General features: G+C 41.7%; 2 protein-coding genes and 2 pseudogenes across 7 annotated transcripts; 1 reads left to right on the top strand and 3 right to left on the bottom strand.

The window, feature by feature from the left end:
- Nucleotides 1–10,799: 10,799 nt before the first annotated feature.
- On the top strand, nt 10,800–120,031 carry Add3 (adducin 3). Of its 6 annotated transcripts, none has more exons than XM_021652189.2 (15): nt 10,800–11,031; nt 90,389–90,600; nt 99,237–99,375; nt 103,868–104,019; nt 104,819–104,899; nt 105,685–105,834; nt 106,280–106,423; nt 106,531–106,629; nt 107,555–107,737; nt 109,548–109,805; nt 111,201–111,320; nt 111,719–111,805; nt 115,394–115,517; nt 117,178–117,273; nt 117,874–120,031. In XM_021652189.2, exons 2-15 carry the CDS (start codon nt 90,406–90,408, stop codon nt 118,164–118,166), a joined length of 2,121 nt encoding a protein of 706 aa, XP_021507864.1. In that variant the 5' UTR covers nt 10,800–11,031; nt 90,389–90,405; the 3' UTR covers nt 118,167–120,031. The 6 variants fall into 6 exon arrangements, with proteins under 6 accessions (XP_021507864.1, XP_021507869.1, XP_021507866.1 ...); XM_021652191.2 differs by lacking the exon at nt 10,800–11,031 and adding an exon at nt 11,823–11,932; XM_021652190.2 differs by lacking the exon at nt 10,800–11,031 and adding an exon at nt 13,086–13,349.
- Nucleotides 10,881–16,301, bottom strand: LOC132652221 (basic proline-rich protein-like). The gene is made up of 6 exons (XM_060376947.1): nt 16,255–16,301; nt 13,438–13,645; nt 12,764–13,355; nt 12,411–12,646; nt 11,049–11,175; nt 10,881–10,966 (listed from the first exon to the last, which is right to left on the bottom strand). The coding sequence occupies exons 1-6, from the start codon at nt 16,299–16,301 to the stop codon at nt 10,881–10,883; spliced, it is 1,296 nt and encodes a 431-aa protein (XP_060232930.1).
- LOC110557676 (large ribosomal subunit protein uL6-like) lies at nt 56,630–57,184 on the bottom strand (annotated as a pseudogene).
- On the bottom strand, nt 84,607–85,022 carry LOC110557677 (cytochrome c, somatic-like; annotated as a pseudogene).
- Nucleotides 120,032–144,179: the final 24,148 nt, after the last annotated feature.

Here is a 144,179-nt window from a genome sequence, read left to right on the forward strand (position 1 = left end):
AAAAAAGCAGGAGGGGGTGGTCCTTGAAGGATCTTGGAGCTCGCTTCTCAGGAAAGGAATGGATGCTGCGCAAACAGAACCACATTTGCTGCAGCCACCAAGGGAATTTCACAGACCTCTATACACAAGGACATTCTGGATATTCTAGCAGTTTGGCAGCCAATTTATTTTATATGTCTGCCCCTTCTAAATGACCCTATTCTAGTCTCCAAGGACTCTATATAAGTCAAACGAAATGGAATAGACTTCAGGATGCTTTCACTATTTTTTTTTCTCAAAAGCTTTTAATCAATATGTAACTTCACTGCATTTAAACATATATGCACATATATTTATATTATTAAATACATATATTTATATATATAATTTTATGTATTGAAATGTAGCGATGTTACAACACATTGATAAAAAAATATGTATATATTGGGGTAGCCTTGAACTCATGATCTTTCCACCTCAGAGGCCTCCAGAGTTAGATTTACAGGTATCATTGAGAATTTAAGCACTTTGGAATACTGCTGCCATGTGGTTGCTATGGTAAACATTTGTGTAAACACTGCTATCGCTACACTATTGCATCATCCTGCAGTGTACAACCATTGCCGGACCTACAATTTCCTAAGTGCAGCCCTAGACCCACACAGCGGAGTTTGGTGGGGGTGGGTTAAGGTGAGGGCTCCTTTTAAATATTCAATAAGCTGACCGGATTTTCACGTCACTCAGCTTTGGAAACTACTGAAGCAGATTAGAGGTGTTTCCAAGTGTTTACTGAGCTCCTTTCAGTGGTCTAGATAAACTAGGTGTCCGCTCTTTGGTGACTGAAGGGGAGGAAATGACTTATGAATAGTGTTTAAAAAAAAACAAGATAATTATAGGATGGAATAAGTTCTCAGGAAGAGAGAGGAGGGAAATCTCAAACCCAAGAGAATATCCACTTTTGCTTGACAAACTGTTACTTTTCAAGTCTTCTCCATCTCAGAGATTGGTGCCACCATTTCTCAAAGGTACTCGGGCCAAAGACCTGGAGCCTGAATCTACTCCTTCTCTCCCTTCTCTCGCTTATCCTGTCACGACATCAGCACATCACATGGGCCCTGCCTCTGACAGCAGCGCCAACCATCCGTCTCTACTCTTAACCACAGCTACCCCTAAAACAGGACCCCAGTTTCTCTCATACTTGTGACTTCAATTGCTTCCTAACTGTCTTTCCAACTTCTAACCATATCTATGTAGCCTTTATTCTCTGTATAGCAGCCAGAGTGAGATTTCAAAACGAAACAAACCTCCTTCCTTGGCCTGGAGCCTTGTGAGAGTCAAGCAAGTCCCTCCTGGGATCCATCAAGTTTACGTGCTCCAGCCCCTTCCTAGTACTCATTGCAGCCTCCCTCACCTTCGTCACAGTGCTCACCCCCCCCTTCTGCCTTTCAAGCACACGAAGCTGATCCAGTTTTGGGGAACTTGGAACTCACTTGTCCCTCCAGCTGCCTAACTACAGACCATTTGGGTCTCCTCTCATCCTAACAAGAGCAGAACCGCCCCGCCACGTTCACCGTCCAGAAGGGTGCTTCCTTTCTGACTTATCTGTGTCTGTAATGTTCCTCCCTGCTTATTTTCACTCTAACGTCTGTGCTTTCCCAACACTATAAAAATATTATGCATGAAGAGATCTTTATTTTGCTCACTGCTCTGTCCCCAGCACCAGAAAAGTAGCTGGTGCTTCCACGGAAGTCAACCTCAGGGAGTAAAGAAAACTGAGTAGACTATTAGAAAGTGTTGGAGGTGGTCAACTTGGGCTGTCAAGAGAGGAAGGCTCTTTCAGGATTGTCCACTCAAGGTTTTCAGGCCTTTTGACTAAGGTCAAGGGCAGGGTCATGGGCTCATACAAGACATTAATTCTCACTTTGCTCTTTACTAACTCTACAATCCAGGCAAACGGGTTTATTGCTGTTCTACTGACATACCTCCTCCCCCATTTCTTGGGTCTCTCTTCAGTGAAGCCAACTGAGCTGGGGGGACACAACCTACAGAGTGCATACGTACCCCATGCCCTACTTTCTCCACCATGAAACGACCAATATCAAAGCAGACGTTTGCATTTTAATGAAAATTTAGGTCAGGGTATTACTGCTCCCAGGAAAGACTTCTTTCAAAAACTTTATCTCAAATTGTTGACTGCAGTGTTCATATCACTCTGACTACTCTTTCTACATGGAGACTTCTCCCTGTTTTTTCCAGCAGGATTTCCTCCCACCCTTCTACCCCACACATTGGGTGTTGACCTTAGGACTGTGCATGCCAGGCAAGTACTCTACCATTGAACTGTTTACCCGCTTCAAAACAGTCCACTTTGAGATAGACTCTCACCAAGTTGCACAGGAATGGTCTTGAACTCACTCTGTACTTCAGGGTGGCCTTGAACTTGCTATCTTTTTGTCTCAGCCTCTAGAGTAGCTGAGGTGACAGTCCTGTGCCACCAGGCCCAGCTCCTTACTCCTTGATTCCATTTGTATATTCCATGACTGGTATATGTGTATGTGTGTGTATGTTGGGGGAGTTCTTTGTCTTCATGATACTGCTTAGAAGATTTGCTTCCATGATTAAACATACACAGAACTCCCAGCGCAACACTAAACACAGAACCACTCATTACGTGGTGGCCATAGCAGTCATATCTTCTTCTCGTTAATAAAACCACAGTTGGATCACAATAATTACAAACAGAAAATATTATCTGTAATGTGACAGCACTTTTATTACATGTTTATCATTTGCTAGAAGCTTCACATTTATTATCTCGGATGAGGTGATTTTGCAATCAGTTACTTCATACATTTTATTTCCCAACCAGACAGGCTGTCCATGCCAGATTAGTATAGTGCTCATAACAAGGATTCAAGAACTATTTATGATTATGTGTAGCTCTGAGATTTAGGGACTTGAATTATGTCAGAGCATAAGCTGGTTTGAAAAACCGGATCAGTTTGTCTGCAAGTTTTGTTTAAAAGCATGAGTTGCTTACGATAGAGTTTGAAGAAGGGAGCTGGTACAGGCTTGCCTTCCACTCACTCAAAACACCTACTGTGTGTTAAGCTGTGCTACAGGTAATTAGTATAATTCTCTAAAGCTAGGAAATTCAGGGGTCTGGAGTCAAAAACCAGTGGTGAAACATGTGGGTAGCATGTGTGAGGTCCAGGATCCAATCCTCCGCACTCTCCTCTCAGATACATAAACGAACAAAGAGGGAAATTATGGCATTAACTTGACAGTATTTCTGGCATGTTTATAAACTATACTTCTGCAGTTTCGTTCTCCCAGGAGATGGGCTTATTTGTTGGAATCTAGGTGTTTAGAGGACATAGAGAACATGCAGCATGATAGAGAGTGAGGTTCTGAAGTCAGAAAACCTAGGCCTGAATCCCAGCTCTGCTGTTTGCTCTGAGGCCCTGGGATCGTTGCAGAAGTAACAACAAGGCTCGTGCCTCCGTTTCTTCACCTATAGTTAAAACCACTAGTGCCTCGCTTTAACGCTCACTGGGAACACGAAGTTGAGCACACGGAACATTCAGTACTGGCATGCTCTATTCTGTTAGAGGTGGACACTGCACCTCAGGGCCTGGTGCATTTGAAGTAGTTGCTCTGTCAACACCCCCAGCCCAGGACTGGTGTGGTTTTTGTTGTTTTTGTTTTGCTTTTTGGTTTTTTGAGACAGGGCTTCTCTGTGTCGCCTTGGCTGTCCCGAACACAAGCTGGTCTTGAACTCACAGAGATCTGCCTGCTTCTGCCTCCCCAAGTGCTGGGTTTATAGGCATGTGCCACCATGCCCAGCTGACTGGCATGTTTTAAAAACACAAAACGTGGGCTAGAGAGATGGTTCAGCCACTAAGAGTGCTTCAAGAGAACCCAGGTTCATTTCCTAGCTTCCATCTGGCCACTAACAACTGCCTTTGACTCCAGTTCCAAGAGGATCTGAAACCTTCCTCTGGCTTCTGGCGGCACCAGGCATGGCTGTGGTTCACAGACATTCATGCCGCCCGAACACCCGTACCCATAAAACAAATCTTAAAAAGAAACCCAGAATGTCAGCTATCCTTCCACTACTCACTTATATTTACTACAAAGCACAAGGACAGGGAACTAAGAGAATGCAAACAAAACTATTTTTTTGTGTGTATGGGGGGGGCATGGAAGAGCAGAATACACACATACTCCAGATACAGTTTATGTCTGACATCAGAATAGAAGCTCTCCACAAATGGAATCACTTGATCTTACCCATCAAGCAGGCATTATCTTAAGGTTGAGGGTACCAGGGCTCAGAAAGGGAACTATCTTGGATGAGTTTACAGAATAGAAAAGTTTTGGCCAGATTCGTTCCTGTCTGCATCCCTTTCATCTCATAGAGAAAGAGCTGAGTCTCCTCATGTGAGTTTTGTATTTAATCGCATCTCTGAGACCCATGCACACAGCATAGATTCTATAGCGCCACAGCGCTCAAACTGAGGCCCTAACTATGTGAGACCCACTGGGGTGATTCGGTCTACAGCCTCACAGTTAAAAATCTCTAATGCAGTGTATTTGAGGCAGAGCCTAGGAATCGGTACTTTAGGAAACGCGAAGAGTGGTTCCGTTGCAGATGGTGTCTGGTCACATCCCATAAACACAGTCCAGACAGACCAGCAGGTAAAGGCACCGTCAGGAAAGCCTGAAGACCCAGGGTCGATCCCTGGGTTACACGTAGAAGGAGAGAATTACCTCCTGAAAGTTGTCCGCTGACCTCCACATGCGTGTCACGACATGGGCACACTCATACACAAAAAAACAACAAATAAGAATGCAACGGTTGGGGCTGGCGAGGTGGTTCACTTTCACATATGTGTTGAAGATTAACAGCTGACAAGTTATGACCATAAGACGAAAAGATGTCTGCACAACTGTGTATTTTGTGTTGACACAACAATTACATCATTTGCATTCACTTGCCAGCTACTCTGTATATAAACTGATGACTTTTTCATTTTTCTTTTTCTTAAAGGGAAGTGAGATCGTTACATGTTTCCTAAATAAAACTTGCAAAGTGGGTTGCTTTGAGGACTCAGTCAGACACCAAATCCTACCTAAAATCCTCATCTGATTCCTGTCTCTTCCTTGGCTTCAACCTTAGCTGGGGCCTCAGCTGCAGCAGCGGTGGCAGCGATGGCGAGAACAGGGGCAGCAATGATGGCAGTTGCTACAGTGGTAGCAGCCACAAACACTGACGGACATCCTTGAGCCTTTCCACTAGTGGGAAGGTGTACTCAGACCCCACAGACAAAGCCAGGACCCACCCATACCCACTGATGATAAAATCTGGGGTGTGGCACTCAGACCAAGGTCTGCAGACAAAACATGGGCAACCTTGTGGAGAGACCCCACACACACTGAAGGAATTGAAAATGCTATTTTCTCTCTAATGTCAAGCACTCTGTTGTCAAACACCTGCTGGGTGATCAACCCAAAGGAGAAGGGGGGGCATTCATGCCTTTTATAATGAGGTTGTGCTGACTTCCACTCTATCTGCAGCCTTATCATCTTCAAGCCACCACGATGTCAAATTGCCTCTGGAGTGGTGGGGCTCAAAGCCTGGAAGAAGGAGATCTCCTTGGTCTCCTCCAGTCCACTGTCCCCACGTGGCAAAATGACTTCACACGAGGCTTAGCCTTAGCCCCAGAGGCCCTTTGTTGGCCAGCACCAAACCCGTGATCTCAGTGAGGTCCTCGCTGGTGAACACAAGCCCACATGCCCTGCAGATGAGGCAGCTCTGGAGTCAGCTCGCATTCCAGATGCCCTGGAACGGCCTTGCCAGTCAGCACCACAGCCACCCTTCCAAGAACATGCAGGTCTGTTGGGTTTGCTTGGAGCTGCCTGCATTGTCTGTCCCCACAAAGAAACATTTTAGACAATCCTCAGAGGTTGGATAGTCTTACACAAGTCCTTGGGTGTCTAAGTCATCCTATTGTCCCTGGGCATCTTAGTGGAGGGTGGACCAGGGCTTGCCACGCAAGCTTTAAAGATGACGTCACTCTGATGAGAACGCCTGGTGAGAGAAGGCCTGCAGTGTATCCGGTATATGACCCCTGTGAAAGAGTTGTTTGACCCAAAGGAATCTCAACTCACAGGTTGAGATATTGTTTTAAACAACAGTGATGTTTATTCAAAGTGTTTACTGCATGATATATATGTATATATATACATATGAAAAAGAAAAAGTCATATATATATATGTTTATATACAGAGAAGCTGACAAGTAAATGCAAATATGATTATCCTAAATATATATTTCAGACAGTTAACACTAAACCAAGGGCCTTCAGCTGAAGCACATCATCCTCACTTGTTCCCTCCACACTACTCTCCCCTTGAGGACCAGAGGACTCGAAGAGCCCATGGGTGGCAGAGAAGTCCCCACTTAGGGCCTCCCACCTTTCTTCTGTTCTAAATACATTTTTGTATGAGAAAATTTTGCCAAAAAGAGGAGGGTTGTGGCCCGGCACAGGGTAGACCGGATGATCCTTAAACTGAGTACATGTGAGTTTGTATGTGCTGTCTATGAGTACATCTCATTGGCTGCTTCTTATTCGTAGTGATTGCTTGCTTGCTTGCTTGCTTGCTTGCTTGGTCGTGGTGATTTTAAGCCACCAATTAGAAAAGGAATACTTAAAAAAAGAAAAACAAAAAAAGAGGACCTTGAGAGTGATGGCTCAGTAAACCTCAAGGATTTATCAAGCCTGATTACTTGAACAGTTGTCTGTCAGATATTAGCTAAGGTAATTCATCTAAAATAAACCACATAGGTCACATAGTGCTAATAAAATGTGCTGATGAATCCTTGAGTATTTTGCCCTGATTATGTCTCCTTGGGGAATGAAAAACTCATTAGCATGAACTCCTTGGCTGTCCTTACTTCCTTGCTCCTCAGTTACTTTCCAGACAGGTTTGGCATAGAGGGGTGATCAGGATGTATGCAGTATGATCAAGTTGCAAGTGAATGGCTTTCACCCCACTGATTGCACACATGACATTGCACAGTATGGGAAGGTGGCTATGAGTCATTAAGTTTACCTTTCTGTCTGAGTACTTTAAAAGGAAAAGCTGGACGCCAGGGCTATGGAGTGCGCTCTCTAGACATGCTCAGCACCTCATATTTAAGTGCAGCTCTTATTTCCAACCCAGGGGGAAAGCCTCAAAGCTTCAAAGTGGTTAAATTGGAAACAGCAGGGGTGTGTGTGTGTGTGTGTGTGTGTGTGTGTGTGTGTGTGTGCGTGCCTGCGTGAGTGTGTCCATGAGGGTGTGTTTAGAGAGTGCGGATTTCTTTCTGAAGCAGTAAGGAGCAGAACAGGTTGTTTAGGAAAAGCTGCTTGAATTAGGTAATTGACTTAAAATGCATCTTCCTGTAATAGAACCTTATAATTTTATAGTGCTTTGAAAAGTTCAAAGTATTTTCACATTTATATATTTCATCTGAACTTCATAACAAGCCTATAAAGCAGTCGGTGCAAGTATTTCAAGCCACCTCCACTACTTGGCTCACCTGAGGCCCAGGATATTAAGAAACTTGGTTGAGGTCACATAACCAGTTGGTGTCACAAAACCAGAACACCAAGATTTGGAAACTTAGGCCTGTGTTTTCTTGGCAGAAAGTGTCTCTGTCACAGCTTGATCTGCCCAGAGCTCATGTGGAGGTTTGTGGCTACAATTTAATTGGAGAATACAAATCAGGCATGCTTAAAACGCTCTGTAGAAAGGAGGCTGTGTCTCTTAGATCATGACTGTGTCAGGAAAGCCGGGCAGACTCAGTTCTTTCAGACAATGCAAATTAAAACACAAACAAAAACACTCTGTGATCAGTTCCAGGGCATTTGAGGGGCAATTCATTCACTAAATTGTGCATTCATTTTTTAAAATATCTATTAAGTACCTTTGTATAAGATACTGTGCTGTGCATTTTGGGAAGATACAAAAAAAAGTATTTAATTTGGAGGCTTTTGGGGGTTGTGTATGCTTTGAATTACACAGATAATCACTGTTTTATTCATTGTTCACTACCAACTCATAGATGAAAAGACATCCAGGCAGAAAAGAAGTATAAACAAAAAACAGATGATGAAAGAAACTGGGAAACTAGTTTCCTTCAATCATTTCCTGGTAAGAGGTTCCTTTTTTTTTCTTTTCTTTTTTTTTTTTTTTTTAAATCGATGTAATAGAAACTCTCGTGTTAGGTACACAGAACACCAGAGTTGCTATGTCGTCTAACATAAAGTATATTACAACACTAATACTTGCTTGAAACACAGAAACAGGAGACTGGGCTTAGACTGAGGCCAGGCTCTCCACCGGGCGTACCGGTTCAAGATTGGGTAGTCCTCTGCCCAAGGCCTTCAGTGTCCCCAGAGCTTCTCCAAAGACCAGAAATAATACATTTACGTTATGCTTCCCTTTTCCTTATGGCAGGCATGTTTGAGGAGTCAGAGAAAAGCAAAGGAACCATTGCGTGCAAGGAAACAACTAATGGAGGGTTCTATAAGATAAACAAGAGTTTGCTATTTAATAGGAGCTTTCGGGTCTCCTGTCATTGACTTATTTATTTATTTCTTTTTAACATTCCTCTTGATAAATTTTTTCACTTTTTGTACAAACATGTTAAAACCTGGAGACATAATTTGTGTTAACACTATGTTATAAGCACTAGTTGACACATTTCTTTAGGGTGTCCTAGGTATGCACAGACAGTGTCCTTGAGTGTAACTACTTTGTTTTTGCTGACAGACCTGCTAAGTCCTCAAAGTGAAGGCGTGAAACAGCGTGCTTACGTGAATTATTTGTTTGTCTTGCTTATGTGAAGAACGGGCCCTCCGCACTGAATCCAGCTCTGTTCCCAACTCTGCCCCTATTTTGCTTCTCTGGATTTCCATGCTTCCCACTTCTGAAAACAAAAGTTGAGCTCTAAAATCTGTTCCAACTCGCTGGATGATGCTCCAGCTTTTAAATAAAGGTCAACAGGGTGGAGTGGGGTTCACCTCTAAGCCCAGCTCCCTTACATGTGGAGGCAGGAGGACAACCTAGGAAGAGTCCAGGCTAAGTACCACTTTCAGTGACAATGTGCCCGTCTAGCGAGTGTGAGGTCCTAGACTCAGTGCTCAGCCCAGGAAAGAAGCTATTGATGATGACTCAGATCTCACAGAAACACAAAGAACAAGCAGACACTGACGTGTATGATGGCGTTCCATCAACGGGATCCATAAAGGAAGGCTCTGCTTCAGGAAAAGTGGGCAGAGGTGGGCGTACAATTCTAGTTCAGCTGATCTTGCTTATTCCCTTTACCGAATGATTGTTCGACATGCAAAAATAATTCCAGGATAGCAAATAAATTCTAGTTCCATTGAAAAATGAAAATGAAAATGGGTAGTAACCCTTCCCTCCGGCCGTGGGGTCAAACCCAGGTTCTGTGCTCGCTATTCAAATGCTCTGCCACCAGCCACATCCCAAGCTCCCAAGCTTTGTTTCAGCCACACTTTAAGGAAAAGCAATTTGAAGTGGGACTCACTTGCATTATAAACAACACAAATGTAAGTACACCCTACAGCTGCCTTTCTATGGAACCGGGAATGGCTCTGTTAGCATTCTCGTAGTAGAAATTTCAACCCAACTTCCACATTTTATGAAACGGAGACCTCAGACCAAGTGCTGTTATTTGTTCAATATCATATAAGGTTTTTAGCAAAAGCTGTGGAAAGAAAAACCAATGGCAGAATATTTTCATATTTGTATCTATTCTTATTTGGAGACCATGCCTCTACTCTCAATATAATAAAAAGTATAATAGATACTCAGTGCATAAATGAAGGAATTTTAAAAACAAAATTTGAGGCTATGAAATAGGCTCCTGATGGACACATTTTAATAATCTCAATAGCTGATTCACAAGCACTTAAAATAAGCTAAACTACTTAATTTTCTTAATTTTGCTGATTTTTGAATTTTCACTCAATAAAATAATATACCCTTCTATCATTTTCAAAAATTATTTTAATATATTTTATTCTATGTGTAATAGACATAGAATAAAACACAGAAGTATACATAACATAGAAGTATACATTGAAATTTGTCAATAATATATTTTCTAGACTGACTGCCAGTATCAAAAAGTGTATTAAAACTGGTTATAGTGGTGCACACCTATAATCATAGTGCTTAGAAAGCAGAGACAGGCAGATTTTTTGTGAGTTCAAGTCCAGCCTGGTCTACATAGCCAGTTCCAGGCCAGCCAAGACTACAAGGTAAGATGCTAAGGAAATATATAAACAACCCCCCCCAATTATATATATTATATATGAATATAATATATTCTATATATTAGAAGTTTCAGGTATATTTACAGGTATTAGCATGCACATGAGGTTTACATTATTATTCCTTCCATACTTGTAGTAAATACTAAATAGCCTCTCTTCAGTGGTTATTTAGGACAGTGGTTGGAAATTAAATATTAGCACAAGTTGCTGATCCGTTTCAAAGCACACAGTGGCAATTAACCCCAATATTAGAAGTAGAGAGGGCTCTTTAAAATTGGTGCTTCTAGCATTTCTCATTGACTCACTCTTGCTGTTCCCTTCACCCGGTTAATTTTAACCTTGACCTCCCACAGCTGTACTGCTTTGCTCAGTCTAAAAAAAAAAAAAGATTTCCTGATTCCACTTTTTTTTTTTTTTCTGCATTTGATGAAGCAACAGCGGAGAGGAAAACCAAACCCATTCCTTTAAGAAAGATTCCGCCTCCTCTCTTCTAAGCAAGCGCCTCGCGGCAGGCAACGGTGGAGTCTCCAAGTCACACACTTTACTACTCAGCTTCGGGAGAAGCCGCCGCCGCCGCTGCCGCCGCTGCTCCGCGGCTGCAGTGAGCTCCCGTGCAGCACTGCAGAATCCACACCTAGCCGGGGAAGACAGACACACGTCAGCTCCCCTGCACGCAGAGAAGCCGCGGATCGCTGGCAGGTAAGCACAGCTCTCACCCATCTCGTGCAGGAAGCGTGGGAAAGGGAATGGTCGTGGAATGCACTCCTCTTCAGCCATGCTTAAAACGCTCTGAATTTGCCGTCCTTTGGAGGTGTTGGGGTCTGCAGCTGTGTGGCACACGTCCTGTGTAGCGGAGACACAGCGATGTGTGCTCCTACACTACTTCTTTTGCTTTGCATAAAAAGGCTAACCTTGATTCATGCAAAGCATTCTTCTTTTTCTTTTTAAATGCAGAAAATACAGCCACTCCCAATCTCTCTCTCTCAAACACTGCAGATATTTTTAAATGGCAAATAAAATGACGGACTGAGCGCTTCCTAAATAACGTTTTCTCCTTAAGGCTTAGCAAGGCTTCCCCCACGATTGTTGAGGAGTATTTAGAAATAATAAGGCATGGTCAATATTTTTTTAAGCAAATGGGAGATCGTGGCAGACTAAAAATTTCTACAGCTTTAGTCCAGTGGCGAGAAGAGGATAAATGAATTGCAGTGTGTGCCAAGAACGCTATTCATTTGCCACACTTCATATGTGGGAAGAGGAAACTACATTTTAATTAGCACATTTTTAGGGAAAGGGGATGAAGATGAGGGGGCTGGCGAGAAGTATTTGAGGGGGAAGAGAGCCTGCAGATGAGGAAGGAAATGAAATGGCCTGTCGCCAGAGCCTTGGAAAGGACGGGAGATAAGGGTGGGGAATGAAGTTTGCCGTGTGTGTTAGGGTGGGGTTAACCCTAGGGACCATGAATCACTAGAATGGCGCTGGGAGGAGTGTGCTTGAGGGTGAATCGTGCAGTGGAGAGCATGTGAGCGGGAGGAGTGTTCAAGTCGTGGGTGGCGGAGGAGTGCGTGTGCCTGGAGGTCTATTTCGAGAATAGGTTGGGGTGAGTATCTCGTCTGGGAGGCGGGGGTGGGCAGCCCAGTGTCACCTGTGGAGGGATCCCCAGCTCTGCAAAGGAGGGCTGCAAAGTTTGCCTGGCCTCCGGACTAATTTTGATGGCTGCTGGCGAAGCCTAGACTTTTCATCTCTCAAGAGGTCAGCTCTCAGAAGGTTTAAGAGGCAAGCGGCCAAAGTAGGAGTGCAGAGTTTGGGCTGGTCCAAATGCATAAATAAGGGCCCTTGCCCTCACTCTGTGGAAGTGAGTGGAGGCAGGAGGCTCCCCCAAACGCAAATGTGAGGAAAATCCAGGCCCCTCCTGTGGGACCCGCGCCGAGAGGCCGAACGCTGTGGCCTCTCCCCCAAACAGCCTACCTAGCAGCCTCTGTGGGCCGCAGAGGCTCAGTCAGAAGCTGCGGGTTCAGACTCATTGGGTGGGGGAAGCTCGTTCGGACCCGGGGAGGCAGATATTTCCGAGGCGTCACCCGCCCACTTTCAATCGGGCTTCTGTCGGGGTCGTTTCCCTCTCCGGCAGCAGATCGGAGCCGCACGGAGGGAGGAAGACGCTGCAGAGGCGCCAGGCAGCCGCCCTGCACTAGGCCCTCCGCCCGCGGAGCACGTAGGCCCCCACGGCCGCAGCTGGACTGATACTGAGCTTGGAGCTCAGAGGGGGGCCTCGAGGGGCGGGGCCAGAGATCGCCAGGGGCGCCAGGGGCGGGGCCTGGAAGTGCGAGAGCCTGTCGGGGGCGTGGCCTATTGGAAGCGGAGCCCGAGCGTGGTCGGGTGAGAAGGGCGGAGTCAGAGGCACGCTCCTAGGCTACAGGAGCCCAGCCCGTACGGGGCGGAGAGAAGGGCGCTGGGGCGTGGCCTATGGGAGGCGCGGCCGGGGATCTTGGGCCTTTTGGAGCGGGGCCTTGAAACTGGGGTGCCAGGAGGGTCAAGCCTGTGAGGGCGGAACCAAGGGTTTGGGGCGTGGCCTGTGGTGGGCGGGACCAGGGCACTCCGACCTGTGGGGCGGAGCCTTTGGGGCGCCAAGGGGCCGGGCCTGTAGGGGGCGGAGTCACGGGCCCCGTGGAGGCGGGGCCCAGGGGGGCGGGGCAGAGGACGTTCGTGGGTAGTTCGGCTCGTCCCGCCAGAGCGCGAGGCGCCTGCCGGTAACGGTCGCCCGGGCGCGGGGCGGGAGGGCGAGGAGAGGGCTTTAAATGCTCGGTCTCGAGGCAGCGAGAGCTAGACGCGCCGGCGACCAGGTGTCGCCGCTTCCTGCCGCCGGGGGCTCGGCGTCCGGGTCCCGCCTCCACGCCCCCTCCCTTCCCGGCCCTCTGCTCGGGGGCCGAGCGGCGCTCCGGAGGCGGCTGCGGCGGAGCGGCGGCCGCGGCTGCCCGGCGGTGGCGGAGGAGGGGGCCCGAGGCCGGCCGCGCGGCGAGGTAATCCTGCGGGGGGCGGAGGGCCGGGGGTCCGCCGCGCTCCCCACACGGGGGCTTGTTGGCGCCGGCCGCGCGGCCTCAGGTGAACCGTGCCTGGGCTGGGGACGGCGCGCGGAGCGGGCGGAGCGGGGCCGGGGCCGAGCAGGAGCGGCCGGGGCGCGGGGCCGCGGGGGGCGGCCGCTCTCCAGGGCATCCCCCGGCTCCCCACCGCGAGGACGTGGGCTTGTAAAATCCTGTTCAGCCCCGAGCCCTGCTCACCGCGAAGGTGCGCGCGGGGCCGGTGGGAGGTTCCCGCGCTTGGAGGAGGTGGGAGAAGACGGCGTTGATTTGTTGGTTTTTGTGTTTTTTTTTTTTTTTTTTAACTCCTGGCTTAAGAAAACTTCAGTCACCAGTTGAAATTGTTCAGTCACTTTATATAATCACTGTGACCCTCCTCAGCACGCGCGCGCGCGCGCGCGCACACACACACACACACACACACACACACACACACAGTATAACCGTACAAGCATATATGTTACGTTATTCTTTACGGGGTGACAGCGGAGTTGGCAGCCAAGTTTGGTTTGCTGTGTTTTGGGGCACTTCCAACCTCTTTGGAGGTATGTAATAGCTGAGGCCAGGCCACTATTAAACCAGGCCTCTATTAAAATGACAAGAATGGCCTCAGGTGAACTTTTCTGTTGCAGAGATTTAATTGCAAGTAGATGCCCGTTTAAAGTGGGAGCGTAAGGAAAACCACTAAATATCCTTGGCACTTGTGCTCTTGGAATTGACTTTGCTAGAGTGGTGTGGGATTTAACTCAGCCAAGAGGCTTTGAGTGTGGATTAGGAGCAAGGCTCGGGAAGGAATTGATAAGACTCTGGGGCTTGGGATGAGCCGCATACACATGTGTGAGTTCTCTACGGCGAATTATGAAAATTTTAGAGTTAGTAAATGAAATGCTTGCCTTTCTTGGGAGGGACTCCATCTTCAGCGTGCTGAAAATGTACTGATTTGGGTTTAGGAGAATTCTAGTAAGAATACAGTGTAATGTGTTTTTTTTAAAATGAAGTTACCTGCCCAGCAGAATGCCTGTGTGTTTACGGCAGGCCTGACTCATTGGCGGGGTCGTTTCTTTTAGACACTTGTAGAAGATTTTATAGCTAAGTCTCCTTTGCGTTGTGCTTACTTGCAGGGTGACTTTTTTTTTTCTTTAAATTTATCTAATTAACTTTACTGAGGACAAATTGGGGGAGGGCACTTTTTTACAATTCTTCCACCTCTTTAAAAATAGAATTCAGTCTTTGCTAACTTAAAGTTGACCCAGGAGTGCCAGCATGCTGGTAATAGTTGGCTTTAAAGGAAAACCCAGGAATTATCTATTTAGGAGGTTAAACAAAATTTAAGGAGTTCTTTAGATACTTGGTTATGATCTTTTAATACAGTGCAGCTTTTTGCATGTGTGATATCAGGAAATGTTTGGTAAAGTTTTAGGATATGACATAGATGATCACATGACCCCTGGAAATATTTATTTTGCATGATTTTCAGAATGTAAAATTTAGTCAGCGATTAAGGATGAATGAGAAGTTTTGTTGTACACTTTACTCTTTCTTACCGTTTTATCAATAATATTTTTCTGAAGTGAATGTGAGTTTTGCTCAGTGATGTGCAGTGGTTTTTATAACTTGCTTCACGATTATGATTGCTATAGCAGACGCTAATTTTAAATTAGGAGCTACTCAAAGCTATGCTTACAGCTATTATAAATAGCTGACTGGTCCATTTTTGATAACTTGATGCAATGTAAAGTTAGGGGAAAATAAAAGAATTAGCACATTAAGTGAAGGAAGCGTAGTCTGAAAGATGTGCACGAGTTGCCTGAATTACTATTTAGTGCTAGTTCACATTCTTTTGGAAAAATTAGCCATGTCGAATTTAAATAGGAAAACTTAACATGTCTAAACAGAGGTGCTGTCTTTCTTTTTAAACAGGAGCTTATGTGAAATTACTCAAGTCCATCTTGACAGTTGCTGAACAGTCACAGATTAAATCACATAACTGAGATTTAAAATGAGTGCTTTCATACTTTATTTCATGTCTCTTAAGTTAATGTGCTATCATCTGAACTCAGGGGCCATGCCAAGTATTTAGAGTTGCAATTATTAGGAGATCTTTGGGTTGTGTCATTGGTTTAATTCTTTTGGCTGAAAGCCAAGACAGTTTCAGATTTATTGTAATGGTTGCCTGTATTAAATCTTCTCTGAAATACATTAGAATACTCAGGCTGGGTATGGCTATGGTTTGGAAGGAAAAGGGTTATCATCTGTTAGCTGCACATAGAATAGTCCTCAGTTATTTGCATCTTTGCTTTTCAGAATTTTAGTGGCTGCTGGTCAAATACAGTTTAAAAATATTAAGTGGAAAATTCCAGAAATAGACAATTCATAAGCTTTAAGAAACTTTATAACAGTATGTTTTCTTAGTTATTGTATTCCTGTTGTGTCTAACTTATAAGTAAAACATTAAAAAAAACAGAATACATATATCAGTGATTCTAGACTTTTACTGGGGTCTTGGACCACTTTTAGAAGATATAACTTCTGTAAGTATTTTTTTATAAAGATGGTGAATTATAGGGGTCTTTGTGTTTGTATGTGTGTGTTTACTTGGGATTCTATTATTTTCAGGTAAAATTAATGTGTTTGCCTGGTTTTCATTCAGTAAATGTGTACTGAGCACCAACTATTAAAAAGTATTAAGCAAGAAAAAATTTGCAGTCTATTTCATTTATTTCATGTGTTTTAATAATAATGTTGTTTTTCATAGCTGGACAAGTCTCAAAGTTCAAGATTTAATTAGTTGCACAGCTGAAAACATATTTGAATGTTATAAAAAAAAAAGAACAACTATTTAACTTACCCTAAGGCCTTGGCTTTCACAGTTGTCTGACAGTCCCAAATGATCATAATCAACAAAACGTATAAAATGGAGAGAAATGTAATCTTTCTGAGACAGTCTTACGCCTCAGATCCAGGGTGTAGCTCAGGGTGACATTCTTGAACGCCTGGTACTCCTGCCTCTCTCTGGGGTGCTGGCATTAGAGGTGCACACCACTACACCCAGCTTTCTGTGGTGCTGGGGCTCATGTCCCAGGGCTTGTGCCTGTCAGACAAGAGCTCCCCCAACTGAGTCATGTCGCTAGCGCTAATCTTTGACTTTAAAAAGACGGTATTTGAAAGTTTGCATCTTGAAAGGGTAGCATAGATTAGTATTAACTGTGCTAAAATGTGAATAGGTTTAGCGTATATACAGAGGCTAGGTCTAAATTGAGCCATTCAAAAGGACTCATATCATTACCTTATACTTTTACATGTCTTTCAAAGTTGGCTTTAGTTAAAGCTTAGCTGGAAGTGTGAAGACTTCCTGATAGAAGATGAACTTTGAAAGCTGGTAGTGAAGATACTGGTTGTAGCTAGGAAGCACACTGGCTGACATTTAGGAGTGTTACTTTCTCAGACAAGGCGATAGCATGGCTGTTGGATTATAAAGTTCATGAGGGGGCAGTGGACATATCTGATATTTCTCACAACCAGCTGAAGGTAAAAATATATTTGAGAAATGTAATAATGTCCTTAAAACCAGTGACTCAAGTGGGTGCATATATGTATATGTTGACAGTTTATTTTACTTTTGTATGTATGTGTGTGCGCGCATGCTTGTGCATACATGCTCAGAGGGTTTGGGTGCCAGCGCACCTGTAAGCATGTGGAGATCAGAGATCAGTCTTGGATACCATTTCTCGGGAGCCACCCACCTTGTTTGCTTGTTTTGAGTCAAGTCTTACTGTGTAGCCCTGGCTAGAACTTCCTATGGAAATCAGACTGACCACAAAATCAGGGATTGCGCTCCTTTGTGCTGACGTTAAAGAGACGTCCTGGACTGGTTTTGTGACGCTCTCTCACTGGGACTTGAGGCTCGCCTGTTGGGTAAGATGGCTGGCCAGCAAGCCCCAGGCACCCACCCATCTTGCAGCACCTTGCCAGTGCTGGGATTACAGGCACACTGCACCATTCTTGGCTTTTCCCTTTTTAGTTTATTTTTTTATTTTTAAAAATTATACAGACTTATTTATTTGTATGTAATTGTGTGGTCATGTTTGTGCTGTGGAGTACAATGTGGAGCTCAGAGGAAAACTTGGGTTGGTAATTTTCTTCAACCATGTAGGTTCCAGGGATCAACCTCAGGTTGCCAGGCCTGAAGGCCTTTCCCTTAGGAGCTTACTGAATCATCTTGCTGGCCCAGAACCTGGTTTTTTTACGTGGGTGCTAAGGCTCAAACTCAGGTTCTTATACTTTGGCAAACACTTTACTGAGTGATCTCCTTGGCCCCTGTAAAATAATTTTAATGCTCTCATTATGCATTAAGGCAAGCATTGAATTACAAACAGAACGTGACTCTCAGTAATATGCATGAGCTAGTTATTTTATTGTTTTAGCCAACCCCTTTAAATTGATCTTGTGATAGAGGCCCTCAGCATGAAGTACTGACCTTAGATGGAAATGGAAAGGGCCACTAGAAGCGAGTCAGCTTATTCAACGACCCTCTCAGAGATCACACTTTGCCCGATTACCTGCTATTAAGTTGGAACTCCGAAAATATATAAAACAGTGAGGTTGGGGAAGTTCTCGAGAGCTTGGGGGTTTGGGTTGTGTAATTTGTCGCCATCACCGTGAGTTTTGGTGAGTTCTCCACAGTGCTCACACTCTGAGCACGGAAAGCACTTCTTTCTTCCTCTTGCATACAGTATCTATATGTATGGAATGACACATACAAGTGCAGTATTGGTGTGTGTGTCCTCGGCTTTTGTTCTGGTGGATGACTGGAGAAGATAGTGTACCTGGTGTGCCGAAAGAGATATTAGGGCTCCCCACCACATGGAACTTTGGAACACTATTTTCTTTCTTTTTTTTTTTTTTGGAACACTATTTTCAATCCTCTAGAAAAGAGACCGGTAACTGTCGGCTGCAAGGCTTGTTGCTTTTCACTTTCTAACAAGCTTCTGCAGGATCAGTCTTGTCATAGAGGAAGAGGCTGGGAAGAGGCCATGGTGAAACCTTGAGCTGTGATTGGGCTTGGTGATTGAGACTTAATTGCTGCTCAGCAGTCTGGGACAGATTGGTGGTGGAAAGGTTAAAGAGAGTGGCCATGCTGTCAGTACCTGGCTTTTCTACCACACGCTCTCTTTTTCGTAAGCATTATAACATTGTGTGGCCCCTACTTTGCCTTTTGCTTATGACTTTTGTCGTCAGACAGTAATCTCTCTCCTCGGGAAAGGTGACTTTTTTTTTAGGTCAATTCCTGTGTGACTGATGAAAATTAGCCGTCAGCTGGAGGTTAAACTGATTTTCTTCCATTGTAGCTTCCACAGTCTACTTGCTTTTTAAATCTCACAGAAAGATCTCTGAAAACAGAAGTGTGACAACTTCATGCATCACCTAATAGTTGGGAACCATTTGTGTGTGTGTATACCCTCATGGGTTCACACATGTTCATATGCACATACATGAATATGCGCATGGCAGCTGGAGATCAACTTTAAATGTCATTCCTCAGGAACTATCTACCTTGCTTGTTCATTTGGAGTTAATAACTGGGTTTTGCCGAGTAGGCTAGGCCGGCTGGCCTTTGAGCCCCAAATATCCTCCATTTTCAAGGGAAAGGATTACAAGTGTGCACCTCCCCCTCAAGGGTGCTTTTTCTGTGGGTACCAGGGATTGAACTCAGCCTTCATGCTGTGTGGCAACTCTGCCTACTGAGCCATTTTCCTAGCCCCAGGAGCCATTCTTTTTTTTAATGGTCATTAGATTTATTTTTATTACTTAATGTATATGAGTGACACATCTGTGCACCACATACATGCCTGGCTCCCAGGAGGCGATGACCTTCCTTTTGGTTGCTGGGAATTAAACCCAGGTACTTTAACAATAAGTGCTCTGAACCACCAAGCCAGCTTTCCAGCGCCCAGCCATTTTTTATTAAAGTACATATCAGCAGTGGATGAGAAATTTTCATTGCTTTAAACATGTTTTGTTTTTACAAAACTAGATCTGCAGTGGTTTTGTATCAAAATGTTTGATCTATTTAAGTGGATAACAAAGCTTATTTTCTTTCTTTTAAAAAAGATTTATTTCTTTTATGTGTATTCGTGTTTTGCCTGCATGTATGTCCTTGTGAGGGTGTCAGATCCCCTGGAACTGGAATTAGAGACGGTTATGAGCTGCCAGGCAGGTGCTGGGAACTGGTTCTGGGTCCTCTGGAAGAGCAGCTAGTGCTCTTAACCACTGAGCCATCTCCAACCCCCAAAGCTTATTTTCAGTTAATATTGAAATTGGTGTATTCTTTGTCTTAATGAATGTTGATAGTGATAAGATCATAGTTCTCTAAATACTCTGAAAACATTAGTTGCCCTAATGAAAAATGCACCATGGACAAAGACCTAGTCACCACCAGGTGAATACTGTCACCGTTATCACCAAATGACATAGGGGTGGGATGTTTTATGCCTGAATAAGAAAATTGTTCTTTCCCGGGTGATGCTGGTGGTGCTGAGGCAAGTGGGTCTCTGTAAATTCAAGGCCAGCCTGGTCTACAGAGTGGGTTCCAGGACAGGCAAGGCTACACAGAGAAAACAACCCTGTCTTGAAAAACAAAACAAAGAATTAAAAAGGAAAGGAAAAGAAAATTGTTCTTGCTTGCCATGAGTAAACACACTGAGAAACTGATTACGTGGTAGTCAGTTGAGTTACTGCCTGTATGTTGCATTTGATGTATATAATCTCGATTTCTCTGGGCCCTTTTATAAGGCAAGGACTCAAAATCCAGGCTTTGCACACGTGATAGGAAAGCATGCTTGAGCTATTTTAAAGTTTCTGCTTTGAGCCATACTTTGATGAACACGTTACTGGAGGAATTTGATTATCAGTTAAGTGCTTTGAAGAAAGAATCCCTGCTTTGTGTCTATCACACCTGAATGTCACAGCATATGCCTCCTGGAGCTTGTTTAATTTGGCCCCAAAGAAGAGTGCTATCTACTGAATGGCCACATCAAACTGAGCAGCATCTAAGTTTTCCTTGCAGGACTCAGGCAGTTTCTGGAGAAACCAGGCTTTACTCATTTGGAGGATTTGAAAGGCTTTTAGTACCAAGTGGAATTGTTGTCTGCTTAATTTTAATTATGTTTCCCAGCAGGAGGCCTGAATACACAATGAAGAACTAATTCAGACCTTGTTGGAATGCATGGGAAAGAAGAAACCTTAAGAAGTTGTTGGATTGATATTGAAAACAGTCTAGCCATGTGAGATTAATAAACTAGGTGGTAAACAAAATTATTTTTTGAGGTAGTTTTAGTAGTAGGTCTGGTTATTGATAGCTTCAGCAAACTGTAATGAAGTTTTTCCCTTTTGTGAGTTATTCTTTATCACAGTGTCTAAGATCGTGATTCCTACTTGAGTGAACTCACAGATTCAAAGTGGGGCTTTTGTTTTTGATGTATCCTAGCTATCTTCTAGGTTTTTTGTTTTGTTTTTCTGTGTTCCTGAAACTGAAAGAGCAGGAGTGTAAAAGCTGGAGTTAGTAAAAAACTGTTATAGGTCAGTATAGGGTACCTGGAACAAACCTGTCATAGCCAGATTGAGAAGGAACTTTTGACAGTAAGAACTGAAAAGAAGCTTTGAAATTGTTACTGTAAGAATACCTTTGATTGTTCTATATTCATTATATAATGAGTTGTTACTATAAGAATACTCTTGATTGTTCGGTATGCATTATATAACTAATTAGGTAAACATTTTTTATTAGCTTTTAAAAACTGCCAGAATCGTGTTAAAGTATTACATTTAGCTGAAGTTTGGTAAAACTTTCAGATGAATGTACTTAAGAGTTTGTTTTAGGGACCCAAAGCTATCCCAAAACACCATGCTTTGATGTTCATAGGTTTACGCATGTCCTTTTTGGTGACTGCACAGAAGGTTTGAACCAGGATTAGAATATTTCTGTCTTCATTGGAAAATATTTTCTTTTAAATGGGTGAACAGATGGATAAACAGGATTGAAATTGAATAGAATAAAGAAGTATTTTTGAAATAGATTTTTAGTGTTCTCTTTCTGTTTTTTCTGAACTGTTTTTTGTTTGTTCCTTTTGCTATTTTACTACTTTAAGCCAAAACAGAGAATTGCCATGAAGTGAGTTTTTGTTTCACATGGTATAGTCATTGTGTCAAAAATATCTGACTTTCTGGGAAGGATGGATAGGTTACCTTACAGGTTTCTGCTAGGCTCATTTATTGTGAGGGATGGAAAGTTAGGGGTTTGTTAGTTGTCATTTTTATTTTTATGTATCATTTTACTTGTTAGGGTGTGTGTGTGTGTCTGTGTGTCTGTGAATACAGGTCTCTGAGGAAGCCAGAGGTGTTAGATCCCCCAGAACTGGAGTTAAAGGCAGTGTGATGCAGGTAGTTGCCGGACACGGGTGCTGGCAGCTGAACCTGAGGTGTTCTGCAAGAGAAGTGTGTTCTCGTAAATGCTGAGTGCTCTCTCTAGACCCTTATTTTTCTTACTCGTAAATATTCTTAGGTGGTAGGACTTGCTGTAGGGCCATGATAGCTCATGTCCACAGCACAATAAAATTCAACTACATGCCAGTCTGCTATCCTGGGGAAACCGCAACATCTCGTGCATATGATAGACTATGTATCATTTGTATTAGTGTTTATTGCATTTGTGGAGCCATTTGAGTAAGAAATTCATAATTATGTGTGTGATGGCTCACAGCTGCAAAACCAGCACTTGGAAAGTTGAAATTTTAAAACAGGAAATTTGTGACCAGTTCGAAAATGCTTGGTCTACATCTCAAGTTCCTGGCCAGACAAGGCTACTCCATAGGACCCTCAAAAAACCAAAATAAATGGACAAATGATTGCTTATTCTTTTGTGCTGTTCTTCTTTATTTTATATAATTTACACTTAAAACATAATCTGGTTAATTTAGAAGGCTGGAGATCATTGTTTTGGTGTAACCAAAAAGTTCTATTTATTTATTTTTTAAGATTATGTGTTGGGACTAGAGATGTCTCAGTGGTTAGGAGCACTCACTGTTCTTCCAAAGAAGGTATGGGTTCAATTCCCAGCACCCACATGGCGGTTCACAACTCTCTGTAACTCTAGTTCCTGGGGATCTGACTCCCTCACACACACATACAAGCAAAACACCAATGTACATAAAATAAAAATAAATAAATCATTTTAAAAAATAAAAAATTATGTGTCTATGTATGTGTCTGTGCATGTCCATGTAGTGCCTACAGATGCCAGAAGGAGATATCAAATCCTCTTCAGGTGAAGTTACGGTAGTTTTGAGCTGCCCTCTGTGGGTGCTGGGAACTGAACCCAGGTTCTCTGAAGATCAGTCCACATTCTTAACCACTGAACCATTTCTCCAGCCCCAAAATAGAAGCTTCTAACATTGTAGTTCAGCAATAGCCACCATTTTAGAGCTTCTGATCCGCTTTCATAGTAAGGGAATAAATGGTGCGATATAGCTTCTCGAGAACCCAAAGCTGAAAGGCCTAACTCTTTGGCATTCTCACACTGCTTTAGAAATAGGAAAAGTAAGCAACAACTAAGGAAACAGTACAGAGATGTCACTTGCCAGTATGTGTTGAGGGCGTGGTGACAGGCACAGAAAACAGATTGGATGGAAAAGAACACTGCATAGAGTGTTCAGATAGAGGGATAAGAGTTGGCCTAAAGGGAAGTTGGGAATTTACTAGTTAGAAAGGACAGAAAGGATTGGGGGAGAGAGTTCTGGCCATGGATTTTTTGTTTTTGTTTTTGTTTTTTTCTATAGCATGATGGAAGTTATTTTGGGAGCGGCTCATGGTATCTTGTGTAAGGCATTAAGAAGTGACGGCATACATTTATCTGTAACAGGGCTGGGAACCTTCTCTCTAGGTGGTGGTAGAATGTGGCGTGTGGTGCTAAAGACCATGTACACATTAGCGGTACTTTCACTGAGCCCCACATTAAAAGGACAGCTCAGAGGAGCAGTCTAGCAAACTGTTGAAAGTCCTGTGCTTAGAAAAGGTGGTGTCAGCAGAAGACTTAGGAGCGTTATCATTTCCAATCCTGAATAAGCAGTCTTCTTTGGGGAAGAGGCATTATTTAAAAAAAAAAAAAAATCTCTTTAATTGTTCATGTCCTGTTTGTTGAGTACTAGAGAGTAGTTCTGTCTGTCTTCCTGTAACTTGAAGAGGGTGGATAGGTAGATGGAGTAACTTGGTGATATTATGGCAGATAGCTGTTTTAAGATTTTTATAAAATAACATTCTGTTTTTAGAGCTTAAATTATTTGTTCCAGAATGTCTCAGTTGTTTCACTCAGACTTGGCCATGCTTGTAATTTACTGCGTGAGAGGGAAGGAATATAACTGTTGAAGGTGTATTCAGTGTTCTTGTGTGTTAAATGTGTGAAGGTTTCTGGTACGTCTTCTGAAGCCTCTTGAGGGAGGAATGCGTGTCAGCGCAGAGAACAGGGAGCACACCAGTTAGTGGTTTGGTTGCAAGGTAGCCAAGACACCGATCGTGTGCTATGACCATCATGGGAATGGTCTAACAGAGGGCAAATACCACCACTCAGGTCCTTGTCTGCGTCTGTGTGTCAGCTGAGAGGACATCAGCACTCTAGGAGTTTGGCAACTGCAGTTTGAGTTCGCCAGAAGCTTAGGGGCTTCGGCAGCTGCAGATCCTTTCCAATAACAATGAGACAAGCCAAGGGGGCAACTTTTCCTAAAGCAAACTGCACAAACATTGTGGTGTATTTTTCCAGAAATGGTGCTTTCAGCTCTCATCCTGGTTGTATTGTGCTTTGTAGTGTTATTTCCTCATAAATGTTTCTATGGCCTCTGTTTAGATTTCCTTTTTTTTTTTTTTTTGAGCAGTTTGATGCTTTCTTCCATGTGTTCCTTTATTCATTCAGCAAATGTTCATTTTGCAGTTAGTAATATGCTGGCTCTGTACTAAGCACTGAGGATTCAATAAGCTAAACACACAAACCCTTCTGATCTAATGGAGTTTATAGTTGAAGGAAATAAGTAAATGAATACATTATATGTCATGTTTTGAAGACAGGGAGGAAGATAAACAAAACTTTTGAGGATAAACATCAGTTTAAATGGAATGACGAGCACAAGGCCTCACTGAGAAGGTAGCACATGAACAGAGATGTGAAGACAGTAAAGGATTATGGGTGTAAATACAACATTGCAGGCAGAGGAAACAAGCCCAGAGCCCCCAGGCCTACATAGCTGACATGGATGAAAGAGAATGGGGAGGAGAAAACAGGAAGCCTTGGGATGGCTTTGAATAGAGGTGTAGTAGTCTGACATGTGTTTTTTTTTCCCTTTTTATTTATTCTTCTTTCATATGTTACATCTCGACTCCAGTTCCCCTCCCTCCCTTTGCCCAGTCTCGTTCCCCTCCCTCCCTCCCTTTTCCCATTCCTGGATCCACCCCCTCTTAACCTCCCATCAGAAAAGAGCAGGCCTTCCAAGGACATCAACCACTCTCTATTTTTCTTTTTTCCTCTTAAATTTTTTTTTTTTTTTACAATTTATTATATATGCTGATTGAAGCCCCTCCCTCAACTCCTCCCAGTTCCACCCTCCCTAGGGACATCAGACATAGCATAACAAGCTACAACAAGACAAGGCACAGATTCTCAGCATCAAGGCTGGATGAGACAACTCAGTAGAAGGAACAGGGTCACAAAGGCAGGCAAAAGAGTCAGAGGCAGCTCCTGCTCCCACAGTTAGTAATCCCACAAGAACACCACTGACGACGTGTGTTTTTAAGGATGATTTTGGCTGTGTTGGCCCCTAGCAGGCAAGCGTGCCTATAGGAAAGCTGATTCAATGAATGAGGAGGGCGAGGAATAATAAATACGTCAGGTACATGTGGTGAGAGTGGGTTGGCTTCTGGGTATGTATATTTTAGAATAGAGCTAACAGGATTTTATAACTGGCTTGTGGGGTACAAATGAGAGAGAAGAATCAGGCTTTAGCCTAAAGTTTCAGTTCCAAGCAAAAGTCTGCAGAATTTTGGAGAAAGGGAGATCAGAAGAGCCTAATCTGAGACACATTCTGTATACCGAAACATAATACAATTTGGAAGTTGCTATGAGTGGAGCTCAGTGCTTAGGTACAGTATAAGCTTGAGAGTTGTTATGGTTTTCCTTTCCTGTTTTTAAGAATGCATACTTAGTCCCTTTAATGACCAGAAGAAAAACTTTGGTCTAAGGGCTTGAAATACTATTATACATCTTATGCTTTCAAGGCCTTTAATTTATCTTACTCAAACTGTAAAGTTATTTTAATTTCTGATGACACTTAGTACCCAAGGAAATCATTTTTGCCTATGGGTAGAATAATTTACTTTTAATTAAAAGGTAAACACAAATGACATTAAATGACATTGTTGTCATTTAAGAATGTGTGTGACTGTAAATGGAATAGTCTCGCTGTTTCTCAGTTAACCTGGTTAAAAAATGTATCAGTTATCATTAATGACCCAACAGTTTTGACTGCTGTATATTTAAGAGAACACAACATGTTTACACACACACACGCGCGCACACACACACACACACACACACACACACACAATTATACAGCAGTGTTCATAAAAGCATAAAATGGAGTATGTGTGGGTAAGATGGAATACTATACCCTTTTAAGATAGACAGACCTATACAACTGAAGAAGCAGACATGAAAGGACACATGCTGTATGGTTCCAGTTACAAGATGACTTAGCACAGACAAATCTGTAGAGATGGAAAGAGATGAGCCGTTATGGGAGAACTGCTGCAGAGGAAGGTGAAGGAGGGACAGTTGGCTACATACCAGGTGTCCTTTTGGAGTGATAAGGTTTGGAACTTTATAGTGGTGAGGGTTGCAGTGTTGTGAACAGATTTTAAAAGCCACTGAAACAGACAGTTTGAAAGAATACATTTAAATGTTACATGGATTATACCTTAGTTATAAGAAAGTGTCAGGAATATATTTATTGTGTTCAGTCATATGTCCTTAAGAAACAACTAGCAGTCAATGTGACTTATTTAGGGAACAGCACTGCTATCCCAGGAAAATGCTAGATGAAGCAAAAATTGCCACTACCAACCTGGTTTAGCTTGTTTTACTTCAAGAGGTTAAAATGTTTGGTTCATACAACTAGAAATCAAGAGGAATTCTTGGGAAGTCGTGAGTGAGTCTCTTTAATACCCATTTTCTAGAGGATGACCTAGATAAACAAAAGAAGGCTCTGTGATTATCAGTTCTGTGTGCTTCAGGGAGCGGAGCCAGCTTATAACTAAGTTTGCGAGGTCTTAGGTCAATAAAGGTGAGCTCTGTTTCCCATACTTACAATTAAAGAATATGGAGCACTCCATTTATGATATTATTTTTGGCAAGCCCAAGATGATATTTAGCTAGTGAGATATATTACCATTGAAGAGTTACCTGTTTAGAAAGTACATGAAAGGGTACTTTAATTGTCATCTACCTTAATGTTTAATTTTTATTATTATATTACTACTATTGCAACCGCCACTACTTTTTTGGGTTCTTTAAGCATGTCATGTAGACAGGTTGACCTCCAACTTACTATTTAGTTGAGGATAACCTTGAATTTCTGATTCTCATGCCTCACATTACAGGGTGTGTGGTGCTGGGTTCTGAACCTAGGGCTTCCTCATGCTTGACAAGTGCTCTAGCGACCGAGTTCCAGCCTCAGCCACCCTTGCCACATAATACTAGGATTACAGATGTACACTGCCGTGCTATGTAATGGTCTTTTTTTTTTCTTTTGCTACGATATAACTTATTGCTATCCTGTGTCCGGTTCCCCCTCAGGGTAGCCTGGCCTGTTGTGCCCTGAGCTGTATTGGAGGGAGGCAGACAGAGAAGGGCTATTTATCCTGCTGAGGGAAACCAGTCAGGAGGACGTGGTATTTGATTTGGACCAGAGAGGTCCATTAGGATTTTTAGCTGCCAGGGTGGAAGGTGAATTATCAGCCACGATAATGGAATCGCAAAGCCATTGGGGAGGGTGTGGTAGAATAGAGGAGAAGTAGGAGCAGGAAGATTGAGGGTGCTCTTGTATGACCTTGGGTGCTATTTTAAGAAATTTAGATTTTTTTTTTTTGGCACTTGTTTTAATTGATGGAAGCCATAATTGGATGTGTCAGAGATTTGGTGTTAAGAATGTCATGGTAGTGAGGGGAATGATTGCTGGCAGAGTTGGCAGTTTGGAGGTATTTGGAGATATGCAGGTGAACTAAAACCGTAGCTTTGGGATTAGAAAGGGAATACTAAACTGTCTATCTTCTCCCCAATTCGTATTGGAACTAATCTTTAGTATGGTGGTGTTTTGATGTGGAGCTTTTGGTCAAGGTCCACCACAATGGGCTAACTGCCCTTCCTGAAGGGACCTTACCACTCAGGTGTGGACTATAGAGGTTAGGCAGCTATGAAAAAAGCAGGCCTCACCTCTTTTTCAACCACCAAATCTCTCAACTTCTGGATCTAATTTTCCAGCCTCCAGAACTATGAGAAATAAAAACCTATAAACATCTTATCTGTATTGCAGAGGCCCACATGGATAAAGACAGGTTGGGACAGGAGATTTGAAAGAAAACATCCATGCAACTTGCTAAAGATCCCTGTGGACAGAAAGTTAATGATTTTATTCCTTTTGTGTGTATGTGATAGAGAAAAGAAAGTAGCTGTCCTACAGGGAACTCAGTAGCCAGGCTTAGATGTATTCTTCCTTATAGGGTGAACTTTATAATGTCACTATTAATCTATTTTACTACTTGGTAGCTAGTCTCATTGACAGTCTTTGAGCTTGTTTTTATTTGTGTGTTTAGAAATAGATGAGTAGTCATAATTTTGGCCAAGGAGTAATCTTTTTGTTTGCAAGTGAAATTGCATCCCCACATTATGCTTTTATGTTCACTTTAAGCTTTTGTGAAGTGAGATAACAAAAAGGAAAGAATTGAGGCATTGGGTGTTGCAGTACCTGTCTATCGTGTCATAGCTGTAGGAAGTCAGTTGTGCCATTTTTAAATTTTTCTTTGATTATAGTTAGTGGTTCCTCTTAGTTTAAGAGTAAGCAAATGATGGATTACATAAGATGCTAAGTAGAAATGTCAAAAATCACATGCAGGGTCATTTTTTGTTTTGCAAATTGAATGGAGATTCTAATTTAGAAAAACCTCATAATTTCCACAATGAAACAATTAGTATAAGATTTGGCTCCTGATGTTTCTGATAGTTTTGGTATAGGTATGATTGGGAATTTTTTATGGATCTTATAATAAGACATGTAAAAGACATGTCTATTAAGACATCTTGATTTTACAAATAGAAAAACTCCTGAATTTCACAAAATTAACTTGTGAATTATTTTCAAAACCTGCTTTAGTGTTTGAAAGTTTTTTGGTTTTTCAAGACAGGGTTTTTCTGTGTGTAGCCCTGGCTGTCCTGGAATTCTCTCTGTAGACCAGGCTGGCCTTGAACTCATAGAGATCCACCTGCCTCTGCTGGAACTAAAAGTGTACACCACCACCACAGCCCAGCTAAAAGATTTTGTTTTTGTTTTTTGAGACAGGGTTTCTCTGTGTTTGTTCCTCTTGGTTGTCCTGGACTCACTTAGTTGACCAGGCTGGCTGAACTGCCTGCCCCCATCAAGATTACAGGTGTGTGCCACCATGCCCAGCTCCAGCTAAAAGTTTTAAGTATTATATGATGTTTGGGAGAAGGGTGCTGGAGAGATGGCTCAGTGGTTAAGAGCACTTGCAGAAGGCCTGAGTTAAATTCCTGGCACCCACATGGCCCTCAAAACTATTTGTTATTCCAGTTCCAAGGGGGTCTGAGGCCTTCTTCTGGCCTCCATAGGCTTGCATACATGTGTTACATAGACTTACTCGCAGGCAAAAACTCATGTGCCTAAGATAAATCTAAAAAATAATGTTTGTAATAACTTGTTTATCCAAAAAGATTCTTTATAAAATTTAAAATTGTTATGAGCATATATATATATATATATAATGAAAATAAATCAGAAGTATAAAAGGTACCCAAAGTGTTTCAAAAACAAGACTTATTTAAGTTGAAACAATATTGTAACCAATTTTTTGTAAAATCAATATCATTTTGAAGAATTTAAAATTACTTTTGAGTAAGAACTAGGGAACAAAGTCTGTAAGACAGAGTTAAATGTGAGCAATTGCTATTCCATCATTAAGTGGCTCAAATATCCCTTATACGTTTTTCTAGAAATGTTTTCTTTATTTATTCTCCTGATGTATTCTGAATCAAGACTTTTCCTGCCTACACCTGTCCAATATATTGCTAACATAAAAAGTAAAGCTAAATTTAGTCTCAGAATAGCCTGGAGAGGTCAGGAGTGTGAGGCCCCAGCACTCATCTCTTCCTGTAACATTTCCTTTCCCACCTTCCCTTCCTCTGAAGGGAGAGAGATAAGGGCTGAGAGACAATTGCACTTACTCTAATAACCCGTATTTGTTGATTAAAAAAAAATTTTTTTTTAAACTGTTGTCTGTGTTTTGCAGCAATAATTATGTTTAATCTTCAAGCTTCTGGAGTTAAGACAGGCACAGACCCTCGGCATTGTTTTAAGGTGAGGGGTCATGGACTTGCAATTGGAGGGGCTCCTGTACCCCAGCAGTGCAGATGCTTTGGTGGTGGAGAGGGGAGGGGTCTTCAGAGGGTGCTGGTGAGCTGCCCCCAGGGTCTCTCTGGACATGCAAGTTTCTTTGGCTGCTGATGTATCTTTTACTTGGGTTTTATAGTGACAGGAGCAGGAATTCTGAAACTTTCAAATTTGGGGGAAGGGAAGTAAAGAAAAGGAAAGTCTAGAATCCCAGGCCTCTTTCTGTTTATAAGTGGAGGACTCAGTGTGATCGTGAAGGGACCATGAGGCTGTGGCTGCCTGCTGCAGAGCTAGGCTCACCGCTGGGGTCCAGTGCTCTGTGGACTCCCACTTTGCAGTCCAGTGCTCTCTGCTTTATGGTGAAGAGCACCCCATGGTACAGTTCTGGACTGGGGTTACTCTGAAATTCCATGTGCCCTTCCCTAGAGCAGGGTTTGTACAGGGTAAGAGATCTCAGTTGCCTGGATTAGAGGTTTCTTCTCAGAAAAGAGTACCTAGCGTATTTTCTCTCTCTCTCTTTCTCTCTCTCTCTCTTTCTCTAATCTTTCTTTGAATTGGAGAACTTTACTTTTAAAATCTGGAACACGCCATGAACTTTCTTGTTTTCTTAACAAAAAGCCATGCTGATCTTCTGTGTATTGTTCCAATTTAGTATACTCACCACTGAACCAAGTCATGTATATGGTAAATGTTTCTGACGTGTTTAGGACTTATATTGAAAATTCAAACTGGATGAATTTGGCTGCCTTGACTTATTTTTAAGGAATGGATTTAAATGAAAAACAGTTGCAGTCCACCAAAGCAAAGGAAAAATTTTAGATCGTTTGTTTGAGTGAAATAGATTACAGAACTTTTGACCCCAATTTTCTATTATTTTCCACTAAGTGGGCTATTACATAAGGTACAGTAAAGAAAGAAATCTGTCATGTTAGAAATGCCATGTTTTAAAACCTAGCTTTATGGTTAAACTTATTTATAAAAGAGAACTTTAGCTATTAAAAGTCTGTTTTGAGCCTGGGGAGATGGCTCGGACTGTGAAGTACTTTCTCTGTAAGCCTGAGCACCTAAGTGCAGACCCTGTTTTCAGATAGGGTCTCATGTGCAGTTCAGACAGGGCAGGGACCTGCTTCAGCTTCCCGGGTGCTGGGGTTTCAGGCATGAGCTGTCACGAATGGCTAGAAAGACAGCTTTTGACACTAGAGAGGGCTGATTTCCTTTGCCGCTGGCCTTTGGCAAGCTGGATATCTGTAAGCCTTCAAATGGAGAACTGGGATAAAGAAAACCTCTCCCCTTCCTTTGAAGGTGATGTGTGACCTTAAAGTATGTCGTAAGTATAGTGTCAGTACATAGTTGACCAATAAATATGTGCCAACTAAATGTTTCCTGCTTGGTATGCATAACCCCTAGTGAGAAAGGATGAGACAGCAAGTATGAAGTGACAGTAGGGAATGTAAGAATATTGGCCCTTTCCTCAATTGACTGGGAGTCAGTGTTTGACCAGAACAAAGTGATTCTTGTGGTTAACTTAGGTGGGTTTGTTGGCTTGAGACAGTCTCACTGAGTAGCTTCGGTTGGCCTGAAGTTTACTATTAGAACTCACAGAGCTTTGCCAGCCACTGTCCAGCCACTGACCCTGAGTGTTGGGATTAAAGGTGTCCACTACCACATCTGGCTTAGTTGAGTTTTCAAGTCAGAACTAGAAAAGGACAGGTTCAAAAAGTAGTGATTTAAAATGAAAGTCCTTCACACTCTGCTTTGCATATAATAAGGCACTGATTTTAATTTAATTTCAGTTCATTTGTCTCATTAATCAATAACATCTGTTTGTTCCTAAATTTGTTTCAGGTATTTAAGACAAAAATCATCAGTTTTCAAAACTTTCCCGTTTTTCCGTATATAGGTACAAGCGCATTGCATTGTGTTTCTTAGAAAGGTTTTGTCAGAGGGGCTGTTGTATTTGGATTTCACGTGTTTTACATCTGCTTTAAAGGAGTAGTTTACAGAGTAGGAGACTGTTGTGATAAACATGTATAGGAATTTGAATGGAGGAAAACTTCTAAAAGAAAGAAAAACAGCCACTCGGTGACTTTAAGGTTAATGCAGTGTTTTGTTTTCATTCAACTTTTAACATCAGCTCACATTCTTAGAATGCTGACTTTTTTATGACATTCGTTATGTGTTCTGAATCTATTTAAGGAGGGTGTTCTCAACCACTTACATTTATGATTTGCTATTTGCCTTGGAAAATTTATTTAGAAATCCAACATATTGAAATGTGGACAAGTATGGAGAGTTCCAAATAGATGATTGTTGAGTAGACGTAAACTCTTCACCCGTGTGTAGAACTCATCTGTGGTACTGGTATTGGTGATCAGTCATGTTTGAAAATCCAGTTGTTTGCCAGGAACATCTGGTTATACTTACGTACTTTGAGCATATTCTTGAGTTGAAGAAAAGCAAGGCATATGAAGGCTAATGCAAAGCAGTTTACGGCTTGGTTGAATTTTAACAAACAGTGTAGCTGAAGGTGGAATATCCAAATGGTGTGAGGCATCACTGCACACACAGGCGTTGCTTGTAGTCACTGTCCTTCACGTGCCGTAAGGAGGTCCTCTCTATAGATGTTCTTTTAGACTTGTAGAGTTTAAAGGGTAAACCTGGTTGAAATGTGTTCCACTAATGAGCAGTCAAGGATGGTGCTGGTTGATGTGATTGGTCAGCGTCCCTTCAGGACTTTATAAGTTCCAGCAACTGTTGTCAGTGTTTGTTGTGTGTTTGTCATTGCTGACTGTCTCAGCTTTTGACATACTGTCTTTCTATTACAGTACTCAGTAATTGTCTTTTGGCAACATGAAGAGGTCTGTGAAATGATTATAAATTGCTAGAAGCTGATCTAACCAAAACTTACTAGGTAGAAGAGATTCTTTGGAGTGGGCCCAGGCCTGCTGCCAAATTACAGCGCTCCACCATCCAAAATGCAACCACCAGCCACAGCATGGGATTGTTGCCACCTGAAGTATTGTAAGTACACAGTAGATTTTAAAGACTGATTACAGAAAAAGAATGTAAAATGCCTCAAATTTTAATATTGGTTATATGTTGGAGTGAACCTCTGTAACCTCTGTCCTAGGGGAGGGAATCTACATCATGGTGGAGACAGACAGTTCCCAGATTCTCATCAGCCAGCCAGTCTAGGCAAAGCAGTAAGTTCAGGATTCAGCGAGAGACCCTGCCTCAAAAATAATTAAATAAGTAAGGTGGAGAAGCCTCTGAGGAAAAGCACCCTGACAGTAACCTCTGGCCTTCACATGTGCCTCACTGGCCCTGCACACATGTCACACATTGTGCCCTGAACTTCATACAAAGTAAGCAATTACCTTTTGCTCTTTTTTTTTTTTTTTAATTGTCCTCTATATATCGTAGATTAGCCTTGTAATGATACTTCTGCCTCCCTGGTGCTGGGGTTACAAGCACATGTTACCTGTTACCCCAGCTGGCCTTGCTGTCTGCTTTTTGGTGTAACTACTAGATAGTGTGTATATGCCTCTGAGGCGCACATCCTATTTCTGTTGAACAATGAAAGGGTGTTCATGCTGTGCTCCTTACAGGTGGGAGCTGGCAGGAGCCTGGGAAATGCTTCCTCAGCTTCTCTAGCTGCAAGGACTCCAGCCGACCTGTTTGGCCACCTTGTGTAACAAGTGCTGTTTCTGTTTTTGGTTACAGACTGCTACTCCCTCAGTTCTGTAGCCTTTCCAGGGTAAGGTTAGAAACAGCAAGTGTTTTTTCTACTCTAATGGTGCTTGCTGACTTTTAACTGGCCTTCTTGAAGATAGGTGGCAAAATAAATTTATAGCTACTATCTTAGTTAGGTCCTATTACTGCAACAAAACACCATGACCAAAAAGAAAGGGCTTATTTGGCTTACACTTGTATATCACTGTTCATCATGGAAGGAAGTCAGGACAGGAACTCTTTTAACAGAGCAGGAACCTGGAGCAGGAGCTGAGGCAGAGACCATGAAGGAGTGTGGCTTACTGGCTCTCTTAGCCTGCTTTCTTACAGAACCCAGGACCAACAGCCCAGGGCTGGCACCACACACAGTGGGCTGGCTCTCCCCCATCAATCACTAATTGAGAAAACGCCTCACAGCCTTCTCTCATGGAGGCGTGTCTCAATGAGGCCCCTCCTCTCAGACAACTCAGGCCTGTGTCAAGTTGACCTGACTAGCCAGCGCAGCTACTGTTCTTTGGGCACCAGTCATGGAGGTGTGCTACATAAAATCTTCAGTCTCAGTGTTGTCTGAGCTAGTACTATGCTCTGCACATTATATTTTCAGTTTTCTATGGCTTTGGCATGAAGCATGGTGCAATAGGTAAGGGATTTTTTTGCCAAAGGATAATGACTGATCATTTGATCACTACTTAGGATCCTTGGGTTAGTTTCTTCTGGGCTACCCTCTACCCTCATTTGGTACCTGGTACTGCTAAACATTAATGAAGTGTTCTTTTTTAAAACTTAATTGAAGAAAATTATATATGCTGACGTGTACAGCATGTTTTAAAATAGTATTATAAGCAGTTAAATTAGCTGTTTACATGTGCCTTACTTATTTTAAATACTATTTTTTTTTTTTGAGATGGAGGTCTCATTATATAGGCCAGGCTGATCTGGAACTCATTCTATAGACCAGGCAGGTCTCAAACTCACAGAGATCCACCTGCCTCTGTCTCCCAAATGCTGGGATTAAAGGTGTGTGCCACCACCTCCTGGCTATATGCTTATTTTTTTGAGGTGAAAACACTACAGTTTACTTCCTCAGACGTTTTCAAGGAGAGACTTGAAGTTACCGATGGCCGTTTGAGCAGTGTGGAGTATCAGAAGCGTGTGAAAGAATGTCCTCACCTTTAACCCATCACCGAAAAAGTTCTTCAGAAGCTTTCAGGAAAAGTTGCTGGAGGAGGCGGGGCAGTGCGGGTGCCCTCCTGTAATGCAGTACTCTGCAGGCAGAGGAGGCGCTTCTTGGTGAGTTCCAGAACGCCAGGCTACACAGAGAAACCAAAAGATACAGAAGATTCTCTTCTAAATGCCAGGGATAAAAGCTTCAGAGGCCAACCAGACGAGGAAGGGGCTTTCTGTAGATAGAGTGTTGAAGTAAAACAGTGGGATAAAATAAATGTATGGAGCTGGATAAGCCTTGCATAATCTTAGGTCATCTCTTAATGTCCTTGACATTGTTGCACTAAGAGTGAGCAATCGGCAGTGTCAGAGTGCTGGCATGGCAGCTGCTGAATTAGCATCCCTGTGCTTCTGAGTGCTGTGCAGGGCCAGTGTTGCATTTGCTCACCCACTGCTGCCTTCACTCAGGCTCAAGCATCTGACTTTGGAAAGATAGAAGGAAGAACAGAAATATTTAAAAAGTAAAGCAGCACTGGGGAAGGGAGCAGTGATGATATCTGAGCAAGTTCAAATAGCAGAGCACAGCCTGACAGTGCTGTACACAGTCGCAGCACTGGAGCCTCTGAGGCGGGGGTTAGAGTTCAAGGCCTGTGTAGTTTTCAAAGTAAGTTTGAGGAAAGAGAGAGAGAGGTGGGGGTGGGGCGTTTGTACAAAGAACAGTGCATACAAACAGCATTTCTGACTAGATAGTGTAGATTCAGGTTTCCTGAGTTTACCAGTGTCCTACTGTGTAACTCTAGGAAATTGTAGAGTGAGGTGATCAGGTTGTGTAATTGTCTTCCCCACTCTTTTCCTTCGTGACTGGGATCATGGCAAGTTTAAACATACTTTGTTCCTGCTCATATGATATGTATGTTAATTGCTTTTTGTTGTTTATTATTTATTTGAAGTGTCCTCTATCTGAAGTTTCATCCAGGAGAAAGGAATGTGCACCAAAGAACATTCACATTCTGATTAAGAGAAGTGAGGGTTAAATTGAATGGCCAACTTAAATAGGGCTAATTTGGCTCTCATCCCTAGGCTTTATGAAAGACACAGTGGGTGCCTTGTGGGTGAGGGGAATGTGAACCTAATGACTTGTTTGATTCAATAATTCATCCCTTTAAGCCCTTTAAAACTCTATTTTTTTTTTGTAGGTCAATTATATAATGTTTGTATGCATGATGTTGGTTTGAGTGAAAAGCTCCGTTGAATGGCTATTTTTGAAGAAAAGATTTGGGTATATTCATAGTAATAAGCTTGGTTTGCATTTCTGGGTGACTCATGATCTTTAGCTTCTAATCAAGTTAGGGAAGAGTTGCTATAACTACCAGATGGCAGGCTTTCCTAATCCAGTGTTAGATGCCAGCAGACTAATAACAGAATAGATGTATGCAGAGTTAAAGCACAATACACAATATTTGAGTATTATTTAAACTGCTCATCTAGTTGAAACTGCAAATTTAAAGGAGGTTCATTTACTGCATCTCTGTTATGATACAGTTATGTGGGTTTCAGGACAGTCTTGGAATGCATCTTTAATGTGTATTCTATGTAAAATGCTGTGTGTGTAAGGGGTATTTTGCCAAGTGCTGGTCTGAAATTTAGTTGGGATCCATCCAGCTGGCAGGTCAGATGGGCTCATTTCTGGAGAATGGGATTCATAGTGGAAGTGGTGTTCCTGCAGTATAATTACTTTAAACTTTAGTTGGTTTATAATTTAAAAATTATCAAATACTATATTAAAAATACACAGTACAAACATTAACTATCTAGGAGAAATACTTCATGCTTATGTTGTATTCTTAATGTTAGAAGCTTACAGAAAAAGGTCAATAAATTTAATTCATACACTACCCTCAGTTATTTTAATTTCTACTTTGCGTTCCTAGGATGATAGCTTGCTTCTGTGAATCTCTATGACCAAGAAAGAAGCTGAAGTACCGATGGCTTAAGCCTAGTAAATAACACAAGTAGTGATCTTTTTGTGTAAAGAAATTTGTGGTCATGTTCTTTAAGACAAGCAGGTAGTTAAGTACCTGAGTACCACTTGGTATACAGGAAAGAGCCCACAGGTGAAGACTGGATGGTAAGAACTGCTGTCGACCTTTTTACACCTTGAGGTAAGCTTTGCAGAAGTGTAGTAATACACTGCCCTTTTCATACTTTATTCCCAGAGGATCATTTCCCACCGCGTGCTCTGTACTTCATTAGTTTAGAGATGTCTCAACAAAGTAGTTCCAAGCATGTTGGGAAGACTACTTTCTTGTACCTTTTCTGAAAGATTCACAGTACACCTTAGCACATAGCACAGACTGAGACGTGTGCTCATGGGTGGGCCTCTTTGTTAAAATCCAGTGCTTTTTACAGTGACCAGAACACAAAAACCAATGTTGCCAATCGAATCAGTCTTATAGTGGAGTTCTTGTTCTTGGAGCACAGGTTGCAGAGACAGTGTGCCAAGCTAAGGGTTTACAGGTTTCAGGGTTTGTTTTTGTGATTATTCTTTAAAATTCACACAGAATATGTAGTTGTTACATCGGTATTTCTGAGGCCATTTTAATACAAATGTGAATTTATTTTCTGTGAAATGTAGATTCTACAGGGAAAGCCTTTGAATTACTGTATATAAAATATATGCATATGTATATCCTCATTTTGATGCTTTTTATAAATTACTTTTCCTTTTGCTTAAAAATAACATTTACCTCTGATCATGTAATTTTCTTAACAAGCTGTTTTACAAAATTATATATATTAAAGGATAAAATAGATCTATTTTAAATTTAATGGTTACATTAAGACATGGTAATGGTATTTAGAATTGAAAGGAAAATTAAAGATTTCAATGTTCCAAAATACTGTCTTATAATCAGTTGTATTAAAGTGAGGTTTTGAGGTTTGTTTAGACAATGAACTCTAAAGGATGTTCAGATTACACATATATACCACATATATTTAGGGTCTCTAACCTGAGTAAAGGTTCTAAGTATCATTTTGCTTTCCATGAATTCCTTAAAAGTGACGTGACGGTTTTTCTGTTGGTCAGTTGATTTTAATTTGACAGCTAAATGTGGATCCTGAATCATTCCAAGGTTGAAACTTGTGTCATTTTGTGAATAATAGAAAATCCTAAGTATAGATAAGCTAAGTGTAAAAATTAGTAAATTAAACAAACAAACAAACAAAAAACCCTAACTCATTATCTGTCAGGTTTTGAGATGTATGGTTTATAACTGACTTCCTACCAGAAAATAAATTATTCTCTCTTCCTTATCCACCATAGCAAATACTGAGAATGGAGTTTTATTTTCATTGCATTTAGGGAATTGTATATGTGGCGTTGGCTTACATTTGCTGAATAACTAAAAATAGTGTTTTTTTTTTCAATTACACTTTATTCATTCTGCATCCCCCCATAAGCCCCTCCCTCCTCCCCTCCCAATTCCACCCTCCCTCCTCCCTCTGCTTGCATGCCACTCCCCAAGTCCACTGATAGGGGAGGTTCTCCTCTCCTTTCTGATCTTAGTCTGTCAGTTCACATCAAAAGTGGCTAAATGCAAGGCAGCATTTAGGACTAAGTCCTCAGATGCTGAATGGAATTCTTACTGAGACATAAGGTGTTTTCTGTAGTATTTTGGTGGTGGTTCCTTAGTGATTATTACTGTTTGATTTGCCCAGTGCATCCATCTTTCACTCAGCACCCCAAGCTACATTCCAAGTGATCCCCAACTCCACCCATCAGTGTTTCATGTTTTAAAGGAATTGTAAGTTATACGGGAGTTAGCTACTTGTTGGCCATTTGTATATGTCTGAGAACTGTCTGGTCAGGTCTGGTACACTCCCTTCTCCTTTTAAATCAAAGTATTTGTCTATATGCTGTTCTTTATGGATTCTGCATAGTCAAGTCTCATCACATAATAAGTTTCAAATCTCTCTCTCTCTCTCTCTCTCTCTCTCTGTCTGGCTCTGGCTCTGGCTCTGGCTCTCTGGCTCTCTTTGCCAATTTTCTCCTTGCTGGGAACTTGTTTCCTTTTCATGCCAGAGCTTTTAATGTGCTCATTCTTGCTTTTGCTGCTGTTTTTTGGGTCTTAACTCCCATCCCCTTTGCCTCTCACAAAGAAAAAAGTGTTTTTGTTATGATTTCTTACATAATTTAATACTTTCTATTTAGAGTCTTTAATCCCTCTTTAGTTGATTGTTTTAAGTGGTGAACACAGACTCTTGGGTTTCATTTCTTCTGCAGCTGAAAACACCCTTAAGATGTGGCCTCTGTCTTCCTTTGAGCAGTTGAAGGATGCAGAGAGGACGGGATCCACAGGGGTTTCTTTTCTCTTTTTTTAATAGCCCTGCACATACACTACCACTTCTGTCATGTGCTGGCAAAGTGTGAGGGAAGACTACACAGGAAGTCAGTGGTAGAGAGTGGAACCACCGGAGGCTGTCCTAGCATTTACTAACCCCAAATACTGATGCTGTAAATGATGGCTAATCGTCAGTGTCAACCTGATTGCACTTAGAATCACCATGGAAACATGCCTCTGAGTGTGTCTATGAAGGTGTTTCTAGAAAAGTTTACCAAGGAGGGAATATCCACCCTGGTCAGCATCATCCTAGGGACACGGGTCTCAGATAAACAAGGTGAGAACGTCATCTGCCATTTTATCTTCTCTGGAGCCTCATGCTTTGTTGCCACGCCTTTCCCACATGACACACCTCCAACTAGTCCAGGTGAGCCCTATCTCCCTTACATGACTTTTGTCAAGTATTTAGTCATAGAAATGAGCAACACAATCAATATACTACCTTTTAGCAAGTCATTAGGGAAGTTATTTTTTTTCTACAGATATCCAAATTCTGTCATATAAAAAAATCATGTTGAGTGAGATGGGTGAGAATATATAGAGTATTTAGTGGGAAATGTGAAGTGGTTATCTTCCCAACCTAGAAAAGACAGATTGTGTAAAACTTTTCTTTCTTTTTTAAACAAGGTCTTAGCATGCAGCTCTGGCTGTCTTAGAGCTTGCTATGAAGACCAGGCTAGCCTAGAAGTTACACAGATTTGTCTGCCTCTGCTTCCTGAGGACTGGGATTAAACGAGTGCAGCTCTACTTCCTGCTTGATATTGTAAAACTTTTGTCAATAGGAAAAGGTCATTTAATGGGCTAGTTTACGTGAAATACCAGTGAACAAATGGACAGTGTCAGGATTACACAGCGTAAATATCTAGAACCTGTTAACTTCTGGGTAATTTTACAGTAATTTTTGAAGATTATCACCTGCTAAAAGGACTACTTAATTCTGTATTTAACTATGCACTGTCCTATTAGCATATAAGGCAGATCATAGATTTATAACAAAGATTTTACCACTGAGACATTTATATGCCGTGCTCTTTACACTATATTCTCTGTGAAATGGGAAGGCATTGACAGATTTCTAGGAAGTGAAGTGATGTGGTCAGGTTTGTGTTTTTAGTATCTTATTTTGGCAGTGGTATTGAGAGTGGCTGGAGAGGTATAAGGTAAAGGTAAAAAGATCACTGCAGTATAACAGAGGGAAAGAATTGGGCATTAAATAACTCAGTAGTGTCCAAGGATAAGGAAGAGGAAACTAGCTGAAGAGGAAAAAATCATGAAGTCAAGAAAACGTGGGAGGTGAAGGGTGAGTTGAAGGTCAAGTTAAAGAAGTCCTGGTTTGGGCATGTGAAAAGAAACCTGGGGCAGAGGTTCATATTTCTGTCCCATTCTCTCTCCCGCTCTCATCTCGCTTCCCTCCCTGTCTGCCCTCCCAACCTCCAGTCTGTGGACAGAATTTGGTTGTTTAGCATGTGAAGGTCAAGACTCTGGGGAGGTGTGGGAACTATAAAATAGGCAGCTAGAAATACAGATCTGTGAAACAGCAGCAGGAGAAATGGTGGCTGAGGTTGTGACAGGAGACGAGGTGCTCCAAAGTGTGTGCGCAGAGTGGCACCAAGGATGGAGTTTTGATACATACCAAGGCATAAAATCATCCTTTTTCAGTAGCCACAGCTACTAAAATGCTTGGTGAGGATCCGTTTCATCTTCAGTCCTGAGTTGCAGAAATGAAGCCTGTCCCTAAGCCTGTGTTCCTTGTCTCTGGCACAGAGGGTAGGGAGTTGAAGCCAGCGGTTTGGGAGCATTTTTTTTTTTCTGGACTGATTTAGCGTAGGCTCTTCATGTACATGGCACATTTCCACGATTCCCTTGTAACTGTGGGCGGTTCCCACTGGTCTGGCACTGCCATAGAAGAACAGTAGCAAATCAAAGTGTTGTTTGACTGAAGATAACCTTGCACCTGTTTCATTATGTACTTAAAAAAAGCAGGTGCTCACAAATAAGCACTCAAGCAGCAACAAGTTACTTACACCCATCCTGCCCACCTGAAAGTGAAATCCTGAGGTGAACTTCTGAAAGTTCTTTGACAGTCTTATGAATGCACATAATGAATTTAGTAATTTTCACTCTATGTACCTGTCTCATTCACCCTACTTCAGATAAAACCCTTCTTTCCAAGTCTCGCTCCTTTTATGTCTTCTTTTTGTGTGTGACCCACTGAGTCTGCTTAGAGGTGTTTGCACAAGCTTGGGGTGGTGGTGGTGGGGGGATTACTAGGACATGGACAACTTCTCAGTGGCTACACCAGGAAGAAAATGACACCCTTAAGCAACCATTAACTGTAAATAGTACTTTAGGGTAGGGTGAATCCTGCTGGGCCCCTCCCCACTTCAGGATATGCAGTCTTGGGCATGTTATCACACATACAATGAGTGTATGAATGCAGCAGCTATCTGGTGTCTTCTGGAAGACTCTTTTCTTGCTACACATCTCCCATCCTGTGGTTTTTTCATTCTTTTCACCCCCTCTTCTGCGTTATTCCCTGGGCCTTACAGTGGTGACATAGATGTCCTGTTTAGGGCCTAGAACCTCATGGTCACTTACTCACAGCATACCGTCTGAATGTGCTGTTTCTTCAGCTAACTTCTTGAACTTTTGAGCCCAAGGACAAACACTGAGAAGTGATAAAAGCTATGGATACTCCCCAGAAGAGTTCATGAATGGTTTTTCCCCTCTTGGAGAATTCAATTTGAATTTTCTGAAGTTTATTCATGGAATTGGGGCTTCAGTGGTCCCTGAATAAATAAATTCCTTATTACCACCAGTAGTTACAAACACCTATATTCCTAGCCCTTGAGAGGCTAAGGCAGAAAGATCGTGAGTTCAAAGATGGCTTGTCCTATACCACAAGATCTTGTCTCAGAAGCTTGAAAACACGGTGCTGGATGGATGAGGATCAGAGCTTGTTTATTCCAGGGCATCTGCCTCTGACTATACAGGTGGCCTACAACTCTTTATCCTGCTCTCTCCTCCCACAGTCTGAGGTTTCAGGTGTATCACCCCAGAGCCAGCCTTATAAATCTTATAAATCTTTTTACAAAGAAACCTTTGTGCTTTGAAAAAGAGAAAGAATAATTTATTTTAATCAAAACATGGCTATTCTTAATAAAAGCACCTATACTAATATGAAATGTACATTTTTGTCTTTATGAAAATGTTCGTGTTGTTAGAAAAACTGTTTATAACTAGCATATAACTGCTAATAATCTTACTAACCAGTGGGTTTTGTCTGATATTTGTTTTGTTTAGTTGTTGTTTTGTTGTTGTTGTTGTTTTTCATTTTAGACTGGAAAACTAAATCTGATTCTTTTGATAATTACAAGCAAGTACTATGCTGACAGGATTTTACTACATTTATGTGGATGTGCATGTGTGGTGTGAAGGCAGAGAACGGCTCTCGGGAGTGGGTGACAGGAACTGGACTCTGCCTGCCAGGTTTGCAAGGCTGAGCCATCTTGTTGACCATCACTTCAATTTTAATGGTTTACTTTATAATTTGCTTTTCCTGAACTATTACTTGTTTCTACTACTCAGCAAGTTGTATACACTAGGCCAGTAATGATTAAACTGGATTCACTGGTCAATAGCATTGACTTTGAAACCCTCATTTTCAGGGTATAAAATACTATAGAAAAAAAAATTCAGAGGAGATACAGACATATTGGATAGTAAAGAAAATGACTTGACAGAGATGGAAAGGTCCTAGGCCCCTCTGGAAATAGGTTGCTAGAAAAATTTGATTAAAAAAGGAGACATTTCTGAGAGTTTCAGGCGTTATTGTGCAATGAGCACAGGAATAACTATGTTGAGAGTGGACAGCAAGCTGTTGGTTCAATGTGTCGATAATGAGGCCTTTAAAACTCTGTTCTGAAATGGGGAAACAGAGCATATGGAATAACTGAAGATATAAGAGGAAAAGTAGTGTGTTTAGTTTTGTTAGTGACTAAAACCAGCTTCCTAGTAGGATAGTAAATATAAGCCAGATGGCTGAGAGCATTAAGTTCGCAGCAGAAGAAGGAAAATAACGCTGGAGATTTACCATAGTGATCTTTCTACTTTTTGTTGTTATTGTTTACATTTAGTTCAATAATAAAAAGCATTGTCTTGATTTACTTTCTGGTTTCTACTTGGTTACAGTGTAGATACATTCCTTTTTGTGGCAGATGGTAATGAAGTAGCTTTTCACTTTTCACTGAGCATTTTTGTATGGCATATGTTTGGTTATTACTATTAGAATTGTCTGGATTCTACAAGGTCATTTGGCTGTTAAGTTAAATTTTTTGCCTGCATTTCTAGAAACCCTCCATTAGAATGTAGATTATACACTCTCATATCCTACTCTTCTTATGTATGAAGCTAAAATAGTAAAATTGTATTACTCTATTGTCCTAGTCAATATTCTATTACTGAGAAAGACACCATGGCAACTCTAATAAAAGAAAGCATTTAATTGGGGCTTGCTTATAGTTTCAGAGGTTTAGTCCGTTATCATCATGACAAGGGAGCATGGGGCTATGCAGGCAGACACGGTGCCGGAGAAGTAGCTGAGAGTTCAACATCTGGATCTGCAGGCAGCAAGGAGAGAAGCCCTGGGCCTATCCTGGGCTTTTAAAACCTCAAATACCACCCCCACCCCAACATGGCTGCACCTCCTAATCCTCAAGTAAGTCCATTCACCGATGACTAAGCATTCATATATATGAGCCTGTGGGAACTGTCCTTATTCATTCCACCACAACTGTGCACTAAGACTATTGTTTTATCATAATAAGAATGAGTGTAATGACCCAGAACAGAGATGAAGCCTTAATTTGAATGTATGTGTTTTTAGAAGTTTAACTGTCACATAAGGCAGTTTGTCAGTATTTGTCAGTTAGTTAAATACTCCTATCACTTGCTTCATCAATTACATTTATAGGAATTTGCTTTACATTTTATTTCAAAAAACCAAAAAAAGTGGCTAAGTTGTATGTACAAAGATAGGTGTTTTAGCAGAGTTGATAATGGTAAAAAAAGAATTCAACCTGGAATGGGAAATGACAGTGCTGTAATTAGCCATGCACTGTAAACATGGAAGAATGAGCTCATTCTGTTAGGCTGACTTAGAATAAAATGTCCATTGTATATTACTAATTTTGAAATGGAAGTTGTAGATGTCACGGTGTACTACCAAGTTGCTTTTCCTTTTGGGGGGATGGGATGGGATAGGGTATTGTTTTTGAAATGTGAATAAGAATGTTTGTTTGTATTTACTAAAAGAATACCAAACATGATTAAAACTTACTTTTGGGGAAAGGTATATAAATAATAAGTATTGTGTTTATGATATACTACTACTTTCAGAAATCAAAATGTTGCAAAAAGCTTGAATTCTTAATCACAAATATCTTAATGTAATTAGATAAAGTTGCTATTGTTTGTATATAGCAAATGGAGCACTGACCATTGAGTTAGAATTAGATTCATATTAGGGAAAGCCAGCTGAAAGCCATTAAAGTACTTTTCACAGCGCTTAGCATCTAGTAGGTAGCTAATAACATAGCTGTTATTACAGTGCTTCTGAGATCTTCTCGACTGACAAGAGGTCAAGCTGGGAAATATTCCAGCATGAAAAATAGGAATAAGCTATGCTGGAAAAACATCCAGGCAGATGTTTTCACAACATTTGATTGAACTGTTGAACTTTTTGCCCAGGTGTTCTGAGTTATGTTGTATAAACATAGAATATGGTGATAAATTAAGACCTTCCATAAACTGCTCAGCTGTTTATCACTATAATACTTAAGTTCAGAAATACTATATATTTCCAAATTTTAGCTGCTTTAAAATATACACATTTTGGATTAAGGATACAGTTCTGTATTTGGCAGAGTTGATAGATGAGTTGCCAAAATTCACAGACTAAGTTGTTAGAGGGCTGGTATTTTTTAAAGGTTGAAAACCATTCATGAACTTTATAATGTTAGTAACCTGTTTTTGTTTTTGTTTTTGTTTTTGTTTTACTTGAGACTTCATATAACTTTAGAAATATTCAGATTAAAAAAAAAAAGATTAATCTAGCAAAGAAGCAGACCTCAAAAGACTTTGGATTCCTGCCCTAACTCTGTTATTTACTAACTTGATGTCTGTTATGACCATATAAATGATGATGCACACAGCAGATTTTATATGAAAGAGTTTATTAGATGGAGATGAAAAGAGAGAGAGAGGAGAGAGCGAGACGTGATAGGGGAAAGAAAGGGGGCACCCTGACAGAGAAAGGGGAAGAGGGCAAGACGGTAAGAGGGCAAGGGACAGGAGGGCAAGAGAGAGACAAGGTGGCAAACTGAACCTTTTAAGGAGCAACGTAACCACGCCTGCCAGGTGTGGCTACCTGGCAGGTGACACATGGTGACATCATAGGTTGCTAGGCAATCCAGAAGCAGGTTACCTAAATACTAAAAATGCCCCCAATCCATAGATAATCTTAGTCCATAAAATGGTGCTATAATTATACAAAGTTGATTTGAACATAAAATGAAATAATGGATAAGAGAGTCACTGTAAACTGGAGGGCTCTGTGCAGATAGAATGAGACATGTAATCCTTTGCTAATTTAGACTTTATCTCATTAGATGAAGTAGAAGCCCATCATGTCAATTTTCTTAAAAAAAAAAGACAGTAATAGTAAAAATGGAATTATTATTATAAATCCATTCTGGCCACTGTACTACTGGTTTAGCTAAGGATGCAAACTGATACAGTGTTTGGGCTAGCATGCATATGAATTTATAACCTACCCTTGTTTTTGTGAGACACGGTCTCTCTATGTAGACTAGGCTGGCCTCAAACTCAGAGATGTGCGTGCCTTTGCTTCCCAAGTATTGAGACTGAAGGTGTTGCCCCATGCAAGCAGATTTTTTTTTTGCTTTCATAACATTTGTTAATTAATTACAGTTTATTCACTCTGTATCCCAGCTGTAGCCCCCTCCCCCACCCCTTCCCAATCCCAGCCTCCCTCCCTCTCCTGCAAGCAGATTCTTACACATCACCAAAAACGTCAATCCAAAACCACCTCAGGACTGCAAGTGTTATCGTTAGTGAGATGATTAGCTGCATCACTGCCACCCTTCCTCAGGTCCAAAGTTCAAGGAAGCCTTAATGCTCAAACCAGCAAAATTCACAAAGGTTTTGATAGTCCACAAACATTTATTTATTTATTTCTGTGAACAAATTGCATATGGGTTGCTTATTTCCAGTGTGTATGTGCAAGCATTTTGTTTCTGCATTCAATGTGTGGCTTCCTGCAGAGCTTTGGGATCACCCTAACTGGGAGGATGGAAGATGAAGAAACAACAACAACAACAACAACAACACACAGAGAGAGAGATAGAGAGAGAGAGAGAGAGAAGCTGAGATTGGGGGTGTTGGTTGGAGACTGAGACTGGTTTAGCTAATCTCAGTAGGGGTCTCAGAGGGGAGCTGGCTCAGACAACTTCCAAATGCAGAGGCTGTGGCTAATGCTTTCTATACTATCTTCATGTGTGCCAGGACCAGGGGAAAGCCTTACTGAAGTATTGGGGTCCCTGTCGTTTCTGTGCTCTTGTCAGCAATACACATACACTTGGGACTTCATCTCCCACACAATGGTCTATTTTCTAATAAGTTGGTTTCTTTATTGAACAGTTTTGGATGTGACAAAAGCAGTGAAGTATGAGTGAGAACCAGCAAAGATGGAAAATTCACAATATTGAGAAATAATATTAGACATTAATACTGTAGTATGGAGAAGATAGGACATTAATACTACAGTATTGAGGGGTAAGATAGGATATTAACACTGCAGTAGTAAGGAGTAATATAATATAGGTCACTAATACTACAAGGAGATGACTGTCCACCTAAAACAAACATTCCCCATCCCATGCGACAGTGCATGTGCATTGAGAAGTAAGCAAATACCTTTCCTTATGCTTGAGGAAGAAATAGATATTTTGCAAAATAGTCAAAGGATTTGGAATGGAATGTGAAAAGTTAGTTTCCTTAATTCACTCTGAATTAATGAAAAGAGTTAATAGACAGACATGGGAAATATATAAATCAAGTATTTTGGAGCAATGTGAGTACAATTTTGAGAATGTGGAGTCTGAATCATTGGCACAATTTTACGTTACAAGATCCTAAACGCCAGCCTCTATCAAATACAAGACAGTGTTCCTTGTAGCCTACTTTCCTACTATCTTCACCATGCACCAGAGCTGAAAGAGAACTTTGTTACTTTATTGATTTTAGTCTTTTCAGGGATTATTTAGACAGTTATCATACTAGTGCAGAAATGGCCTTCTGATAATATGATTCTTTCCAGACTTGTGTCTTTATTACAGTTGTTGGATTCCTATGGTCAGTGGTATAAGGAAATACTAGGCTATTAACAATTTCCAATTCTTTCCTCAAGAGTTTCTTTGGTTGTTTAAGTCTTTGATACCGTTGTTGATGAGGTGGAGTGTGGGGTAACGATTGCATTTCCTCAGACCTTTATGACATGCATTCTTCCTCCCTGGTCTCCGTTCTCCCTTTAGCCCCTTCTGTGGTCCACACTATACTTTGCTAGGTGGGTATTCTGTAGCAGCTAACCTGTCTGCACGTGGAGTGTATTACACTGTTGAAATGACCACCAGTGAGTTCCCTTAATGGCTGCTCTAGAAAATTCTCCTTTTAAAAAGATGGAAGGAAGCAATTTTACTACTGAAGAGGTTTTGTTTGTGTTGTTTTGTTTGTTTTTTGCTACCAGATCTTTTATCACTGGGTTCATAGATTAGATAAATATATTCACCAAACTTAGAAGGCATGTCTTTGTAAGGAATTGAATATATATATATGACTTGGCATGGTTACCAGTATACTATAATGAAGACTCTTGGCTACCTTAGAATCGGGTATTTTATAGTTTTGTTTTGTTGTTGTTTTCTTTTTCTTTCTTTCTTTTTTTTTTTTTTTTTTGCATATAATGTTAACCTTTCCATTAGGTTGGTTTTCCTTAATTTAAAAAATAATTTCATATCTGTGTACTGTATTTGCATCGACCTCTTCCTCCAGCTCCCGTGTCCTGCCCCTCCACTTCTTCCCAATTTCACAGCTTCATTTTCTTCATTTTAGTATGTATGTATGAATAAATATGTAAATACAGCCTACTGAGTTCATTTAGTGTTCCTCGTTGTTTGGTTTTGTAAAATCTGAACATGTGCTATTGCAGTTACATTCTTTAGATGTGTAAATGAGACAAAGTATTTAGAATATTTTCTTTGACAAAAAAAAATGTATCCCGGAAAGAGTTTAATGACTATTAGCATACATGGTGTGGGTATTTGTGATTGTCTGAGACAGTGGTGACACTTGCAGGGCCTGGCAGAAGGATCTGACAGGCAGAGGCTTAGTGGTCAGTGAGCTGGGTATAAGCACAGGCTCCATGTGCCAGGGAGGGGCCGGCTCCCTAGGTAACTTGTAAGACATCGGGCATGTCTGATACAGCAGCCCTTTAGTGTTCTGTCAGTTAGACCGGTGGTTTTATTTAAATGCAGAATTTAATTAGAGTAAGCTATTTTATGGGAAAATTAGTTTTATTTTGTTCTTGCTTGTTAATTGCTTTTTTAGGGGATAGAGAGATGACTTAGCAGTTAAGAGCACTAGCTGCTCTTTCAAAGGACAAGGCTTCCCAGTACCCATATGCTAACTCATAACTGTCTGTAACTCCAGTTCCAGGGCATCCGAACCTCTTCTCTCTCTCTCTTTCTCTTTTTTTTTTTTAAAGAAATTATTTATATAGTATTCTGTCTGCATTTGTGCCTATAGACAAGAAGAGGGCACCAGATCTCATTTATAGATGGTTATGAGCCACCATGTGGTTACTGGGAATTGAACTCAGGACCTTTGGAAGAACAGCAAGTGCTCTTAACTTCTGAGCCATCTTTCCAGCTTCCTGGACTTCCTCTTTTGGCCTCCTCTTGAATCAGGCACAGACGTACATGTAGGCAAAACACCCACACACAAAATAAAATAATAATAAAATTAAATTGCCTTTAAAACATATCTATAGAAATATAGGATTTAAAAGGATAATTTCGCTTTATAAAATGCTTATTTTTTAAGGCTTGTACCCTTTAGTTTTAATATGACTAATATTACCTGCTTTGGGGACTGAAAGGTTCCTAATGATGTAAATGCAGTTGTGTTTGCATGCATGGGCATGTGTGGGCACCCGTATGCCGTGGAACATGTGTGGCGGTCAAAACACAACTTGAGGACGTCTCCTCTACCATGTGGGCCCTGGGGAATGACTGAGACCTTTGTGTTTCCTGGTAAGCGCCTTTCCCTACTGCACCGTCTTGCCTGTTTTTGCATGAATTCTTCTCATTACAACAAAAATATCTTGATTTGTGGTTGTTGTTGTTTTGTTTTTTTTTTCTTCCTTAGGCTAAAAATAATTTTGAAGAGCAGAAGTTTTAGAAATTTGTTATATCCTAATTTCTACGTTAAGGAAGTAGCCTTGTGTACTCTATGGATCAGCATATTCAGAATGAGTATTTTGTCTTTTGCTGTGTCCAGGTGCTGGGAGCAGAGTAGAAAGGGAAAGTTCCACCTCCCTCAGCGGAGACTGTTTTTTAGTGCAGCCGGGAAGAACTGCTGGTGTGAATAGCAAGTGACGCACTCAGGCGCGCAGACCCTGTCCTGTATCAGTGAACCTCCTTCCTGTTGTTTGGTGCGGTTGGGAGAATGCAGAGGATGTTTTAATGATCTGTTTCCTAAAGTTGGCCCTGTCCTCTGGGACTCAGCATGACTTTTCTGTGGCATAACCAGAAGCTTGAAAACTGACCTGAGCACTCTGGAAGCAGAGGCAGTCAAATCTTTTGAGTTCAAGGCCATCCTGGTCTATAGCATGAGTTCCAGGACAGCTAAGGCTCTACAGAGAATAACCTTATCTTAGAAAAACAAAAATTAAAGATAATTAAATAATTTAAAAAATGAAGCTGTTGTCTTTTTCACTTCAAGATTTTCATTTTAATATGGCTATAGCAGGGGAATTTTTGTTTTTAAGATTATTATGTACATTTTCATTGAAGTTTGGAAACTGCTCTGATGAGTAAAACAAAATGATCACATGAAAGAAAACCAGCTTGTTAGCTCCAGTCCCAGAGAATCCAAAGTCCTCACCCTGCCTGCACTGGCTCCACATACACATGGTACCAGCCACATATGCAGACAAGACAAGACACCCGAGCACACTAAACAAACAGTGCAAACAGCATTTCATGTTTAAAAAAATAGGTAAAAGGAGTAGGAAGGAGATGAGGCAATAGGGGTTATATATGATTAAAAATATGTACATGTATAGAATTATCAAGGACTTAAAAAATACAGATACCAATGGTTTCCTGACTATAAAGTGGAGTTAATGTTATCATTCCCTTTAAGCAACCCACTGAGATGAATGATTCTCCCACTGAGGCCCTGTGCATTGCCTTGATTTAGTTATTTTCTGTTTCCTCCTGAAGAGACTTTTCCTCCTTGGGGTGTGTGTGTGTGTGTGTGTGTGTGTGTGTGTGTGTGTGCATTCGCGCATGCAAGAGATAGTGATGCTTCCTTTAAAGTCTGTGCTGCCTCCTCCTTCAGGAAACATTTTTTTTTTAATGTAGAATGTTTTTTTTCTTTTGTCATTTCCACTTTAATGTGAATTAAGAAGTTACCATTTTCCTATGAAAAGGAAATTTCCTTTCACTCCTGCTGTGAGTGCTGTTGCTGCTCTCCGACCTGCCGTCCTTCACACGTGTGTGCCACTGTCTCCCGTGGCTTCCCACTTCACAGCTAGCTGTTTTGTGTATCAGACTCATGTGGTAGTTCTTCCTGTGAGGACCAGGGCAACACTGGTCTGCTGCCCTCTGAAGTAAGAAGTAAGTTGGGAAATTAAGACATTGAAAGAAGAAAGAAGTATTATTTTTAAAGTAATTCTATAGCATTTTCTTTAAAAGTGTTCACCTCCCCCTCGCTGTCTTGTAAACACACTCTTTTGAGCACATAGCTACATGCCTCTGTTTGGAGCGTGTCGTGCTTATATATGCACAGTCATACCTTCCTGCCGTGCACCCAGGGTCTTTAATCAGCGCTTGTGTATCTAAGCAGATTGTTTTTAGTATTCAAAATTCATTCTAAAGTGGGGGCTAGGGAGTACTCCTCCATGTTACTGTCAATTATCGCTGGCCCCAAATCGGACCGAGTTTTGCACATGTACAGGATACAGCTGTGATCTGTCATGCTTACAGGCTGCTCTTTAGCCAACAGCAACGTTACTGGACTATCTCCTCAGCTGAACAGGAAGCAGCAATCTGAAAATACAAATGTTCCCAAGCTCCAGCTCTCCTACCCTCACTTCCCACTTCAGCACACACTCACCCTCTGACCTGGGCCTGTGCAGTATGCCCACTCAAGCCTCTTTGGTGAAGTATCAGCAAGTCTTAACTATTTTGGGGGTCCACAGGAAGCCTTTAGTTACCGTATTCCCAAATACAGAATCCCAAGGGACTAATGTGTTTGCTGTCCTGTTCGAATACACAGGTTGCAGCAAGCATTTCCAGCTAGCTTTAATCTTGAGTCCATACTTGTACACAGAATACATAGTCTGCCCCTTCTGAAAGTTGTTTCCATGGCAACACGTATATTTAGAAATCAAAATTTCCCTTTTTGCTCTTCACAGAATATGATGTGACTGGCTCACAGACAAGACACTTAATCCAGATCCCAGGCAACAGAGGCCAAATGGGAATATATGGGATTAAAATGTGATTTATAAATCATGTGAAAGTGTATTTGCTTATTTATTTAGTTAGTTAGTTTATTTATTCTAATTTTCTAATACATTAAAGTTTATTCCAGTATTTCATGGAGCAAGAGGTTGGATATGTACCCAGATGAGAATATGAACAACAGCTAAATACAAGGTTGTGGGCACATAGTGAATTAAACATGGAATTTGTGTGTGGTTAAACTTAAATGACAAGGAGAAGGCCCACAGAACTTCTTTTCTTTTTTTGTTTTCTCCTCATCCCCTTTGTTAGTTCTTTTGGTGCTATACTCCCTATTTTATATTTTTTCAATTTTTCCATTGTTTGCAGTTCTTGGAGAAGTGGATGGGGTTTCGTTGTTTCTCCTGGGTTTTGTTTAATGAAGTATGTGGACTTGAGTGCTTTGTCATTCTGAGTTCTGAAGTTAACAGGGGTCTATCTGTGGGGATCCTTAAGCCATCTATCTATTTGTTCTTAATTTGTTATTTATTTTCTGCACCGAGGATGGAACCCAAGGCTTCCCATCTGCTTAGCAAGTGTTCTGCCCCTGAGGCTGAGTTGGGACCAGTCTGTTTTGAGTACAGCACTCTTTGAGAGAAGTTTCTTGTTCCCTTTCATCAGATATAAAGCTAAAGAAATCCTTGTGAGAGAAGACACCTTCTCAGCAAAGAGCCTGCATTTGCCCTCGCTATTCTGGGGAAGAAGCATTTTTGATTTGGGTTTGAGTGTTTAAAGTGTTTAGTTTTAACATGGTTTTGCTAGTCTAACCCAAGGTGGCTTCATATCTCCCTGCCTCAGTCATGTCCTGTCCTTGAGCTGACCAGAGTATTAAGCCTGCCTGTTTCGTTTGTTTGTTTGTTTGTTTGTTTGTTTTCACATTTCCTCTGTTCTGTGGCAGTGGACAGATAGCATATTTGTCTAACCTTGTGAAGCATGGTCTCACTTTGTAAATCAGGCCTGCCTGGGACCTGAGATCCCCTGCCTTAGCTTTCTCAGGGCTTTCTTTTAGCTAGTGATGTAACCCTTTATAATTTGGACTTACTATCATATTTTTCAACCCTTAAGTATTAGTGAATTTTAAAAATTGTTTTTACTTAGCATACAAAATGATCTGAAATATACATGAAATAAATAATTTCTGCATTCCCTCCTAACCATTTGTTATTTAGAAGAGGCTTTTAGTTTTTGACTGACTGAGTTATTGTATAGCCTTGGCAGTTCTGGACTCTTGTAAACCAGGCTGGCTGTGAACTCACAGAGATCTGCCTACCTCTGCCTCCTTGAGGCATTTAGGCAGCTTATTGAAATGTAGCTAAATGTCCAGGATTTCTAGAAATGACTCTGTAGTAAGATTTATTTTCAGGACTGGGCTGTGCTCAGTGGTAGAACATTTGCCTGGGTTCCATGTCTAGCACGCCCCACCTAATCAAACCAAACCAAACAAAAAGCACTTCTGCATGACTTGACATCAAAAGAGGTTTCTAACCTCTTCTAACCTTCTAAAAGAGGTTAGAATCCTCTTTTGAGCCCTAGCTATACTTTTTGTTTTTAATCTGAGCCAGAATGTTGGCTCAAGAGCTTCTGTTCTGTGTTTAAAATGTTAGTCTAGGTACACCAGCTGCTGTCTGCTTTATCAGGTACATCTTGACTTTTGTGTCACAGAAAAAGCAAACACTTGTTGAATAGATGGTGCCCTTTTTCCAGTTCTGTAGACAGTAATTAATGCTTAGAAGAATGAACAGAGTTGATTAATGTAGTAAATCATCCACAAGAAATACCTCACTGAAAGCTTGAAGTACTTCCTCATTGGAAAGGATTGTGCAATCTTTCAGTTACACAGAACCCAAAGTGTTCGCTTTCATTAACTTTCCTTTCTGAGAATGTAGCAAAGGGAATAACTATTAAAGCTGAAACTGAAAAAAGTAATTTGTTTCTCACAGAAGGCCTTTCTAAAATCTATCTGTGGCTTCCAGTCACACAATTGAAAAAAAATGTAGTAATAATTGCTTTCCATTCATAAGTTGGTTGGTTGGTTGGTTGATTTGGGATGGTAGGGATTTGTGTGTCTGTGTGTATGTGTTCATTTCTCTTGTCAAGCATATGGCCTCAGAGGAACCATTTACTCTTGAGCTTAAAGTTTAAAAACAACTCCAAAGGTAATATGGGCCTTCTCTATCCACCTTTGTTTTTAGTTAAAGCATCATGTCACATGCTGTATTTAAGCTACAGGAATCAGTTTAAAGGAGTTGTTGCAGATTAACGACTTGAACCCACCAGAGACAAGTTCTGTTTATCTTGAAGTAAGTTTTAAAAGCTCGGCCACTGATAGTTGTTTCTATAAGCTGCTAAATTTAAACTCAGAACAATAAAGTTGTGCTTATCCAGACACCCCAAAATTATTGTCAGTGTAACTTATTCGGGCCTTATTTGGTGGGACTGGCATAGTCCATGGGAATTAAAAAATAATAATTAACATGGAGTTTTACTTTCCCTCTAAGTTCTTGGTTTTTCATTTTCCTCTATGAGGAAAGTGAGTACATACTGCCTTTCTGAAATACTAAAAATGCAGTTATTTTTGCTTTGACTCCCTTTATCCTATTTCTATGATTTAGTAATTTTTAAAGATACTCTTTAAGAGATAATAGCTATTTGTACAGCTTAAATTGTTCTACCTTAGAAACACCCTTTGATTTCCTTCTTCTGTTTGTAGGATTGTGCAACCTTTCAGCCAACCAAAACCAAAATTGTTCACTTGCTCAATGGCCCCCTCCCCCAATCCCTTGAAGTCTGCTGCACACCTCCCTGTGGGTGTGGCCTGCCACACTTGGTGTGCTTATCTCCTGCTGTCACCCTGGTGCTTACCGTCTTTTCTGTGCTTTCCTTTCTCCACCCATTTTTTTTTTTTTACTATTTCAGAAGCAGTTTCTTGTGGCTTCCCCCCCCCCTTCTTCTATATATTCTGAGGAAGTTATTTATATACTGTCTTAAAGATAAATGTTTCATTGAGAAATTCCTGCCCCAGAATTAAACTTCTCTGTGTGAACATTTCGAAAGGCAAAATAGTTTTTCCCCTTGCCAGAGCTTAGATATTAAAGGTGTGAACTCATAAATATAAATCACAGGTGGCTTTTACTTATGCAAACTGTTTGTCCCCAGAGTTGGCTGTACCCAATATCATGTCATGAAATGCAGGAGATATCACTATTCAAAAGAACCTGGCAAAGACTCTAAAGGATTCATGTAATATATAAATAACTCTACCTTGCTTTCTTGTTGTAGGTAGTTTTTTTTTTTCTCATGATGGTGTGTGCTGCAAATGATTGTCATGTTCTGAATTCATTAAAATGGGAGACTCATTTATAATTTGATGTGTGACCATAAATATTATGAAATTTTAACATCAAAACTAACTTGATCAAAATATATAATCTTTCACCTTTACGGGTCCTCTTCATCCTTTTATCTCTATTCTCTCCCCTCCCCCCCTTTTTTTCCCAGAGCTCAGAGTCAAACTGAAGGCCTTACTGGGGCTGTGGTTTGCACTCAGCTAATTCCCAGCCCACTCCAGAATTTCTTTTTCCAATCTACAAAAGTTTATCTTTTAGGTGCGTTGTTAAACAACTCTGTTATCAGTGCCTTTCCCCCTCTTTTCAGCCCTTCCTGTAAAATCTAGCTTGCTTATGCCCTTAAGGTCGCATTGAATATGGCTATACGTTTCCATACTGATTGTGCCTTAATTTGATGACCTTGGTGTCAATCTAGAGCATTCCCTGTGCCCCTTTCTGTAGTGGCCTGAGTTACTTGTAAGTCATTGGTTAGCTCAGGGTAAAAACAATTATTGTTCCCAGAAAGCATGTAAGTTGCTAGCATTTTAGGGTCAGGAGCACTCTCATTTTGCTTCTTGCAGTCTTTGCCATGATATTGTGGTACATAGTAGGTGTGGAATAAATACTTGTTAGCAGAGTAAATGAATTCAAGCAGAATGTAAAAAAGAAATATTTTATTGGTGAATTGATTTACCAACGTGGACTTCATTTTATAACTGTTTTTCCACGACAGGGTCTCTCTGTGTAGCTCTGGCTGTCCAGATCCACCTGCCTCTGCCTCCCAAGCGCTGAGATTAAAGGTGTGTGCCACCATGCTTGGCCTCTGGTTTCAGTCTTGTCTTTAGGGCTGTCTCCCTTATCCCAGTGGCACTTCACTGTTCCATGCCTATGTTCTATGTCACGACACTCTCTTCTTTCTCTCTTTCTTTTTCAATATAAGTCTTTTATTGTTCCCAAAGACACCCAAAATAGTACTTATAATTCAGGATCTTGTTTTGGAGCTGGGTAACTTAGGTCTTATTCATCAGCCCGCTGCACTATTCCCTTTTCAGTTACACAGATCCCATCCAAAAACTTTCTGATATCCTTGTTTTTTAACTGATCAGAGCCACTGAATTTGAAACAAGTTCAGTATCATTGCCTTCAAGGATTAATTCAGCCTTCTGGGGTTGAGGGCCAGAACAAGCAACATCTGTCCTCATCCAAACCCTACGGATATATTTTTTACCCAAGAAATTTCGGATTTCAACCAAAGACCCATTCTCCTGGATAATGATAATGGGGAAGTGACCATACGTAGACCTCAGCTGGTAATGGAAGCCCAGCATACCACCCTTGATCATGTTATGAACGCGACTGCGGACGGTTCTGACAGTGGTCACTTCCTTTCTGTTACCCTACCATTTGTCACCCCAGGGCCTCTTTTTCTTTCCAAGAAGACTCAGCTCTACATTGATGTGACTGAAGTCCTTCCACAGAGTCCCCCTGGGGTTCTTCACAATGTGCACCCCTTCAGAATGATGCTGACATTGCTGGGATGTTGACAGTCTGATTGCCGAGAATGGTCTTCATTCTTGCAGTAGATGGGCGAAGGCTGTCTTTTTACTTGTCATTCTTCTGGCACTTTGCCTTCTTGGGAGTGTTCCACCTTAGTTAGTTTACTACTTGATTGAAACTGAATACCTGATCCAAGATACATCCATTCATTATTCACTTACAGATGATTCCAGTGGTGAGGCTCTGGGCTAGACTTGACAAGTGCTTCCAGCTCAGTAAAGCAGTCCCTGGGAGCAGCTGGCCATCACAAGGAGTTCTGTAATGTAATTGTTTAGACAAAGAAGCTATGGAGGCATGGATGAAGGAGCTTTGCTTTGTTCATTAGGCCAAGAAAACAGGTTAGATTTATAATAAGGTCTGGAATGCCCTTGGTGAAGAAAAGGAAGATCACATTAGGCTAAATGAGGTTTTTATATAGATAATTACAGAGGTAACTATTTACATTATAAGTATCACTAATCTGTGCCTTCCCCACTCCAGTTCTGATACCAAAAAGGACCCCCCACCTTTTTTTTTTTTCTAGATAACAATTTTACTGCTGTCTGCTTTAACAGTGAATAGAGGGTTCTAGCCAGGCCCAGTGGTGCAGGCCTATAGTCTCAGCTACTTGGAAAATGGAGACAGAAGGATTGCATGTTTAGGTCCTGTGTGAGCTACGAAACAAGTTTATAGTCACCTAGAGTAACCTAACAAAACTGTCTCAAAACATGTTAAAGAAAAGTGGTGGTGTAGGGTATAGCACAATAAAGGAATCCTGGCTTAAATTAACATCTGTGAGGCTTAGGCTCAGTCTGCTGAGCTGGGCCAGGGTTCTGCCGCTTGACGTGTGGATACGTTTTGCCTGTATGAATGAGAGCAGCACAGAGCTGAGGAAGCATTGTGGGGTGTGCTGATTCTTGACTGGTACCTCGGACTACAGATGTTCTGTTTCAACATATTCAACCCTACGAAGTAAGATTCCTGTTGTTTATGGTGAGAAAACTGAGTCTCAGACAGGTTCTCTTGAGCTAGGGTCTCTCTAGCTCTTGCCTTCATGCCTCAAACCATTGAGTGGATGGCCTAGAATGTCTATTTTTGCTTTTTTCAGTCACAAGGTTGAGTAATTGAAGTAGCTGAGTCTACAGTCCCTTTTAACTTGTGGTCTCTTCCCATCTAGGTGGTCCCTGCATGTTAGTTATCATTCTCTGTGCTATGTGGCATGCAGATCGGTTTAAGGAATTGGTTTCAAAGGCCTAGCTATTCAGAGGTGATGGCAACTGGGCAGTAGAGTAGAACTGTCTGGAAAGAACCGTGAGGGATCGTTTGGGGACACATAATATTGCATACCTCCATAAGATTTAGGGTCATCGAGATATAGTTAGCTGTTTAAATTTCACTGTGTAAACTGTACATTGAAAGAAAATATTGTACTATAATTAGTGAAATAACTTGAAGTATTTGGGAGAAATGTATTGGTGTCTATAATTTACCTTAAATTTCCCTAAAAAGAAATTAATAGCTGGATAGAGGAATCGTTAAGATGAAGAGATGATGTGACAAAGCTGGTACAGTCCTGTTCTGAGCAGACCCTAAGCAGTGTTTTATGATGCTTGCTGTAAAGTTCTTTCAGATTTGCTGTATGCTTTAAAGTTGTTATAATAAAATAGTAAGTCTATAATTAAAGTATAAGGGATGGAGAAGTGGGTCAGCAGTTAAGAGCATGTCCTGCTCTTCCAGAAGACAATCAGATTGGGCAGCTCACAACCAGCTGTCACTCCAGCTCCGGGGGATTCAGATACCTGTGCTCCACGGGCACCTGCACATATGTGTACATACACACGTACAAACATACGTGCACAAGGAAAAATAATGGAAATAAAATTAAAAATTACAATAAGCTAATTTTTGGAAACTTACTTTTAAATTTCTTATCAGTGGCCTTCACGAAGAGTCTTGTTAATTCCACCCCATATGTAGTTTAGTCATGAGTTTAGTCTGAGAAGCAGCTTGGACAGAAGCCCCTTTCCTTAGCTGACTGGTAGGTGGGGAAGTTCCTTCCCCTGGGTGTTTTAAGATGGAGTGAATGTCCTACAGAGCTAGAACTTGCCAGACAAAGTTTTAGTTGCTAATGGTTAGACCACACGTCTAGAGGTAATGTCACATGAGCAGAGATTAAATTCCCTCCTCCCTTGTATATCTTCAACTAGATGACATTCACTGGACGGACAAAGGCCCGTTTTGGGTGGTGTGTTCTATTTTCAGTCTACCACATATTTAAAGTGCCTTTATTTAACAAATGAAGCTTTTAGGCTTCAGTACTCTACTGGAGTTGAGACAATTTCTTACTATGCTGGTTGAGTTCTGTACCAGACCCTAATGGGTCTAAGGGGGCAGAATGAATGTCGTTTCTATATTATATATATATAATGTTTGAAAATGTACAGGGATCAGGCGTACCTGAACTCTTGTACAGCTGATCTTGACTTGTGGACGGGACAGAAAGAGGAGTGCCCTTAGAATAATGAATTCAGTCATAGAGGTACCCAGTTTCCCAATTCATTAAAAAACTAGTGAAAAGTAAAAGCAGCAATAAAAAACTAGCTAAAATGTTTTAGTTTTTTTATGTAAATGCCATCTTTTTCTGTAAAAAATGGCTATGACTAGTTATCTATTGAAAATAGAACTCATTTTATACATGGAAATACAGTATAACAATGGTGCTTTACAAGACTTAAATGACAGAAACATGTAAGATAAAATTGCGGGGTAGAAAGAAGGGGAAGGCTACTTCTTGAACTGTGTGATCCCATGCTGTGGTTGCTAAGCCTTCTGGCACTCAAGTAACATGTTTTCACTTAAAAATCTACAAAGCCGATGAGCAGAAGGAAAGAAAATTGCACTCCTTGACCATTACCCTTGAAGATTGGATCTGTAAATATATGTTAATCTTTGAAACAGACAGGTATACAAGTATGTCAAATAATGTCTGAACTAACTAGAAAAACTTGCTTTACTGCGTGATTGTGGTGTAAGTGCTATTTCCTGAGAGGTTTTGCTTTAGAGGTTTTGGGACGGTGTGAGTGCATGCCTGAGTGTGTCTGTGTGTGTGTGTGGTCTGTGTGTCTGTGTGTGTTTGTGTTCAGGTAAGTATGAACCCTATTTAACATACTAGGGCCATGTGGATTCCTAAGAATGTCACACCTTGTCTGTGCCAATAAATCAGTGTGTCTATTCTTGTTACTACATCTGATGCCATTGGCAGATTTTCCTCTCTGTTGGAAGGGTAACACTCAGAAATGAGAACGTTTTAAATGTATTTCTTCTCTCTGTGATTGGAGTGTTTTTGAGTTTTTAAAGCTATGAAATAATACTGACAAGCTCCAAGAAAAAGTGAATCTGGATTTCATTTTGTCTCTTCGGCTCTGTGATCTGTGCACATTCCTGACATGTCACAAGCAGCCCATGTCTCTGAATGTGCAGTATCAGTTTTCAGGGCTGAAAGCCCCAAAAAGGAAGCAGCCTGGGGCTCCACACACAAACAGCTGGGCAGCTGTGGGTGGAATTAATTGCTGATATATATTGGCTGTGTTTTTCTTCTCCTGTCATTTCCTTTGCAGCTGTGAAAGTGAATTTTGAGTTGAAAACAGACATTTCCAGCACTGTGAATCCAAAAAAAAATGAAGACAAGATTCTTCTAATAAGAATCCAGTTGGCACCTTTGAGTTGTTCAGTGTTAGAGTAAGGTGGGGAAGAATGAAGGGTGGCAGCAGGTGACTCCTAACTGCATATATGGTGGAAAACAATGAGATCAGGCACTTGCTGTGAAAGGAGGTTTTGGAATGGTTACTTTTCATTTCAGATATGACCTCCTAATCTAAGAAAGGCTAGATTAGTGAGTATCCCCTTCATAAGGTGCTTACAGAGGGTGCTCCAGGCCATCACTCAAACAGTAAGCTGCCCAGTGTCTCATAGGGATTTCTTCTTTGTATGTGAGGGTATTTATTATTAAACACATTTTTCCGATTTCTTTCAAAAACCGTTTCTGTTGTTTGTTTTATAGTATATGTAAGTAATCCATGGCAACTTAAAAAATCATGCTTGGATATTTTAATCAGAGAAACCTATTTAATTATGTGATTATAGAATTTGAAATTTTAACTTGTATCTCTAAGTGTACATGTGCAGAAAATGGTATTTGTTAAAAATCAATTTAAATAATTATTATTTAGTAATAAATTTAATACTGAAAAATCATTTTAAACAAATTTTATATAGTATATTTAGATTCTATAGAATATCTTATTTGGACAAAAGTCATATAAATTTTTTTTAACTTAAATTCTTATAAAATTATAAACATTTTTGAGGGATAATTCATATTAGTGATTATCACCAAAATTATTTTCCCTTTTATGCATACATTTTAATGACATAACAAAGCAAGTCCATAAATCACAACCTTTTTCTTTTTTATATTTTGTTTGTGTGTGTATTTGTGTTTGTTTGTGTACATGGGCTTACACATGTGCCAAGGCTCGTCCTGACAACTTGTAGGAGTCAATTACTTCTTCCTACCATGTGTTCCGGGAGGCAGACTAAGGTTATCAGACTTCTTAGCGGCAAGCAAGCTTACCCACAGAGCCATCCACTCAGCCTGACATCCTTGCTCTGAAGACAGCTCTTGCTAATTGGAAATACAATGCTTTTATTGTGTCCTTGTTGCTAAAAGTAGAGGATTGGTGAGGAGGAAAAAAATGGATAGTTTGTGTTCATGCTCATGTCCCCTAAAGTAATATTCTAGAGCAAGCAATGTTTGTACACCTTGAGATATGTAAAAACTGCTGTTACTAAACTTAGAAGCTGGCATGGTTAGACTTCCTTAACAGTAGCCCAACTCCACCTACCAGTATGTGGGTTGAGCTGGTGGGCTGTCTAATGATTCTCTGTGTTCTTTCTTCTCAAACAGAAATGAGCCTGTAGTTTATGCCATGGCAGGAAAACTGATCTAAAAAATGGACTTTTCCTCTGTTACACTGAGAAGAATTAACCAATGAATTTTGACTCTGGGGCCCTGGAAAATGCTGTGGCATATTAATGTGTAGTTTGCGCTGACTGAAGTCTGTCTGGGCGTGTTGTTTCCCCTAGAGTGGGCTCCACCCTTGCTCTAACCACAACGTGTGCATATCTTTCTGCTTAAAACAAAGATCATTTTTACGGCAGCATTGCATCAGGATTGCCACATGAAAACAAGTTTAAGAAATGCGCAGAGGCTTCGGGAGTTTTGTAAGTGATGGGTTGTGTATTGGAATACAGCTAGCTACCTGCTTACGGTGGAAACAAAGCTGAGCTCGATGTCAGGTTTGTGCCAGTTTGCAGCGTGCAGTGCTTGCCTCTGGGAGTAAGCTGAGGCTTCTCGCTCAGTTGAGTATTTTTTTTTTTTAGGTCATTTGACCGCTTTTTATTTTCTTAAGCTATTTATCTACTTGTTCTTATTTTTAACTGTTTGTGAGTATCATTGGTCTGTTTAGAGGAAGGAAAATACTAGTAGTCTACAAGTGTGCAAATTTTCAAACATTGAAGTGTTTAAAGAAGGGTTTTGTACTGAATTTATTAGTCACTTTTATAGCTTAATTGGGCAGTACTGCATTTCGAGACATCGTGGCATGAACTTTGTGTGTAAGAGTGGGTTCATTGAATTTAAAAAAAGGCAGCCTCTAAAGGGCCTTTATTTCTGTCATAATGATGCTTTGTCCTGTTGCTGTTGGGTATTTGTTGGAAGAGTTAGATCAGGCTGCAGCCCAAAGTTCTGTTCCATGCCTGGGCAGTTCCGTCGGTTCCGTGCCTCTGTGTTCTCTCTAGAATTTGTGACGTGAATGGTAAGTGGAACTGTAGGAGAATCATTGTTCAGGAAGGCCCAGATTGAGCAAGTTTTTCCTTTTTTTTTTTTGACCTCTCTCCTCAGAAGTCTGGGTTTTGTTTGTAGCTGGGTTTAAAAAGAAAGAAAGAAATAAAGGTCTATAAAGTGTTCAATTATGCAGTGACCAAAGTGTGCATGTTGAGAGAGGCAAAGATTTGGGACTTGTTCTCTGTGTTATTTATTTGTTCATTATGTACTCTTTCAGGGTAAACACACCCATTCAGTTCAAGCAAGTTTAACAGCCCGCCTCAGGTGAAATCATAATCAAATGTTGAAACTGGCAGATTTCTATAAAGCTTTTGGGGTGACATTGTGTCATGTTCTTTTGTTAAACTTCCTGGCCATCACCTTGCTCTAGCTTCCTCTTTGTAACTTGTTTGTGAATTAGCTATCTCCTAACTTGGCAAGAAGGGAAGAATAAAGGAGAAGTCTGAAGAATGCAATCAAAAGATGAGTTTACTTTGAACATTATTTTCTTCACCTATAAAATTAGGAATTTATAGCCCTCCTAGTGTCTCATAGGTATCCAGGATTAGCCCCCCTAGATACTTTCCAGATTAGAATACCCTAAATCTCTGTGACAAAAACATACTTATCCAGAAACATAAATGGAAAATGTATTAGAACTGAGCAAAGACTGTTCAGCTCTCAATCCAGGCTTATTCTTATAAATGACAACAAAACTAAAGCTGTCCATACTACATACCTGTCAGGAATGCAGAATGTTTGTGTTTTAATATCTGGGATGTAGATCTGGCTCTATATCACCTCACCAAGAAAATGGATTCCAAGTGGCAATGAGGCCAGCCTGTCTGGTGTAGCTGTCCACCTTCCTTGAGTACCTCTTTACTCAATCTGCAGTTGTTACCTGCATAGATTGGCTAAGTAGCTTTTAAACTTTCCCTCCGTATATTTTGCATCAAGACCCAACACACATGTAGCACTTTGTCTTGAAAATAAATTTTTCTTGTAATAACAGAAAACAATCTACTGTTTTTACCTGTAGGAAGAGAATTGGACTTAAGCTTTTACAGAACAAAGCTTCACAGCCAGTTTGTTGTTAATTGTGAAATTAGATTATTCTGAAATTTGTTTTTATTTGGAAGTTTTATTTAAAAATCAATAGTTCCTATCTCTACCAATACTCCTATTTTTCTTATAATAATTACATAGTATTAAAGAATACAGTGTCGATTTTTTACCAGGCCCTATATATCTGCTCTCCCAAACTCTTCCTGTTTTGCTGAAATTTGTTTTTATTTGGAAGTTTTATTTAAAAATCAATAGTTCCTATCTCTACCAATACTCCTATTTTTCTTATAATAATTACATAGTATTAAAGAATACAGTGTCGATTTTTTACCAGGCCCTATATATCTGCTCTCCCAAACTCTTCCTGTTTTGCTGAAATTTGTTTTTATTTGGAAGTTTTATTTAAAAATCAATAGTTCCTATCTCTACCAATACTCCTATTTTTCTTATAATAATTACATAGTATTAAAGAATACAGTGTCGATTTTTTACCAGGCCCTATATATCTGCTCTCCCAAACTCTTCCTGTTTTGCTGTAGGAATATTAAATAAATTTCTCCTCATTCATGCCATAACCTACTCATGAAAACTGATACAGATACTCTGACATGAGAAGGGTTGGAAGGTCTTTTCTAGAGAAGGTAGCTGTAATGGTCAAGTATGGCTAGCCCACCACAGACTCCCAGTGATAAATCCCTTTATCTTCCTTACCAAGAAGTTGCTGTCCAAGACTTTATAGTTTCCTTCTCTGCTTCAGTGTACATTTGTTGTTGGTTTTTGTTGCTGTTTTATTGTTGTCACTGCATACCTTGAATATTTTTATATTGATCAAGCTTTTTCAATATAGTACTCCTTTAAAGAAAAAAATGCACATGTAAAGAGGTGAAGGAATGTAAAAATATATGTGACAAATATCTCTACCACCCTTGTCCCCATAACCTTACTCCCCAAAGGGTAGTTTCTTCCTTTTTTCCCAGAAAGTTTCAGTGAATATGTGTGTGTGAATATGTCTGTATGACTCAAATACTTGGATGATGTTTTAAAATCATATAAAGTGAGCTACACCTAACACCTACATACTATGTTTTTAGCTTGTACCTCACAAGAGGCTGTTTAGTAAGTGCTGTGTTCTCCAGTGTATGCTCAGATGGGCTCATGATTGCTTGTTCTGTTTTTGATGGATATCTGGACTATTTTCACGTTGCTTCCAATATAATCCCTCTGTTGGATGTGCTTTTGCTATCAGTTCTTCTGCCTCCGTTTTGGGACAGAGTTCATGGCTGTGGTGAAGGGTGACAGTGTTCCATGAAAACAGAGAGCCCTCACCCACTTTTCCTCATCTGATTAGACAGTCAAGAGGAGGCCTCCTCCCTAGTCACTCATTAGAGGATAAGAACTGCTCCAGAGGGGAATAGTTTTCAGCACAATAGTGAAAGAATGTTGGTTTTGAAGCCAGGTAACTTGAATGTGAGATAATGGGATTGCAGGCACCAGACCACTTACCTTCTTTTTATCTTTTTTTTATCGTTTGTAAATTGAGATATTGGAGAAATGAGTTTTAATGTTCCTTCCAACTTTAATATTTATGTACTTTTGTTGGAACATTGATTTAACTTACATTATATTATTTCTCCTATTTAAATTTAACATCTTTTTTTGTATATCATATGGTCTGTACTTATCTGGATATGGCCTAAGCTATCTGAAAGTGTAGGATGTAAAAGAGAACAATGGAATAGTCTTCTGTATTTCACAGAAGCATCTTTTCTGATTCCAGAAGCTAGTCCACGTCTTTTTGATCAAATTTTAATAGCTGAGAGAAAAAATTATAAGATGCTGTTTGATTTTAAAATAGGTCCTAATAATTTTCATGAGTCCAGCCAGCCTTTAAGTGATAATCCTAGGGCTTTTAAAATTTTGGCTCCAAGGGCCAGTGAGATGGCTTAGAAAGTATTAAGGGAACAAGGGTGGTAGAGACATTTGCCATGTATGCTTTTTCGTTCCTTCATCTCTTTACATGTGCATTTTCTCTTTAAAGTAGTACTCCATTTAAAAAGCTTGATCAATATAAAAACATTCAAGGTTTGCAGTGACAACAATAAAACAACAACAACAACAAATTGAAGCAGAGAAAGGAACTATAAAGCAACTTCTTGGTAATGAAGATAAAGGGATTTATCACTGGGAATCTGCAGCAAAGCCTGATGACCTGAGTTCAAGTTCCAGGAACCACATGATTCAAAGAGAAAACCACCTCCTCCTGACCTCATCACTTGCACTGTAGTGTGTGTACACACACATACATAAATGTGACTTGTAATTTGACAAATTCAGGCATTTTAGCCCTCTCTTCCCCGTGGATCCTTGAATGCTGAAATTGGCACTTCTTGATACAATCAGTTTTCTACCTTAGTGCTGAGGAAGCAGACTAGGAAGTGAACTGTACAGGGTTATCCTGCCAGGAAAGTTAAAAAGTAACAAAGGCTGGGATTTTTGCTGTATCATACATAAGGTGTTCAGCATTGCCTGTTTTAGTTTTGATCTCATACTTGAGCTGGGTGATGGCTGTTCTAAAAGCGAATGGCAATAAGAACTGCATGGTAAGACATCTCTGAAGGCCTGGAAGTAGAGGAGTCTCTATTTGTGTGCTTCTTTCACTGGCTTCTCTGCAAAAGGCTTGGTACTGTTAATAAGTAAGTGTACTCTAAAATCTGATGTTTATCCCAGAGATTCGAAGTAACTGCCGCTAGTCTGTACTAACCAGCATGTAACTGGCGGGTTTTTATCTTCCTAGCAGGTAAGTACTGTGTTACACCTGTATGACAACATGGCCCCACTGGAACCTCCTATCTATTCCTTTTTCTTCATTCTTGTTTTACGACAGGGCTTCACTGCGTAGACCAGGCCTGCCTGAAACTCTTCATCCTGCTGTTTCAGTCTCACAGGCTGGGATCACGGGCCTGTGGCACCATGCCTGACTTCCTGTTTCTTTTTTGTTTTCTAGTATCAACTGGCTTGTGCATGTTAGTAAAGATACTTGTTAAAATTTGAGTTTGTGAAAATAAATGAAAACAGTTCACTTTCAGTGTTTTTAAAAGAAGGCTGTTAGAGCAGTGCCAGGTACTGTAACAGCCCTCTCCTGTCTGTGGATCTGCAGGGCCTGTTTCTTGTTACCCAAACTCTAGATGAACTAAACAGTGTTGTAGTGCTTGGACTAATAAGTTAAAGCACAGTGTTCCTACTAAAATATCAGTAAGATAGGAAAGCTTGTTGTGATTATTGTACTTCATACATTATTTCTTCAAACAATCGCTTATATGAAATTAAGGCTTGGAAATGATGAGACTGTGTTTTGAGGACACACCCATATAGCTTCTTCATTAGTTACTTCATCTACTGTGCATTTACAGTGAAGGAAGTTCTCTGTGGTTGGGAATATACAGGATGCTGCTGTCTACAGGATGTTGAACAAATGTTGCTAAAACATTTGAAGCCGTTTTAGGAAAACAATTGAGTGACAGCAAATGGACAAATAGATAACAGTTTGAGCTGAAGCAGAAATCCATTTTAAAGGAGAGGGATAAAGAGGAATAGGAGGAAACAAAAGAGAGAGAGATAGGGGACAAAAACAGACACATCACTACTCAGGTCTAATGCAGTCCTCCTTAGGAGCCCAGTGTTTGCCTGGAGTCCTATGACACACAGTGGGAATTCACTTCCTAGCAGGAAATGCTGATTTTCAATGTATTATCTTGTTGAGACAACCACAGTGAACAATGGACTATTAACATTTTAGAACAACAAGTGTCATAACTAAGCCAATATTTGCTTTGTTTTGAGTATTCTAAAAAAAGCTTTGGCTGGGCTTCAGAGTACATCAGACCATCAGTAACTGCTGAACATAATAAAAGTCATGATAGATCAAAAGAGCAAAGCAGAAAAGGGTGCTAGCGTATCAGGAGGGACCTTTGCAGGTTCAGCCTATTCTTGCCTGTGCGAAGAAAAAAGTAAGTTACTTCAAATACATCCTTGGGGTATGAAAAATGTTCACTTAAAAGCCCATCTTGAATTTTAACACACATCATCAAACGGGTAAAAGCAGAATAAAGCCCCAAATTCAGTTCTCTTTTGAAATACCAAATCCTCATATGTGCAGTTATTTTCAGTTTCACATATTTACAATTAAAACCCCATTTGGCGATGTTACTTATTTGGGAGTTGGCAACTCTTTTCAGATGTGTGTGTGTGAGCACCTTCATAGATGCTTGTATATGTCTGCCTAGCACACCAGCATTCTCACAAGAAGATGTCAGATTCCTTAGAACTGGCGTTACGGGTGGTTGTGAGCTGCCTGGTGAGAGTCCTGGGAAGTGAACCAGGATCCTCTACAGGAGCAGCAAATGCTCTTTGCAACTGAGCCATCCAGCATGCCCCTCCCAAGGAAGGCTTGGTGCCTCCGAGAGAAACAAACCTTACTTATTTTGGTGGTCAGTTCACATCTAGTCATTCCTATACTTACATGATAAAAGTGTTGTGAAGCTTCGGAGCTAGGAAGGGTGTAGAGGTGATCTGGTCAAACCTCTTCATTTTATGTGTGAAGAAGTTTGGCTCTTTCCCTTTTCATTCAGATCTTCCTCTGCCATCTTACCCCAAATCTCTCAGCAGTCACTGGCTGTTGAATACTAGTGCGTCTCTGGTAAGCTAGTTTTTACTGTCGGCACCTTTTACTTACAGACATCTTTATTCTCTCCATGCTGACACTAAGAAGTACTGGGAAAAAAAAAGGACTGGGCTGGCAAGGTGGGTCAGTGGGTATAGGTGTTTGGCGTGCAGACCCTCCCCCGTGCACACAATAATTAATAAATTTTAAACTAGAAAGTTTAAATAAGGAATAGATGGTTACCTATGTTTCTTTATGCCCTTTCCCTAATTCCTGAATTAGGGAAGTAATTGTTTATGAATTAATGTTTGTTATTTGGATCAGTAATGTTTTTAGAATTTTGTTTTTATTGTTTTGGTGTGTGTTTCTCTCTCTCTCTCTCTCTCTCTCTCTCTCTCTCGTGTACGTGTGTGTGTGTGTACGCACACGCTAGAGTTCAGCATCAGTATTTTCCTCTATCACACTCCACCTTATATTTTTGAGACAGGGTCTGTCACTAAACCTAGAACTCACTGACTGAGTGAGACTAGCTGACCACTGAGCACCAGCAATCTGCCTGTCCACACGCCCTTCCCAGTTCCAGGTGTGTGTGTAACTTCTCTGTGGGTGCTGGAGGTCCATATGCATGTGCCAGAGCACTTTACCCACTCACCGGCTTCCCAGCTGCTGCTTTCTCTTTTAAAGGTGATATTTTTATAGTATTGTTTGTTTCTGGCCTCAGTATATGTAATAAGTAGATATTTTTTAAAAATTGCTCTTTTTACAACCTCACACTTCTCTTCAATGACTGTAGGCAAATTAATACATTTCAAATGCAAGTTACTGTCTTCATTACCTCAGCCACCTTGGGTACCTGTCGGTTTGAGCCACCCTAAAGTTTGCTGTAGATCTCTGTCGTGGTTTGTTTTCAGGCAGGTAGAGTGCAGCGTTAGGATCCGCCTGCCCTATAAAGTAACTCTTAAGTGTGTAATAAAGGAAGTTGTTGGTCCAGTTTCTCCACAGACAAGACACAGTACTTTAGGAGCAGTGGAGTGGAGTGGAGGAAGGCTAATTTCTGATAGAGGGGGAATGAATTGGCTTTGAATAAGACCTCAGAATACGGACTGATAGCAAGAGAATAGAAATGAGAAGGGAAAGCAGTCCAGATGTGTAAAAAGCATGGAAGACCCTGTGGGCAAGGCCACTTCCCACTAAACCTAGGAGAGACTGACCTTTGAAACTCTTATCCTCATTTTTCAGAGTCACACCACCATCACCACCATGAGTCCTACTGTTTTATGTGTTTGTTTTTGTTTGCTTGAGATAATTTCATCCAGCCCAGGCCCGTCTGGAACTCACTATGTCAAGAATGGCCTCAAACTTCTGATCCTATCTCCACCCCCCAGGTGCTGGGATTATGAGCATGCATGTCATCCTACCTGTTTCTTGTAGTGCCGAGGACTGAGCCCAGTGTGTGTGTGGTGGGGGGAGAATGCGAGGTGGGGGCGGGGGTGGGTGCCAGGCTTGCACTCTATGACTGAGCTACCTTTCTAGCCTCCTAAGGTGTTTTTTGTTTTAGTTTTAGGTTGTTTTTTTTTTTTTTTTTTTTTTTTTTTTGCAGATAGTGCTCCAAGAATGCTTCTCTACCTTAGTAGGAGAGGCTAGGGAAACAGTATTCTGAAAAAAATTGTAATTGGTGGCTTTGTGCTTCTCAGTAGCAGTCAAGGACCCCAAGGGCTATGGTGCTCACACTACCTTTTAGATGTTTGAAATAAATATAGTAGCCTTTACAAGAACATAGCACTATTCCTTGACAATAGAACTTTAAAGTAGACACAGCATATTTGCCAAACTCTAGAGAACTACTTAAATTACTAACCTATGAAGATGGCTTTTTATTTGAATAAAGTACTTGATGTGGGCTTTAAGTCCAGCTAAATAGACACCATAGAAGAAAGCTGTGAGTCCAGTCTTTGTGAGCCTCAGAAAAACAAGAATCCTGCTTCAAGCCTGACTTTAAATATAGCTAGCAATATAAGTAGATCTTTTAGACATCTGAGTAGCACAAAGTTGAGATGTAATGTTTACTCTCTAGTACATTTCCGTGAAAACATGCTCAGTATTAGAAATATTGTAAATTGCTTCAAACTGTTATGAAAACAAATCCTCTAGTTTTTCCTGTTTCTAACCCTGAAAGCCTACTTAAAAATCTCTTTAAAATGGACTGGAGCATACAGTAATACATGACTATTTTCAAAGACACTTTATTGCCCACTAGTTTCAAAAATTAGTATCTTAAGTAAAACCTTTACAGGAATTTCAAAAGTGTTATTCATATTTCAGAACTTTCTTACTGATGGAATTTATATACATGTAATCTCTCATCTATGTTCTATGTATCTTCATAATATGAAAAGTACTGAGCAAGATTAAGTTGAGAGATTGGGCAAGTTAGGCTCTATCTCTCCGGACTTGTTTCTTCGTGAAGAAATGATTGGCTAAAACAAAACACTAACACTTCATACTCTTTTAAACTTTAATACTGGTTCTAAGTAAGGAGTATCAGGAAAGACAGTGTTCCTTCTAGGAATTACTAGTATTCATAAACTAATACTTGTTTCTCAGTCTCTTTATAGATTTTTCATCTTCTAAAGTCAGCATTTCTTTGTTGTTTTTAAAATAGACTTCCACGAATTAAATAATCAGTTGGTTTAATGATAATCTCTTTCCCCATGAGTTTGATATTAGACTTTTAAAATCATCTTGGATTTTCCTATTTTTTTTTTTTATTAAAAATTGAGTTCTCAAAAATCTTGGTACTTTGGGATATTTCTATCTTCTCATTGTCTCTTCACACTGTGGTCCAGGAAGTGGTCCTCTCAAAGGTGAGAGGACATGTGTCATAAAGCACAGGGGACATACTTGCGTGCATTTCTTACTCAGCCCTGCTTTTCTGAGCGAAATCTTATTTCTGTATCAGACAGAACCTAGAGCTCTTGAAAAGAATCAACAAGTCTGTACAGCAGTTCATGTTTGACACGGCTCTAGGTAAAATAATGGGTTATATTGTAATCTAGATACCAGGATCTAGAAAAGCCCTTTCCTTATTAAAGTTTAAAAATTATGACTGCAGTCTAGATTCCACTTGTGGATCATTGAATTTTGTGAATAACCAAGGATCTTGTTTGTTTGTTTGTTTGTTAGTGATTTAATGAAAATTCCCAAATGTCAAACCATTTGTTTCATTGTTCTGGTGTTCAGATAAACTTCATCTTGAAGATGGCCAGTCCATGAAAATGGAACCTTGATTTGAAGTTGGGATAGGAAAGAAGTTGAAAAGTTTTTGCCAAAAGATCTAACAACTTTAAGTCAAAAATGAGTCAAATTTTGGAAACATCAGTGAAGGTGAAGAGAATTCTGGTTCTAGAGCCAAATATAAGAGTGTGGTGACCTTGCAAGTAATATTTCATCTCTGCTTGTTTTCTCTGGTAGTTTGAATGAGAATGCTACCCAGAGGCTCATGTCTGAATGCCTAGACATTGTGGTCAGTGTCCTTCCTCCCCCTCCCTTGTTGGTGGAACTGTTTGGGAAGGATTCAGAGGTGTGGCCTTGTTGGAGGAGGTGTGTCACGGGGGGGGGGGGGGTGTTAAAAAGCTGTCACTATTCTAGTTGGCCAACTCTGTGCCTCATATTTATGGATCAGATGTAAGCTGTCAGCTACTGCTCCAGCACCATGCCTGCCCACCTGCTTCCGTACTTCCATGTTATTCTTGGTGTCTCTTTACACAGTAGAGAGGTAGCAAAGACATTTCCTTATCAGTAACTTAAGGAATCAGCGCTCACCTCTCAGGGTTATTATGAGATCCCAGCACTCAGGGAGGCAGAGGCAGGTATGGATCTCTGTGAGTTTGAGCCCAGTCTGGTCTACAACATGAGTCCAGGACAGCCAGGCTACACAGAGAAACACTGTTTCAAAAAACAAGACAAAAAAGCATTTTCCATCTTTAAAGCAATTAAACAGTGATAGGAACTCAAGAAATGTTGGCTAATTTATGAACATTTCTCCCTTTGTCACATTTATTCCAGTGTGATTTGGTGAAAACACAGACCTATAGGACAGAGTAGCTGAACAAAGATATAGAATTGAGCTTCTCAACAAAAGGCAATTGGAAAAAGCCCACCTATGTGAACAGTGAGTATGAGGATCTATCAAGCCCTGGCATGTAGGCAGAACACAGGGACAGGGTGCCTTTGTCACAGGGTGGTAACTGGTAGAAGTCTACATGGAGAAGCAATGGGGGAGTTCTGCATTTTAGTATTTGAACTTACTCAGCAGAAAAATAAGAAAGGGATTTAGATCACCCAAGAATGGTCTTAGAAATTTATAACTCAGCAAGACTTTTTTCTGCTTCTTAATGATTCAGCAAAGTCAGATATCAGTGTGAGATCCAGTAGCATCATGGACTTGATTCTCAGCAGCACTACAGGTTCTCATAACCTGAAAGGACCAGAGCCTAGCATGCTGCTAAAGCTGCAGATGGGGTTTAAATTGTTTCTCCTGTAGAGAAAAGGGGAGAAACACATGCACACAAGCAGGAATGTCAGCTGAACAAGTGGTGTTGGAAATCCACCCTTGCTTAAGTAAAAAAGGGCATCTTATCAAACAACTGTTTATGATTTGATACCTGCTTTAACTCTGAGCTATGGTAAAAGTAGTAATACCAGCTGTAGCTTGTGTTTATGATCGGAATTCATGTTGAATCATCTTCACAGGGTTTTACAAAGACACTTGTGTTCAGAATTTAATGTGATAACATTTTCTTGCTTCACATTTCCTTAGGAACTTTTCAGTCTCACATAGTTAGCAATGGTTATAGCCTGGCGAAAAGTACATTGTATTGTTCTTATATCAAATGTTTTGTTTGAATTACTACTTTAATGGTTTTTGTTAGTTTTGCAAAACATTGAATCTGCAGGAGTGTGCTTCCCACAGTGTTATGATAATAAAATGTTCCCTAAATATGTATTAGAATGGAAATTCCATTGGAATAGTGTGGCTTACTAATGCTACCCTAACAGTACAAAACTAAAGAGTTGGAAGCAACAGCATTTTATTATTCTCTTGGAGTTCTGGAGGCTAGAAATTCCAGGTGTCTCTTGACTGGTTCCTTCTAGAGGTCCTGGGGAAAATCTAGGCCATGCCTCTCTTCTGGTTTCTAGAGGTGCCACCAATGCATGGTTAGTGCTTTTAGGCCTGCAGCTCATTGCCTGTCTCACCACCGCCTTTGTCCACATGTGTCTCCTCTGTACAAATCTTTCATCTTCCTCCGACTAGAAATAACGTCATGTTAAGAGGTTCTTAGGAAGCCCGGTGCAGTGCTACATGCCTGTAATCCTAGCACTCTGGGAGGCAGGGACAGATGGATCTCTGGAGTTTGAGGCTAGCCTGGTTTACAAAGTGAGCCCAGGACAGCCAGGGCTACACAGAGAAACCCTCTCTGAAAACAAACAAACAAAACAAAAACAGAGATTCTTAGGACATAACAGGCTTGGGGGCAGTTGTTAATCCAACTCAGTATAGATGCTCCTTACCCGATCATGGGTTACTTCCTGTAAATCCTTCATAAATTGAAAAGCACTTCCTAAGCCTAAGCTAGCAAACACAGAGCAGCCTAGTACACTGTGGAGACCTGCTGTGGTGGAGTGGTGACTGAGACCAGTGCTCACTGCCTGCCCAGTAGCAAGAGAAAATAAGCCCAGATAGAGAGATGGCTCAGTGCTTAAGAGCACTTGCTGCTCTTAGTTCTCAGAACCTACCTGGCAACCTACAGCTATCTATAATCATGGGACTTGATCTCCTCTGCTGGTCTCAGGAACTACTGCAAGCATGTGGTGCACAGACATTCATACAAACACCCATAAACATAAAATAAAAAATAAGAAGAGAGGGAAATAGCTCACATGGTGACCAAAGCACCAGTATTGTATGTTTGAAGAGTATTTTTTAAACTTTTTCTGATATCAGAAGTTACTTAATTAAAGATTATGATTAAGTTGAGGGGGGAAAAAGATACTATCCCACTGTCTAGTACTAGGCCTATAAAAAAGATCAAAATTCAAAGTATCATTTCTGCTGAATGTATATCGTTCTCATAATATCACAAAGTTAAAAATGTGAATCAAATCATCATAAGCTGGGAATTACCTGTTTTCTATGGAATATCAGATTTTAGCTTTAGTGCAAACAAGATGGCTCAGCAAATAAAACACTTGCCAAACAAACCTGTCAACCTGAGTCTGGTCCCAGAGCCATTGTAGAGCAGAAAACCAACTCCTAAGGTTGTTCTATGCCCTCTACAGGAGCGCCTTGGCACACACATGCACATAAAAATACATCAAAGTGTAATGAAAAAGTTGACATGTAAAGGGTGATTCTGTTGGCAAACATAGATTTTGAAAAATTACTTTTGTGAAACAAATTTTGGGGATTAATCAAGAATTGCTTTTTGTGGACTTCCCTTAAAAACCAGCATCAAGTTTTTATTCTGGCAGCTTATAGCCAAAAAAATACTTGGAAGTAATTTCTAGGCATTATTTTCTGTGCTTAATGAGTCACACTTCTATGATTCGGCACTAAAATTTCCAGGAAGAAATCAGATTGAGTTTGAATATGTGGGCCCTCTTACCAGTCCAAATATAAAGACTGGAAGATCTTGTTCAAATCAGACCCCTTTGTAGTAAAACTGTGTTGACTTTTGCAGCTGTATTTTATAAGTGATAGTAAAGAAAGCCAAATGTCTATAGCTAAAATACCTGAAATAGGGTCAAAGTCTCTGTTAAATTTTTCGTATGTATTTTCCTTCACTTTTGTTTTAAAGATTTATTTTTAGGGGCTGGAGAGATGGCTCAGAGCTTAAGAACACTGGCTGCTCTTCCAAAGGTCCTGAGTTCAATTCCCAGCAACCACATGGTGGCTCACAACCATCTGTAGTGAGATGTGGTGCCCTCTTCTGGCGCACAGTTACACATGCAGGTAGAATGCTGTATAAATAATAAACAAATCTTTTTATTGTTAATACTTTTAATTGTGTGTGTACATGTGTGCATGTGTGAGTGTGCCTGCAGAGGCCAAAGGCAGTAGATTTCTTGAAGCTGGGATAAATAGGCAGTTGTGAGCTGCCTAGTGTGGTGCTGGGAATAGAACTCAGGTCCTCTGCAAGAACAGCACATGCTCTCCACTGCTGAACCATCTCTCCAGCTCCTTCCTCCACTTCCTGAAGTAAGGCACCTTTGTCTCATTTCCCCACTTCCAGCCCTCTCTGTCACCACTGATCACAATGACCACCTTTGGAAGAAACTCAGAAGTACAGTGTATGGCAATGATTCTGTTCTCTAGACTTTGGGGTAAAAGGTTTTTTTTTGTTTTGTTTTGTTTTTGTTTTTTTACAAACACATCTTGTTTTTAATAATGTGCCTTTTATTTCTTTAGATAAGTAGAATTTAATTTTTTTCTCAGTATACCTATAATCCCAGATTTAGGAGATAGAGGCAGGAGGATTGAAAGCTCATGGCCAAAGAAACTAAAAACAATAACAAAAAACCATCACAAAACAAATAACCAAAAAAAATTAGCGTAAGAAATAAATATAAAATGGGAGTTTGAGGAAGTTTTCTATATAACTTATATATTTTTTTTTCAATGCAGTTTATTTAGGAACCTTGAACAATCATCTGACCCTGGGGAAAGCCAATATAACTTATATTTTTAATATTCATTTAAAAATTTTTAATGAATGGGTATTGCCATACATAACACTGAATTTGACCTCAAACATAACTGAAAGGAATGTCAAAAGCAAGGAGTTTGATCTTTGAAACTCAGTCCTGCACAAATAATTAAGTCTAACTTAAGTTCGTGAAGTATGTGGGAATTGATCCATACCCCCAGGAGGAGTTCCAAATGGTAGTGAGCCAAAGACTTGAGGTATTACTAGAGACTGTGAGTGATGAATCTCTCTGAACTCTGAATTTCCAGCGGTGCCTCACCGTATAAACCCTTCGTTTATCATGGGCTGTCGTAGTCCGGATCATTTCCTGGATCTCACTTTTTAAAATTTCACTGATAGCAGGGGACTTAACAGAAACTAAATTATGAGAAGCACACTCAAAGTCATCAATCCCCTGGTCTCTGTCATCTTTCTCATGGGAGGAAAAGTCCTTTTTTCCCTCAACCATTTGCAAATACTCCATGTTGAGAGTAAGTGACGACTGGAGAAATATATAGGGAATGTTCGTCAGAACAAACGAGATTTTCTGTGTAGAACACGGTATGGTTGTGAACGTATGGGCACGAGAAATGAATTACTGATTAGAGTTTGGACATGTACCTGTGATGTGTTTACATTGTGTCCCCACTCTGTGTGTGACCTAGAGGAGAACTCTAGGCAGTTACGTCTCTCCTGACACCTTGGGATCCCGGGTAGGATTTAGAACCAGGTTGTCAGGCCTATGGGCGAGCACCTCTGCCTTTGAGCCATGTTATCTCCACCCCCACCCCACCCCGCTCTCCACTACCCTTCCCCCTACACTTCCTTTCCTCATTTGACACAGTCAGGTACTACAGGTCAGGCTTGTCTGGAACTCCCCTTGACCTGAGCTGACCTTGAATTTGAGGTGCTGGGATTACAGGCATGACCCACCACACCGGACCCCATACTTACACACTATAAGTCAGTTTTACCTTCATTTCATTTCTTTTCTTTTCTGTTTGTTTGTTGTTGTTGAGTCAGGGTCTCACTGTGTTAACCAGGCTAGCTTTAAACTCCCTTCCTGTCTTTCTTCCTGTCTCCTGAGCACTAGGAATGGATCACCTACTTGGCTTTCTTAATATCTGTCACCTCTTCATTTGTTTGGTGTACTGTACTTGTCTTAACTCAATAGATCCTAACAGTCTTTTCCGAGCTTGTTTCATGATAAAGCCCTCAAGCTTTCAAACTAAAAGTTTTAGAGATAAAATGGAAATTTGCACATCTTGCTGATCGCTTATAAATGATACATAGAAGCTGTCTGTAAGATTAACAGCTACAACTTCCAAAACTAAGCAGTGCTTGTGGTCTTCTGTACGTTTCAGCTAAAGGTCCCTTACTCTGCATACTTTCTCTTTTTGCTTAGAATTCAGAATGGTGTGCAGTATTTTACGATACTACTCATGGTTGCCAGCATTACTCTTCTTAATCTGCCCATCTCCTAATAGTGTCTGTCCTTAGGAAGCTTAGTCGCACATTCTGTTCGGCACTAAAAGAGCACATGAATAAGGTGAAAGGTCATGAGGAAGTGATAGGGCGCAGTGGGAGAGGCCTGCTCCAGGAGGACTGAGCATGCTCATGCTGAGAGTGTGTGTGCAAGTGCATCTCATTATTAATACCTCTGCATTTGTTATGCATATGGAGAAAAACAAGTTTGAGCTAGTTCTCTTGTTGATTTTTGCTTCTAAGTTTTTAAAGACTAAGTGAAAAGGCATAATAATAAAATGTTAACTGGTGCATCTTTAACAACTTAGCATTTAAGGAAAACGTGTTCCTTTGGTATTTAGATCAAACCATCATCATCTCACTCTTATATCTATTTGTGCATATTAAAATGATAGCCTAATAAGGCCATTCATAAACCACTAGACTTTAGCCCTTGCTTTTAGCATTATTCATGTGCCAGTGGCATTTATTAATTATAAACAAGCATGGTGTGATGGGCCTGTCCACTTATATTTCATTGACGAAGTAAATTTAGACCATGGACTAACCTGAAAGTGACATGTAATGCTAATAAATGCATTGCTATGATTTTGTACCAATATATGATACCTTGTACTTAAAAAAAAAAATCACTCACCACCATGAAATATGGGTTGGTCTCATTTGCAAAATGTGATCTTTAAATCCAACATAGTCCAGCAGAACTGGCATAGTATCAGTAGACATTAGAGTAATAAGATTTAGTGTGTTGTCAGATAATTAAATCTTCCTCTTTGGGGAATGTGGAAAGTGCCATCTGTGTTATTTGATGCCAGGTTTACTTGTTTCCATTTTACTTAACTCATTTTCTCAGTTCTACTGACTTTTGCGTTAGTTGTATATAAAATTGTGTCTAGCAGATGAAAGCAACTCAAACTTAAATAAAACTTCAGTGGTTAAGGATATGGTTTATCACAGTTTGTGCAGGGTCTAAGTTGTTTTCTGCAACTTAAAATGTCCTTACTGTTCCACAGTAACCATCAGAAGAGCTAACGCAATCCACAACACTTGTTTCTTAACCCAGGGCTGCTTTGGAGTCCTGGCATGTCTGATTGTTACTCCAAGGGCAGGACAGCAGGCTGGGCTTGAAAGCACAGCACCCTCCTTACAGAAAAGCAGTTAGAACTGCGAGAATTTGAAATTTGGAAAGACGCTTTACAAGTAGGGATTTTGTTTCAGGTGTTGATGGCTTAGGCGTCCAGTGAGCAGGTGAACCAGGAGTGATAACTGCGGCTTAGCCCCATGCTGTGGGGACCCTGCCTGTACGTCTCACTCCAGATTTGCAAGATGCTCAGTGAGATCTCTGGTGAGGTTTTTAAGGTAATAGTTTTATAGGGATATGAATTATACATCATGTACTTTTCCTTTTCAAAGTATATGATTTGGTAGGGGTTTTGTTGTTATTTTGAAACAGGGTCTCACATAGCCCAAGCTGGAGCTTGCTGGTAATCAAGGATGACCTTAAATCTTTGATCCTCTGCCTCCACCTCCCAAGTCCTGGGAGGTGGGGCTTGTACCGCCACACTTCGTGTGATGCCAGAGATCAAGCCCAGGCCTCACGCATTCTAGGCAAACACTGCCAGTTGAGCTACACCCCAGCCTGGCACCTACAGTCACAGAATCATATGATTATCATCATCATTTTTTAACATTTTCTTCATTCTTTATAAGAAATCTCAATAGACGCAACCCCTTATTTTCTCCCAGCCTTAAGCAGCCAATAATCCAGATTCTGCCTTTACAGGCCTGCCTGTTCTGAACATTTCATGTAAATGTGTGGTCTGTGGTAATTGGCTTCTTTCACTTTTCATGGTATTTCAAGATTCAGCTTGTAGTAGAATGTGTGTACTTCTTGTGTGTGTGTGTGTGTGTGTGTTTGTGTTTTGTTTTGTCTTGTTTTGTTGTGTTTTGTTTTGTTTGTGGGTTGGGGATTGTGCATGTGTGTGACATCTACAGATCTGTGTAGGTGGATTTATGCAGCTGTGTTCATGTGGAAGCCAGAGCAGGATAGTGAATGGCCTGTTCTTTGACTGCACTGTTCTCTTGAGGCAGGGTCTCCTACTGAACCTGGAGCTAGACTGGCAGCCAGCAAGCCCCAGGGATGCAGTCACAGAATACATCTGATGCCAACCTGTGGCCTTCACATGCACACGTGTATGCAGCAGCACATGCTCACACTCACACACACTTACCCACACAGTATACATAGGGAAAGTGAAGGATCACATCTTTCTCTTCTACCTTGCACACATTCATTCTCATTCTTTCAGTGCATTATACTGCATGCATACCATATAGATATTTTTATTTCTTTTTTGGTTTCTCAACTGACTGTAACTTAGAATTTTTGGAGCAGTACTTTGAAACCATATAGCATAACCCACTAATAGAGCAGTAATCAGCCTCAGCAGTAAGGAGGAAAGAAAAGGGGGAGAAAAAGACATGAAAATTTAAAAAAATCAGGATACATCAAAGTATCAGGTCATTAACCTATTTCCTTATATATCTTAGTGTTTTTATGTGACAATTGCAGAAACTATTTTTCTTATTGTGGATTTCTAATTTTTGAAGGGTTTGAAAGCCACCATTCTAGAATACCACATTTATTTGTGTCTTATCCTATTCTGTCAACATTCATGCTGGGTTGTTACTCTATGGATACTTGGCATAAGACTTACAGAGATTTATTTATTCTCAGTGTACTCTTCCCACCCCCACACCCAGAGCTAAAGATCAACTTGAGAGCCTTGTACTACTGGGCAAGTGTTCTACCACTAAGCTAAATCCCTGCCTCCCAAAGCCTTTTTAAACTTTTTGTTACATCCATTTATTTGTGTGCAGGTGGCGATCACAGGTCAAGTTTCAGTAGTCAGTTCTTCAAGCTCAGGCCAAAAGCCTTGGCAGCAAGTGTCTCTGCCCACTGCGTCAGTTCACCGGCCCGACTCCTAGTGTCTTATTTCTAATCTGTATAGCCAAAGACGAAACCAGAGGAAACCCACAGGGCTGACAAGTTACTTGTTAACTGGCAGAAGTCTTTACATTTTATGTTAAAAATTATACTTCTACATCTGACAGAGCACTGTTCAAAGATATGATAGTGGTTTGCTTACCCTTTACACTATACTGTTTGTAAGTGCAGGTGTATATTGCTTGTAGGTACTAAAAGTGTGCCTGAATGGAGCTGTATGGTGTTTTAAAAAGAAGGTGCCGTGGAGCTAAAACTTACCAGTTATCTCGTGGATACAGAAGTATGTATGCTTTCAGTGAATTGTTAGGGGCCAAGAGTGGAGACTAAGGAAGGCACAAGATCCTTTAGAGCTAGGACAGTGTCTCTCTGTCTGTCTGTCTGCCTGCCTGCTTGCTTGGCTGGCCTGCTGGTTGGTCAGTTTTGAATGGAGGGTCAAGGCTCTGCAGCATTGACAGTGAACTGACACTGGAAAAGAACCTACTAGCTGCCCACTTTGTGATGAGGATCGTGGGCTGCAGGCTTTAGCAGACCTAGCCAGAAGTCTCCATCAATCACTTGGTAGGACTTTTACTTCATTTTCTCATCAGTAACATGAAGGTGATGTCTACACATAAGCTTTTGACTAGTAAATGAGCCAGTCTGTGCATTCCTCAGCCCAGTGGCTGACACAGGAAAGTCTCTTTTATCCATAGTCTATACTCTCTTACCTAGACTGCTTTTTGGCTGGAAAGAGCACATAGATAGAAACTCTGAATTTATTTAAAAACATGTTTAGGCTAATAATGATCTGAACTTCCTCGACCATTTCAGTGAGTTAGCTATGTGGGAGACCTCATGCAGAACGGCCATATGCAAGCGGGCCACAGAGCACGCTCCTGCCCAGCTCATGTCTGCGCTGGCATTTCGCCTGCTGTCTTTAGGGGTGACTCTGACTGGAACTGAGATCTGAACACTAGCTACTAGGTGCCCATTCCCCTAATACTGCATTTCGTTTTGTGTCCCAGAGGGCTTCATGTTTTAACTGTGTTTAGCTTAGGAAGACTGCTATTATAACCACATTTTACATTCCACAACTCCATGAATCACCATGAGAAGTATTTGTGGTGCTGTATTCCAGGTATTGTTAACAGAATCCATACATTTTTATTTAGATGCAATTTAGGTATATTTGTTAAATTGTTTCAAAATGCTTTCTGGAACTGAAAATGTCTGAAGATAGGGATAGTATAGGCTTTACCCTACTGCAGAGCTGATCATAAATTCACATCACTGGAAATGGGGACTATTAATTCTGATTTTTCTACGCTTACAGAATGTTAGTTTTATCAAAATTAAACTTTAATTTAAAAAAATCAGATAATTATAGCTGCATACACAGTTGTAAAAAAAAAAAAAAAACAGCAGGGATCCTATGTAGCCTTCATATAGTTTCCCTATTAGTAACATCTTGCAAAAGTGATACACTAAAATGGGATGGGGAATGAGAAGACAGAATAGAAGAGGGACTCCAGAGAGTGATAACACCAAATACCTTTGAAGAAGGCATATCTACTATTGTGGAAGCTTCCTAAAAACATATAACTTATATTAGGAATTAACCTAAAGTAGGGGGTAGAAGGAGATGCCTCTCCCAAACACCACAGGCTAATTTTTTTAAAGCCCAGTACTAGGAATAGGTTACATCCCTTTGAGTTGTTGGTCCAACAGACTCCAAAACATTAGAGGCGGTTGCCATTGCCTTGGTTACCCTCCAAACCTTGATTGTAAGGCCCTGTTGCTGAAGACACGTGTTTGAATCACAGAACTTGAAGAAATGAGGCTAGTACCAACTTGGAAGTGTCATACCAACCTGCTAGCTTTCTTATTGCTGAAGGATGCAATGCATGCTATCAGAGGAGAGAAGTGACCATCAGTCATACAGGTGTGATCCCTGAGAGCTATAGTAATGTCTTGCCTGGCAAAGTACTAGTGACACATGTCATGGGAATAACCAACCACTTTCTAATCGGATTTCAAGCCCCTCTTCTTGTGAACTCATGCCTAGCACCATTGACATGGTTAAGAAAGCATGGCTGGGTTGGTCTTTTGTTCTAAGGGAGACCCTATTACTATTTTCCTGCTAAGTGGATGTAGAAATAAACTTCCTTCTACATTCTTATCTTTATACCCAGAGTAATCCTTCATCAGAGAAGCTTACTTTGTAGTAGATGATGGCACACATCTACTGGTCAGGGTGCAAGGAATAAGAGACTCTAGAGTGCTCAGCCCTCAGTGGGACAGCTATATCCCATTCTCCTCCCAGGGCCCAGAAGAGGAGTCAGGAAGATTTTTAGAGCCAGAAGTAGTGGATGACTACAATGAAACAGTGCTTTCTGGACACAACAGAAAAGTTACACATAACAGCTGGAGAGATGGCTTGGCAGTTAAGAGCACTGACTGCTCTTCCAGAGGATCTGGGTTCAATTCCCAACATTCACAAGGCAGCTCACAACTGTCTGTTACTCTAGGATCCAACACCCTCACATACAGAGAAAACATCAATAAAAATAATATTTAAAAAAAAATAGCTCACAGTGGCTGTGACAGCATGCATAAAACATGGGTCAGAGTAGGCCACTTACAATCCCACCATGGATTGTAAATTTCAGCTCTAGCTACTGAGAAAGTTAGTTTTCTACAGATATGTGGCTCCCAAGAAGGTACCCTTGCTTTAATAGATGGCCGTACACTCATGCAAATACTGCCATCATGAAGTGGATTCAGTAATGGGCTCTTTAAAAAGACAGCCATGAAGTTGGGAGGAAATGATGGATCAGGGAGGCAGTGATAAGGAAGGAATTGGAAGGGAGGGATGGGAGTGGACTTGATCGAAAAACATTATATACATGTATGGAATTCTCAGTTAAAAAACTTACTAAAAACTATGTTTCAGTACCCACTTAGGAGCAGTGCTGACGCTGACCCTCTTCAGGTTTTTCTAGTTTTGCTCATGTTCACTTAATACATATATTGAATCTTAACTCCATCTTGAGCATGCCGTCCTCTCTCACACACCAACCTCTGGTCTCTTCTCCACTTCAACACTCTTATCATGTGGGCATGTAAATGAATCATGCACCATTTAACCATTGGAATTAGCTATTTTTTTTAAAGCATTAAATACTGTTTGATATTATACATAAGCCACAGCAAGTGTCTTTCAGTGGTAAAAGGCAGCATCCTTGATATAGGGAATTCTAATTAAATCAGCATTGTCAAAAATAGACAGTTGCTTCTATATTTAACCATTGCCTATAACAGGTCAGTGAGCACAAACTGAAACATGGGCGAGTTTTCTTGTTTCTGAGACAGTGATAGATTTTTCCCAGTGTTTAAACATAGTCATATGCCCAGTTATATAAACCTAAGTATAAAACCATTCAATAGGCTTGAGGTGACATCCCCCTATTCTTTGTGGAAAGTAGAATATTACTAATTAAGTCCAATCTTACCTTGAGAAAGGGAGAACAGTGATAGTATGTATGCAGCTGGAATTGTTATTTTAAAAAAGATAATATCCACTTTATTACAAGTCAGTTTTACTTAAATCAGGACTGTCCAACAAAAACATTGTTAGCCATTCATTATCTGAATTTTGGTGTATGAATTATAGTACATATTAAAAGCCATGAGACATTTGTTTTGCAATAAGGCAGTGGAATTACTCATTGTAGCCTTTTTAAGATAAACTATTAGGTCTGCCTTTTCTCCCTTCTAAATTCCAGCGAAGGTCATTTTTGTTCCAGTGCTGTACTTTCGGGAATTCTCCAAATACTCCTCAGGGTACCCTCTCCCTGGGTGATGCCTTTGTTCTTGTTGGCATCTGTGTAAGAGAATCCAGCAGCCTGGCCTGTCTTCCACCCAGACAGACCGTGGAGATTTGGTGTAGTCTTATGCTTGCTTCTTTTTTCCACAGTGTGTCAACTGTCACACTGTCGTACCCCAGACTTCTAAACAAAAATATTCTTGCCTTTCTAAACATCACCCATTTTTAATTTGCTCCTGGCTGGTCAACACCATAAATGTTATGGCATGAAGATGGATATCCTGCTCTCTTGGGATTAGCTTTTTCACGCATTTTAATTTACGGAGAATTTATTCAGACTGTTGCATATAAAAACAGTTTGTTCCTGTTTTGCTGGGTAACCATCCATATTTGTATATATTGTATTTTAGCTACATTTATATTTTGAACTGAACATGAGGCTTCTTTCCTGTTCTGAGCTACTACAAATAAAGCTACTGTAAAGATTTGTATAGATATTTTTGTGTGACTTGTTCTTTTTCTGGGATAAATGTCCAGGGATATAACTGCTGGTTGTACAATAGTTGCATATTTTGTTTTCCATAAAATATCAAACTTTCTTTCACCTTAACTGCACCATTTACATCCTGCTTGCAGTCTGTGAGGATCTGATTTTTCTGTATCTTCCCAGCATTTAGAGTTCACTTTTTATTTTAACCATTCTGATAATCTGTGTAGTGATCTATTATTGCAGCTTTATGTTTCCCCAGTGACTAGTGAGTGATACTGAACGTTTTTCCATGTGCCCACTAGTTGTGGGTATATCCTCTTTGGTGAAGTATCTGTTTGCTTAATGGTAACCTTTGAGAGATTATGTATATTCTTTTCATGTTCCTTCATTAGAAATGTATTTCCACATGGGCTATACCGTATCTCTTCATTCTCGCTCTCTCTTAAAATTTTCATCATTTTAAATTTTGTGTGTGTGTGTGTGTGTGCATCTATCTTTGTGGAGGGTATATGCATGCTAATAGGTGGGTAAAGGACAGAGGCCTAGGATCTCCTGGAACTGGAGTTACAGTCAGGTGTGAGCTGCCATTGGAGTGTTGGAATTCACACTCAGATCCTCTGGAGCTGAGCAACCACTGGCTGTCTCTCTCTCTCCATCCCCCTTTCATTCTCTTTAACAGTATCTTTTGCAAACAAACATTTTAAATTTTGGTAGAATCCAGTTTATGGTTTTGGTGTTTAAGAGGCAGCCTTACTCTAGATTCTGAAGATCTAGTTGGTTCTGTTTTCCTTGGGTGTTTTTGTTTTTGGTAACAGTTTCATAGTTTTAAGACTGAAGATAGATTGTCCTTGGTTGGAGTATCAGTCTCAGAAAATACCTCTGTGCTCCATATGGAGCTCTAACCTAGAACCCCTGCACAGATGTAGCCCATGGCAGCTCAGACTCCAAGTAGGTTCCCTAGTAATGGGAACAGGGACTGTCTCTGACAGGAACTCAGTGTCTGGCTCTTTGATCACCTCCCCTTGGTGTGGGGTGGGGGCACAGGCCACAGAGGAAGACAATGCAGCTAGTCCTGATGAAACCTGATAGGCTAGGGTCAGATGGGGGGGGGAGGACCGCCCCTATCAGTGGACTGGGGGAGGGACATGGGATAAGAAGAGGAAGGAAAGGTGGGATTTGGAGGGGACTACAGCTGGCATACAAAGTGAATAAATTGTAATAAATAAATAAATAAATGGGAAAATCTTTAAAAAAAAAAAAGACTGAAAATATATATCTCAGTAGTAGAGTGTTAACCTAGTATTAAGAGGTCTGCTGTATCCCATAAGCCTTTCTTCCAGAAAGATGTATAGTTTTACATTTAAGTTGGTGTTCTATTTGGAGTTGTTTAAAATTATGATAAAATTTACTGTTTTAACTAGTAAGTGCTCAGCCCTAGTAGCATTAAAGTATAATTGCAGTGTTGTGAAACTGTCACACTGTCGTACCCCAGGCAACTCTTTACTATTAGGTCTAGTCCAGTTTTGCTCTCTTTAGTGTTTTTATTACCCATACAAACCCATTTACCATTAAACCACTACTCCAGTTCAGTGCTTCTCAGACTATACTAGGAACTTTCAAACTCTCCTCTATTGATGTATTTTTTCACACTACTTCATTTGGGTTCTTATATCTACCACCCTTCTCCAGCCTAACCCTTTCCAACACCCCAACACCAGGTAGGAGAGACAGAACATTAGTGGGGAGAGAGGCCACTGAGGTCTTTTTAGACGACTTCCTGCTGATTAGGGGTGTTGAGTTCCTTGGGGCAGGTCCAGTCTTCATCTCATTAGGATAGCTCCAGTTTCTTATCTCTTTTCTTAGAACCACTTGACAAACCAGTAATAGCAGCGGCCAGGAGCAGCAAGGAGTAAACAGCAGCCACCTTCTTCCAAGCGCTCCCTTCCCTGCCCTCTTGGGGTTCTGGCATTTATCCCCTCTACAGAGTCTCCACAATTCCAAATGTAGAGTATTTGCAGCTGGCAAAACCACGCCTCTGCTAGAGCACGAGACAATCTTAGTTAATTGCTGTGGACCATCTGAAGCAGTGCCATATGCTACACCTGGGATTAAAACAAAAACATTCACATTAACATTCCTGAGTTTTTAAAGAAATCAAAACTCTCACTATATTTCCCCTCTTTTACTCTAAAAACTGGCTTTTTTTCCAACATGAATGACTTGTTACTGCTTTCTTAAAAGGATATTATCAGTGGACCAAATGCAGTTTGGATCTCTTTGGGTCGGTAACTCAGCTGCTCTTATCTGAAATGGATTGTACTTTTTGCTGCTGGGCCTCGAGCTACAGCTCCAAAGCCACTTCCTGGCTGCAGATTACCTGGTATGTCCTTCTTGAACCTGCATTCATTAGTCCAGTGACACCCCTTACCACAGCATCTACAAACCCTGGGAAGCATCTGGTTTTTTCCGAGTGAGAACTCACTGCCATTTCTATGACTGAAAATACCTTTATTTCTCAGAGTTAATACACCTGGAATATTCTGGTTTTTTAGCCCTAAAATTTCTTTGCAAATGGCACATTCACTGTAATTAAAGCATTGGGTATTTTGATATCTGAGACCTCTAGCTATTGTTTGTCCTATGATATTGGCATGATGCTCAGGAGAACCAATATCAGTTGTGTCTCTTACCCATTTGTCCATTGGTGCTGCTCCTGTCTTTAATGGTCTAATTACCCTCTTACATTTGGTATTCTCATTCTCAAATACCAGGTCTCTATCAACACCTGTCTGGCATCAGGGTCTGATACAGTGTTGTTTACAGCTGAAGCCAATCTCTGCATAAAGTCTGTGAAGGTTTTGTAACCAGAGCTTTGTATTCTCTTAATAAATCAGGTGGATCTTTTCTCAGTCTCTTAAAGCTGCCAAGCAACATTATTCTATGATGGCATCATCAAATTGAATTTGTTCTTGTAAGGTCAGAATTCCATCCTTCACGAAGCAATTGATCTTTAACAATATTTATTCCCCTTGTTCTCTCTTTCATAGTTCTATATTTGCAGCTTCCTTCCTCTACCACGTTAACCATTGCAACTGCTGACCGGCCTCTAGCACAGCTATCACCCATCCCTTCCATTCTTGGGGAATAATTCTATTTTGGGTAGCCCAGTTACTTAGTATTTGTTTAACAAAAGGGGAATGCATTTCATAGAAAACAACCTCGTTAAAATGCCGCAGATCTATTTTTTTCTGTTGGATGCCATGTTACCTCATCATATTCATGATCAAAGCCATTAGCACAGTTACTGGGAAAATCGATGGTGACTTTGTAATCCCAGGCAACTCCTCTGGCAGCATGCCTGGCTCAAGATTAACCCTTTCTTTTGAAATGAGCTTTTTCTCTGTAACCCTGTCATCCTGTATGGCTGCCTTCTCCCGGTCCTTGCCCTTCCCAGGGGTTTCAGGGACTTAAAGTCTAAAGTGCACTGTGCAGTGCCGGACAGCACTTGTGGGAAGCTCCTGCTTTCAGTCACCAGGTGTGAAGCCTTTTGATCTCCCTTTTTTGGTGCCTTTTGTTTTCCAAGCACTTCAGCTTCTACCCACAAACTCTCTAGTTGCATGGCCAATTCTGTTGTCCTTTCAAAAATGAGAGAATAGAGTGACCCTTCTGGTTTTTCTCTTGCATCCATTTTTTGTTTCTTTAGACCCTTCCATATCTACTCACAACTTTCCCCATTGTTTAGCCATTCTCCCAAACTTTTTTGAAATGAAATATAGGAAGGAGGAGGAGGAGAAGAGGAAAGTAAAAGTAGAAAATCTCCTCTGAGAGCAAAGCAGGAGAACCCAGTGGCAGCAGCTATAATAAACCTTTTGCTGACATCCTGAAACACTGTATTCATTCTTTTTTACCCAGCTGTCTCCTCTACAGCATTAGGAACCAAGTTTTCCATTTTACCTTGCCCTACATCTGGGTGCCACTTGTAGACATTTTTTAAAAATCTGTTTTATTGGGTTCTTATACCTCCCATCTTTTTTCCAACCCTTATTCTACCTAATCCCTCCCAAGCCCCCAACACTAAGTAGAAGAGAAAGAAGGTTAGAGGAGAAAGGGGGCTTAGACCTCTATAGGCTACTTCCTGTTGGTTAGGGGCATAGAGTTCTTTGAGGCAAGATCAGTCTTCATTGTCAGAATATCCAGCATTCCAGCAACAGCAGATACAGCAGCAGGATGAACCGGCAGCAGAGGGGAGGAGGAGCAGCTGCTGAAGGTCCTCTCTTGGGGCTCTGGCCTTTTTATACCCTCTCTACACTCCCCAGAATTCCAAATGAAAAGTTTCTGCAGTTGGCAAAACCATGCCCTTGCTAGAGCAAGAGACAATTAATGGCTGTGGACAATCTGAAGCAGCCCCATATCCCACACCTGGGATTAAAACAAAAATATATTCACATAACATAACTGGGGTTTTAAAGGAACCAGAACTCTCACTACACTCCACAGTGTGATATTTTCGTAAAATACAAAACAATGTGTTTATGTATAAAATTGCAAGAAAAGTTTATAAATGTTTATTGTTACATTGTGTACTTGCCACAGACTGGAAAAGAAATATAATAAAGCCCAAATAAATTAGTCTTGATAGTATAAAGTCAAGTGTTATCCTCAGTATCAGTAATCATGATAACTGAGTCAATTGTTCATGTGACTTCTGAAGAGTTTTTGTTCTTTCTTGGAGTCTGAAGCACCATCTGCCTGAGTGATATAGTCTAGCTATCTTCACAGTTCTGACATTCTCTTGGGAAGTTACTGAGTCATTTGGAAACCCTAGTTGTATGCCTTCCATCCATCAGTAAGTTACCCTGAGGAATGAAAGGATCCTTGAATGGGGCAACAGTTTGGTCTGACATAAAGCATGCACCAGGAGAGATGCGCTGATGCGGCACACCATCAGTGTGCCGTGTTTTACTCTGGGGTACCATGACCACTGAGTCCTTTAAAAAGTCCTTTAAAAATTTGTTAGCTCTGAAAATGGTCACAAGTTCTATTGGCTCCTGTAAAGGTGTTGGAATAAATGTTGTCCTGTCTTTGTGTTTATTATGTAGAGAACAAGACTTGAAACATGAGTTCAGACACCAGCCAAGCTGTGATCACCACTCCTCCCCCTCCCAGCATGCCTCACAAAGAGAGATATTTTGACCGAATCAATGAAAGCGATCCGGAGTACCTTCGAGAGAGGAACATGTCTCCTGATCTACGGCAAGACTTCAATATGATGGAGCAGAGGAAGCGAGTTACTCAGATCCTGCAGAGTCCTGTGAGTTAAAGTAATAATAAACCTTTCCTCCTCCTTGGAGCCCTTGATATGATGTAATGAGATTGCTGGAACTCCTTCAGGTAGAAGAAGGGATAGGAAAAGAAAGAGTGACTCACTTAGAAATGTGTGTACAAAGCTTTAATAGTAACAAATCATTATCTCAGTAATGTACATTGGCTCTGTGTACATTTTCTGGGTGTGATTTCATCTAAAGAAAGACAGGTGGTTCTGCTGAAAGCTGGAGGACATTCAGTTAAGACGTTATCTGAGCAGAGTGGCCAGTGTGCTCAAGTCCTGGAGCAAGCTAGGCATATTCACGTGCATATTTTTGTGTCCCTTTGGTGCCTTCATCTTCACACTCATAGCAGTATAGAAGGACTTCAGGACTTTGAGAAGTTCTGTGCGTAAGTAGCTTACTGTTAATGCAAGCACGCGTATATGAATACATATATGCAGGCACCCCACATTAGCTAGGCTAAAAGTGGATTATAAATTTAGCTTAAGCTGAAAATTTTGTCAATACAGTAGTTGACTTAAATCATATTGAAGTGATTTGTTAAATTTCTTCCAGTGCTTTAGTGCAGTGGTTCTCAGCTTTCCTTAATGCTGCGACCATTTGCTTCAGTTTTTCATGTTCATAACTGTAATTTTGCTACTGTTATGACTCATAATGTAAATACCTGTGTTTACTGATGGCCTTAAGCAACCCCCATGAAATGGTTGACTTCAAAGGGGTCATGACCTCCAGGTTGAGAATCATTGCTTTAGTGAATTTACACAGGTCCCATAAAGTAATGGGAAATGAGAAAATCACTTTTTTGAGAAGCAGAATGGATTCGTAAGTTTGTGCATAATGAAGATCATAGGACTCTTGAGGCAGAGTTAGCACACATAGGCACATGGTATCTAGGTTAGGATTATATTAGGTTTCCAGTTTAGCTGCTAAAATAAGCACAGACCATCCAGCTGCCTAATGTGGCCTGGTAAATCATTTTGTTATGTGCCCTTGTGAATTTAATCACAGGAGTCCAAAGCCAAAGGGGAATTCCATTCTGAGTAATTTTCCCTTACAGTGGCCGTGATGAAAGCATTGAAAGAAAGTTAGTGCAAGCTTTGAAGGAGTTTGTAAATGTGGTGCCGGTTTAAAAGAACCCTTCCAAATAGAACAGAGATTAACCAGAGAAATGATGATGACAGAGTCCATGCCCGGTGCCTTGCTATATTCAAACCTAAAGAACCCACAGTTATGAATTAACTTACTGGCCAAATGATTGTTGAAACCTACACTCTACAGCAACTGAAAATATGAAATCAAGACCAAATTTTGTTCAAGATTGTAAAACATTTCTTTTTTTTTTTTTTTTTTAGGGTAAATGCCCCACAGTCAGTGAAAATTCAAATGGAAAAAGTACCAAGTTAATTTCTATGCCAAATTTTTTGTTTTCTAGTATTCCTTCATTAAATACATCATAGTGTTGAGACTATTTCATTTTTTATAATGTATCTTTCCATTTATTTATTCATTTGAGACAGGATTTCTCTATGTAGTCCTGGCTATCCTGGAACTTGCTCTGTAGACCAGGCTGACCTTGAATTTACAGAGATTTAGCTGCCTCTGCCTCCCAAGTACTGGGATTAAAGGACCCTTGTTCCTTTAAGTATAATTTTGTAGGGTTCCTGCTGCTATATTTCTTTTAAATTTTTTTTTTTTGGTCTCCTAAGATTATTGGAGTCTACTTTATGAGACAAATTTATACCCAATAAAAGCCAAATCAAAGTTTTTACTAATTTATGTTTATAAGTAACAGATTTATTTGAGAAGAAAGCAAAACCAGAGAAACTAATAGAAGCAAAATATACTTTTTAAATTAAACTCTCATTGTGTGCCAGGAACCTGTTACAAACTTCTAGAAATTATTGATCCTCCAAACAACTTAAAGAAACATTGACATATTTACACATGAATAAATTGAAAATTGGAGTCTTAAATAACTGGTGGAATGGTTTAGGGCCTGGTTAAATGGTGGGATTGTAGTTTTAACCCAGGTGCCATTCTGTTAAACTGTGACTCCCAAAGCCTCTAAAACAGTGGAAAGTTTCTGCTCACAAATCATTTTACAGCTTCGCATTTTGTTGCTTAAGTTAATTCGGGCCAACCCAAGGGGAATTTCTAGGGATACGACACTGTGGACACACGCAAATGTGTATATATGCAAAACAACACCTGAACGAACAAAGAACACGTCTCAGAACTGTGGCTATGAGGGAAAAAAGAGACTTTGTCTTCTTTTGACTTTTAAGAAAAATATTGTTTCTTTCTAAGGATTTCACAACTTTCTTTCATATTTGAAGTATAGGTAATGTATCTCAAATACCTGACATAAATGGTATTCTAAAATAGCAGGAAAATATCTTGTGCTTAGAAGAAATTTAATGGTGTGCCTTTATGCAAGTAATTGGCCAGAATCACCATATTCTTTCTGGTCACTTAGGAAGCCTAAGATGCAAATATCCTTTATAAACTTTTATTTATATACCAACTTGAAGAAAAGTTACTATTCAAACCTTACCTTTATATTATTAAGTCAGTGTAGGAGGAAGACCAACCAGAGGAAAGTTTGCTTGGTTTGTTTTATCTCAGTAGGTCCAGTGGTCATCTATTTCCAGATTAATACATTCCTTAATGGCGAAATCTAAGGAAGCTTTGCTCCTAATCTTGCTTTAGGAGAAATCTAAACACATAACACCCCGCTGCCCCGCCCCCCCCAACACACACATACAGAGTTCTCCTCTCTGGTAATTATTACGAGGTATAATATCCAGAAGTGGGTATGTCTTTAACATTGCTTGGGATTCTGTTACCTAAGTCTCCTAAGGCAGACATTACTAATAAATCTGGCTGTGTGTTTTGTGGTTTGTTTGTAGCATTAGCTAAAATAATTGCATCAGGTCAGTTTCTTTTCAAAGTGCTTTTCTTTTAGTATACATGTTTTGTGTAAGTGTGTGGGTGCCGCAGTGTGTGTAAGTGCATGTGTTCAGAAGCCAAAGGAAGCTTCAGATATTGTTCACTCCCCACTTTTTTGGCAGACAGGTTGTGTGGGTGGGGATGACCTGAACTGGCCAAATGGGCTAAGCTGGCTAGCCAGCAGCCTCCAAAGATCTTCCTGTGCCCACTTCCCCTGCCATAGGATTACAAGCACGTGCCACACCTGTTTTTGTTGTTATTGTTTTAATCTTTTACTAATTCTTGAAGAGTTTCACAAATACCTACTATATGTGTGTGTGTGTGTGCATATATTAACTATTATTCTTTTTATAATAACATATTATTTTTGGGGGTGTTCAAGACAAGGTTCCTCTGTGTAGCCCAGCTATCCTGGACTTGCTTTGTAAACCAGGGTGGCCTCGAAATCACAGCGATCTGTCTGCCTCAGCCTCCCTGAGTGCTGGGATTAAAGACAGGCATCACCACTCCAGGCTTCCTACAAAATATTTTTATCCTAATTATCCCAGACACCTCACCCTAACTCCTTTGATATCCATCTGCCATCCTCTGTGCCTCCCTGACTTTATATTCATTCTCTCTCTCTCTCTCTCTTTCTCTCTCTCTCTCAGATTTCCCATCAAGTCCAGTTTGTGCTGATGTAGGGCCCTCCACCGCAGCAGTGGTAGTCTGCCAAGGACTGCACTCCCAAAGCAGACTCTTCCTTCCCATAGTTGCTCCTTAGCTAGTGATGGTGGCCTGTAAGCCTCTCTCCTTGCTGAACTGTTCACAGGCTTGATCATGCGCAAGCACCACAGCTGCTGTGAGTTAAGCAGACACGTTTACCTCTCTAGCCTCTGGCTCGTAATCTTTCTCCCTCCTCTTCCTTGATGTTCCCTGAGTCTTAGGGAAAGAAAATATGAATAAGATGTCCCACTTATGGCTGAGCATTCTACAGACATTTATTTTCTCCACTTTGACCAATTGTGAGTTTCTGCATTAACAGCCATCTACTGCACAAAGAAATTCCCTGATGAGGACTAAAAGCTGTATTAATCTACAGAGAGAGATGAATTTATAGCTAACACAATTTGATATTATATTCATTTAGTAAATAATAGTAGTAGGTTCATTCCTGGGACCTATGAGTTCCTGGTCATGGATTCTTGGTCAGATTTATAGTACCAGGCACTCATTTCTTTCTGTGGAATGTAGGCATGCTTTAAAACAAAAACAAAAAAACACCATTAACCAGAAAATTGCTTTTATTCACGATTGTTACATCTTTTTCTCCCTACTCCATCCCAGTCCCTTCCAACACCCCAACACTAGGTAGGAGAGAGAAAGGTTTAGTAGGAGAGGAGACACAGTTCTCCTGGCTGCTTCCTGCTGGTTAGGGTCATTGGGTTCCTTGGAGCTAGTCCAATCCTCATTTCAGGAGATTTATTTATTTATTTACTTACTTATTTACTTATTTATTTATTGTCTCACAACAGCAACCAGGAGCAGCAAGGGGGGAGCAGCAGCAGCCTTGTTCTTTCTCCAAGCTCCACACTCTTTGGGCTCTGGCATTTATTCTCTCTTCAGAGTCCTCTGCAGCTGGCAAAGGGCTCCTCTCAAAGCCCGCATGAGGCAAATACTCTGCTGCTGTGGACCATCCGAATCAGTCCACATCCTACACGTGGGACCAGAACAAAACCACGTTTATATCCACAACAGTGACGCAGGCCTTACATCTAAACTGAAAGTATTTGGTTGCCCTCCTACCAATTCAGGCCACTATTGCACCCATGGCATGCCCTAATTTTCTTACTTATGTTCTCAGGTCTTCAGGCTTGGGTGGCAGGACTTTACTAACCGAGCTTTCTCTCTTACCTCTTTATTTGTATCTATATTTTATGAAATTTAATTTTATAGTCTTACGCAACAATGAAAGAAAGTAAAAGGATGCAAGATTCAGATAAGCTTAACTCCTGACTTCAGCCTTTTACCTAAGCGTATCTACTCTATTCTTTTAGACTTGTATTTGATGAGAAAGCGGTTTAAACTTTCAACTTTAAAGACAAGCTAAGTTTTCAAGGAGGATTTTAAGTTGCAACTTTAAATGGCTTCTTTATATAGCACCCAATGAAGTTTAAATCTTATTTTTTTTTATTGTAATGCAGTTATTACACAGGAAGAATCAATCCTCCATTTAAATGACAGACTAACAGAACTGTTTTCTAAAAACCTATGAAGTGAATCTTCACCATCCTTTAGTTAAGTCAAGATTCTTCACTTTTTACTTAGGAAAATAAAAATAAAACTTAGTGTTTTGGTAACTGAGATAAACTAGACAACAGAGTATCTAGAAAAACGAAAGGCACACGGTCCTAATCATGAGCTCTCGTGGTGTGGTAGCATAAGAAGACAGCTGTATTAGCAGCACCCTGAATGTGATAGAAGGAAATCTGGAGTTCAGAATAGGTCATAGAGATGAAATACTGAGGTTACCCCCCAACTACTGTGTTTAGGAGGACTCCAAGAAGGTTGCATAAGACAGGTGTTAGATAAAGGGAGGAATTCCTCAGAAAGAATCACAGTGGAAGTCAGCACTTCCATCTGACAGAGTAGAATGAAAGGATGCTGAAGGCTAGACCAGGGTGTTAGATTATAAGGGCAAGCAGAAAAAAACTAGGAAAATTCAAGGCAGTTGTATGTTTCCTGAAGTCCCAAAGAGCTGACATATGTTTTAGTTTAAATCCTTTTTTAATGTAATGCATAATACATCTTGGCAATGCTTGTTTTCTATCAGTGTTCAAAACTTCCCTCATCCATCATTTGTTAAAAAACTCTCTAGCTTGCACTGCAGCCTCCTCACTGGTAAACAAGGAAACTGCATTACACACCTGCTGCAAAATAAAATGGAGCAACTCAGGTAGGCAGCACAGTGCCTCGCACACTGTGGGGAGTGTCCGAGGGGTTATGCACATGAGTTCCTAAATTAAAGCACACGGCACACTGTGGGGAGTGTCCGAGGGGTTCTGCACATGAATTCCTAAATTAAAGCACACGGCACACTTGTGTACACTTGTGTCCGAGGGAGTTATGCACATGAATTCCTAAATTAAAGCACACGGCACACTGTGGGGAGTGTCCGAGGGGTTATGCACATGAATTCCTAAATTAAAGCACACGGCACACTGTGGGGAGTGTCCGAGGGGTTATGCACATGAATTCCTAAATTAAAGCACACGGCACACTGTGGGGAGTGTCCGAGGGGGTTATGCACATGAATTCCTAAATTAAAGCACACGGCACACTTGTGCACACTTGTGTTCGAGGGAGTTATGCACATGAATTCCTAAATTAAAGCACACGGCACACTTGTGCACACTTGTGTCCAAGGGGGTTCTGCACATGAATTCCTAAATTAAAGCACACGGCACACTTGTGCACACTTGTGTTCGAGGGGGTTCTGCACATGAATTCCTAAATTAAAGCACACGGCACACTTGTGCACACTTGTGGCAATGCTTTAAGGATTACAGTCATAATTTCTTGGACTATAGCTCGGTCTTTGAAGATTCTGTCACTGAATTATACTGTTTATAGAAAGTCACAGTCTCCAGTTCCTCCAGCTATGCTCTTCTTTGCGGAGGGAGACGTGGTTTATGCTGTGCGCTTGAATGTTGTTACTGGAGACTTACCCGGCTCCCCTCTCTAGAAGCCAGGGGCAGCCTGGCTGCCTGCTTAAAAGCTCATGTCTCATTGTGCTTTGGTGAATTCTTGCTGCATGAGGACATACATTTAGCAATAATCCGTCGAATAACTTCATTTGCTTTATCCACATCCAACCAAATGCTCCAGTGCCGGGGCCTCACTCAGCGTTCCTTGTCCCAGCACACCTGCTGTCTTATATTTGGTTTCAGATGTGCACCCCAACTCTGATAGAGTTAGGAAAGGCGTTTCTGCCCAAGTGAAAATTCTACGTTTAGATTTTTATTCTCTTTACTTATTAGATATGCAGCCTTGAGCAAGTCATTGCATATTTTAGGAATCTTTCATGTCAACCAACCAAAAAGAATTACTTTATTGATATTTGATTGTTGTAATTAATGATTAAAGACAATGCAATTTTAATATTTTGTTGATTGGTTTATTGGTTTCTTTATTTTAATGTAGAGTTTTACTATGTTGCCCCGCTGGCGGGCCTGGAACTCAGTATGTAGCCCAGGCTGTTCTCAAACTCAGCATCCCCCTTCCTCAGCCTTTTAAGTGCTGAGCAAATAGATGTGCATCATCATGCCTGCTCTTCTAATATTTGAAAGCTGAGTAAGTTTACTGACAATTTTATAGAATCAACAGAAATAGTTTATATCAGTGGTAATTGTTACACTTGTTACACTTGCTTCACTTGCTACACTTTTTATGAACTAAGTAGTTACCTGAATAACCTTCCAAAACCATATGAAACAAAAATTGAATTATGAATATATATGACAAAAATTAAATCTTTAACTTTAAAAAAATTACCATCTTCTGCTCTGTTGTCAACTGTGTGAAAAGACTGTTTATTTACATTGAAAATAGCTTTCTTTATGACACATAGAAGCCATTTAGACTTAGCCAAGACATTCAACCTTGATGTAACCTTGATGTCAGAGGGGCTTTTCCACCTTCCCATGACACCATAGATAATCCAAAGCTTTATGGTGGTGTTTACTATATTGTGGGTTATATAGAGTGAGAACATTTGTGCTATGCCTTACCCCTGAGATTTATTACCTGTGGCTTTGAGTAACCTTGTGAAGATGTGTCATCTCACTTAGTGGAATTTTCTTATCACTTTTACAGATGCTTATAACTCTTGAGCAACAAGTTGTTAATCTTAAAGCCATTAAATCAGTACACTGTACAGGTTTTCCTGATGCCTGTGTGTTCCCTAGGAGATTAGATACATTTTAACCCATTTCTAGCAAATATGTACAACTTTATGGTGTACCCTTAATACCTTAACCTCATTTCTGGCTCTTACTCGTTTCCATGGGTTTATTTTTTACATTACTTTGACTTTCCTTGCTTATATCTAAATTATTTCATTTTTCTTCATTTTACTCTGTTGGAAGCTACCCTAAAGTCATCCTGAAAGAATATAAGGCCAAGAACACTGAATCAAATAGACTATGTCCATTCTCAGAGATGATGTATATAATGAGTGATATACATTGTAGTTGGTGTAATTTTTTTAACTGAATCAAAGAATAGTAACTATAGCTTCTTTAAATGGTTTTCTTTTAAATGAAGATACAGTTTTACAAGAAGAGATTGGCCTGTTAACATATCTATTTTTTTTTTCTATAGTTACGTAAATATTAAATGAGGCTGTCTGGAGATTCTTTTCTTTTCAGCCCTTAGCATGGTAAATAAAATACTGTGCCTGTCTACTTAAATATTACCTTATTTTCTTTGAGATTAAGAACACCTAATGCTTTTTCTCCCTTAAGAGCGTCTTGCTTCTTTTAGTGTCTTAACCTGTTATTTTATGTTTCATATTTGGTTGTAAATAGCATAGTTAAAATCCTCAGGAGAAAGAGTGTTTTTACAAGGCAAGTTTGAAGCATCAAGTTCCGCATGAGGAGTCTGTGCTTAGGTGTTGTTTTGTGTATTCCAGGCCTTTCGGGAAGACCTAGAATGCCTCATTCAGGAGCAGATGAAGAAAGGCCACAACCCAACCGGGTTACTAGCCTTACAACAGATTGCAGATTACATCATGGGCACCTCCTTCTCAGGCTTTTCCTCACCTCCCCTGAGTATGTCAATTGTGATTTTATATTTTCTCTATTGACGAACTGTACTTCTCTGGCTACTTATTCTGTTCAGATTCAGCCCTTCAGTATATAACATATAGCTCGGTAGCATAAGCCTACAGTACCAACTGCAGAGGAGTGGAAGCCAAGGGTCATCATATCAAGGCCAGCTTGGGAAAATTAATGAAGACCCTCAAAAGTAAAAAAGAGTTCTGCAGATGTTGTTCAGTGGCCATATGGCACAAGGCCATAGGTTCAGTCCCCAGTACCTTTTAAAAGTCAGTACCATCTGACACTTGGAGTGGCATATCAGCCAGCCACTTAGACTTTGTGAACCTTATAAACTATTACAAGCATGCTCTCTGTCCCAGATGAATGCATTTTCATTAACCCTGGAAAGCCATTGTAGTAGTTACCTGTGCTCCATTTGGGCTCACAGTCTCAGTCCATCATAGCAGGAAAGGTAAAACAGCTCTGGCTGTGAGATAGGTGCCTAAGGTGGAACAGCTATCACAGCACAAGAAGCAGAGAGAGCAGAGTGGCCTGTGCCTGGTGGCCTATATCTCACGACCCCCTTTCCAAGGTGGTACAGCCTCCTCAACAGGGCACAGACTGGGGACCAACCATTCAACACATGAGCCTGTAGTGGACTTTTCCACTTCAAACAATAACAGTAACTGTAGAGGGAAAAATTTAGAAGCCTGTCACAAGAAGTTACCTGTTCCCCTTTCCAGTGTCCTCTTGCTGTGAGCTGAGAGGTGGAGTCGATTATTGCCTGAAGGAGACTGAAGAAAACTGGATGAAAGCAGAGGACCATCAGTCAAAGTCTAGTGAGGAAGGGTATCTAGTGGGAGCACCGTGTAAGGGAGGATGTTTTAGTCATTGCATAGCTCGTTGGTAAGAGCTTCAGTTTGTGTTACTGAACTTCCCTGCTAATAGTAAGACTCATGGGCTGGAAGCTCCAGTCATTGTTTGACTGTGATGATTGTATTCAGAATCTTGGCAGTGAGGGCAGGTGCAGAGGCCACAGAGCGAGCCAGCAGACCTTGCCTCATAGAAAAGTAGGGAGATAAGGAGGTTTACTTTCATTTATTTGTCCTCTACTATCTCTTTCTTTTGTTGATAGAGATTTCTAAGTCAGACTTCATTGAATTCAAGTCTTTTCCAGGCACTTGAGACCCGATAATAGGAGAGTGCAAGGTGGTTGTTTGTAGAACTCCAAGTGCACCATTACCTTGGGCCTAAGGGCCCTGGGGTTGCAGTCTAAGGAAAGGAAGTGGGTCATACTGAAAAGACCCTTCACTCTTAGACCCAAGACAGTTGCCAGCATGAAAGCAAAACCCGTGTGAAGTAAGGACTAATGGCTGATGATCTGAATGAGTTCCAAGAAAAGAAAAGAAACTGAAGTCAGATCATTTAAAGACCTTGACAGAATCTCAGTGAGACATGTTAAGTGCCTGCATCAGATGTGATTGTGAGTGTATGAGGGAGAAAAACAAGCGAACATAGCCGAGAACCCTGGGCAGCTTAGTGACAGCTTAGTGCTGTGCTGGGGAGGGGCAAGTGTGACCCACCCAGTGGCTGGATTTTAGCTTCCAGGAGAGTCTACCAGCAGAAACAAAACTTCAAAGCTGGAGCTATTTTTAAGCACTCTATAACAGTGAGCATTTGTGCCAAGCACTGATTTGGGGACAAGGACTACACAGGCAAGATTTTTTTCTTGGAGTTAGGAAATGCACTAAATAAAGAAGATCAGACAATAGGGAATGCCATGCAGAGAATTACAATATGGCGATGTTCTGGAGGTGTCTAGGCAGTACATAGATAAGGTCATCAGAAACAACCTCTCTGAGGAGGTACCATTTCAGCTGATGCTTGAAGCAAGTATGTATGTAGTATGTCTTAAAATGGAGAGAAAATACCCAAGTCCAGGAACCAAGTGGGAAAAAAAAAATGGGCATGAGATTGGGTTCTTCAAGGAGCAGAAATAAAGATAATGGCCTGTTTGCTCTCTGAGGGGAAGAATAGAACAACAACAACAAAATGGTGAGAGCACAGGCAGGGCAAGTGATAGTTAAATGTGATGGAAATGTGGCAGATGTCAGTCATCATAGCCAGGTCTGGCCTCCCTTTATGGGAAGACATTTTTAAACTGGCTTGATTTTTTTTTTTTTAAGCCACACTAGATTTTTCTGTGCAAGAAAGGACTATAAGATTTCTATAATTTGAAAGAAAGAAGGAAGGAAGGAAGGAAGGAAGGAAGGAAGGAAGGAAGGAAGGAAGGAAGGAAGGAAAGGAAGAAAGAAAGAAAGAAAGAAAGAAAGAAGGAAAGAAGGAAAGAAGGAAAGAAAGAAAAGAAAAACTAGGAAGGGCCAGGGTTTGGGATCTTGCTTGCTTGGAAAATGAAAGAAGTTCAGATTGTGGCATGTTTGCTTTGAGTTGCTGAGATGCTGCAGCCGTTGTAAACACAGTTGAGTGCTCAGGAGAGTGCCTTGGCAGGAGGTTATAGAGCAGTGCTACCTGGCCACTGCCCTTACAGAAAGAGGGCGCAGGGAGGCCCCATGAGGAAATACAAAGTCCTGAAGAAGGCTGCATAGCAGGAAAGAACTAATGCAAGACTCTCCCATATGAGCATCCTAGATTCCGAATCAGGGCTACACATTTGGGGTTGTAAATGACAGAGCACGGCAGCATGAAAGCCATGTCCCAGTAGTGTTTAGAAGCCAGGAAGTAGAAATGGACCTGTCTGGAAGATTTCTGTGATGATGTGAAAAAGCGAAGTTACTTTGGAAGCGTAAAGAAAATAAAGAACAAAATAATGATGACTATAAAAATTTATTGAAAATTAAATTATTTTAAGTGGATGTGATGGCACATGCCTTTAATCGCAGCACTTGGGAGGTAGAGGCAGGTGGATCATTTAAGTTTGAGGCCATCCTGGTCTACAGAGTGAGTTCCAGGACAGCCAGGGCTACACAGAGAAACTCTATATGTCAAAAAACAAAACAAAATTTAAAGTATTTCGTATGGCCTATATATGATTGAAACTGTTTCTTTGGATTTGTTTGCAATATTTCAAATTTTGAAGATCTCAAGCTTTCGACCTACCATTTATTTTATTTTTGAGACAGGATCTTATGTAGCTCAGGCTGGCCTTGAGCTCACTGTGTAGCCAAAGATGGCCTTGAACTTCTGAGTCTTCTTTCTCCACCTCCCAAATGCAGAGGTTATAGGCATGCACCACCATGATACCAGGTGGGTTTCTCTTTAAAAGGTCTTACAATTAAAGTCGTGCCTGGACTTTAATTGTAAGACCTTTTAAAGAGAAACCCAACTGGCAGGAACAAGAAGGGGAGACTTACTACAGGACCTACAAGTGAGTTAAGGTATAGATCCAAGTAAGGAAAGTGAGGGACCATATAAAACAAAGTGGAAAACATTACATTAGTACTGGTGGCCCAGGAAGTGTTGGAGCACACTAATTAACCCCAGCAGTTAGGAGACAGTTAGGTGGATCTCTTTGAGTTCTAGGCTAACTTGGTCTACATATAGCAAGTTCTAGGCCAGCCAGGGCAACATAGTAAGACACTTCTGTCTCAATAAAAATAAAAAGTAATAATAGAAAAGAACAAAGATTGCCAAGAATTGAGCTTGTAGAAATTGTAATGGCAACATTAGAGGAATAAAGAGATGAAAGAAAAGTGAGAGAAAGTAAAATTACTTTGAACTTTACATTTTGTGTGTTATTCTGTCACAGGCCATTAGAAATAGCAGGATAGAGAAGGAGGAGGAGTACCAGGTTAGAGATGAAGATCTCACAAAACAACACTGGACAGAGTCTAAGATGTTTTCATGGAGAAAAGTAAAGTAAAACAGGAGGGTATACAAAGGCCGGGCTCAGGGAAGGAACCAGGTTGGAGGAAGCAGGTGGAAAGGGAGCCAGGAGTAGGCACAGAATCCTGGGCCTGGAGACAGAGTCTCAAAAGGAGGAGTGAGCAGCACTGCATGGTTAGCAGTGAGGACTCGCTAACAGCTGGACTTGGTAGTTAGAAGAAGGCAGAAGCCAGACAACTATTTGCATGCATTTTTTCCATTTTAGATGCTCTCATGTTTGACTATATAGCTATATTAGAAAGATATCTTTCTATTGATGTTTTTTCATTATAAGAAACAGCTGGGTTTATTAGTAGCATTTTTTTACCTTTGGGGTCACTTGACCATCTTTTTTCCAGTGATGTAGCTTGCAATCACTCTCACGGGTCCATCCAAGGCAAAACACCTCTCACTAAGCCTTCAGTGAAGATAACAGCCCTTATTTTTATTCTCAGTACTCTTCTCTGAAAGGTTGAACACATAAACTGTTGCATGTGCTGATAAGTGTCAGACGGTTGTTTAGAAAGCTAGAGCTCACCTGGACACAGGATGCTTACCTGCAGCTAATTGCTAGCTTAGAGGATTGCTTGACTCAGAGCTCTCTAACTTTTTTTTTCTTTAGGTCTTGGCATGGTCACACCTATTAATGACCTTCCTGGTATGGATATGTCCGCATATGTGAAGGGAGAAAAGCTTACTCGCTGCAAACTCGCCAGCCTGTACAGACTTGCAGATTTGTTTGGGTGGGCACACCTGGCAAATACATACATCTCAGTGAGTCCTTTACCTTTGGTTTCTTTTTCAAAAAATTCCAACTGGATGCCAACAGTAATCTGTCATCTTTACTTGGAAAGTCCAGTTTTCAGACTTAATGAAAAAAAAAAAAAAAAAAAAACCTCATCTCCAAGGAAGAGACTAAATTCCCCAGCTCCCCGCCCCTCGCCTGTGATGTTCCTTTGCAGACCAACTGTAGAGCCTGCCCAGAAGGAAATCCTGCATGATCACCCCTTCCATGCTCCATAGCTGAGCCTCAGTGGTGTTGAGAAGAAGTGGGGGCAGGAAAGCAGAGGACACAAGGTTTCCTCCCTGGTGTTTGTAATAGTACACTTTCCCTTATTTGCATGCAGACAGTGTTGAAAGTTAGGAACCGCATATGAGAGAGCGGTTCTCATCTGAGACTGAGTCATAAGTGACACGAAAGTAGAAAAGAGGTCCTGAAGGTGAGAGAAGTTGGGAAAGAAAGAAGGGGGGAGAAAAAGAGCAAAACCAATTTTGTTAAATACCACAGTGGAACGTTAGAACATACATGCATGCGGACATACATACACACGTTCCTGTTCACTGTCGTCTACGGGCTTTGGAATAAAATCCACTGGAGCGCTGGATAGAAATGGCATAGGCAGCCCTGCAGGTTACCACCAGTCTTGCCTTAGTGTCCCCATGCCATGGCTTCCTGGATTCCCTCACAGGAGAAGGGTTTTTCCTCCAGAGCCCTGTTCAATGGAAGCATAATCCAGCCATATTTGTGCTGTTCCTGCAAGTGTTGTAAACCCTTGTTTTTCATTTCTTCCAGGTACGAATAAGTAAGGAGCAAGACCACATTATAATAATTCCCAGAGGGCTCTCTTTTTCTGAAGCTACCGCCTCCACTTTGGTATTATTCTCTTCCCTGTGTTACGTTTTCTGGGCACCCTCTGGTTTCTTTTAAGAGAAACTTAAAGTTCAAGAAAAATAGGGTGGTTGACAACCATGTGAATACATTGACTTGGAATTATCTGATTTTTTTTTTTTTTTTTTCTGTTTTTGAGATGAGGATCTCACTAGGTAGTCCTAGTGGCCTCACACTCACAGAATCCTGTGCCTTTGCCTGCCAAGTATGGGGTTAAAGCTGCGTGCCACCACACCTGACCCTGCTCAGATTGTAAGGAAAATCTTTTGAATATTGTCTATCTTGTATACTTGGAAACTTTTTTCCAGACACAGTGAAAATATAGTCCGCAGTTGGATATAAACAGTCTAGTTGGTGTGAGGAGGCCGCTGCCCTGTGTTTTCTTTGCTCTGCTCTTGCCCAGCAGCTGCTGCGGGTATGCAACACACCTGAAATTACACTAGTCCCGGGTACCACAGTGTCAGCAAGTGGCACATTTCCACCCAATTGCAGCAAAAGTTAGACTTTGTCCATACCTCATGAAGAGCTTAGGTTCATCAGTTCTCTGGAATCTGTGTTTGTTAAGATTTAAATACTAACTTTTGTTACAAAGTACTTGTTTTAGAATAAGATGTTATGGGAACAAAGCTGCACCCATTTTGGCTGCCTTTGTTCTATGTGATGAGTTCAGTTATTTGCAGAGGACCATAACATCTGAAACACTATCTGGCTTAGCTTGTGGGGTATAGATGAAATTTATGCACCAATTAAATCTTTATGCTTTTTTTCAGGTGAAGGTCAATATAATAGGAGAAGTGGTTGACCAGGGAAGTACTAACTTGAAAATTGACCATACAGGATTCAGTCCTCATGCTGCAATCTATTCTACACGTCCTGATGTGAAGTGTGTGATCCACATCCATACCCTTGCTACAGCAGCTGTAAGTCAGCCATGTGCCCAAACCAGAATGACTATAGAAAGTGCTATTCTCTTCCTCTTCCCAACACAGGGCTTTATGGTATATACTCCATCACACCCTGCTAACCCCTCTGCATACCCAGAAAGCAAAGGTTCTTGGAACCACATGCTATCAACTCTAGGGAACACATACAGAAATAAGTGTGTGCTTAAAAATTAATCAATTCAATAATTGGGTCATTGAGCATTTGAGAGAACATCTTTCACAATGTTTGGTGTCCATTTGAATTGTGTTGTGTCCCTTTACCTCTCCCTCCCCTTTCTTCCTAGAAGTAAAGAGTTAGAGTCGGAGGTGGGCTGCAGTGGCAGGCACTAGCATCGCCCAGTGCTTCCAGGGACACCTGAAGAATCAGATTCTGAGGAGTGTGTGCAAAAACTAAATGTGTAACCTTGGACCCCATCAATAGGTGTCCTCCATGAAGTGTGGGATCCTTCCAATTTCCCAAGAGTCTCTCATCCTGGGAGATGTAGCCTATTATGACTACCAGGGGTCACTTGATGAAAAGGAGGAAAGAACTGAACTTCAGAAAGTTCTGGGTCCAAGCTGTAAGGTATGTGCTTGTCTTTATCTGTGGGACTTTCTTTGTTGCTGCTGCTCTTGATAAAAGCATTGTGAGCCATGCAGTCATGTAAAGTATTCCCTGGGCCTCTGTTGTAGGTGCTTGTACTCAGGAACCATGGCGTGGTGGCTCTTGGAGAAACGATTGAGGAGGCTTTCCACTATATTTTTAATGTGCAGATGGCCTGTGAGATTCAGGTAGGAGTCATTCATTCCCTCTTTTTTATTGCTCTGCATTTGCCATTATAGTTGGGTTTTGTTTATTTTGAAGTCCTATTGGCTAATGGCTTATTCTTTTATCTCTTAGTGGACGTTCTACTGTATGTCAGTGACAAAGCTTGTGAGCTCAGTTATCCTTGAAGTAAAAAAAGGAAAAGAAATTAAAATCCACATTTCCACAATCTAAGAGCCTGACAAACATCATTTTGCCCATAGTCTTACTTTGTTTTCCCTCTAGTGATGGCACTGAGAAACAGAGGCACCTGTGAATCAAGTTGGGTGTGTTGTATAGAGAGGCCAGAAGACTGAGGCCAGAAGTTTTATGAACTCAGACACTTACCAACTGTTCCCAGTCTGTGTCATAACAATTGGACATTTATTGACCACTTTTTCCTCAGGGATACTGAGTATATATAAAGGCTCTAATATACCACCCAAAATCACACAGATTTACATGAAGTAAATAATTTTACTTCAAGGACCAGAAGAAAGAGAGAGAAACCCTGTTTCTACTAACTTGAGAAAACACAGTTTCTCTGTGTAGCTAATATCAGCTTCAGACTTGACATCTTCCTGCTGTAGCCTCCAAAAGTTAGAATTTCAGAAATGTGCTACCAGGATGTTTCTGTCCACTAGCTTGGCTTGACCAGCTTCTCTTTCGCAGTTAAGGTCCTTGTCAAGTGGGGCTGTGAGAAGCTTAGGCCAGACAGGGAGCATCGCCTTCTGTCCTCAAATGTGGACACAACTCTGTTCCCTCTAAAGTGCACCTCTCAAGAAAAGCATCAACAGATAGCCATGGCAAATTCATTAGAGCCTGATGAGGCTTGTGAGCTGTTGCCGGTTTGAACTTGTGACTTGTTACTGTCTTTACAGTTTGCACATCTGTCTTTTTCACTGATTACAGGTGCAGGCAATAGCAGGGGCAGGGGGAGTAGACAACCTGCTCATACTGGATCTTCAGAAGTATAAAGCCTTCACCCATGGTGTAGCTGCAGCTGGAGGAGGTGGTGTAAATATGGGTTCCCATCAGAAATGGAAGATTGGCGAGATTGAGTTCGAAGGGCTGATGAGGACCCTGGATAATTTGGTAGGTGAAGTTTGAACCTAGACTTGAGTTTCATGTCTCTGGATTCAAGAGCAGTTAGTTCCACCTCCCGTTAGTTTTAAAACATATTTCTAACTTCTCCAGGACCAGAGTTTGAGCCTACAAAAGCATTGCACTGTAATTTCATCATATTTTAAAGAATTAGGCAGTTCACAATTGTTTTCCTTCCCCCTCCCCCCATGAACACAGTGATTAATTATGGGCACTACTTTATACAGGATATTCCTTTTGAAAAAAAATTCTTTATGCAAGGGTACTTTGACTGCACACATGACTGTGTGACGTGTGTGCCTGGTGCCTTGGATTCCTTGGTATTGGAGTTACAGTTGCAAGCTGCCATGTGGGTCCTGAGAACTGAACCCGGGTCCTCTGAATGAGCAGCCAGTGCTCTTAACCACTGACCCATTTCTCCAGCCCCTAAAGTATGTCCTTGAATTGAATCCCTCTACATATTTGAAGTCATATTCTTGGACCAGTTTCTTCCTATCTATCCTCTGGTAACCACTTTAATTGCATCTGCAAATTCAACCTTTTTAGATTATACTTGTAGGTGTGCCATATTGTATTTGGTGTTTGATGCCTGACTATAATGTCCTCCAAGTTTATCCATATTCCCACTTTTATAAGGCTACATAGCATTCCATTGGGGATGTGCCACGATTTCCTTACTTTTTTTTTACCCTACATTGTTGTGTGTGTGTGTGATTTTATTGAGACATAATCAATGTGCAAAGCTCAGAAGTTCACTGCACCACAGTGTCCTCATCCATTCATCTGTTGGTAGACAGATGGATTGATTCCCTATCTTGGTTATTGTGACTGATTCTGCTGTAAAAATGGGGTTGTGGGTGTCTCTCTTCCTGCTGATTTTACTTCCTTCCATCAATATCCACTAGTGAGATCACTAGATTATGTAGTAGTTCTATCTTGAGTATGATGAGGAGCCTCCATACTGCTTTTGATTATGGGTGTATTAATTTATTATCCCACCAAACAGTGCACAGGAACATTTGTCTCTTTCTTTCCCTTTTCCCCAAGACTCATCTCTTGTCTTCTTGATAATAAGTAGAGACTTTGACATATATGGTTGCATTTGCATTTTTCATAGACTTGTGCATTTTTGAGTGTCATCTTTTGTAGACTATTCAGGTCCTTTGTTTGTGTTTTGTTTTGTTTGTTTGTTTGTTTTGTTTTAATAGGTAGGTCTTTTTTCTTTTCTTTTTTCAAGACAGGGTTTCTCTGTGTAGCCTTGGCTGTCCTGGACTTACTTTTATAGACCAGGCTGGCCTCCAACTCACAGAGATTCACCTGCCTCTGCCTCCCTTGGTGCTGGGATCACAGGTGTTTACCACCACACCTGGCTTAATAGGTAGTTCTTGTTACTTGGCTTATTTAGTTCCTTAGATAAAACATATTAACCCCTTAGAGATACATGGCTTTGTAGATGGCATCTTAGATTGTTTTCCTTCTTTGATGGAGGGTCAGGAGATAGGTTGTCTTTAGACCTAGGAAGAAAAACTCCCAGCTCTGGTCTCCCAAGACCAATTTCATGTGTAGACGTTAGCTCTGTCAGGGTCAATTGAGGAGAAGTTGGAGTGCCAGCTACAATCAGTTTCAATCACATCTTGAAACTGTTTTAATTTCAACTCCAGTGTTGCATAGACACTATGTACAGTTTATTTTCCCTTTTGTTTTTCAACAGGGGACTCTGAATCATTTGTTTAATGATAAAGCTCCAAGTACTTTGTTGGTACAAGTTTAGTTGCTTCGATGTGGCTTTTCCCTCCCACAGGGCTACAGAACAGGCTATGCATACAGACATCCTCTTGTTCGAGAGAAGCCTAGGCACAAGAGTGATGTGGAAATCCCAGCAACTGTGACTGCTTTCTCCTTTGAAGATGATACTGCGCCACTCTCTCCTCTTAAGTACATGGCGCAGAGACAGCAGCGTGAAAAAACAAGATGGCTGAACTCACCAAATACGTACATGAAAGTGAACGTACCAGAAGAGTCTCGGAATGGGGAAACTAGTCCCCGGACCAAAATCACAGTACGTCTGCATTCTGCATAGAGTGCCTTCTCAAAATGTTTACCTGACTACTCCCGAGTTATTAGGAAAGTAGGAGGTACTGTAAAACTAATACCACTGTCATTTATCAGGCATTAACTTTTAAGGCTCTGTTCTAAGCCTCATTCATGAATAAGTTCACTTTCTTCTCCTAATACAAAGTAAATGCTCTTTTTCTCTCCTTTTAGATGAGAAAACCAAAAAAAGGCTAACTGGTTTTTATGGTAAAATCAAGAGTTTTAATGACAACTGTATTTAGAACCTTCTTTGTACCCATTGCATGACACTGCTGTGTAGCTAATGTAGCTCAGTTCATTAAAATGTAAATACTTGCAACACTAAATTATGCCAAAGTTGTGTGAATTAGTTTAGGATATATAGTTATTTTTAGGCATGGCTTTGTGGATAGAAAATGGATTGTTTTATCTGTTTTAAAATTTTGGTTCAGGTTTGGTTTGGTTTTGGTGCCCATGCCACAAATTTGTTTGGGGTTGGGAGAAGGGAGAAGGTCATACTATGTAGCCCTGGCTGGCCTGGAACTTACAGAGAGACCTACCTACCTTTGCCTTCTGAGTGCTGGGATTAAAGGCGTGTACCCTAATGTCCAGCTCCCCAAACATTTCTTAGCTGCTTAAAATTGGTTCAACCTGTCACATGGAAAGGTGTAGATATTTACTTCACCTATATACACGGTTTCTTCAGTAGAAGAGAGATAATTAAATTTCTAAGTCTTCCAGAATTCATTTACTAATTAGAGATTGCCAGTCAGTCAGCATTGATCTTACATTAGCCTTCTCTGAGGGTTAGCTGGAATGTAGAGTAAGTGAGGTGGATTCTAGGTTCTGTAGAATCGTGTAGTTCCATTATTCTGCATGCTTCCAGATTACCCACTAAAACGTCTGATTCAAGCTTTGTCCCAATTTCAGCCAAAACTAAAAGGCAAAATATAAAAATTTGTACATTAAAGATGTTCCTTGAGTCATTCTTTTTTTTTTTTTTTTGACTGTTGTCATCTGATGATATTCAGTGCAAAAGACAGAACTGCAAATGCCCAGAACACGTTATGTGCATTATAACACACCTAATGCCATGTGTCTGTCTGAAGCAGTTTCTGTATCCTGCTTTCAGCTGTCAGGAGGAGAGAGCTTTAATTAAAAGTGTAATTAATTACTAATGATATTTGCTTCATCTTAAGTGGGTGTTTTTGTTAGGCTTCTCTAACTAGCATGAGGGATGAGTTAGCCACCAGGATACTATTTAGTAAAATCTGACTGGCAATAATGTGTCCCCCTGAGACTCTGCATAGCTACTCAACATCTAATATTTCTTTAACATTAAGCTTCACTCTAGAAATGCTTTTATTCTTTCCTCCTTTAGTGGATGAAAGCAGAAGACTCCTCTAAAGTTAGTAGTGGAACACCTATCAAAATTGAAGATCCCAACCAGTTTGTTCCTTTAAACACAAACCCGACTGAGGTGCTAGAAAAGAGAAATAAGGTAAGACATGACTCTGTGGTCATAGGAGACATTTTTATCCTCTGCAGTAGTGGAGTCTGGCCACAAGCTTAGGAGTTTGAGTCCCTAAGAGTTAAATTGATTAATTTTAGCTTCTCTGTGCCAATAACCAGTGAACAAGCTCTGAGAAAGAAATACTCAACATGTCTCTGCTTTCAAGTCCCTCATATTCATGGGAAGCACAGTTATCTCACAACATGAGAATGGAAAGCCAAGAGGGTAGGCATCACTGCCAGCCAGTATTAGATGATGAAAAGGGCTTCGTGGAGGTGAAAACTAGAGAGGCTCTGACTTGAGAGTGTCAAACAGTAAGTTGTTAGGAAAAGAGAAGGCAGAGATCATCTGCATGGTGACCCAAGAACCTTATTATTTCTATTCAGATTCGGGAACAGAACCGATATGACCTGAAAACAGCAGGACCACAGTCTCAGCTGCTCGCAGGGATCGTTGTGGACAAGCCTCCACCTGTAAGTCAGCAGTGTTGCATTCATCTTGGGTTTTGACCTTCCACGTAAATTCTTTGCTTCTTAATTTTTTTCTTTAACTGAAGTTGCTGTAAGTAAAAGTTTAAAAGTCAAAAGAATCCATGAAACTCTTCCTTGTCCTCCAAAGGACAAGAAAGGAGGATAGCAGTTTGAAGACAGCCTGGACAGCATAACATGACACCCATCTTAAAAAGAAAAATGTATCTTTTTCTTGGTTTATTAGTTTTAATTAGTTTTAATCCTTGATGTATCTGTTATGAAGTATTATTTATTTCTCACTTAAAGAGGAGAACAGGTACTGCTGTTTATATTATGGGAAGCTATAAACGATTCCCAGTTTCCCTGAAAAGAATGGAGGAAAGTTCATCTTAAAATAAGAACAGTGGTGAGACTTTTATGGATGAACACTTAGTTCAGCCTGTTTACAAAGTGCTTTCAGTCCTCCCTCGTCCTCCTAGGAGGCGAGCATGGTTTTTGTTGTAAATAAATCAGCTTTAAGGGTAGATATTATTGGGTGTTTGCTATTGAGCCAGGTAGGTCTCCCATGACTACATTTCTTTCCTTTCTTATACAGATCCTAACTTTGAGTTAGCCATTGCTTTTCTTTTGCATAAACATAGTGTTTAGGGATACATTACCATAGTTCTCCCCAGACCTTTTGTTTGAATCTCAGAATTACACACAAAGAGATTGTAAACAAATAACCTTAGTTGATGTACCTCAAAACAAAACAAGCCAACTCCAATTTAATAAAAGAATAAAGATCAGAATGGACACTATACATATGTATAAACAGATAGATATATAAAGATTGACAACACTTAAGTCATACTAAACAAATGAGAAAAAAAGATGCACATGATAAGATTAGAGCTGAAAAGTGGGATATTGAAATTCAGAAAATCATTAGGGAATACTCTGAAAATTTATATTCAAATAAGCTGGAAAATCTAGAAGAAACGATAAATTTCTACAGATGTATGGCTTACCAAAACTAGGCCAAGAAGTTTTTAAAAAATCTCAACAGATCAGTAATACCGAGAGATGAGACCAAAGCAGTAATACTCTCCCAATAAAGAAACTCCTGGCCTGGAACATCACTGTTGAATTCTGTGAGACCTTTGAGAAGACCTTAAGCTACTAGCTCATAAAATGGCAAAGAAACACCTTCACTCATTCTGTATAAACTATAGTACCTGGTTTCCAAAACCAGATAAAGATATAATGGGGAAAAGACTGTAGGCCGGTGTTCGATGAACACAGATACATAAATCCTCATGAAATACTTGCAGATCAATTTCAGGAGCACATTGAAAAGATCACACACCATGATCAAGTCTGTTTCATTCTAGGAATGCAAGGCTGACTCGACATCTGCAAATCAATAGACATTTACAGCGCATTATTAAAAACAATGAAAAATCACTTATTCATCTCAAAAGATGTAAAAGCAGCCTTTGACAAAATTCAGTATACTTTCATGATAAAAGTTCAGAAGAAGCCAGACATGGTGGTGCACACCTGTAATCCCAGCACTTGGGAGGCAGAGGCGTGTCTGGTCTACCAAGTGAGTTCCAGGACTGCCAGGGCTACACAGAGAAACCCTGTCTTGAAAAAAAAAAAAAGAAAAGAAAAAAGATAAGGGCCTGAAGAAATTAGGAATAGACATTTCATACCTCGATGGTATACAGTAGACCTATAACTAAAATTCTATTGAATGGGAAAAGATAGGGTCAAGATAAGGATTTCCATTCTTGAGCAGTAAAAGAAGAAATAAAAGGAAATAGGAAAAGAAGAAATTGAATTATCCTTATTATGAAATAGCTATGTTCCTAAAAGTAGTCTGCAGAGTCAGCGCAGTCCCCGTTAAATTTATAACCACATTCTGCACAGACATAGAGAAAAAAATCCAGAGACTCAAATGGAAGCACAGAAGACTCACATAGGCAGAGTGTTAGCAGACACACGTGAGTGTGCACTCAGGGACATGTGCCACAGAGTGGGGAGGGGCAGGAGGGAGAGAGAAAAGGAGGAAGGAAGGGTCAGAAGTATTATAACACTTGACTCCAAATTATACTACAGAGCCATAGTAAATACAAAAACAAAACAAACAAAACTGGTACTGGCACAAACCCCTACATGTAAATCAGCGGATACAATACAGAATAAGCCCACGTAACTATCCATGTGACTCTTGAAAAGTGCCAAACACATGTATTGAAAAAAAAAAAAACAGGAAAACTGGGTATCCACTTGTGGAGGCCTAAAACTAGGTACCTACTTCTTTCTCACCCTGCCCAGCAATCAACGCAGAATGTATCAAAGACCTTGGCTAGAACCTGGAATTCTGATGCTGCGGTGAAAACCAAACAAACAAAAAAACCTACTGGGAAACTTGGAGAGATAGTAACAGCTTTCTGAGAGGGCCCCCAGTAGGGCCAAACTCTCAGGAAGTGACAAATGAGAAGTAACTCAGTTCAAAGCTTCTGCACAGCAGTGGGAGCCACAGAGTAAAGAGAAGCCGAGGGGAGGGTGGGTGGGTCTTGGCTAGCTGTTTTTGTGACCAGTGTTAATACAAGAATACATAAAGAACTGAAAAGGCTAAGCACCCAAATAACAAATAAGATGATCTATAAATGGAAGAGAGTAATTATATGAAAACAAGGTCAGTGTCTTTAGCCATAAAAAAGAAAAGTAAACAGAACCAAAAGTCACCTGGAAGTACAGGACCCAAATGCCCCAAGTAACGCTGAGCAAAGCCACATGCAGACTGGGACTGAAACGCAGTCCCTACCCTGGCCTTGTACAGTCACCTCAAAATGGATGGCTTTGGAGTGAAATCTGAACCTTTGGAATGTATAGAACTTTTCAAAAATTACAGCTTACTAAAATGACTTTTTGGTAAAACTATGTCAGGTGAGGAAGTTTCATACTGTGAGCACAATTCCAAAGCTCCTCTTGAGACTTTCCCACCCATGTGATCATACTCACCCCCATTATTCCTGCTTCTCCCCTTCCTAGCCCCCTTCATTTTTCTGAATAGCCACCTTCCTGTTTTTGTGGTATCTTTACATTCCAGATTTCACATATGAGAGAAAAACTGGTGATATGAATCTTTTTTTATAACTGTCATTTCACTTAACAGGATGATTTCCAGTTGGAACCATTTTCCTGAGATAACTGATTTTGTTGTTCTTTGTGGTTGAATAATACGCCTTTATGTATGTGTACATTTTCTTTGTCCACTCACCTGTTTCCAGTCTGTAACCTCAGTTATATATTGACTGTGACTGCTTCAGGTATAATATATACACACACACACTTAATGTGTACACACCCTGAGGAGTTGTATAAGTTGGATCATATGGTAGTTCTGGCTGTAATCTAATAACACTGCTTTAAACATTAAAAAGCATGTTGCTTTATCATTTCCTACAATTGCTGTGAAGTGGGTGATCACAGACATTTACGTGTGTCTGTAATTGTGTATGTGTGTATACACATAGGTAAGTAAAGGTATGTAAAGCACTTGTTAATGAATCTAACTTACTGGCTTCTTTTCTTTGTAAGATCATGCAATTTGAAGATGATGATCAGGGCCCACCAGCTCCTCCTAATCCATTCAGTCATCTCACAGAAGGAGAACTGGAAGAATATACGAAGACAATCGAAAGAAAGCAGCGAGGCCTGGACGGTCAGTTCTTTGGGTTAGGCCTGGGCTCACCACACTGACAGCATAGAACACCTGAGCTGGATAGCAGAAGGCAGAGCTTTTGCCTTCTGTTCCAGCTCATCCACTCGAGCCCTTTCCAACTACGGGTGAGGCAGAGAACCACCCCCTACTTGTTAAAACTGAGAAACCTGTTCTTCTCATAAAGTAATCAGAACATGGGCTGTGTTATAAAATTTATAACACCAAGGCCCAGATGAATAAAGGGTTTCCAGACAAATAAATACAGGTCTTGCTCTGAACATGGTTCGTGGATTTTTAGTCACAGATTCTCAAGTGCAGGATTTTAATGCTTTGTGAAATCTCTGTCCCTGGGGTCTCAAGGTGCCATGTAGTCATTTCAAAGTCAACATTTAACATAGACTGCTAGGGATTTGAAGTGACTTTCCTGGGGCATGTGGGTGCTCTAACGCAGTAGAGATTTTCTGACCTTGTGAGTTGTAAGTTTATAAGTAGGGTAGTTAAGAAAGGGTAATGACAAGCCAAGTATGGAAGGCATATGCCTGTACTGCCAGCACCAGAGGCTGAGTCAGGAGCATTGAAAGTTGAAGAAAACCTAGGCTAAATGGAGAGACATTGTTGCAAAAAATAATAATAAAATTGGTAATGAAAAAGCACTAGCACTTGAACCCTAGCTCTGTTTGCTCCGGAATAAGGGATTGATCTTAGCAGGACCGGTGGGGCTGGGGTTGTAAGCCACCTCAAACAGAGGCAGTGAATTGTGTGTAAAGACACCTGGGCAAGGATTCAGGGTGGAGGGTTAGAAGTCTGTGGCCCAACAAGAGGCTCTGCGGTGGCCTCTTTACAGCACCCATTTCTACCCAAAGCCAAACAGAACCAATAGTAAAGGAAGGTATTACTGTCGGTGTTCGACACTGTGGTATTACCTGATGGCTAGTGGCTGATGACATTTGTGCCATCCAAGAAACCATTTTTATCAGTGTATTTGCACCATTATCACAAAAGCATGTTACCCTACTCATTAATGTTCTTATAGCAGATTATTCTAAGTGGCATATTTACCTTTTTGTTCTAATGTAAGATGGAAACATCGTTTATATTTTATAAAATGTCCCTATTTAATCTCTTGTTTTTAAAAGCCTAACGATGCCAGGTAACAAATAGCATACTCTAGAAATCGCTTTTTATATATGATTTTGTAATTAGTTTTTTGTTTTGTTTTTGTTTTTTACATTTCTGAATTAGCTCACTAATACTGCTCTAACAGGAATCACTAACTGGAAATTGTTAGGAACTCAGTGAAGCATTCTGCCTCATTAATGTAGCAGTTCTGAGGAGGCTTGGTAACTCTTTTCATCTGGCTGTGTATATTTGGTTTCCTACAGTAGCAAAAACTAAATGCATACATAGTCTCTGGGCTGCCAATATCCCTGCTTCTTTTAGCTCTGTATGTAAATTACTATTCGTGGCCAGAAGTTTTAACATGTTAACCTCCTCAGACTCATACTCACTGACAAGTGGGATGGCTGTGAGCATGCTCGGCTCAAGCTGAGGAGCTTGCTGTCTCTGTGAGCAGGCACTGGATATGTGCATTAACCTCTCTGACACCGTCAGCTTCCTTGTTTTGTTTGCATGGCTTTTAACTGAACATCTTATTCAACAGACGCTGAGCAGGACTCACTCTCAGATGACGCTGCATCTGTTTCACAAATTCAGTCTCAAACTCAGTCACCGCAAAATGTCCCTGAAAAATTAGAAGGTATTCAATGTAATCCCCACAGCCTTCCCATCCTGAGAGTCTTGTCGTTTGTTCCCATGTAAGAAATTGGACACTTGTTCACAGTGACTTTATCAGAGTTTTACTCAGTTCTGCCCCATTCTCTCAGTTATACATTTATGAAATGGGATGCTACTTTTACTCATTATTTACACTGATTTACTTTTGCCTGGTTTGAGCCAACCTATGATTTTTAAGAATTTGTGGAGTTAAAATTGACTTGCCATGTCATGCATCTTCTAATTAATAGCATGAAGTTCTTTGCAGTTTTAAATGTCAAATGACCCTCAATCTAAAGAAAAATGTATGTTGTCATTTTCATGTATAATGATTTGATTTACAATGAAAAGGCATGTTAATCCAACTATAATTTTGACTCTTCTAACACGTATGTTCTCTTTCCCTTTGTATCATAAGAAAATTAGCTTCATGCTAATAGATCCATGGGTTATTAAAATAAAAATCCATCCTCATTAAAATTAAAGCAGTGGCTCAGGACACAGCTAAAACTCTCAGTTTTGCAAACTAAACAGAAATGCAGGCTGTGTAAATAATACTCCTCCAAACCATCTCCTTCTGTAGAAAACCACGAGCTATTTTCCAAGAGCTTCACCTGCATGGATGTGCCTGTCCTGATCATGAACGGCAAGGATGACATGCATGACGCTGAAGACGAGCTTGCGGAGCGAGTCAGCAGGCTAACGACAAGCGCGACCACCGAGAACATCGAAGTCACCATCAAGTCCCCAGAGAGAACTGAGGAGGTCCTGTCACCTGACGGCTCGCCTTCCAAGTCACCATCCAAGAAAAAGAAAAAATTCCGTACGCCTTCTTTTCTCAAAAAGAACAAAAAAAAGGAGAAAGTTGAGGCCTAAATAGTTTTTTTGTAATTTGTATATTACATTGTGACATTGCACAATTAAATACCATATTTTAGTTGATCATTAATATACAGTGGTAGATCAGATTGGGGGTTTGTAGCAAACTGGACTTTTAAAACTGGAAAGAGGTTTTACTAAAAGAAAAACATTATGGAAAACTTTCAAATTCATCTCTTTTTATATGTCCAAACATGACTTTGAACTTTGAACAGTTGCTAGTTTTTCTTAGCTGTGGCCTCATGGAGTGTTACTGTTGATCACTAACAGGTGCCCACCTGTTATTTCAGGCTTTCTTTACCACATCTGTGGGAAAGAAATTGCCAGTGAACAAGTGAAAAGTTTTGCTTCTCAATGGCTACTTCACTTGTAAGCAAACTATAACTTTATCATGGGTCTTGACTGTATCTTTTGAGTCCCTGTTGTTTTAATGGGCATTAATAGAATGCTTTAAAAGCATCTACAAGAATCTGTAACATTATTATACATTGGCACATAATTTTTTTAAATGTTTTAAGAAAAGATTTGTTTGGAATTTTACTCATAGTTTGAAATTCTCTCACCTGAAGTAACTGTTTGCCAAAAAAAAAATCATTTTAATAAACTATAATTTTTGAAGAACTTCCTTTTTTATTAGTTTAGAAAGCCCCTTATTTTTCATAGAGGGGATTTTGTACACATAACATGAGTTATTTAGTTTAACTCTGGCAAAAACTATTTTGTATGTTGAAATGTTTATATACCTTCAGTATAAGGTGTCATGTGCATTTTAGCCAATCAGTTAACAGTAGAGCTTACCCGAGGCTTCTGGGTACTGAGTATGATTCAAGAGTCCAGGGCCATGGTATCCAAAGGGCATATAAAGGTCTAGAATCACAGTTGAACCATATAATGTATTTTTCTCTTAGTATTGATGATGAAGAGCATTTACTAGGTAACAAGATGAAGAGGATGAAGGGAAAGGGGAAGTAAGGGAAAACGGACAGGAGTGGGTCTAGTTTGACAGTGATGTATGTCCACAGTGGAATATAGAGACTGGTTTATTGAAACGAAGTCCCAAATTTCTATAATCCTGTATCTCTGCCAAAATCAACATCTTGGTTGCTATTTGACTTAAAGAGGTTGAAACTAACTTACATTCTTTTAGAGGACAGCACTAGAATAAATGAGCAGGTCTAATCCCACCAGTGAGAAAACTACCACTTCTTGATTTTTGCAAACTTAAAAATTCTTTTAACATCTTTCTTTCTACTGTAAATACAAATTCAAACCTATGCTTAATATAGTTTTCTCTACTTTCCCAAGTGATGTCACAGATCAATGTATATGGATGATCCAAAATATTCAGTGAGTAAAAATATTCTGAGCATCCTGGAGAGTGAGTTGGCATGCGGAAGTCCATTGACCACAGTGTTCTCTGGGCTGGTTCTGTCTGACAGTGTGATGATGCAAACTTGAACATGAGCCTGCAGTGTCATTTTAGATCTCACTAACTACTGGAGTCTGTTAACCTCGTAGTGGAAACTTTGAGTTGCTGACCTGTGTATCTGAGGATTGTTTTATGTTCTACATCATATTTGTTGTATTACAACGTATGTAGACACAGTAACCTGTGAACTATCCTTTTCCATAACTTTTAAAGAATATATATATCTAAATGAATGCAATGTGCATAAATATTTTTTAAACACAACAGTAAACTATTGCACCTTTTGCTAATGCTTCGATTTACTTGCTTTGGCATAATGAATGAGCCAGTGAACTCAGTGTCCTGTGGAGAAATGCGTAAAAGTTATCTGATATTGCTTTTAGATGTTATGCTAATTAATGTTAAATCACAAATAAACAATATTTTAAATATATGCATTTGGTATAATGAAGTTTCCATTCAGGAGTAATTTCATAGTTTTTACTCTGTGGTCTGCCAAGTTTCGTGTAAAAACAGTGAAACAATAAGCTTGTCTTCTGAGTAAGGGGTCTTAATAGGTCTATTTTCTTTTTTTCATGATTTATTTATTTTTATTTTATATGCATTGGTGTTTTGCCTGCATGTGGTGTCTGGGTGAGGTTGTCAGTCCCCTTGAACTGGAGTTGCAGACAGTTCTGAGCCGCCATATGGGTGCTGGGAATTGAACTTGAGTCCTATGGAAGAATAGCCATTGAGCCATCTCTCCAGTCTCTGAGTCCATTTTCAATTTAGTTAAAAGTTCATATATATATATATATCTGGGCTTGGTGGCATACACCTTTAATTCCAGTACACAAGAGGCAGAGGCAGGTCGAGCTCTGTGAGTTCCAGGACAGCCAAGGCTACAACCCTGTCTTTAAAAAAATTTCACATTCATGTGTATCGTGTGTGTGTGTGTGTGTGTGTGTGTAATTCTTTTGCCTTGGTTGGGTGTGGTGGCCTAAGATGTTAAAGGTATGAGCTGTGCAGTAAGCTCAGATATTAAAGTCGTACAAAGAGCAGTGTAAGGAAAAGAGCAGGAAAAAAGAAAGTTCACCACTTTTGGCAAAGATTTTAGGTTTTCATTCCCTTCTAGTTCTTGCCTGATTGTGTCTCTATTTCCTATGTATTGATAATCAAAATATGAATATCATTTCTGTCCTGTTTTTTTCTACTTAAAACACCCTACTCTGAGGCCCCCGGAGTCCCAGCACTTGGGGGGTAGAGGTGTGGAGGAGCTCAGGCTTCACCTATATAAGGCCCTGCCCACAAAGAGAGCCACACCCTGAGATGTTCACCCAAACCCTTCCCAGGAATAACTGACTTTTTATTTTTTTCTGTTTTGTCCTAAGAATGAGGACAGAGGAAGAAAACGTGTTAATTGAAGGTTAATCAAAGCTTTTACTATAATTACCTGTTATAAAAACCAAGAACTTTCCAGAGAAGAATAGATTGATAGGCTTGGGCATAGTGACTTGGTACTTAGCTTGTAAATAACTTTAAGGTGGGAAACGGTGCTTCAGACCAAAAGCTTCCATAAGCTTCCTGTTTCCACCTGGGTGCAGCTCGGAAGGCTGTTGCTCTTGCCTTTAACATTTTCATTATTTCTCATAACATCTTTTTTTAATGGGCAGAAAACCTATGAAAGTAAACAGGCTATTTTTTTTAATGTTTTTTTCTTCACAATTTATTCACTATATATTCTGATTGAAGCCCTCTCCCTCACCTCGCCCATTCCCACCCACCCTCCCTCTTTTCCTCATCTCCTTCCCCTAGTCGACTGAAAGGGGGAGTTCTCCACTATTGCCATCTGCCCATAGCTTAAGTCTCATCCTCCTTGGCTCTCAGTGTGGTCCCAAACTGGCATTTTAAGAAGCAGTTCTCTTTGTGGACACTAGGGGGAGTGACTAACCTAACAATCCAGTTTCCATTCTTGCACTCTACTTTTTTCTTAGACTGTAAATGCCATTTTGCTGTGAGGAACTCGGGTGACCTTTCTTTTGTTGCTTCTTCTCTAGAGTGTTTCTCAGCTGTGTTGTTTCAGCAGGTCCTAGTTCACCAGGACAGGTATCACCCACAGTGACAGTGGTTGTAACGCTGATGGAGAGAGCACAGAGAGGTCACAGGAGAGACTGCCCACAGGCTTCGGGTTTGTGGCAATATAATACTTCCTACTTTTTTCTATGGAAGCGGTTGCTAATGGGTGACCTTTTATGTCTCTGTATACCAAAGATCACAGTAAGTGCTTTTCACATATTAACACACTTGGCCTCTCCACCATCCCAATGAAGTAGAGGCTGGTGCCCCCATTTTGTAGATAAGAAAACTAAGGTTTGTGGAAGATGGACTGCAGATCCTGGTGTTTTGACTAGATTCAGAATCCCAGCATTTCTAGTGCCAGCTCTGTGCTTATCTCTGTGTGGATATAGTATAGTTTTGTTTTGTTCTGTCTAGCCACAGCGAATCACTTTTTGTTTAAGTATATTTAGATAAAACATGGACTTTTGGTTTGAAAGAAATTTTCTTCGCAAAGTCACCTTTTTATGTCTCTGTATACCAAAGATCGTGGTAAGTGCTTTTTACATAAAAAGCAGAGTGCAAAACTGGAGAATCTGGTGAGAAATGATTCGAGATGAGCTGTGTGTGGAGACTGCAGAGTCAACCCATGAATCTTTATACCAGCAGAGCGAGGTGTCAGCGCCTGACAGGGAGGCAGCCGGCCCGGGAGGATCCTGTCCCTCTGACGCTGTCAAAGGCACTTTTAAAAGTCTGCAGAGGTAGCTTGGTCTAGAAATAAACGTAGATTTCAAGATGAATTAAGATACTTACTAAAGTGAGTATTGAGATGATTTTTCTTGGGGAAAAAAATCTAATGCTCATGCTGGAGCTGAGAGTGCAAGTGTTGAGCTTGTAGTAGAAAAAGTGGTAAACTTGCCTCTCAGAGGGGGCCATTGCTGGGAAACGACTGTAAGGAGGCCATACTGAGCCCACAGCTAGTCAAGGGAACTTCCTTTAAGTTTTGTTTTAGGTTTTGACTTGGAACTTTAAGTAGAGTCTAAAGTTGAGGGAAGGTTATAGATATCAGCTAGTGTCCTGTGGTCCTTAGAGCCAGATTATCAATTCTTCAGAGTAATTGTCTGACACACCACAGAAAGGGACTAGGTCAGAATTCAAGCACGGGCCTTCCACATCTGTGCTTCTTGCTTTCCTACCATAACACGGGCTCTTTTGGAACACCAGGGGCACATAACTCAGGATTAGGTAAATACTAAAGTTCCTGAAAACTAGTATTTAGAACTTTGACATAGGAATGGAGAAAAGACGTGTAAGACCAAGCCTGAATGTTATTTATCGCTCACTGTTTTCTTAACATTTACAGTATTAGGGGCTGGAGAGGTGGCTTTGTGGTTTGGAGCACCAGAAGCCTGGGTTCCATGCTTCCGTCTGTAACTCTAGGAGATCCAGTGCCCTCTTCTGACCACCGAGGTCACCAGACAGACATTCAGGCAAAACATTCATACACATAAAAATAAAATTTTAAAGTCTAATAAAAAAACGAGAAAAGCTTTAACGTGTTTTTAAGCTATCAGATTCTCATTGAGAATTGTTTAAGTATTCTCTCAAGTTAACCATGGGGCTGTTTTCTTTCCATGTGGAACTTAAAATTTTTAAATGTCACTTACAACTTAAATTACAAATGCACATTTTAATATTTCTTATGCCTAGCAAGACAAAAAAGAGAGACCTATCCTGTCCACTATTGTTTTTAGGACCTGTAGAACGTCTGGGGAAAAGTTTGATACAGAAGCCGAAGGGTATTGAAATAAGGAGCTCTTGCTACTAGATTTTAATCCTATACATTTGGTTTTTGCCCTTCTCCAAAGCTGACCTTGACCTCGATGCTGAGGGTAAGGAAGTCCCTTATCTGCAGTCTTGTAGAACTCCTATCCCTCAGCAAAATACAAGCTTCCTGCTGAACTTCTTGGCTTAAAAGAAATAGCACTGACTTTGATCATTGTGTTGGGATGTGCACTGAAGAGGGCCGAGTTCCTGAGAAATCACTCTAAGGTCTTTCTCATGTGGTTTTTGAAATGGCAAGTAGGGATCAATGTTGTATGACAGGCATCATCAAATGACAGGACATATGGGCACTTGTTTCTCCTCATTATTAGCCTCTGCTCCTCAAAAAGCCAGTAAGGCCAGCTGGATGTGCACAACTGTAATTTCAGCACTCAGAAGACTGAGGCAAAGGGATCCAAAGATACGGCCAGTCTGAGCTATATAGTGAGACCCCCCCACACACACTTGAAGGATTGGGGAGAATACACAGGGGGTGTGGCTTAGGGTCAGTGTCCAACTCTAAAACTGTGCAAGGCCCTAGGTTCATTACTGCCAAAGAGTAAGGATCCGGTGTGCTCTGTAGACAAGCCACTTCAGAGCATTAACTTAATTTCATGGAGCAAACTGTACCTTCAAGTGAATGCTTTAGCTGTGAGGGTATCTGGCTTCTTGATTTTGTTTTGTTTTTTTAGTCTTGGGTTTTCTGGGATAAGGTCTCACTGTAGACCAGCTTGGATGAGAACTCTCTGTCTGCCCCTTGTTGGTCCCACCCCTGCAGTAATCCTCTTGCTTCAGGTTCCCACTGGCCGGGATTATAGTACTGAGCCACCATGCCCAGCTGTAGACATGTTTTCAAGGGGAAAAACTATCTCCAACACGGCATGCAAGATACCTGACTAATTGGATGGACATGAAGAGCTGTATGATCTTAAGCAATAGATAAGAGGTAGCTTGTCTGAATTTCCCTGAGGTAGTCTTTATTTAAATTATCTTTTCTGAGATGTGTATGTTTGTTTTAAGTAAAGCAAAACGCTACAAAAACACCATGAGGTCCTTTTGTGTTGGCTGACCACTGGGCATGGTGGGTATACCGGTGAGACCACACTGGGGACACTCACTTTTCTCTTGCCAGTTTGTGGGTGGGAGCCCATGTCCACTTCCCGCTGCTGAGACTGGGACCCTATCTGGCTTTAACCTGTGAGGTCCTGTGCACGCTGCCTCAGTCTCTGTGAGTTCATCTGTGCACCGTCCTGTTGTGTTTGGGGGCATTTTGTCTTATTGGTCTCTCTTGCTTATTATTTTGATTTCTGGTTTTCTTATGGGGGAGGGGTTGTGTGTGTGTTTCTTTTTGCTTTTTGTTTTTGTTGTTGCTTAAGAGAGAGAATGACAAAAAAAGAGAGAGAAAGACAAAGTTGAGCTGGTGTAGGTGGGGAGGATCCTGAAGAAATTGGAAGAAAAGGAAACTGTAATCTAAACATTTGTGCGGAAAAAAAAAATACATTTCCAATTAAAAAAAAATAAAAGAGGTTAGCAGCCCAGCGCAGCCCCAGAGCCAGGGTAGTGCCAGGGCTTTTGGTGATTGCTGGTCAGGCTGCTACCTTGAAGGAGGGACACTTTCTTCATAGATGGATTCAAAGCGACCTTCTGCAGAGCAGTCACTGTGAAGCACCAAGCCAGGCTCCAGAGGAAGCGCTGTGCTGTTCCTTGGCTGTGCCTGTTGGGTAATGCTGAGGGATGGATTGCACTGTGACTGGCCTGGCAGTCTGACTTCGGAGCAGACGGTCCCTGTTCACGAGAGAGCGTGCAGGTACACCCTCTCGTTGCAGGCACAAACACTTCCAAGGTTGTTCACTTGACTAACAAGGTTAAACGTTACTTCCTACCTGGTTTCTGTTTTGGAAATGTTGGCTTTAATTGTTTCAACTGAAAGAAAGGTCATTTGAGGAAAAGAAACCGAAGAATGTGTCCCAAAGATAATTTACTAGTCCACAGAGAGGCTGGGGAGGAGTCTGTCTCCCTTTGCTCCTGGTTTCTTTGGTTTGTAGGCTTCTCAAATTACTTAATTCAAAAAATATTGTATGCAGTTTCAAGCCAGCCAGTGTTACATGTGAGACCTTATCCCAATACTTTTAATTAAAGACCACATTTGTGTGTGCATCACCCATGTGTGCATGGCAGAAGCACACACATGCACGTGTAAAGTATGATGGGCTTTGTTTAAAACGTCTCAAAAAGCTTTGAGTCTTAGGAGTGTGTACATATAAGTATTTTGGCTCCGTCTGACCTTTAGGTTAATATTGAGCAAGACAGTATATATGCACACATACTTGCCGAAGCCATGCAACCATGGCTCAGTTAACTGCAGAGCAGGGCAGACGAGGTGGGGCAGTTCTGGGATTGGTCCCACTTACTGAGCAGGTCAGGAGTGAGGCCAGCTTGAGCCAAAGAAGCCACTAGGAAGTTCGGGTCAGCAAGTGCAGGCTGGAGCCTGAAAGATGGCAGTCAGCCGCAGCAGCGCCTGTCTGGTGACGTGGTCCATGCTGGGGATGTTCCAGCCCTGACCCTGTAGCAAGAGCCCAGGACTGCAGACAGGTGCTGTTGGATGATAGGAGCCCAGCCAGACCAAGCTTCAATAACACTTCCTCTTCTTGCTGTGGGCGGAACCAAGGCCGGACCTCAGGCCTAAGGGGCCAGAGTGGACCTAGCAGTTCAAGACAGGAACTCAGATGTAAGGAGAATGGCCTGGTTGGAACTTGACCTTGTATGAGTACTGCAGAGAGAAGCTACGTGCCTCAGTTTCTCCTTATGAATGAGCTAGTCCTGGAAAACCACAGCCAGGTGGCAGGTAGGTGGCCCTTGCTCAGAGGCTGGGAAGGCCTGGTTTGCTTTCACAGGAAGTAGCCTGTATGATAATGACATGCCAGGCTACAGGAGGGGTGGTGAATGTTGCACCAGAACCTGCCTAGAGCAGAAGGAAAGACTAAATGAGCAAAGGCCAAGCACTACCCTGACGAGCTGTAGACGATGCTCCTGTGTTCTTTGGAGGTCATTTCCCACAGAGCACTGGAAACGCAGGGCAAGAAGAGGATGTGAGTGTGGTCGGTGCTCCAGATGTGCCTGGGAGAGCCTGGGTCCTCTGCCTTGTCCTTCATAACCTGCTGGTGCTCGTAGCTTTTTGCCACTGACTAGTGTTGCCATGCTTGCCGGAGTAAAGAGCCCTCATCGCTCCACCGGCCTTCTGTTAGAAGCTTTCCTGTAGGAGCAGATCTGCACCTGTCCACACACTGGCGAGCAAGACCCCGGCACGGCACGCCCGCCCCGACACACCCACAGGCTTGCACCTTCCCCAGCTTCCCAGGAACCTTCTCCACCCCATCCCCCAACCCCAAAGAAGATGTTTCCATTCACCAAAAGAGCGAGCCACTCCTGCCGGAGGCGATGGGTACTACTGTTCTGTCATGGCTAGCACTGCAATACTGACTTGAGAGGATCCCAAGTTCAAGTTCAGCCTGGGCTACACAGTGAGACCTTGGCTCGAAAACAAAGGCATAAGAAAACTCTAACAAGATAGAAATTCATTAGTACATATAAACTTTAGGTCTGATTAATTTCACTGTGTGTATGGGTTTTTTTTTTTTTTTAGTTCTTTATAATAATAAAGTTGTAATAATAAAGTAGCCACCAGCCAGTAGGATTTGCTGAAGGAGGCAGAGGCAAAAGTATCACAAGTTCAAGGTCAGCCTGGACTACACAGTTTTGCCAGTCCTGATGAGTATAATAGGCTAGGATCAGATAGAAGGGGAGAAGGACCTCCCTATCATTGTACCTGGGGAGGAAGAGGGAGAGTGGATGGGACTGGGAAAAGATGGAGGGGGCTACAGCTGGGATACAAAGTGAATAAATTGTGATAAATAAATAAAAAACAAAATAAAAAAAAGGAAAGTTAAAAAATTTTTTCAAAGTTAAAAAAATTAAAAAGAAATTTAAAGTAAGACTTTTCTTTGCCAAACTTAAATGGTACTTGAGGACCATAGTTACCAGCCCACCCCCAAAGAGAACCATTAATTTTATATCTGTCTGTAAGACTGAGCTCAAGAAAAGCAGGAACTCAAATGTGCTTGACCAAATTAGACGGCCATTTTATTGCTCTTGATCAGTAACACTGTTCACCTTGGTTATATGTTAATAATATGTGCATAAGCAAAAGATACTTTCACACACATAATTAAAATAATATATTTTTAAAAAGAAGTCTCATGAACAGGCTCAAATGCTGCCTCTGCTTGTTTTCAATATGGGGGTGCTGTGATGACCAGGTAGAGCAAACAGATACATCTGGAGAAGGTACAGAAAGACAGGTCCGCATCAGCCCTGGGCTGGACAGGATGTTTAGAAAATAAACCTACCCCTGTGGCTGACTCTCCATTGTCTTGCTACCTCTCTTGCCCCTCTTCCTCCTGTTCTATTTTTGTTTTTGAGTATTTTAGAGCCCAGGCTAGCCTAAGAGTCACAGTTGAAATGACCTTGTGCTCTGTATCTGCCTCCTGCCACCTCCTAAGTGTTGTGATCACAAGCCTGTGCTACCACAGTAACTATGCCACCATCTTTGTTTCGTTGTTGTTTGGTTTGGTTTATTTGTTTTGGGGGGGTGGTTTCTTTGCTTTTCTGTTTTTGACAGAGTCTCAATATACAGCATGTCTCAGGACTCACTATATAGACCATTCTGGCCTCGAACTCACACATCTGCCTACTTTTGCCTCCAAAGTACAGAGACAAAGGTGTGTGCACTATGCCGTTTAAACACAGTACCTGTATGTATAGGACAGTCTAACGGTTGTGCATAGGATGGGAGAAAAAATGAAAAAGTGTTTCCTACAGTTTGGCACCAAATTTGTCTTGAAATATATTACACACATTTGTATGTATAAGAGAAAAACAAGAAAAAACACCCAAACAGTATGTCTTTAACAATGGTGCTGCCATGCCTTTAATCTCAGCGCCTGAGGCAGCTGGATCTTTGTGAGTTTGAAGCCAGCCGGTCATGAGTTCTAGGACAACCAGGACTATAGGGAGATCCTGTCTCAAATATCCCACCCCACCCACTGCCAAGAATGGTGTTTTCTTGGTGGTAGAATGTGTGACTTAATTCTTAATATTGCTTTTGAATATTGAACAAAAAAATATTGAAAATAGGAAAAATCAGCCAAGCGCAGTGGTACACACCTGTAATCCCAACACTTGGGGAGTCAGGCAGGTGGATCTCTGTGAGTCCAAGGCCAGCCTGGTCTACAAAGCAAGTCCAGGACATCCAAGGCTCCACAGAGAAACTCTGTCTCAAAACACCAAGAAAAAAAGAAAGTAGGAAAAATCAACCAGTATGATCGCTCACACCATCCTGTAACCTCAGCACTCAGAAGCCTGGGACCAGAGGATGACTACCTCAAAAAAAAAAATTAAAAATAAAAATATTTTTTAAAAAAGATAGGTGGAGCACCCTATCACACTTGGCTGACAGTTTATGACATCTCGCCCAGTTCTTCATCCTCTTACACTTTTATACCTATTGTGATTTTTATCTACATGCAATTTTAAAACCTTTTTGGAAGACAGTGGGTACCTATTGCTAGGTAATAAATCACTCCAAAATGTAGATGCTTAAAACGCTGTGCTTTGAAGGGGGCTATGAGCCAGCTCTGTGGTTGTGAGTACTTCCTGCTCTTTGAGAAGACCTAAGTTTGGTTCCCAGCACTGACGTCAAGCAGCCCACAACAGCCTTGTAACTCCAGGGCCAGGAAAATCGATTTCTTCCTCTATCCTCAGTGAGTAGCTACTCTTACATGTATGTACTGTCCCTACTGCCACCCCCACACATGGACACATAGGAAAAATGTTAATTTACACATTTGCTGTTATATCTTAGTTTCTCTGAGGCTGAGAGTCAGGGACCTCACTTGGAGCTTGGGAAGAAGTTGCAGTTAGGATGTCAGCCAAAGCCATCTGAGAACCTTGGCTAGGCTCGAGCGTCATTGGTGTGGACATTAGGTGTCCCCCATGTGGACTTTCCCTGGTCTTCTCTAGTGTCCTTCTGACAAGGTTGTCCCCAGAATAGCCCAAGAGCAAAGTGGGAACTGCAGTGCCTAGGCAGGTGTCACATGCCTTCACTTCAGCTATGTTTTATTCATCAAAAATGAGCAATGAGCTGAGTGGTGTGTGCCTGTAACCCCGGCATTCAGGAGGTTAGCCTGGGCTGCCACAACAAGACCTTGAAGACTTGCCACAACAAGACCAACAAGACTTGCTGCGGTAGTGCACACCTGTCGTCCCCATAACCCAGAAGACTCAGGGCAGGATGAGTTGAGCCTATAACCCGGAAACTAGTCTGGTCAAAGCAGCAAGGATCCCACCTCAAATGGGAGAAAACAAAAAGGGGGGAAAAAGATAAGCAAGCCTCTTAGTTCCCCTAGACACATTAATTTTTACCTTTGGAGAGAAAAGTGTCGAAGGTTTGGTTAGGGTCTGTCTTAGCCACTCTTCTATGGCTGTGACCGTGACAAGGCAATTCTTATGAAAGAAAGCATTTAATTGCGAACTTGCTGACCAGTTCAGAGATTTAGTCCATTAGCATCATGGTGGGGAGCCTGGCGACATTTGACACTGGAGCTACACTCTGATCTGTAGGCAGAGAGAGACTGGGTTTGGCATCAGCTTTTGAAATTTAAGCCTCTCTCCAGTGACACACTTTCTCCAACAAGGCCACACCTCCTAATCCGTTTAATCCTTTCAAAGAGAGCCACTCCATCTTGACTAAGCATTCAGATGGATGAGCCTGTAGGGCCTTTCTCACTCAGGACACCACGGGGTCCTATTTTAAAACCAGTTAAATAATATGGCAACAGAGTAGAGGGAAGGCAGTCTAGGCAAAGTCAGTCACTGAGCCACGGGTGTTTTCTGCTGTGTACCTGATATACGTTGTGGGGTTTGATCTCATAGGATGAGGAAAGTGGAACTCTTGAGAGGAGGAAGAGCTTGCTCAAGGTCACAACCAGTGACAGAGGAGCACATTTCCCACATCAACCCATGGTTCCCTCCCCTGCTCCAATGGAGAACAGAGCGGTTCCAGGAACTTGCTGCTTTGACTTTTCTAAGCCAAGGCCATTTTGCCACCAGAGAGAAACGAGATTAGCATATGAAGGTGAATGAGCTCTGCCAGAACTGTTTGATGTGCTTCTAACACAGAGATCACACGGGTGTGGCGTCTCCTCCGGCTGCACCTCTGTGTCTTCTTTTGCCCACATTTGCCTCCTTTAACCCCTGGCTTTGAAAAGCATCCAACTTCTATTCCCATTGTGGCTACTGGTGGCAGGCTAGCCGGCAGAGCAGGCTAACTTGAAGCCTGAGCTACATGACACTAAGCGAAGCTAAGGAGCATGAGGGCAAGGCCCTCCTCCCTCTGATGGGGACAGAGCCAAGTCCAGCGGGGTGGAGATAGGATACCCATCTGCCCTGGTGCCTTGCTGTACTGTGGGCACCTGATAAGGCCAGGGAGCCACCCGCTCAACTCTTGTGTGCTTCCAAATATAGGTTTCTCCCTGCTCTGCACATGTCCGCAGTCACGGCAGTGTTTCCTCTGAAGGTAGCTGGCTGCCTTCTCGCTGGGATATGGAGCCTGATCGGGATAGGGCTAGCTGTTAGTGGCATCCACTTTGCATCCAGGGCCCAGGAAGCAAGGCTGACTTCCTGCTTCCACTTCCTGTCAGCAGGGGCAGTCCAGTCTTCCTGGAAGCGAACGTTTCTGTTGGATTCTCTTTCCATTCAGCCAAGGCTCACACCTGGAGAATCACCGGAATTCGCCACTAGCAGACATCAAAGTCACGTGTATTTACACAGAGAACTGCCCCTAAGTTAAAGGCTGAAGGGCCCAGAGTCTTATTGCTGGACCCGGAGCCAAAATATGAAGCATGTCTACTGACCTGTTCATCTGGCTCCTGAGACAGGCAGCCAAAATGACCCAGGGTCGATTTACCAAAGTGCCTGGTAGGAAGAACACTATAGGGGAATGAACACTGTGGTGAGACACCTAGGGGAGACGGAAGACTTCTGGCATCCATTAGTTGCCAAATGGTTAACCAGCCAAATTGTCTCTGGGTGTGCCTCAGCCTCCTCTCTAGATAGAAGAGAAAGGGGGCATTATCAGCAGACAGAGGTACCAGGCTTTTCCCCTATAGCGTGATTGGGTCTCGTTTGGCCTGCGTATGAGGCCAATGTGTTTGGGCAAGTTGCCCTGTCCAAGCAGAGACCTGCTGGGATGGGCCAGAGCCACCCTGTATGGAGCAGGAGCCTGGGGGTGACCGAGTCTGTAAACCCGCTGCCTGCTGGCTGGGTCAGACCTTCACCCTGGCTTTAAGCCAGCCGTCTAGAACCGGCTTTTCTCATAGCCAGCTTGGTCCCTTACTTGCAAGCACCAGGACACTTGATGCTGACGAGGGTGAGTCTATGTCTTGCCCGGTGGCCAGCCCAGCACTGTGAACACCACCCCTGCACAATGACTTGTTACCATGTCACCCCGAGCCCCTGGAAGTGTGAAGTGTGGGGCCTGGAGAGGTTACCTGGAGAGGTACAGTGGATGGAAATGATAAGCAGTCCCGGGATTACCTTCACCGGGAATGGCAAAGGTGGTGAGTGCAACGCCATTTGGACCATCATCTCATTCCTCAGGCTACAAAGGTGTCAGCCGTGACCACCTCGCCTGTTCGTGAGTGGAGCCCCGCAGACCCCTGGAGGCTGAACACTGTGCCCAAGCCATGATTGAGGGGTGTGGGGATCCCAAGCCTGGTGGCTCAGACACCTGAGTCCCGTGAAGAGTTCAAGGCTTTGTGCCCATGATCTCTACTCCTTGCCCTTCTGCATCTCTGCCCTCCCCACCCCCACACTCCCACTCCCTGTACTCCCGGAGTACAGGGGCAGTGCTGCCACCATGGAAGCTGCTCCTGTAGCCCATGTGATGCTGTGAAGCAACACAGGCTTTTCCAGGACGAATCAGGTGTGTCCTTCAGGAGGCAGAGCCCAGCCTAGGAAAAGGGTGCTGGGTGACAGGGGCCCGGGCTGCAGTTACAGCTGACAGACTTTGTCAGAGGACAGCAAGCAGAGGCTGGGGCTTCGAAGCAGACGAACTTTGAAGCCATAAGCTCTGGCCTGAGTGACCTCAGGCAAATGTCCTCTGTGCTCACTTTTCTGGGCTGTGAACTGGGGATGAACGTGGTACTCACACTGGGAAGGAAGCAAGTGTGCGTCAAATTCCTGGCACTCAGGCTGTCCCCAGTTCAGGCATCCTGATGTCAGTGAAAGAGCCCTAATGAGGTGGGACCCCTCCCTGGGGCCTACTGCTGTCCCTATTCCCCACCACGCCTCTTCCTGTCTCTTCCTCTTCCACTTTCGTTCTTTCTTTGTAGGTGGCTGGAAGCCTCCAGTAGTCCAGGGAGAGACCAGGCTAAGCCTTGCCCTCACTCAGGTAGGAGCCATCGACACACCTGTAAAACTTTGCCCAGAAAAGTAACTAAGCCAGGTCATGAGTCACCCAGTGAACCGTGTCCCATGACAACCAAGCCCACGCCCTGTCTCCACAGCACCCCTCACCACGGGCCTCTACTACCTGTCCTCACCAAGCCCATGCCCCTGTCTCCACAGTGCCCCTCACCACAGGCCTCTACTACCTGTCCTCAAATTCTCACCCCTGACTCCACCTGGGGGACTCTAGCTCTGGCTGCGGAAGAGGCTGAGATGACCACAGAGGCCACAGCCAAGATCATTTTAGCTGGAAAAGGCACTGCAGGCTTCTAGTCTTCCTCTTTCCTCTCCGGGGCCCAGAGGAAAGAGGCCCGGGGAAGGGTGGAGATGCCACGCTTGGGCAGCTAGCTTTCGTGTGCAGGGTGCTGAGGCTGCCTGACTGACAGGCAGCCCACGGGGTGAGGACTGAGGGGCCGAGATCAAAGGCGCATACAGTGGGATGCAGCACTGGGAGGGGTCAAAGGCTGAGGGTCTTGGAGAAGACCAGATGGCCCCTGCCATGTCCCCATCTGGGCCTCCGTTAGCTTTAAGCCAAGTGAGCAGGGCCTGGCAGACAAAGGCTGATGTGCACTCACAGGAGCCGTGGCCTGGTGGGAATGGCGGAGAAAAGCGTGGGCTTTCTCCTTCGGCAGCCTGGTAGCTTGGTACTCCAGGCTGTGTCACCTCTCCCAAGCTCCTGACTCAGGTGAACCTTGCATCCTGTCCACCCCTGTGAGAGAGGCCCGGAATAGCAGCACACGGCCTGTGTTATTCTTTCGTGGAGGGCCTGAGGTCCCCGCAATCCTCCTGTCAGCACTTAAAAGAGCCCAGGGCTGCGTGGAGGAGTCTAGTGTTAGCCACCTGTCCTGTGACACGGCTCCAAAGTCTGGTCCCCAGCAGAAGACAGGACTTGGAGTGAGGAGGGAAGAGTTGCAGCTCTAGACCTGGGACCCTGTGTCCTACCATTCCTATCCTGTGGCTATTTGGGCCAGCCCATGCCTGTCTCCACAGTTTTATACTACACTCAGTAACCTGAATCAGACATGCCCTCTCCTTCTGGAAAACTCTTCCTTCACTGCTTCTCCTTGGATCCCGAGAGAGGGCCCTCTGCCTGGCTCACCTGAGCTCAGACTGTCTCAGCCACCCAAGGCCTTTCCTCCCTTTCCAGCCCCATCCCAGGCAGAGAGCAGCTCAGTCCTTCCCAGAGAGATCCAATCTCTTTCTCTCAGCCATGGTTCCCTCATCTGTAATTGGTAAAGTGAAGAATGAATGGCCGCAGCCCTGCCCTCCCTCCCTCCGGTCCCGGCATGCTCATAAGGCCACCAAACCCCATAACAATATCTCTGAAATCACCTTTGGTTCCCACAGTCAAGGCCTAGTCTAAGCTCCCTGTAGCCCACCTGAATCATTCAAACAATGACTTCATTGGCACCCTCCCCCGACTCCAGCACCCCACCCCATCCTCCCTTACTGCTCTCAGTCTGGACCCTTCCACCCGGACAAGGAGCTCTTTAAAAGGCAACTTGGAGTCCTGTCACTGTAGCCTCATCGCCCTGTGACTTACTGGAGAAATGAAATCCAATCTCTTTTCTAAGCAGGCTCATCTGGGGGTGATCTGACCCTGCATGGCTGCTGGCTTTATTTCCATACTGCCACCTAGGCCTCTTGCTCCAGTCCTTGCTCTGTCACCTAGGCCGTCACACAGGCTCTTTTCTTGGCATAACCTCACTAGCTCATGTGGACAGAAGGGCATCTGCCATGGGCCGGGTATATGCCAAGTACTTATTTGGGCTGCAATCATCCCCACTTTATAAAGTCGAGGGTGAGCAGTTAACACGCGAACCCAGCCCACCCTCAGACCCATGGCCTTCTCTTCCCGCCGCCATCCATCTCCACAGCCACCTCCTTTTACAGCCTTCCACAGCTCCAGGCATGGCGGCTGGCTCTGGCTCCGTGTTTTGTGTGGGAAACTGGGTGTAGGTGAATTTCAAGGAGGAGGACGCCCCTGGTGGGATCCATGCAGGGCCACTCCAACAAGCTTGGGCTCACAGGTCGTATCCAGGGACTAGCCTGTACTTCGTGTGGTTCAAAACCAGCGGGGGAGTGGCCCGAGTGTCAGTGAAGGACTTACATCTAAGAAAGCAGCTTTGGAAGAGAGAGAGCCTAAATGCTGTGATAGGAGAGTGGCTGAGGAGACAGCAGGAGCTGCGGTGGAGCAACAGGTCGAAGCCAAAACACTCTAAAACTGTTAAACAGCAACAAAGAACTTATGGAACTCACAGCAGCATTTCTAGGTGTGTGCATGTATGTGAGAGTGTGCGAGCGTGTGAGTGTCCGAGAGAGAGAGAAAGAGAGAGAGAGAGAGAGAGAAACACAGTGTGTGTGTGTGTGTGTGTGTGTGTGTGTGTGTGTGTGTGTGTTGGGAAAGATTGACAGGCATCACAAGACTTTTCTGGAGCATCATGGATATATTTATCCTTTTCTGGCCAGGGTGGGGGTGAAGGGTGGGGAGTGGGGCGTAGGGGGTGAGGGTTTATGTGAACTTTTAAAAGTCTTCCCACAGAGAGCAGATGTCAGCTGAGTGATTTCTAAAATGAGAGGATAAGAAGTCATGCTGCTTCCCACCTGGTGCACAGTGGAGCCAAGAACCCACAAACGTCGCGAGGAGAAGCTGAGGGAGTGGGGCGCTGCGTGCTCACGCTCAGTGAGGGGCTCCAGGGACACTGGAGTTTGTTTTATAAGTGGAATAAGACCAAGAGGATGGGAATTCTTCTAAGAGGGCCCTACAATCCAGGAAGTCAGCTATCCTCTGACCGAAAAGGCCACAGAGGCCCTGGAGGCGGGACCTGAACAAGTGTGCACTGACAGAGGAGGGAGTCCCGGAGAGGAAATGCTCCCTGTTTCACAGGGAAGCTGCAAAGCCCACAAGAGCCTGAGCAGCCACAGCAGAGGCAGTGACTGGAGGAGGAAAAGTTGAGCCCAGGGCTCTGCTGAGTCCCTGTGGAGCCTGGACTGACCTGGACAGGAAAGGGGAAAAAACAAACCTTCATTTGGACCATCTACACATTTTAAAACACCCAGCTCACCAACCAAGAACCTCAGCCTAGCCCAGTTCTGCAAGGGGAACTGGTGCTCTTAAAAGCTCCCAAAGGCGTTAGATGTGGCAACACACACCTTTAACTTCAGCACTTGTGAGATAGAGGTCGGAGGATCTTTGTGAGTTCAGGGCCAGCCTGGTCCACATAGCAAGTTCTAGGCAGCCAAGGCTCATAATGACACCTTGTCTAAAAAACAAACAACAGCAAAAGCCTTCTAAACACATCCAGATAGCCAGCTTCTGCCCATTTTAAAGGGATTTTTCCGAAAAATCCCAGGTCTTAGTAATTTTTCCAACAACTATCAATGTCCAGGGAATTAACCCCTAACGAGGGTACTTTCCAGAAAATGAAGTACAAAAGAACCCAGCTGGAACGGTACAACGATCCTCTCTCAAAGGGGGCAGCTTCAGAAGAGCAAACGCGAGATCCACACTCCTGCCCATGAGTCCTTGGGGTCAGACTCAGGCGCAGGCAGCACTGTCCCCTCCCGCCGTCTCATCGCTGGTACAGGTGTTCTAGTATTCTGTCAAAAGTAATTTGTCTTGGTTCTGAGTAGACAGAAATCTAACTCTATTAAAACAACAAAAAGGACATTTCTTGTCAATGTCCCCAAACATCCTGGGTCCTGTGGACTTTTCCCGCCCCAGAGCTGGTACACCCCCACAACCATTGGCGGGAAGGTACTGCACTTGTCCAAACCAAGCCTGGAGGTCTGGACCATAGTTCTGTGGGGCAGCTGCACTGGTGAACAGAAGGGGGGGGGAGGACCAGGGCAGGATGGGCCCTCTGTTCATGCTATTTCCTCCCAAGCTGGGGAAGGACCAACGGGCTGTGAACAAATAAAAACAACCTTCCCCGTCAACAGGAAGCCCAGAGACAAATCGGGTGGAGAGGCATTCTGGGGGGTGGGGATGGCGTGTGTACAACTTGCTCTTATTTTTAGTGGTGATGGTGGTGATGGCGGTGGGGAGTTGAGGCCAGACACAGGAAGCTGGGTTTCCCAGCCTTGGCTTTTGATGTTTTCCGGGTTCCCTTGAGTCTACTGAAAAGAGGCCCACTGAGGTGGTAAACCAACCCTTTTAAGTTGTTGCCTTTGTCTCTGAGAGATGCATGATGATTTTGCAAAGCTTCCCTCAGAAGGCTTCCTCAGGAATTAGACTGGACACACTCACCAGGGGCTTAGTGTACATCTCTGAGAGTGGGCTTGGGGTACACTCTTCTGCAGGCTCGTGGGTGGGACCAGGACAGTTAGCTTTCAACAGGCGCTCTCTGGGACCTTCATCCAGCTAACAGTCCAGCTAACAGCAGGAAAAAGAGGCTGCAAGCCCCTCACTGCAAGCTCCAGCACTATGAAACATGCTACGAAGCTGAGCAGCTTAAACAGAAGCCTCTTTTCTAAGGCACACAGCTTTGGAATTGCTCATTTTTGAGGTGCTGAGGAACCCACATATTATATACAGCATGTACCCCATGACCAAGTCACATCCTGAGCCCCAGAAACTTCTTTCCCATAGTTCTAGAGGCTGGGAAACTCATGTCTGGGGACAGATTTTTCCTGAGGCAGAGAGGAAATATCTCTCTGTGTCTGTCTTTGTCTGTCTGTCTGTCTCTATCTGTCTGTCTGTCTCTGTCTCTCTCTGTGGCATCTTTTTTAGCAGGCACCAATCCCAGTGTGAGAGTTCTGCTCACAAGGCCTAATCACATTCGAAAGTCTTTGCTATTTCACTGGATACCAAATATCAGCATATGCGATTTGAGAAAGATACAAACATAGGAGGAGGTAAAAAAATAATTGAATCTCAGTCTTGTAAATTATTTGTTGTGTGATTTCAGGCAAGCTATTGGATGTCTCTGAGTCTCGGTTTCATCACTGAAAAGTTACTCAATGAGGTGTTGTATGCAAAATCAATTACTTCTGATTCGAAAGAATAGTTGCATGGAAGAGCATCTTGGGGCAGTGTGCAGACAGCAGCAAATGGCAGTTCAGGCACTTGTGATAAAGGAGTCTGGTTCTCAGTAGGGTCAGTGTGGGGCTCAGGAGCCATTCAAAGCCCTGCCACAATTACCCCCCCCATTTGACTCTCCTCCTCTCAACACCCTCTTCCCTGAGGTCATCTGCTCCACACAGCACCAAGTGTCTGTCTTACTCCTTTCTTGTTGGTTGCCTGAGAGCGTCAAGGCTAGAAAGCAGAGAAAGGGAGGGGGCAGAGCCTGACCTGGCTTGCAACCAGCCTGGAGCTTCGAGACCCCAGACAACCTTCTCCCCGCAGACTCTGTTTATTCAACTGTAAGGAAGGACTAATTAAGAGTACCTTTCTCCTCAGCTGGGCATGATGGTGCACGCCTGTCATCCCAGCACCCTGGAGGACTGTGAGATCAAGACCAACCAAGCTCCACAGCCAGACCCTGTCCACAAATAACAAGCAAGCAGGTAGGCAAATGCCCTCCTCTAGGATGGTGCTTTGAAGAGCAAGCGAAGTGTTGCGCTCGAAAGTTCGCACAGAATACGGTAAGTTCTCAGGGAGCCTCGCTCCCTTTTCTTTTCTGCTGGCGCGAGACGTTCAGCCCCTGGCAGGGCTGTGGGCCTTCACCCCGGTCTGTCGCCTGCTTGACTCGTTGGAAGGCACTGGCTGTGTGCACACCCCAATTTAGACTCAGGCTCCACCCAGCTGTGTGGCAGAGCAAATACAGATTCCCAGGCTGGATGTGGCAGTGCATGCCTTCATTCCCAGCACTGGGGAGGCAGGAGTTCAAGACCAGCCTGTCCTACACAGTAAGTTCCAAGCCAGCTGAGGCTCTGTCTAATAAATAAATAAAGTATAAATTTCTAGAGCCCATCTTTCTTGCTGGGTCAAGCTCTAGGTGGGGACCTGGGCATCTCCACTTGATCCTCAGGGACCGCAGACAGCCAGGAGGCCACAGTCCTAGGGAAAGCCCCCTTCTGACTGAGGATCCTCACTGATGTGCCGTGGCTGCTTTGCTTCATTACCCAGAATACCCCTGGCCAAGAAGAGGTGGGCTTTATTGTTCCATTTGCTCAACAATACATAATAAGGACTCAGTAGAGCAGATAAGAATGTTCCCTCTGACAGCAGAGAGTCTAAATCCCCAACACCCACATAGAAGCTGGGCATGGCCTCATGTGCCTGGAACCATAGTGTTAGGGTGTGGACACTGGCAGATCCCAAAAGCTCAGGGCCAACCAGCATAGCCAAAATGGTGAGCTGCAGGTCCAGTGAGAAACCCTGCATTGAAAATAAGGTAGAGAGAATCAAAGGGAGACACTGACATCACCTGCTGGCCTCCAAGCATGTGTGCATGGCTCTCTGCCCCCTCCCCCGTCTGTCCCAACACACACACACAAACAAAATATCCATTCAGAGCTTCCTATGGTCCCAGCACTTGAGAGAATGCCTGAGTTCCAGGGCAGCCTGGGCTATGCAGTGAGACCCTGTCTTTAAAAAAGCAAGCAGAGCCGGCCATGGTGGCGCACACCTTTAATCCCAGCACTCAAGGAGGCAGAGGCAGGCAGATCTCTGTGAGTTCGAAGCCAGCCTGGGCTACAGGGTGAGTTCCAGGACAGCCAAAACTACACAGGAAAACAAAACAAAACGAAAAAGCAAACACAATACCAAAACAAAAACCTTTTAAAAGATGAAATCAGGAGCTAGAGAAATGGCTCAGCAGCTCAGCGTGAATACTCTTCCAGAGGACCCGGTCCAGTTCCCAGCACCGGCTTAGGCAGCTCACCGCCCTCTAACTCCAACTCCAGCGGCTCCCATCCCCTCTTCTGGCCTCCACAGGTACCACATGCTCACGTGGACACTGGAACACAGACACACGTGAATAAAGATGGGACGAATCTTACAGAAATGAAAATAAAGCAATGTCTCCCGGGGGATGACTGCCAGCCTGGTCCACAGAGTGGACAGCCAGGACTACACATAAAAACTGTCTCAAAAAACAAAAAAAGAAAAAGGAAAAATTACATCATAAAAAGAGTGATGATTAACGTAATGTAAAGTCCGATTGTTTGTTTTCTTTTATAGGTTTTTAAGTTTTGTGTTTTTAAATTGTATTTATTCTGTATACTTTGACAGTTTTACTGTTTATAATGAATTTTCATCCTTCTCATTCCTTATTCCCCCGTCTCATTCCCACACTTCCCCTCCTCCTAAAACTCTCTTCCCGACAAGTCCCTCCTACTTTCTGTTGTTTGTGAATATGTGAGCATGTATGTGAGTATGGGTGTGAGCCTGTGACTATGTGTATGGATTTATGTGTTTGGGTACCAGTGTGTGGTTGTATAGATGTGAGTGTGTGTTAGTGTGTATGAGAACGGGTATGTGTGCCTCAGTGTGTGAGTGGGCATGTGTATGTTTGTGTGTGTGTGTGTGTGTACATGTGCCCCACCAAGCTTATTTAGGGTTGACTGCCTGAGTGTTGGTGGAGGATATTTACTGGAGGAAGGACAGCCAATCAGTGGTTACAGTGAGGAAAGTGGCTTCCCTTCCCTCCAACAGTCTCCCAGGGGAGAGTGGGGCTCCGGGAGTCCATCCCTCTTCCGTAAAGCAATGTCAGAGTCTGGCGGATGTGTGCTGACTAATCAGCTGATAGGAGCAGCTGTGCATTTTACAGGAGTTATTCCCTCCTCCAGAAAAGTCTTAAAGGGAGGGAGGGAGGGAGAAAAGGAGGGAAGGACAAAGGGATAACAATGCAAGGGAAAATAGAAAAATTTTCCACATCATTAATTTTTCTCTTGAGAATATTTTTATCAGAGAATGGGAATAATCTACTTAAACTTTATGTAACAAGCCCTATAATAAAATTCTTCTGTTGTTTGTTTTGAGACAGGGTCTCATTGTGTGACCCTGGCTGTCCTGGAACTTACTCTGTAGACCACGTTGGGCTGGAATATCACAGAGATCCACCTGAGTTCTGGACTAAAGTCATGTGCCACCACACCTGATTGAAATTCCTGGGAGATAAAATCGCATTCCAGCTCTGAAGTCTGACGTCCCAGGTGAGAATCCCAGCTGTCCTCATCACTAGCCAACTGGTCTGGCTAAGAACTATCACTCCTGATGCCGTCTCCTTACGTGGAGATTGCTGGGACGGCATAAAAAGACAGAGAATCTTAGGTAAGTAGCTGGGCCATCTTAAGTGTTCAGTAAATATTGGCTGTTACTGTTTTGAGCTGCCCATATCCTAAACCTGTGCTGGACAAGGTGGAAGGGGCCGAAACTTCAAGTGTAACACTCTGGAGACATGCTGAGAGCCTCATACACGACCATGTTCCAAAGCTGTGCAAACAAAGTGGTTACTTTTAATAATAACGACATAGGAATGATGTCCTGGGTTAAGTGAACTACAGTGACATTTGTTTTATCTTTGCCTTTTTAAAATGTGGTTTCCAGAAATTGTAAAATAACATAGTATAGAACAAAAGTCACAAATAGTGGTAAAGCTTGCCTCTAGAATCACAAACAAGTGATGGCCGCCTGCTCGTGCCACTTTGGGTGGCTATTGCACCCAACATTCTAGGCAGGGAAGCAAAGTGAAAAAATGAAGTGGAAGGCATTCAGCTGTAAAAGGAAAAGTGAAGTGTAGAGGAATCTCTTGTGTAGTGTATGGATGCAATACCTGTCAATTAAAAGAACCTACAACCTATGGCTGAGGCAGGAAATAGGTGGGGCATCTGGCAGGCAGAAGGAATTCTGGGATAGGGCCAGGCACTTGAGATTCAGCCAGCAAGATGTGAGGAAGATGGATGCATGATGTCTGAACTCAGTTAACCAGCCGTGTGGCAGAATGAATGTTAGTATAATGGGTTTTTAAGATATGAGCTATTCAGAGAAGAGCTTAGCTATACGGCCTAGGTGTTTTAACTACTATTGTAAAATACTAGTTAAGTAATTATTTCAGGAGTTAAAGGGTGGAAGAAAAAAAAACTACTACAGTGAAGCTATTCCTATTATGTCCATGTGTCTGTCTACACAGACAAGTAATCTTTAACACTGAAAGTTCTAAAAAGTATCCATCTCCCTATCCCACCCCCAAAATGAGTAGCAGAGGTAATAGATGAGTCTAAAAAGGTTTCAGGATACAAGATCTAACAGAAGCTATTCTACTTCCATACAATATCAACAATAAGTCCCAAAATGACTGTGGTTGTACTTAAATAGTATCAAAGGAATAAAATACTTAGGAATATATGTAATAATAGCATAAGATTTGGGCAGTAAAAACTGGGAATAATATTTTTTAAAAGAAATTAAAGGGGCCAGGCGTGGTGGTGCACACCTTTAAACTGAGCATTCGGGAGGCAAGCCAGGCATCTCTGTGAGTTTGAACCATCCTGGTCTACAATGCAAGCCCAAGACAGCCAGGGCTACACAGAGAAACCCTGTCTCAATAAACCAAAAAAGAAAGGAAAAAAAAAAAAGAAGGAGAAGGAAGGAAGGAAGGAAGGAAGGAAGGAAGGAAGGAAGGAAGGAAGGAAGGAAAGAATTAAAGACTTAAATAAATGGAAAGCCATTCTGTGGCTACAAATTCAAAGACTCAGTACAAACACTCCATGGGAAGGAACTGGAAGATGGCAAAGTTCCAGCTGGTATAACTTATAAGTTCAATGCAAAATCACACCTGGCTTCTTTGCAGTCATCCATAAGCTGATCCTGACATTAATGTGGAAATGCAAGTTGGAGTAAACACAGAGGACACCCACTTCCCACGTGCAAAGCTTAAGTGGAGGTGCTGGCTACCAGCACAGTGTGACCTGGCCTGCGGGTGGCTGCACAGATCCTCCGATCGATGCCATGCAGTGGGCAGCCAGAAATCAACCTCACAGCTGGGGCAACTGCTTCCTCCGGGAGACAGGGCTCTTCAGTAGGGAAAGCAGATCTTTTAACAAACAAACTGGGCAACCTGGAGACTCAGGTGCTGAGGCCTGAAACCCTATCTACCTTTGCACCATATGAAAAATTAACTCGGGTGATCAAAGCTCTCAGTGTAAGAGCTAGCTCAAGAAAACTCCACAAGAAAACACAGGGATAAGCTTGTGTTGCCAGCTGTATGGCCCCAGCACTTCGGAGGGGGAGGAAGGAAGAGTGGCCATTGGAGGCTAATCTATACAGCAGGCCCTGCTTCAGAAACCAGAAGAACAAAGGCTTAAGATGGCAAACATTAACAATATATCAGGCACTATCGCTAATGTAGATATGGTTACAGTGAACGGGAGTGGGCTATACACAGCGTAGATGCAGAGTCTATCCCATTTTCCATGAGTGTCCATGAGTTTGGATAAGTGTCTGCAGGGTCCTGCAATGGTCTTCCCCACCCCTGCATCCATGTGCCATGTCTGGGCAGGGCTGGAGCTACAGGAGGAGGAATGGCAGCCAGAGCAAGGAGAGTGCAGGGGTAGAGGGTGACGCTGACGGACATGGGGTTTTGTCTGGGGTGATGGGAAGTAGGACTACGTGGTGGTGGTGGCTCTGCAGCCTCCTGAGTATACTAAAGTCTACCAAAAGGCACACATTAAGGCGTAACTTACACACATTTGGAGTGCCATCTCTAATTTTGCAACAGAAAAATTACATACATGCCGCTCACTTATTAAAAGCCTGTCTTAAAATTTTTAATTAAAAACATTTTAAATTGTTTTGGTTTTTTTGTTTGTTTTGTTTTGTTTTTTTTAAACAAGATACCGTCATGTGTTGAGCTCATCATGTGATCCAGGTTGGTCTTGAACCTGCTATCATTCTGCTCCCTTTACTAAGATTACTGGTGTACACCACCACACCTAGCCCACGGTCCACTTTTTCAAACAGGCATTTAAAAAGAGCAAGTTCAGCATGAAATTGAGCAGAAGGCCCCGTGGTTTCACACACGTCCCTGCACAGCCTGGCACTGTCAACGTCCAGCCAGAGCTGCCCATTCCTTAAACCTGATGGAGTTCACGGACACACCATCGCCCTCCAAAGTCTGAGGCTCGTGCTTGGTGCTCTAAAGTCTCTGAGCTTTGGTGACTGACAGCTGTCCGACATCGGAACATTGCGGATGACAGTTTCAGAGCTGCAGGCG

Source organism: Meriones unguiculatus, chromosome 1 (genome assembly GCF_030254825.1).
Source record: "Meriones unguiculatus strain TT.TT164.6M chromosome 1, Bangor_MerUng_6.1, whole genome shotgun sequence".
Classification (NCBI taxonomy): Eukaryota; Metazoa; Chordata; class Mammalia; order Rodentia; family Muridae; genus Meriones; species Meriones unguiculatus.

Excerpts from the sequence above, each read along its gene's own strand:
- LOC132652221 (XM_060376947.1), bottom strand. The coding sequence starts at position 16,301 with ATGATCATTTGGGACTGTCAGACAACTGTGAAAGCCAAGGCCTTAGG. Across the intron at positions 13,356-13,437 it reads CCGTCCCCAGCCCAGGCACG|GATTACCTCGCCGCGCGGCC; the intron begins GTTCACCTGAGG and ends CGCCCCCCGCAG. Across the intron at positions 11,176-12,410 it reads GCCCGATTGAAAGTGGGCGG|GACGTGTGCCACACAGCTGC; the intron begins GTGACGCCTCGG and ends TCCGCTACACAG.
- Add3 (XM_021652189.2), top strand. The coding sequence starts at position 90,406 with ATGAGTTCAGACACCAGCCAAGCTGTGATCACCACTCCTCCCCCTCCC. Across the intron at positions 106,630-107,554 it reads AGATGGCCTGTGAGATTCAG|GTGCAGGCAATAGCAGGGGC; the intron begins GTAGGAGTCATT and ends CACTGATTACAG. Across the intron at positions 111,806-115,393 it reads TTGTGGACAAGCCTCCACCT|ATCATGCAATTTGAAGATGA; the intron begins GTAAGTCAGCAG and ends TTTCTTTGTAAG.